Source organism: Triturus cristatus, chromosome 4_1 (genome assembly GCF_964204655.1).
Source record: "Triturus cristatus chromosome 4_1, aTriCri1.1, whole genome shotgun sequence".
In the NCBI taxonomy this organism is placed as follows: Eukaryota; Metazoa; Chordata; class Amphibia; order Caudata; family Salamandridae; genus Triturus; species Triturus cristatus.
In genome coordinates, this window is record NC_140585.1 from 54935044 (window position 1) to 55079222 (window position 144179).

A 144179-nucleotide genomic window follows, 5' to 3' on the forward strand; every position below is an offset into this window, starting at 1 on the left:
CCTCTCCTTACATCGTCTTCCCTCATACCCAGCACATCATCCGCAGCAAGCGGTTCGAATGTGCAGTTAAAATCCCCAGCTAATAAGACGAGGGAGTCTGGACCACAACTCTTGAGTTCCTCGTCGATGCCGGTTGAGGAAAGAGTGGATGAACCACCCCTAGTACCTCTAACATATATATTAAATATTTCGAGCACTCTTCCTCCAGACGGGCCTCTCAAAGATAGTCTCTGGAGGTCCGGTGAGTTGGTGACTATGCATTTGATCGAGTATCGCAGGGAGGTGTTTACCCAAATTAACAAACCTCCAGAGGGACGCCCCTTACCTCCGTGCGGATGAACCGCTGGTACAAAATAGGTGGTATAACCCAACTTATGCCGTGGTTCCAAACACCAAGTTTCCTGGAATAGGCAAATTCCAAAGGATTCGATAAATGTGTTCCAATACGGGATACTTATATTCCGAGCTAGACCGGCTATATTCCAGCTAGCTACCTTCAGAGGCGTACTAGAAACCCTTCCCTGCCCCACTATTGGAGCCCTTTTAGCAGGGGTATTATCAATGGCAATGTCCATTTCGGCAACAGGTGTTGCCGCAGCATGGGACGTTTGAGAGCCTCCAACAGGCACGTCCCTACTAGACTGAGGCAGCACCTGTACGCATCCCCTAGAGGTAAATAAAGAGGGAAGGGTGGTAATGGAAGGGCTCACCTGCTGCTCTCTAGGGGGTGAGCTGTCAGTTTGGGACTCCCCGGAAGCTACAATATACAGCTTTCGTACAGGACAAATTCCCAGTCAACAGCCTTGCCAAGATCGACCCTGCAGCTGGCTCGGGATATTGTTGAATAGACTAAATTTAGAGATACAACCGCGAGTTCTGCCATCCCAACCCTCCCACATATCGATACCGGCTTGCCTTGCAGGGGGAATTTGGGGATTAAAATAACTTAGGTCACAAGTGCCAATTGAACCCCTGCTATCTATTGAGCTATGATTGTTCATAAAACCTCTACATATATAGCTAACGATCCTTGGGTCTTCGAAATTCACTATAATACAATCCCCACTTATAGATTTTTGCCTGGTGCCAATCCATCCGACTCTACGTACGTGGATGATCCGGCCTTCCCAAAACTCAGGCAGAGGTCTGTTCTCTTTGAGCCAAAATAAAGTCTTGTTAAACAATTCAATGTAAGTCTCTCGCTTGCCTGGGCTAAGCACAGGTACCCCAGTCAACACAACTACATAGGGCTGACAATCAGGGGGGAGATTTATATTATATCCCCTCCCACGAATAAGGCCCTCATCTGACTGCAATACGCGAACCTTAGCAGTTTCGGCTGGTTTAAAAGTTGGGATCTCAAGTGCACTATAAGCTGCTTGGGGGATGGCTATTGTTGTAGGATTTTCCTCACTTGTAGAGACCGGGGCGGGGGGGCGTGCCTTCTTTTTTCTTTGATTATTGGTGGTGGCCTTAGGGGTCTTAGGATTCTCTGCAGGTTTAGGAAAAGAGTCAGCAGGGTTACTTAAAGTGCCTACCGCCGACACAGTGGAGTACAAGCTCTGATTAGTCGCTTCCAATGCAACTGTTGGGTTATCAACTATGGTGGCTGAACTGTTCTGGACGGTAGACGTTACCCTGCTAGCTAGTCCACCCCCTAGATCATCAGCCCTCGTTTTTAGCTGCAGTTTTATAAATGATTTTAAAGAGAAGAAATTATCTAGAGTTGTCTGCTCCATTTTGTCTACTCTCTCAGTTAGCCCTCTAATTTTATCTATTACTGGAAGGAGCAGAGATTTCATCAGATTCTCCATTTTTGTAATTAGGTGAGAATCCGTGGAGAGAGTCGCTATACTATCAGCAGTCTGATTATTAGGAACAGAGGTCACAAGCCCCTCAATAGTGCCCTCTTCTTCCTCTTCCTGCACTATGCTAGAGTCGCCCCCTGAGACATTATTAAAATCATCCCTCTTGGTATGCGTTACTAAATATCATTTAGCCCGGAGATGTCATTGGATTAAATTAAAAATGTGTGTTTTACTTTGCTTTTTTAATGTATTTCACGTTTTGTTCTGCAAAGAGTGTATTTTGGTGGAGTAATACTATTTGATGCCTTGGGAAGATGTGTGTTGTAAAAATGTTATAGCTCATTTAATCTTAATTTTTGGCATTGCTGAATTAATGCTGTGTTCTCTGGGTTACCATACCTTCTTTGTCTGGCCAGTGTGTGTGTGTGTGTGTGTGTGTGTGTTTGCTATAGGCCACCATTTGTCTTTGTTCTCCGTGCTGTGTGGCCGGTGACCATTTATTTTAAGCCAGCCAGTGTGCTTTTGCCATAGGCATGCATGTGTTCTTTGTTGTGTACACCATGCCTCCTTGCTTGCAGTAGTTGTTTGATCATGTGGCCGGGGGCCATTTTGTGTAGCAAGCCAGTACTTTGGCCATAGGCCTCAATGTTTCTTTGTTGTGTCCACCAGTCCTCCTCGATTGTAGTTGTTGTTTGACCATGTGGCCTGTAGCTATTTTGTGTAGCCAGCCAGTGTGCTTTTGCCATAGGTCTGCATGTGCTCTCCGCCATGCCTACTTGCCTTTAGCTGTTGTTTAACCATGTGGGCAGTGGCCATTTTGTGTAGTCAACCAATGTGCTTTTGCCATAGGTCTAGATATGTTCTATGTTGTGTCCACCATGCCTCCTTGCTTGTAGTTGTTGTTTGACTATGTGCCTGGAAACCATTTTGTATAGCCAGCCAGTACGCTGTTGGCGTAGGCCTGCATGCGTTCTTTGCTGTCCATGCCTTCTTGCTTGCAATTGTTGTTTGACCATGTGGCCATTTTGTGTGGCTAGACAGTGTTCTTTTGCCATAGGCCAGCATGTGTTATTTGTTGTGTCCATCATGCCTCCTTGCTTCTTGTTGTTAGGTCTGGGCGTAGTTCGCGGAACTCTGGGAAGTTACAAAAAACTCTGCGAACTACGCAAGTGGCGGAGTGCAGTGCGAACTGCAGTTTGTGCTGGTATTCCTTCCGCTCGGGTAGAAATTATACCCGAGCGGCAGCTCACGCTCGCGAACTTACTGTATTATTCATGAAAAGTGTTCGATAAAATGTATTATATGCATTTGTTTCCCCCGTACCTTCTTGCCTCCCAATAGATTTCTCATTGTCCCCCAGTACACCAGCAATTATTTCCTTTTCTTTTTATTTAAAAGTTTTTTTGTTCATGTTTGACATTTACCCTCTGCACCCTGCTTGCCACAGGCGCCTGCCACACATCAGCATTCAGGATAACATTTCTAAGGATTGTCATTAATCATTTTCCCCTGGACACCCTCCCTGCCATAGGTTTACACCAGCATTCATTTTTTAAGGATTATTCAATTTTCCCCTGCACTCCCGTGCCTGTCATAGGTGTCTCCCCTTAGATGCACATAAAGCAAACAGTTACATCTGTATGATGATATCCTTACTGAAATATTATATATGGTGAAAGTGTGGTTTGACTATTGAATGGAAAGGATACACTATTGTTGTTCATTATTTCTGAGTAGATAACTTCACTAAATTATATTGTCTGTACTATGAATCAGATTGCAAAAATGCCAAGTTGCACTAAATGTTTTTCTTGCTTTTAGCCTGATGCATAACAGATAACAGCCACTTTACCTCCAGCACAAATTGACTTGACCGGAACACGTGAGTCATTCTCTCTTCTGCTTGTGCAGCAAAGTGCAAACTGACAGAGCTTGAAGACAGCCCCAAAGAAAGGTGCTGCCTAAAAAGGGTCCCAGGCGGAAGAGAGTTACACTTTGCCTGTGCCACCACTGGCGTGACGACAAACACCTTTTCAGGAAATGTGGTGTGGCACTCCCACATCAATGCCACCACCCCAACCTAAGCCCAAGGCCATGTCTCCCAGCGAGCCAGCCACTGCCATCATGGCGACAAGCAGTGCGTCTGAATTGGATTTGTCTCAGCCGTAAACTAGTACCCAGTCGTTGCAGTAAACTGAGCAAAGTGAACAACAGGAGAGGCAGCCAGCTATACATCTTTCTGAAGTACGAGGAGAACAGGAGGTTGAGCTTGAACCATTGGATTTCTGATCTCCGGCAAAAAAAAAAAGAAAAGGTACTCCATCATCTTCTCCAAATTCCAAGCCCCCCCTCTGATGATCTGGACACGGATTGGACCCTGGCTGAGTCCAAGACCCGCCATGAGTGACAAGGGAAAAAAAAAGTTCCTGAAATGGATGGGGATGAGGAGGAAGAGCCAGTCATAGTCATGGAAGCTGGCTCAGAGGACACCTACATTACCCCTCCAATTCAACCTGCTCCGAGGGATGTGGCAATGGTTCCACCACCACCACCACGGGCAGCTTCCATATTTGTAAGGAGACAGCTGGGACATGCATCCACCACTATCTCAAAGTAATCACTGCAGAGGAGCAATCAACTTTTGTTTAATACATAATCAAATATTGAAAAAGGTTTACAATTTTCAGTTTTGCTTCTTCATTCGTACATCCTTTATTAATTTTAATATTATTTAATTTTGTAAAAACATTTGCAGACTCCCTGAGTAGGCCTCGCAGAGCCCCAGGGGTCCTCGGACCACAGGTTAAAGACCACTGCATCAGAGAACAAATTAGGGAGGGACAATACATATTAAACAGAGTCAAACCGCTATCCACAAAATTAAAGATAGTCGACTAAGTGCATTTAATTAAATGAGGACTTTCCATCACAGACCAGGAACACCTGGATTTTCTTGAAAGACTTGAAACTACCATCCTGCTATTTTAAAACTGCTTAATAACAGAAGAAGCATGAACAATTGGATTGTAATGGAAAGTTTTGAAAGTGGAAGCCGAAACCAATTTGCTGCTCTCACAATGTTCTTTTATTGGAAAGGTTTAGGAAGCCATGGCAGGCCTAGAGGAATGACCTCATGAAACAGGTTCTATTAATTGCAGATTGTTTCATGGACCACGTAACCCATCTGGGGAGTGGCAGAGGATAGAGGACAATGAAGTTTCCTAAAGTAAATAAATAAGTAAATAAGGATTTGAGGATCAAGCACTCGATGTTCCAGTTTCCTTCTCTTTACTGGATGCTTCCCCACAGGTTTCTCATCAATAAAGTGTGGTGTATACAATGGTCGATCTATGTGTGTTCACCATTCTGTAAGACTTACATGGAGTCGCTGGGTATTTAAGATATTTGCCACAATAGTGATAGAGCCACAGTTTGAATGAATTGTAACTTGTCATTGTGATCTGTAACATTTTAGTAACAACACATTATTAGTGAATCCTCATGCCCCTCTTTCTGCAGCTCCTGCGTCTCACAATGATGGCGACAAACAGATAGGATCCCAGGTAGAAGGTGGACAGTTTGACGCCACAGTCAGAAGCAAACAGATGGGATCCCAGGTAGAAGGTGGAAACTACAACTCCACAGTCGGAAGCAAACAGATAGGATCCCAGGTAGAAGGTGGAAACTATGATGCCGCAGTTGGCAGCAAACAGGTAGGATTCCAGGTAGAAGGTGGAAGCAAATACGCCGCAGTTGGCAGCAAGTGTATGGAGACACAATGGTTTTAGATAGGTCTTTATGCAGCCAAAGAAGGCTGCACACTACTTTTACACATAGTCTGATTCAACAGCACAGCCTCGTGGGGTGGCACACTGCTTTTACACAACATTTGATGCAACAGCACAGCCTTGGAGAACGGCACACTGGTTTCACACAACAGCTCATACAAATTACTGGGTGTAGTATGCCACTCAGAGAGGGGTTTCCCTTTTAAGGACGGTGCCCCTTCATGATGAACCATGACACCGCTAGTGTGTGAGGGTAACCATCCTTAAAAGGGAAATCCCCCTCTGAGTGGCATAGTACACCCAGTAATTTGTATAACCTCCTGTTGATTTCGGACCCGTGGCCTTTTTTGTAATATGAATAATTAGTGGGGAATTGGCCCACGCAGGTCCTGAAATCTCCTCTAGCCCCCTTGTGTGATTGCGTGTTTACACAACACCAGACACAATGTTGCAAACTTCCAACCAAGGTCTCTAAGGAAGAATCTCCACTTTCAACAGTTTTACAAATTTGGAGAAACTGTTCTAATAAGGCTCTTTGAAAAACAACAGAAATCCTTGAAGGATAAATTGGTGAAAGAGGTTATCCCAGAAGGACTGAAGCAGGCGAATAAGAGGCCAAGAATCATAGACAACCTCCTGATCCCTAATGCATGAGTAAGAGAAGAAAGCATGGCCGTGGTTCTCATGTGTAATCCCTTAGCAAATTGTAGAATGTTTGAGGTTGGTAAGAAGAATCTATCACAGTTCCCCTCTGATTGAACTGAGGTCAGAACCTCAGAAACCCTCACAATGGCCGACATACTTGGGGCGGTTGGTGTAAGTACATCAGACCGTCCGCCCTACTTATGGTAGGCATTCTGACCTACTTGTTTTTCTTCAGGAACACTATGAAAAGACTGGCAGTCTCAAACAGAAAAAAACTACGAAAAAACGACCCTTCTTCCGAAGGAGAAAGGGCTCTCGGAGAAAACCCATCCGGGATTATTAGATAAAGAAGCGCTGTAAAAGAATATTAAAATAAAAATGTAAGTCAATTTTGTATTTGACAACTGCATATTTAAATCCCTCGTATGGCAGAATACTTTCAAGTACTCAGCATTCTGTAGCATTTTTATGGATTATTAACAAGAGGAGTGCCACGATACACGCATATTTTTCGTTTTCCAAAATAAATCCGGTATTTATTGGGTAAAAACGACTAACTTAAATTCCCAAGACAGGAGTGAAGCCCAGATCTCAGTATTACAGGTAGCACTTCTCTCTTCATTAACACAGATGCAGAGGTGGTACCAACTCAAGCAAAGAACCGCCTCTCACTCTGAGAGAAGGCACACTGGGAAGAATAGTCTCCTCTGATACCACCTGCGACAGACTCCCTTCTGAAAGCAGTCATGCTATCGAGATTAGACACCTCCATTGCCAAATAATCTAGGCTCCTTGCTGACATCACAAATTATCTTTATAGTTTAAGGAAGAAATCACATTTAACAACTCTTTCCATACAACCAGCAGTAAAATACCATGAATGCAAATACATTTTTTTATTACATATCAAAAAACATACATTTGTTAGTAATATGTAAAATCTAGTCATCAGTGTGTACATTTCATAGCATTATGACTGTTCTTGCTGTATAATAAATTAGTTCATGTTAACGTTAAAGTAAATTGAGTTTGATCCTAGTACACACCTCTGTAGTGTGGTTTGTAAAGGCTCTTGGATGTCCATACATAGGTGGTGTTTGGATGTTTGGTTATGTATCATTAATACAGATGTATAAAGTATTGGGTTTCAAATGTATTATGCCACTAATGGCACAAACCACTTGTTCCTAAATATAATTTGTTCAGTTTAGAACTTGTTGCTGTTAACGTGAAAGTAAAGTGAGTTTGACCCTGGAGCAAACCCCTGTAGTGTGTTATGTATAAGGATGGGTGTGATGAAGAGCAGTCTTTTTGCTGTTCCTCACTGGCTGTGTGGTGGTGGTGGTGATGATGGTCGGCAGCAGGAAAAACTTCCCAGACTCAGCACTTTTTCAAAATGACCTCGGTGGAAAGCATTAGTTTTTACTATCTTTGGCTACTGAAGATGTATCCTTTCTTCTGATGTGCATATTATATTGGTGAACTCCTTCAATTAAGCAAGGCTGGGCCATAAGAACACTGTGTATTTGTCAGTTCCAGCAACACAAAAGCACCTTACAGATGATTCAGAATCCTACGATCTATCTTATTTGTGGTCTGAGGACATCCCAATGGCATCACAAAGATTCAATGTTTGCTCATGAGGCAGCACATACTTTTTATGTCCATTCATTCACCGGCAGTTTATAAAACAAGTGTTTCTTTTTACTTGTAAACACAAACCTGAATATCATTTATGTCAAAAATCTGTATCATTTGTGTTTCTTTACTTCTGAATCCAGATGTATTTTCCAGTGCCAAGGTTCAAGAAATGTAAAGCAGGGAGTCGATAGTTCTGGACTCTAAGAGCTGGAATTCTTTACTGCTCAAGATTCAATCTTTACCTAACCATCAAGCTTTCAGAAACCTATTCAGAACTAAACTTTTCAACAGCTCTCTCTCAGATCAATAATTCTGCCATCATGCACTGATTCTGTCCTTTCAGCAGTTAGGAGTTGGTTGGGTGATTCTTTGTAAATAAGAAACGTCTAAAATATATTCATATACAATTAATCTCACCGTGAATCATTTACATAGTCAGTGGTGAGCCAGCAAATTTCCCAAGAGTCCAGCTTGATATTGGACACCGCTGAGGAAGTGCCACTATTGTGGGTGCTTTTACATATGCATGTGATGATCGAAATGAGCATCATTTTTTCCCACGTCAGGGCTTCGGAGGTAAATGTTGTGCACTGCAAGCATTAACTCTCAGAGTTACAGGTCACATTTTCCTACTTTGACTTCTTGTGCCTTTGGACGTTGTTCTCTAGCAGCTGTCATTGAACCAGTTGTTGCACAAAATGGCCAAACACCAAAACCAGCTACAAATATCCTCCAGTCTGTGCTTGTTAAACTTATTTAAGTGTGTTGTTTTTATAGGTGTTATCACTAATCCCTGTAGTTAGCTGAAAATCCTTTCTGCAACTACTTCCAAATCCACTGCAATGGTATGGTTTCGCCCCTGTATGTGTTTGCTGATGTATTTTGAGGTGTGATAACTGACTGAAGTCCTTCACACATTCACTGCAATGGTAAGGTTTATCCACTGTGTGTGTTCGCTGATGTCTTCGCAGGATTGATAATTGACTAAAGCACTTCACACACTCACTGCACTTGAATGGCTTTTCTCCAGTGTGTATTCGCTGATGATTCCTTAATTTTGAAGATTCCTTAAAACTACTTCCACATTCGCTACAATGGAATGGTTTCTCCCCCGTGTGTGATCGCTGATGTATTTTGAGGTGTGATAACTGACGGAAGCTCTTCACACATTCACTGCAATGGTACGGTTTTTCCCCCGTGTGTGTTCGCTGATGTTCTTGTAGGTGTGATAACTGATTGAAGCTCTTCACACATTCACTGCACTGGAATGGTTTTTCCCCTGTGTGTGTTTGCTGATGAATCCTGAGAGTTGAGGAATCACTAAAACTACTTCCACATTCATTGCAATGGTATGGCTTTTCCCCAGTGTGTTTTCGGTGATGAATCCTGAGAGTTGAGGAATGACTAAAAGTACTTCCACATTCATTGCAATGGTATGGCTTTTCCCCAGTGTGTGTTCGCTGATGTCCTTGTAGGTGTGATAACCGACTGAAGCTCTTCACACATTCACTGCAATGGTACGGTTTTTCTCCTGTGTGTGTTTGTTGATGTTTTTGAAGATTTGACAACCGACTGAATTTCTTCACACATTCATTGCAACTGTATTGATTTTCTCCTGTGTGTGTTCGCTGATGTCTTTGAAGATTTGATAACCGACTAAAGCACTTCACACACTCACTGCACTTGAATGGCTTTTCTCCAGTGTGTATTCGCTGATGATTCCTTAATTTTGAAGATTCCTTAAAACTACTTCCACATTCGCTACAATGGAATGGTTTCTCCCCTGTGTGTGATCGCTGATGTAATTTGAGGTGTGATAACTGACTGAAGTCCTTCACACATTCATTGCAATGGTACGGTTTTCCCCCAGTGTGTGTTTGCTGATGTCTTTGGAGTTGTGATAACTGACTAAAGTTCTTCACACATTCATTGCATTTGCACGTTGCTTCTCCTGTGTGTGTTTGTTGATGGCTCTTTAGTAGTGATGACAAACTAAAGCTCTTGCTGCATGTGTTTGATTCTTCTTTCTTGGTTAGTGTCTCTGGGTCGGGTTTAGAATTGTCTTCTTCCCATGACTGTGTTTCCTGAAGAGCTAACATGGTTGATAAAGCACTTGTGTTATTCTCACATTCTCTGTATGTGTGTGGTATATTGGATGCTTGATTTCAGTTTTCACAACGAAATACAAGACTCACCAACGACATATATCATAATTGTGGCAAGTAAAGCTTCTTTGTAGGTGGTTATGTCTTTACATTGTATAATAGTTTTGCATGTTTATGGGTAAAGATTAGTCTTCCTAAAGGTCGATGCAAATTGGGACAGTCTGTTGTAGATCAACGACTCTCTCTTTCCTTTACCCTTCAGTTGTCTGGCTCCCCTCCATTGTGCTTTTCTCTTGCTGCTATGGTTTAGCCAGAAATAGTTTACAATATAACTAGCGCACTAAATGGTGGTCTGCCATCATTACAGGAAACAGAGCAATGCTGTATCCACCTCACACCGATCCAATGATCAAAGCTTTGAGACTTGTTTATACAGGCAGTAGTTAGTTATTGTTGTTGTGTTATATTTCTAGAGGTCATTTCTTCGTCTTGTGGTGTGGAGGTGCACAGCTCAGGTTCTTACATCCACTGAATTGCTCTTGACTGCTTCTTCCAGGATCTATCAGTTTATGTTCAGGTTCCTCAGTCTCTGACTCTGCAGCTCTTTACCTGAATATTGGAGCTCATTTTTTCTGACGGCTTTTTGGAGATTTACACGATTATTGTCATTATTCATAATCATTTGTGCATTCAAGGCTGGTTTCCTGTTGGATGTAAAGAGATTTATCACTAAATGGAAATGTAAGAGAATGTAAATACACAATATTTAAATATTTGTAAAAGACATCTCTTCTTTACCATTTTTTAAAGTAATCAAGAGACATTTCACCATACACAGATATTTAACTAAATGTTCTATTGAACATGCCAGATCGTAATTCAGAAAAGGAAGTGATACACCAGTGTTTACAGAGTAACTTAGTAAAGAAAGGGCACTCACGGAGCACCCATTCGCTAGAGGTATAGCTTTAGGAAGACGCACATGGTCAAGATTTCATTTAAACAAGAAGACATTGTGGAAAAAGAGATGAATCAGGATATGCTGCCGTCACTTCAGTTTTACGAAGTGTATAATAACGGTAACTCTTCAGGAAGTATATGACAAAGGAAACTCTTCAAGATGTAATAAAGGTAACACTTCAGGAAGTATATAACAAATGCAGCTCCATTCACACTGTTCTTGACAATACTTTCCTGTTCACACAGGATCAGCTGAAGTTCCAACTCCTGTCTTTACTTTTCTGTTTGTTAAGTTATCGTTGCACTTACCTGGGGTTCGTCCAATCATTTGTGGGAAGATTGCAGCATTTATAATAGAGATTCAATCACTGCCAGTGATATACCTTCGATGTCCCTGCTGCCAAGAAGTGTGTGCTTTTTGTCTTTTTCTACCTCACCATGGTATCTGACTTAATGTCTTACGTTTGCTTTAACTCATCTCAGAAGCGGTCAGACGGGCGCGCGCTGCTCCCGGAAGACATACAACTATTTTGTCATCACTGAATATTTAGTCAAGGCTCCCAACATGTGACTCCAACCAGCTGCTGGATGTCAATTGAGCCCATAGAGGAGACTCCAACCGGCTGGTGGAGATCCTCTGAGCAACAGTGCCATTGCAGTTAGGAAGAACTCTCCTGATTGCGGCACTACTACTGAACTTGAACATTAGTGAAGTTTAACCTTGGAATTGATTCACGCCTCCAAATTCCTGATCTCATTCATTGAAGAGTCTGCTTTGTGGCTGTCCACTCCTCCGTTCACAGTCAGGAGGAAGACGTGCTCTGATGCATACCAGTGCGCGCTGCTTCCAGGGTCGAAACGTCGACATCTAACATATGTCCACACAGTTCTCTTGATCATGATTTGATTCATCAATGGGTCTCGCATTCCATGTGTAAAATCATATAGGACAATACTTGAAAGATTTTTTTTTCTTCTTTTTTTCATGTCACCAATGTATTTGTCATGTATATAGTGTACTGTTCATTTCACTATATGTCACTCTCTCACGACAGTCACTCATTGTCTTCCTGCAATTTAATTTGTATTTGTGACAGCCAGCGGTATTCAATACCCTTTACAATATATGATTAAATCTATTTCTCGTGTTGGTGTGTTCGTTTCTTTGTATGTGCTATAGATACTCTTTGGTTCGTTAAAGTAAATATATTACTCTAAGCAATTGTATAAACCCGATAGAACTATTTGTTCTATTTAATTCCGTTTGCTGCGAGCATGATACTCTGTGGGTGGTTGGGGCGTTGGCAGAGTGGGACAAGATGTGCGTTGCTTGAGGTTGAGTGCAGCATTTAAACCTTTGGCCATTTCTTAAATTCAGCTTTACCTTATTCCGTGTTCATCACTTTCCATACTCCTGTCACGTGGGTGCTAGAGTCATTGTCGACCTCTTTTAGTTAGCATGAGCCCGGTAGCCATGATGCTGCTTTTGCGCACAACACTACATGCCTTTATTTTTACGAAACTCTGTTTATGCCTTTCACATGAGAACTCTCTGCTGTGCTTGTTCTCTGTCTGTTCCTGGAGTTTAGTCTGAACATTGTGAGCAAGGCCGATAAACACAGACTCTTGTTATTCTGTTCTGGCCAGGCCCTAGCATCTTAGACAAAACATACCAAGGCATCTGTTCTTGCTGGAAGCTTGTACTTTGATATTATGGGGATACACGTTTGGGTGACACACACTTGGAGAGGGCCCTTTCCAGGGAGAAGAGCAACATGTACCTGTGATGTAGAAATGCGATCTATGGCATGAGGTATGGGGTCTGCTGACAAAGCCCAGAGATCTTCTATTATATAATAATACTTCTGCTTACAAAGGGGAGGGTGGTTAGGCCTTATAGTCCTTTATCCACAGTCTTTATAACATAACATCTCCCCTTATGATACATTGCCTTGCTGCAATGCTAACTGTATTGATATTATACATGTTGCTGCTGGTTGTGGCACGTATACTGCATTTTTGAGCACGTTAGTCTGATCTTATTGTGGACAAGTACGAGAATGTGAGAGAAAAGGTGTGTCTTATTACCGTGATTCCTGAGAGATACAGGAGTGTTGTGTTCTTGGTTTTCTTATCATTGGTTCCTCCGTTTGTGAGTAGGAGAGCAAGTGAGACACTATAGATAGTCAGTCCTGGGCTCGTGGGCACTAAGGTGGTAGGAAGGCTTAGCCCCTATACACCGAGGTCCCATAATCCTGCGCATGGTTCTGTGTATGTGCAGAAACCTTGCAACACTCCCTTATGTCTGTGTGCTCACTCAGCAAGGTTCACTGACAACTAAAGCAGGGGAGTGACTAGATGCACAGAGCAGACATCGGCCATGGTTGACAGTACAAGGATCACAAGCATCAACAAAGAAGCTTGCCCGGGACATACAAATGGAGGAAGTGCACAGGTAGCTCCTTATGAGGTACAAATAGAGGAGGTGAACACGTAGCACACATTCCTTTTTGTGTCTGTTTCAGGCCTTCACTGGGCTGGGTATTGGTGTACACCGTCTCTTATTTCCGCAGCTGATAAGGGCACTTAGTGCATGGGTGCTACCACTTTGACCCTTTACAAGCGGGGGTGGGCTGAAGAGCCTTAGAAAGCAAAACACCTGGAGGTTGCCTGCCTTGGGGAGAAGATGAGGGTCCAGGTGTCAGAAGATATCACAGAGGCAGAGAAGCAAAATCTTCAGTCTGTTTGCAGAAAAGTAAAGGATTTTGAATATTTCTAAGGTTAGGAGGCATAGAATTACATAGGGTCGGAGCTAGGACATGGAAGGAGTAACCTCCTGTTCTGGCTCTGCTGTGGCGAGGGATGTGGATGCACTGACAGAGAATAGTATTCTGAGGGCATTGAAAATTGCATCTAGGCAGCTAGGCTGGGTGCTCCTTGCTTGCATAGGATTTTGTGAGAGATGCATAGGGCTTTGAACTTTGAGAGCTTTCCAATAGGTAGCCAATGGAGCTTGCTCAAAAGTTGGGAAGCAGAGATGAATTGGCTCAGAATAGATTTCTTTGAGCCCAAATAGAGACCGCAATATTCACTTCACCTGCAGAGCCATCAATTTGGGGAACAAAAGTGACAACAGATCGTGTAGAGGTAGGTTGAATGACACTCTACTGACACAATGCCAAGACCCCTGGAAATCAGAGACAGGATGGTACATATGGATAGAAGGTAAGAAGAAACTCAGTGTAGTCAGGTAGCTGTCAGTGTATTCCTTGTGTTTTAGGGGTAAAGGGACAATGCCCGTCGTGGGGGGGGGGGCAGGGGGACAGTAAAATGCAAGAGTATAACTATAACCTATAATAATGATATCCAGTGGGGCACCTCCACCATGATGAACTAATACTGGTAATGCAGCGCCCATGCCTACAGCCAGCTCGTCCCAGAGTAGAGAGGGGTCTGCTCACTGGTCACCCTCTACACGGCAACATTGGTCATACCCGGAGTAATATTTCTGCACTGCATCACCATCCCATCAGCAAAGGCACCCCGCTTCTACACCAAGTATGCAGAAGATGGTCAGCTGGGTACTTTGGTTTGGACAGATTCAAGATATTTCTGAAGAGGTCTGGCTCTTCACCGATGCGCCAATATGTGTAGGAGGTTCAACCCGCTTCTCCACCGTGCAAACCAAGGCCTACTCTCGGTGGCTGCAGATCACCAGGTGGGAACTGCTGAAAATGATGAACACCACCGAAGATGGCCTCAACAGAAAGAAAAAATGCGCACCATCTTACTCCTGGTGATGCAGCACCGGTATGTGTTGGACTTAATGAACACAATGGAAGGGTGTGTATGCGCCAAGATAGGTACAACCTGCTGTACCTTCATCCCCATACCTATACAAAGGCACACTGTCAACCTACAGCAGGTCATAATTAAAGAAGGTGGTGCCCCAAACATAGATTTGTACACAGGTTTGTTTATGGATCGCAGACTTATGCAAAGCCTTGTTACCAGTGGTTGTAATCTTGCTCTTGCTGTGCTGCAACCTACAACTAATATGTGCCTGTGTGAAGAAGGCTACCCAGAAAACAGTGGGAATACACCTGATTAGGACAGCCAATGCCAGGGGAAACGCTCGTACCACAAGCCAGAAAGAGGAACCGTCCATGCTCAAGACACTCAATTAGATGGGGGAATGTTAGCTTCGGATTAATTTATAGAAAGATCCCGCTCTTAGGAGTCCAGCACACCACAGAACAATTGTTGCCTGCGCTACCTAAATTCACCATAAAACACTTGTTACGGTTTCAGAGTGACACTTTATCCGATCAACGTAACACAGCCCCCTCTGTTCACCCCTAGCACTTCATGTGATGGAGACACCAGGGGCCAGATGTACTACCATGACAATTTGTGACTCGCGAATTGCGCTCGATTGGAAGTTGCAATTTGAGAGTCGGAAAACGCCATGTACAACAGTGTATGAGACACTGTTAGCGATTCCCAATGGGGTCACAAATTTCATGCCTCGTGAATATTCATGAGGCACTCGCAAATTGCAACCCCATTGGGAATGGCTGGCCCTCCCAGGGATGGTGGCCTGCTGGGTTCAGCAGACCTCCATGTCTGGGACTGATTTTAAATAAAGCAGCATTTTTTTTTTTTAAAGCAGTCTGTTTTTGTTTCATTTTTTTAAGGGCAGGTGGTGGTCCCTGGGACCCCTAAAAAATATTTTCCCCTGCATTTGCAACGGGGACCCTTTCCCGTTTGTGAATGGGTTACCACCCTTTTGAAGAGGGTGGTAAATTACAAGTGTTTTGCAACAGCAATTGTGGTCACAAAACATTCTTACATAGGATAGCGAGTCGCTATTTGGAAGGGACCCCCTTGGAACGGCCCTTCCTAATACAGAGTCTCAAATCCTATTTAGCGAGTCGCAAAAAATTGTGACTCGCTACATAGGGTTTGTACATGGCCCTATTGTATTTTGCATGCGCAAACGGGTCGCAAATCCATTTGCGCATGCAAAATAGGGTCGCCCATCTGGCCCGAGATATGGAACAAGTCTCAACACACCAGGAAGATTGCAGCAGTAAATCTCATATGGCCCCAGGATGTAAAACCTAAAGAAACAAGTCAGATGCACACACTCATAAACACAAATAAATGCACAGCAGAGAGCCTGCATTCTGGCTAAGGACGATTCCAGAGCAGCCAGTCAGTTGCACTCATCAAATAAAGCCCAAACAATGCCTAGCAGTAAGCGAGATAATACACACAACACACTCAGCCACCAGGACCACCTCAGAATGTGACTTTCAGTTGGTATTTATGGACCCTTCTATCAGAGGGAATCAAGCATGTAAAGACACAATTTATGACCCACTGTACCAGTATTTCCTGCCCAAAGGGGGACAAGCTTCACTTTATTGCACCGGGCGTACAGAATAAAGCATGCCATGTACCTAATGCAAAGGGAATTTCAGCACGCAGCTGTAGGAGATGTGGCTGATGTTCCTGGCCATTATTGTTTAATTAAAATTAAATTTAAACTGTTCCCGATTGCCAAGCCTCGCTGTTCTCCTTTTTGATAATCAGAACCTGCTTCAACATAGCAATGGTCACAACATTCCACATTATCTGCAGTTACGGAACATCTATATTTCCTTTCTGATGACATGGGTTTACAAGATTTCTTGTTGGGTCCTAGGTCACCACATTCTAAAAGATTCATATACACCACTTACAATGAACTGTGGAAACCGTTGAACGCTTAAGATAAATTGACAGGATTAATTTGGAAAATGCATTGGCTGTTGTGGACAATGCCTTGACAACATGGTCAAATCACATATATTCTTTAATTAATATTGTATCTTATGCATTCTATGTTACACTTAATGACACCTCTCTCTTACAGCATGGACAAAGTCAACTGAGAATGATTATGCCATTGAGTGGAAATAGCAGGTTTTAAAATCAAACCGTGGACCTTAGAAATGTCTAAACACAACAGAATTGTTTTTGCTTTAAAATTTAACACACACACAAAGACTGATGCAAAAAAAGATGGAGGCTAACCATTCTACACAGGCTGGCTTTGTGATACATCTGTGTCAGGTATGGCAGTTTAAGCTATCCCAAGGTATCTGGCAAAGGGTACTTCCACTATGCAAGCAATCGTATAGATAGTGTTAGGTAGGAGTAGAATAATATAATCATATAACCACACAGTAATGTTATAATGGTGATCTTGTTGCACTGATTCCGTTGGTAAAGCAGAACTGTTTGTTAGGGCGACAGAATGTCAGAGTGTAGGGACTGAGTCTCTCTACAACGTCAGTACTTGTCGGCTCAATCCTGGCAGCTCAGAGTGCCTCACTTGAACGCCTAATCTTTCCAGAGTAATAGGTGATTTCAGCAACCTCAAACATGACCCTCTCTCCCCAAGGGCACTGTGGAAACGGATCTTCATCTTGTGTTACTCACTTACTCACTCATGCATGCCCATAGTAAACATAAGAAAGACACAAAGAAAGTTTACAATACATTTATTGAAACTATCATATTCTATTATGAAGCAAATGTGCTGCGATTATTAGGCAGATGCAACTAAAAGTTATTAGAATTACTAACTGATTGTATAGGACAAGCATCCCAACCACGGCAAATTATATGTGTGTCTCGTTCTACCCTTACTATGTGAGCATAGGGATACATTTGCGATCTCTGGGATTGGCCTAAGACCCCATACCTAGTGTAAGTAGTAAGATGGTCGGGATCACAAGTGTAAACTTAGTTTATGCATGGCTGCATGTCGGGCACTGCTGTCATTCCAGAACAGTCCTCTCTGCCGGAATTCTCCTCTCTGCCCCCAAGGGGACGGAACACCATTTATATCATAAACTATTGTGCTGGAGTTGCAGTTGTGCGACCGTGTTATGTCTAAATGTAAGGAGCTGTTGCTGGACGAGCAAAGAAAACAGTACACTATGCTATTATGTATTCCAAGCACCTTGTGTGAAATGTGTAGATGAAATCCCAAGAATAGTCCTTGAATAACAAAAGCGTACAGCGTATTCTCAAAATAATATCACAAACACAAATGTGTTATATGTGGCTATGCAGAGCCTAAAACGCAAAACTAAGGGAGAACCAAAGTGGACTCAAAAGGGAAAGCATTACATCTTTGTCTTTTACACCATTCTTGTAATGTTGGTTACACTGCTTTGTTTGTTTTGCCTGATAATTGCAGCACACTCTTTTTACACAAGAATACGATTGTTTCAATAAATGTTTAAAAAGAAAATTCGTATCTTTCTTGAGTTCACCATGGGCATCCAAAAGTAAACAACCAAAGGGTAGGTCTGTTTCCATGTTTCCCTTGGGGAGTAATAAAGTAGTCATGTTCATGGTTGCTGATACCATCTTGTCCCCTAGTGAGTTTAGGGGGTTCAGATCGGTAAAAATGGTGCCTCACAGGCAAGGGCCCAAAACTTTTTTGGGATAGGCAATATTGATGTCGCATCACTACGTTTTGGGCCCTTGCCTGTCGCGGGTACTTGGGCCTCCCACACAAGTGAGGCACCTTTTTTACCGGGAGACCCGGGGGAACGCGGAGTGGTGGGATATTTGAGTGAGCCCGGTGATGCCACAACTTTCCCACACAAAAATGAGTGAAAATGTGATTTTTTTAGATAAAATTGAGGTTTGCAGGGGATTCTGGGTAAGGAAACATTGGGGGATCCACGCAAGCGATACCTCCCTGGAAGCCCACGGGTGTCTAGTTTTCAGAAATGTATGGGTTTGGTATGTTTCCCTAGATGGCCGCCGAGCACCGGGCCAAAAACCCAGGTGACCCCCCTTGCAAAACCAGGTGGTTTTGAGATAGGCAATTTTGATGTCGCCTCACTACGTTTTGGGCCCTTGCCTGTCGCGGGTACTTGGGCCTCCCACACAAGTGAGGCACCATTTTTACCGGGAGACCCGGGGGAACGCTGGGTGGTGGGAAATTTGAGTGAGCCCGGTGATGCCACAACTTTCCCACACAAAAATGTGTGAAAAATGTGATTTTTCCAGCTATAAATGAGGTTTGCAGGGGATTCTGGGTAGGGAAACGTTGGGGGATCCACGCAAGCCATGCCTCCCTGGAAGCACACGGGTGTCTAGTTTTCAGAAATGTATGGCTTTGCGAGGTTTCCTATGGTGCCCGCAGAGCTAGGGTTAAAAAACTACAGCTAGGCACTTTGCCGAAAATGGGTCATTTTTCACTGCGAAATTGAGTTGCGTTTTGCGCCGTTTCCTGTCGCGGGCACTAGGCCGACCCACACAAGTGAGGTACCGTTTTTCTCGTAAGACTTTGGGGAACGCGGGGTGGGTGGAAATTTGTGGATCCACGCAGATTCCGGAACTTTCCACCACAGAAATGTGGGGAAAATGTGTTTTTTTTGACAATTTTTTAGGTTTGCAAGGCATTCTGGGTAACAGACCCTGGTGGGAGGCAGTCAAGTCACCCCATCCTGGATTCCCCTGGGTGTCTAGTTTTCAAAAATGTATAGGTTTGCTAGGTTGCCCAAGGTGCCCACAGAGCTAGGGTTCAAAAACTGGAGCTTGGCACTTTGCCAAAAAAGGGTCATTTTCCACTGCGATATTGAGGCGTGACCACGTTGCGTTTTGCGCCGTTTCCTGTCGCGGGCACGAGGCCGACCCGCACAAGTGAGGTACCATTTTTCTCGTAAGACTTTGGGGAACGCGGGGTGGATGGAAATTTGTGGCTCTACGCAGAGTACGGAACTTTCCACCACAGATATGTGGAGAAAATATGGGTTTTTTTGACAATTTTTTAGGTTTGCAAGGGATTCTGGGTAACAGACGCTGGTGGGAATCAGTCAAGTCACCCCATCCTAGATTACCCTGGGTGTCTAGTTTTCAAAAATGTATAGGTTTGCTAGGTTTCCCGAGGGGCCCGCAGAGCTAGGGTTCAAAAACTAGAGCTAGGCACTTTGCCAAAAAAGGGTCATTTTTCACTGCGAAATTGAGGTGTGACCACTTTGCGTTTTGCGCCGTTTCCTGCCACGGGCACTAGGCCGACCCCCACAAGTGAGGTACCGTTTTTCTCGTAACACTTTGGGGAACGCGGGGTGGGTGGAAATTTGTGGATCCACACAGATTCCGGAACTTTCCACCACAGAAATGTGGAGAAAATATGTTTTTTTGACAATTTTTTAGGTTTGCAAGGGATTCTGGGTAACAGACCCTGGTGGGAGGCAGTCAAGTCACCCCATCCTGGATTCCCCTGGGAGTCTAGTTTTCAAAAATGTATAGGTTTGCTAGGTTTCCCAAGGTGCCCGCAGAGCTAGGGTTCAAAAACTACAGCTAGACATTTTGCCAAAAAAGGGTCATTTTTCCCTGCGAAATTGAGGTGTGACCATGTTGCGTTTTGCGCCGTTTCCTGTCGTGGGCACTAGGCCGACCCACACAAGTGAGGTACCGTTTTCTCGTAAGACTTTGGGGGACGCGGGGTGGGAGCAAATTTGTGGATCCATGCAGATTCCGGAACTTTCCACCACAGAAATGTGGGGCAAATATGTTTTTTTTGACAATTTTTGAGGTTTGCAAGGAATTCTGGGTAACAGACCCTGGTGGGAGGCAGTCAAGTCACCCCGTCCTGGATTCCCCTGGGTGTCTAGTTTTCAAAAATGTATAGGTTTGCTAGGTTTCCCAAGGTGCCCGCAGAGCTAGGGTTCAAAAACTACAGCTAGACATTTTGCCAGAAAAGGGTCATTTTTCACTGCGAAATTGAGGTGTGACCATGTTGCGTTTTGCGCCGTTTCCTGTCGCGGGCACTAGTCCGACCCACACAAGTGAGGTACCGTTTTTCTCGTAAGACTTTGGGGAACGCGGTGTGGGTGGAAATTTGTGGATCCACGCAGATTCCGGAACTTTCCACCAAAGAAATGTGGGGAAAATGTGGTTTTTTTTGACAATTGTTTAGGTTTGCAAGGGATTCTGGGTAACAGACCCTGGTGGGAGGCAGTCAAGTCACCCCATCCTGGATTCCCCTGGGAGTCTAGTTTTCAAAAATGTATAGGTTTGCTAGGTTTCCCAAGGTGCCCGCAGAGCTAGGGTTCAAAAACTACAGCTAGACATTTTGCCAAAAAAGGGTCATTTTTCACTGCGAAATTGAGGTGTGACCACGTTGCGTTTTGCGCCGTTTCCTGTCGTGGGCACTAGGCCGACCCACACAAGTGAGGTACCGTTTTTCTCGTAAGACTTTGGGGAAAGCGGGGTGGGAGCAAATTTGTGGATCCACGCAGATTCCGGAACTTGCCACCACAGAAATGTGGGGCAAATATGGTTTTTTGGACAATTTTTGAGGTTTGCAAGGAATTCTGGGTAACAGACCCTGGTGGGAGGCAGTCAAGTCACCCCGTCCTAGATTCCCCTGGGTGTCTAGATTTCAAAAATGTATAGGTTTGCTAGGTTTCCCAAGGTGCCCGCAGAGCTAGGGTTCAAAAACTGGAGCTTGGCACTTTGCCAAAAAAGGGTCATTTTTCACTGCGAAATTGAGGTGTGACCACGTTGCGTTTTGCGCCGTTTCCTGTCGCGGGCACTAGGCAGACCCGCACAAGTGAGGTACCATTTTTCTCGTAAGACTTTGGGGAACGCGGGGTGGATGGAAATTTGTGGCTCCACGCAGAGTACGGAACTTTCCACCACAGATATGTGGAGAAAATATGTTTTTTTTGACAATTTTTTAGGTTTGCAAGGGATTCTGGGTAACAGACGCTGGTGGGAATCAGTCAAGTCACCCCATCCTGGATTACGCTGGGTGTCTAGTTTTCAAAAATGTATAGGTTTGCTAGGTTTCCCGAGGGGCCTGCAGAGCTAGGGTTCAAAAACTAGAGCTAGGCACTTTGCCAAAAAAGGGTCATTTTTCTCCAATGCGAAATTGAGGTGTGACCACGTTGCGTTTTGCGCCGTTTCCACCACGGGCACTAGGCCGACCCCCACAAGTGAGGTACAGTTTTTCTCGTAAGACTTTGGGGATTGCGGGGTGGGTGGAAATTTGTGGATCCACACAGATTCCGGAACTTTCCACCACAAAAATGTGGAGAAAATATGTTATTTTTGACAATTTGTTAGGTTTGCAAGGGATTCTGGGTAACAGACCCTGGTGGAAGGCAGTCAAGTCACCCCATCCTGGATTCCCCTGGGTGTCTAGTTTTCAAAAATGTATAGGTTTGCTAGGTTTCCCAAGGTGCCCGCAGAGCTAGGGTTCAAAAACTACAGCTAGACATTTTGCCAAAAAAGGGTCATTTTTCACTGCGAAATTGAGGTGTGACCACGTTGCGTTTTGCACCGTTTCCTGTCGTGGGCACTAGGCCGACCCACACAAGTGAGGTACCGTTTTTCTCTTAAGACTTTGGGGAACGCGGGGTGGGTGCAAATTTGTGGATCCACGCAGATTCCGGAACTTTCCACCACAGAAATGTGGGGAAAATATGTTTTTTTTGACAATTTTTGAGGTTTGCAAGGAGTTCTGGGTTACAGACCCTGGTGGGAGGCAGTCAAGTCACCCCATCCTGGATTCCCCTGGGTGTCTAGTTTTAAAAAACTGTATAGGTTTGCTAGGTTTCCCAAGGTGCCCGCAGAGCTAGGGTTCAAAAACTAGAGCTAGGCACTTTGCCAAAAAAGGGTCATTTTTCACTGCGATATTGAGGTGTGACCACGTTGCGTTTTGCGCCGTTTCCTGTCGCGGGCACTAGGCCGACCCGCACAAGTGAGGTACCATTTTTCTCGTAAGACTTTGGGGAACGCGGGGTGGATGGAAATTTGTGGCTCCACACAGAGTCCGGAACTTTCCACCACAGCTATGTGGAGAAAATATGTTTTTTATGACAATTTTTAGGTCTCGCGTGTGGCAGCGCCTGCGCTGCATGCGCTGTCTCAGCGAGACTTAAAGTAATTTATATATTGGCTTCACCTCCGTGTAATTTCTCCTGCCCCTCGTGATTGGTTTAAATTTAGCATTGCTGTTGTTTTCTTGATTTCTGTTGGCTGTTGGCCCTATTGTCACTTCCGTGTAGTCCCGAGGCAGCGGCGCCTAACTACAGTTTTCTTCCGCTTCTGCTCGCACTTAATTGCCTGCAGTGTGCCATCTGGTTGGGGGAGGGGTGCCTACTCTCCCTCGTTCCGGCCGCTTGTCTTTGCAGCCTACTGTTTCTTTGTATCAGAAGATACTTCACTTCCATTCAGCCTGCCTAAGATTCTTACCTCGTGGATGCGCATTTCCTTTCACTTTGTCCTACCTTTTAACTTATATTGGGCAAACTGCAGGTTTGTTCTTTGCTTCCTGCCGCAATTACATATTCACTGCTGAAGCCACACAGGAGGCTGCTCAGAGGATTTACAGTGCAAAACCTCTCGTATTATTCAAAATAGCCAGCTATTTACATTGCAAATGCAAATTTTTATTTCATTTCAAAGTATGCCAGTATTAGCATAAACAAAGAAATTATTTTCACGAAGAAAAGGGTGCAGTACCACAGGCTGTCCCTAGGTGTCCCTGGTCCTGCACCCTTTCCTTCGTGAAAGACATTTCTTTGCGTACTGGTGGCATACTTTGAAATGGAAACCAGCTATTGACATTGCAAATGCTAATTTTTATTTCATTTCAAAGTATGCCAGGATTAGCATAAACAAAGACATTATTTTCACGAAGAAAAGGGTGCCATACCACAGGCTGTCCCTAGGTGTCCCTGGTCCTGCACCCTTTCCTTCGCCAGAGAAATTTCATTGCGTACTGCTGGCATACTTTGAAATGGAAACCAGCTATTGACATTGCAAATGCTAATTTTTATTTCATTTCAAAGTATACCAGTATTAGCATAAACAAAGAAATTATTTTCACGAAGAAAAGGGTGCAGTACCACAGGCTGTCCCTAGGTGTCCCTGGTCCTGCACCCTTTCCTTCGTGAAAGAAATTTCTTTGCGTACTGCTGGCATACTTTGAAATGGAAAACAACTAATTAGCATCTGCAACGCCAATCGCTCACATTTACACAATGCTTCATTTAGGATTCATCTCCACCGAGGGAGCATGTCTTTCTCTCCACTAATTAACCTCTGGAGTTCCATTATTTTACGATTATTTCCCGTTGTCTGCATGTTGGGATCTCTGATCACACAAGCCATCCATCTGCTCCCTATGTTTGCGGTTTCCTTTTCTTCCCTGGATTATCTAAATGTATTTGATCATAACCGCTAATCCTAAAGAAAAAAATAATGATACGCAAAGAAATTCCTTTCACGAAGAAATGGGCGCAGTACCACAGGCTGTTACTAGGTGTCCCTGGTCCTGCACCCTTCCTTCGTGAAAGAAATATCTTTGTGTATTATGCTACTGCTGGCATAATTTGAAACGGAAACAAGCATTTGCAATGCAAAAGGTCTCGCAATTACCCTAGTTTGAGCAATTGGCATTGTAAATCACAATGCCTTTTATTTATGTTTTGGTTTTTGAAACATAAATGAAACACAAAGCCATTTACAATACCAATAGCTTAAACTTGCATAAATGCGAGACCTATTGCATTGCAAATGCTTGTTTAGGTTTGCAAGGGATCCTGGGTAACAGACGCTGGTGGGAATCAGTCAAGTCACCCCATCCTGGATTCCCCTGGGTGTCTAGTTTTCAAAAATGTATAGGTTTGCTAGGTTTCCCGAGGGGCCCGCAGAGCTAGGGTTCAAAAACTAGAGCTAGGCACTTTGCCAAAAAAGGGTCATTTTTCAATACGAAATTGAGGTGTGACCACGTTGCGTTTTGCGCCGTTTCCTGTCACGGGCACTAGGCCGACCCCCACAAGTGAGGTGCCATTTTTTTCGTAAGACTTTGGGGAACGCGGGGTGCGTGGAAATTTGTAGATCCACACAGGTTCCAGAACTTTCCACCACAGAAATGTGGGGAAAATTATTATTTTTTGATAATTTTTTAAGTTTGCAAGGGATTTTGGGTAACAGAACCTGGTGGGAGGCAGTCAAGTCACCCCATCCTGGATTCCCCTGGGTGTCTAGTTTTCAAAAATGTATAGGTTTGCAACATTTCACTAGGTGCCGGCAGAGCTAGTGTTCAAAAACTACAGCTAGACACTTCGCAAAAAAAAGGTACATTTTCATTATGAAAATGTGGTGTGTTCACGTTGGGTTTTGAGCCATTTCCTGTCGTGGGCACTATGCCTACCCACACAAGCGGGGTACCATTTTTATCGGGAGACTTAGGGTAATTCAGATTTGTAAAGGAACTGTTATTACCTATTGACTTTTGATGTGTTTCTGCCTTCCAAATGAAAGATATTGTGTAAAAAAAGAAGTCATTCTAAAAAATGACTGATAATTCTCATGCTAGTATGAGTATTCCCAATTTTGGAAATGTGTAAATATCTACTGTTTCTAAACTCTATATTTTGTTCCCATTTCAGAAATACATAGGTGTCTTTCATACCGATTTTTCCATGTACAAATTTTTACACAATAATTACTATATACCCGGTACATAATAAAAAACCATTGCAAGTTGCTGCTCAGTTTTTGGCTCTGGGTTCGTCGGGTTCTTGGTGAACCTACAAGTCCTATATATCCCCACAACCAGTAATGTCCAGCGGATGTAACGGTATATTGCTTTCAAAGAGCTGTCATAATTAGAAGAAGTTACAGGTGAAAACGTTGACACAAAAGGCTTTTTTTTTCAACTAATTTTCAATTTATCCTATATTTAACTGTTAGTTTCTATAAAGAAACCTTGATGGCTCTACAAAAATGACCCCTTGCTGAATTCAGAATTTTGTCTACTTCTCTAAAATGTATAGCTTTCCAGGATCCATTATTGCTTTTGTACCCATTTCTATCATTAACTGGAAGGAGGCCGAAAGCACAAAAAATAGCAAAAATAGGCTATGTCCCAGAAAAATGCCAAAACTGTTGGGTTTCTGACAAAAGTCTGGTATCCCCTAAAAGCTGGGAAAATGGTGATTTCAACCCCACAAACCCTTTTTTGATAACATTTGCAGGGAAAATCCCAGATGCTTTCATTTGCAGCCCGTTTTTCCAATTTTTCCGAAAAAAAACAAAATGTTGCTGTATTTTGGCTAATTTCTGTGACCCCTCCAGGGGAATCCACAAACCCTGAGTACCTTTAGAATCCCCATGATGTTGGAAGAAAAGGACGCAAATTTGGCGGGGATACCTTATGTGGTCAAAAAGTTACAGGGGCAGCATCGCGCACTACCCCAAATAGCCAAAAAACGGCTTGGCACAGGAGGGGGAAAAGGCCTGGCAGCAAAGGGGTTAACTGTGCTGATAGCAACATCAGGAGTGGGAGCATCATTTCTCCTTTGAGGTCCTGAAGAAAAGCCTTGGGGTAGGGCCTGAAACTAGTCGACCAACCTGGGAAACAGTAGGTAGTCACGCCTCTAGCATTTCCCGCTTGTCCCCAGATTTCTCTAGCTCATTTAGGGGTAGAATTTTGTTTTTGTTTTTGTCACACTATTTTGATATTTTTAACAACGTTCACTTCCAAAACCCACTCCATCTTCATAACAAGACCACATAGGTGTATAGGTGTACAGGGACACCCTTATTTTACTATTAAGTGCTCCCGCATATTTGTAGGTAGCAGCATGCCCCTGTCCATAGAGGGCAGGGATGGACCATGATGACGCATGCCACCGAGGGGAGACCTGGGGAAGGGGTGAGGGTTATTTGAAAGAAAACGTTTTTATTTTCTTTACAGTCCTAGCAAGGAGTGCGCTTTCCTTCTGCAATACAAGGGACTCTCTTTTTGGTTATTTGACAAGCTTCGTGGAGGACGAGTCCCTATCTCTCCTACCTCTTCTCTCCCCCCTTGTGATTTGACATTAACCGATTTATACAGGAGGACAGTTGGAACCTAGGACCATCTAGCTATCTCACTAATGTAAAATTGGTAACACGCAGGAAAATACATTGATTCCTCCATTTGGTTCATTTACACCGTTTGTTGATTGGGAATAAATCCCAGATCCATAGCTCTAAAGTTGGTTCAATTATTGGTGCCACTAAACAGCACATTACACCTATAACTCTTGAAGACTCACATTCAATTCACACTTAAATCACATTTTTAGCTCACAACATATAATTAAACTTTTGGAAATTTTCACATAAGGTTCATTACATTTCTTTTCCTGCCCTTCTTCAAGAACTCTCAGTCCCTCCCCTACAAACGTGTTTCTTTCACATTTTGATCAATATCTATTAACTACTTTACTCCACCCTTCGTGTTTTTGTCTGTGTCACTCTTATTTCTCTATTCTGGCCTCTTCTAGCATTTTCTGCTTGTTCATCTTGTTCTCCCCTTCCTGCTGAAGTGACAAGCAGAGCAGAATGGAATCCTTCACATAGACTCCTATATCATAGTACAATCCTCATCAACACACAGTTGACGAGAGAGCACAGTAACCCTTTGCAGCATTATCATACAAGTAGCCTTGGTTGCTTGGCTCACTCACACATTTGGAGGTTGTGCTGAAGTCTCACTCAAACCTGCCCAATTCTACCAAACTATGGGGAAGAACTTCACACGTGACTTTGCTCAGACGTCTGCAGTGTGCCGAGAAGTACCTGACTATTCTGCACAGAGCAGTCCCTCTTACATCCAGTGATCCTAAAGATTTCTGTACAGAGAGGAAAGGCCAATAAGAGTGACTGACAGTCGCCAACATCTGCTAAGACAGACACCCTTTAAAAAGACACACTGTAGACGTGTCTCATAACACACACACACACACACACACACACAGCCTGCAAAGACAACGCTACCCTGTTCACATGAACACACATAAAACCTGCAGAGATTAATCAAAAACACAGACACATACTGCTTGGAAGGCCTCCTACCTGGCAGACCCAAGGTCAATGCACATACACACAATCCCTGCAGCAGACACACAAAATCTGCAGCAGATAATGCTATAAGCCAACCTATGCCGCTGGAAACTATTGCAGTGACTGAAGTTTTACTTAGACTGAGATAGGAAAACAGGGGCAAAGGGGCACGGGCAGCAGGGAAGCCTTGACAGTAAACTGCCTGGGGGACATGCTTCTGACACAGGGGTACAGGTGGGCAAGTCAACAAACAGCGAGAGCCGAGCAAAGAATGTGCACAGATTTCTCATAGAGCGCTAAGATGTAGTGCAATGTGAACAGATTTTTCACAGTGCAGTAAGATGCAGTGCAGTGGCACAAATTCCTCAGTACAGTAAGATGAATTGTAGTGACACAGATTCCTCATAGTGCAGTAAATGCAGTGTACATAGATCTGTCACAGTGCATTAAGATGCAGTGCAGCGTGCACAGATTCCTCATAGTGCAGTAAGATGTATTGCACAGATTCCTCACAGTGCAGTAAGATGCAGTGCAGCATGCACAGATTTCTTATAGTGCAGTAAAATGCAGTGCAGTGTGCACAGATTTTTCACAGTGCAGTATATGGCAGTACAGTGCATAGATTCCTCATAGTGCAGTAAGGTGCACTGCAGCATGTACAGATTCCTCATAGTGCAGTAAGATGCACTGCAGCATGTACAGATTCCTCACAATATAGTAAGATGAAGTGCAGGGACACAGATTTCTCATAGTGCAGTAAGATGCAGTGCAGTACACTGATTCCTCACAGTGCTGGAAGATGCAGTGCAGTGGTCCAGATTCTTCAGTGCAGTAAGATGCAGTGCAGTGACACAGATTCCTCATAGTGCAGTAAGATGCACTGCTGTGTGGACAGATTCTTCACAGTTCAGTAAAATGCACTGCAGCATGCACAGATTTCTGATAGTGCAGTAAGATGCAAAGCACCGTGCACAGATCTTAATACAAATAATGACCACAAACACCCACAGGGCCAGAAGAAAAGCCTCCGTCCTCTCCCCCTCCTCACCGCCCCTCCCCCCCCCCCCCCCCCCAAACACAGGAGAAGGTGCTGACAATCTCCTACCTGAGCAGAAACCTGTGCAGACATTTCCAGGCTCTCTCCTCCTCCTATGGCTGGGGTGGGGCAGGTGCACATCTGGGGTCTGGGGGGGGCTGTGAGGGTCTGAAGATGAAGATAATTGGACAGAAAGACAGGGCGTCCTTTGCCCTCTGCAGCAGGCTGGACACAGACGAAGAGGCCGGAAGTGATGTCAGCATCTGCTGCTTGTACTGTCTCTGCCATCGCTGACCTGGAACAGGAAACCCTTCTCCCTTTCATACAATGTGCCCAGTGGATTAATCTCAGCAGGCGAGGAGCGCCCTCTGCTGGCCACTAACAGAACCTCCATTTCCAGGCTCCAGGAGAGAATACATTTCACACGAACAAACATTTTGTGGCAGGAAAGACCTATGTTTTTAGATGCCACAGATATGGATGTTTTTAAGACACACACAGTCCTCGTACAGGGTCTCACTCTCGGTTGCTGCTGTAGAAAAGTATTTACAGCTTCAATTCACATGAGCATCTTCAAAACACTGATGCAGAGAACTAAAGAGTATTTACAGGAAGTTGTCAACTGGAAGTGAAACTTTGTTTTTCATTAACTATATGAGAACATGTGTTAGTGGTGCAATTAAACTGGAATGCTTATTTCTTTTTCATTTTATTTTTTAAACACTTCATCGGGTTTTTCAAATGCACAGCAGGGTATACAGCAACGTAAATAGAGAAAAATACCATGAAGTTTTATTCACCAGATCAAATTCAGTTTGGCATAAGGCATGCTTTAATGCGGGAATTAAAAGAAGAGCCTGGAGGATTCATTACGGCAGTGCCAACACGTAAGTGTATTGTTTTGTGTGTGTTTGCTGGCTCTGCCTACAGCCCGTACACACTTTTCATTGATGACTAGACATGTGGCAGACGTTGGGCTCTGCAGGTGACAAGGCCAGGGTTTTTCAGGCCAGCTAAAGTCACTCTTCTTTCATTTCACCGCTGCGCCTCCTTATCTCACTTTCCAGACCTTTGGCAGCAGGAGACAGCTCAGCGCCAGCCTCTGGTGCCCCTCCCCCCATCCTGCAGGCTTGAGCAGAGCCCACTATGACTCTGCTGTGCTTTTCATGCTGTCACCTCAGGTAGGGTTGACCCCTTTCCACAAGATAATTACCGACCAGTTGTTGTTGTCATAGTTTGCCCTAAGTGCCCCTCACGATAATGTTTTTGCACCTCAAACCCTCAGGTGGAACAAACTTGTCATTTCTCATTAGAACTTTTGTGTCACTCGGAGTTAGTTCATCCAGAATCTTAACAAATGGTCTCACAGAAGGACCAACCACGCTCTCCCTACGCTCGCCATGCACGACCATTTGTTCCACACTCTTCAAGACCACGCCCGATCCATGCAGGAACGCCCAAGGCATTAAGCGGGCCAGGTCCTGCCGGTGCTCACTGGCAGTTCTAAAAAGCAGGTACTGAGATGGTTCCCTATCGGGCTCTCCATTTTTGACTTTATCCTCAGGGTGAAAAAAAAAATCTTAACTCTGCAGCAGTGCCACCCTTCACTGCCTTTGATGTAACTTCAAAGAGCCTCATTTTAGTTCTTTCACAGTCTCATTTCAGAATGGAAGTATTTTCAGTACTATATACAACAAAGCCATAGTTGTTACTTAATTATCGTAGGCAAACAACAACCAATGACAAAGCCAATAGTCCTAGTTTGTTGTAGGTGTAATCTTACGTGGTGTATTATATATGTGAATGCAATGACAGAAGCAGCATCATTTTTGTCTGGTGGCCCACTATGCTAAGCATAGGTTTTTAGCTTGTATGTTTTTAAGCCACGCCCTTAATTACATCGACCACACCCCTTTGAGAGACCCCCAGTTTTCATCCCACTTAAGTCCCTGCGAACCCAATTCATCAGCACAGACCCAGCCACGGCTACATTCTTCCACATCGCACAATGAAACCAAAGCCCCTTCCTGATCCCAGGCAGACCCACTGGACACTCCAAAGACATACAAGAAGGCAGCCAGCTTGCGCGTTCTTTCATATTGATATGTGGGCAACGTTGTAACGATACTCCTGAAGTCTGGAAGCCAGTCTAGTTAGCCTAACTGAGCCCTTACCAGTACCACCAGGACTCAAAACTTTCACCAAGGGTTTGTGATCAATGCGTATGCAAAAATGTAAGCCCCATAAATAGGTCCTAAAATGCTCGACAGAGCAGGCAGCTGCTAGAGCCTCGAACTCTATAACTGAATAGTTGCGTTCACATTCCCTCAATGGGCATGAGGGAGAAGCCACAGGTTTTTTTGGGTACCCGTCCGCACCTGGGATAATACTGCCCCCAAACCATGCGCACTGGCATCCACCATTAGAAATCTTTTAAGGTGAGTGTCAAAAGGTGCAAGAATTCCCGTCTCACAAATGTCTCACCTTACACGATCAAAAGCACTTTGCTGAGCATTGCCCTAAACCAATGAACACCCCTTCCGCAATAACATTCTAGATTCTTCAGTCTTTGTTTGCAAAATTAGGAAAATAAATTGTATAGTATTCGTCCAAGCCCATAAATGAACGTAACTGGTCTTTATCATGTCGAATGGGTGCAGACTTAATAGCTTTCAAAAAGTAAATTTTAGGTGGAATGCCCTGCCCCGAAATCGTACGGCCAAGGTTTTAAATTTCCTCCACAAGGAACTTGCAGTTCTCCTTCCTTAGGGTGAGACCACCCTCCCTTAGCCTACCTAACATAGACCTTAAGATGTTGTTGTGTTCCTGAATGGATGCTCCAACAGGAATATTATCTTGGAAAAAGTTTAGGTTTTCCAGATGCCTGAAAACCTCAACCATAATCCTTTGAAGCATAAGACACACAATTGATGGATGGAATGCAGAACAAATCAGAAAATTCACCCCCAGTCAAGAGATCTGGGTTAAATTCATCATTCTTTTGCTCACCGTGCCACCTCAGTTCAGACCTGGCCATATGCAAATCAGTCTTGACCCTGTGCCTCATGGGAACAGTCCAGTCTGAACTGACAAGTCAGGTCCTCCCTGGACTGGAAACAAGCATCCTGGGACCAGTTTTGGGGTTTCACACCCTCATCAGCCAGGCTAACTTCAATCCAGTGACACAGTGAGCCTGGGACCCACTTCTGGGGGCATACCCAGCACACTTAGGGTGAGAAAGCAAAAGACCTAGCAAAACCCCTTGAGCTAGGGTTAAAAACAGCAAGGAGAAAAAGAGGTATGACAGGAACCATTAGATCAAGTCGCCCTCAACTTAGATTGACATGTTTCAGCCTATGACCTTGAAAGTGTCTTGGCTTTTTTCAGGATCGTGAGTGAGCTACACTATAATAGTGAAAAGAAATTGTAATTGTGAGTGTTTCCGGTAAACTGTATTTGATACTAGACCAGTGATCCAGGAGTAGCAAGATGATGGATTCACTGGTGGTACCTGTAGGGGAACAAAAAACAACATACTGAGCAATGTATGAGTAAGTATACAACTCATAGTGAGCCAGCCACTATGAGTTGTATACTTACTCATACATTGCCCGGGATGTTCTCCTTGCTGTTTTTAACCCTAGTATAAGGCAGCCAGAATAAAAGTATGTGGTAAATCTCGTAGCCAGCTTTAATTCACCCACATTAGCACTGTACCACTCACAACACTCTGCCAGCTCACATCGGGTCTTAATGAGAACCCCTCTGAAAACAAAACATCCCTGAGCTCTTCCCTTGCAGCGAGTGGGTTGTAGCCCGCACCACGATTAGGCTTCATGGTGCAAGGAGGATTCCCTATGATAAAGTGTGCCACCTCTGGTGTGGAGGGAATCTGTTCTTTAAAGGGACGCATTCTACTTAGCCAGCCTCTCTTACCTTTTTCGTTCAATAACAATATGCAGGTCAAACTGATATCCCGATCCCAAAATTGTTTGCCCATCTTCAGCCACGTAAGCTTTTCCCACAACCTGTTGTGATTTGAACTCAATGGGAGACAGAAAATATCTCAACACTTCTATCTGTTCTCCCTGTAACCTCTAGGATTAATATCTTTGGGCAGAAGAGTAACATAAGGCCTCTCCTTTCTCCACATCTTTTTAGGTATGATCGTGTATAAAGAGCTGGAGTCGATCCATCAGTTCCACCCCTCTGTCCAGAATCAGGAATGATGCCTTTGCAGGGGCGGCTTCTCCACTAGGGTGGTGGAGGGTCGCCCCACTGATTTCTCGCAGTGCAAGAAAGCAAAAACATAAAATGATAATAACTTTTGGTTATTACCATTTTATGTTTCTTTCCATACTGCAGGTGGGCTGATGGGCAGAGCTGCCCCGGCAAGGCAGGAGTGGTTTGCCCACTCCTGAGTATGCATGACTGGTTTGGTCGGCCCTCTCGGTCCGCCCGAACCAGTCATGTGTACTCTGGGTTGCAGCCTACAAGGAGAATATGCAATCCCCTACAGCCCCTGGCTGGGCGGTGTCCCGGCCAATCACAATGCTCCACTGGAGCGTTATGATTGGCTTAGGAGAGGGGAGGGAGGCTGCCTGCTTCCTGTTCTGGCCAGAGACAGGAAACCAGGAGCAGGCCGAGCAGTGAAGACACAAGACCCGGGCCAGCAGAAAGATAGTTTACTTTTAATTTTTTATTATTTAACCCCCCTAACAACATGATCCCCCTTCCCTTGTGACCCCTCGCACGTCCCCCCCAGACCGTGCGACCCCGCGCCTGGCCCCCTCACCCATGAGCCATGCCGGCTGCGACTGTGCCTTAGGTTGAATCCTTCTGACATATTCTCCCAAGCCAGGGAGAACCATCAACACACAATCCTCATTCTCGTCTTCACAACTGAAGTCATCGGTAACTGCAGCACGGGATTTGGCAGACTCTTTACAAACCCGGGCATATTGACCTCTATGGCCACATCGTCTGCACTCCTCGTTTGAAGCGAAACACCACTTTGAGTCACTGGTATGATACGCACTGCCGCACCTGGAGCAACCCTTCGCTTTTGCCCCTCTCTGTGCTTGATAATTGTATTTGCTTGGTCTTTCCAACTGCAGCAACTTCTCCTTCTACAGCATCTTTCCTACTCATCTCTTTTTTGCTGCCCACAGATGCTCTTGTGCTTTTTTACTCTGCCACTGGACAATAAGTTGGTCCCTGATCGTCAGTCATTTGGCCAAAATTACATTTTATAGAAAGTTCACGGAAGTCTGATACACAGTCATCCAGCGATTTGCCTGGTTTTTGAGGGCTGCTATAAAACTCGTAACATTACATTACAATATTTTCCTCCTTGGAAAACCTTTTTTCCAGACGTAGTTTTGCCTCCTTAAACACATCCTCGACGGGCTGAATGTCACTACCCAGCATCTCAGGTAAATATTTAAAAATATGATGGGCCTCCTTGCTAATGGTGTCTAATAACAACGCTTATTCCATTCAGGAGTGAATTCCAGCCCACCCAGTGCAATAATGTAATTATCAAACAGGTCTGTCCACTCCTCCCCTTGAATGGAAGGTTGACCCTGTTGTGCCAGAGGTGGGGGTGGAATCACAATTGAGGAATGCGCCATAATTAAATGCTAGGGGAGCTCTGGAAGGGTTAATGTCTTGCTGGGTCTTGCTTGCCGAGGTACTTTCTTCTACTGAAAACCACCCAGTCTACTCAGACAGAGGATACAGTCTTTCCTCTAATGTGTCACGTGAGCCATGACTCTCCGTCTTCAGAAACGCCCCAGCCACAGAGCAGACCCGAAGAATCGTCCTCCACAGTGTACACTGACCCAAAACGGTAGGGGACTGGCTCCAACAGGCGCGTCGTGTAGAGGGCGGGCAGTCTTCACCAACACAAGACCAGTTGTGTAGTGTGTGTGCCCAGCCAGGCAGCTTAGCAGAGGCCTTGTGAGGCAACGATACTCAGCAGCTACAGCGGGCAGACACCGCAGGCGAGACAGTCTGATGCGCCCATTACTCACAGCGATCCCCGGTCACACTTCGGCCCCCACACACACATCTTGACAGACACAGTCTTCACACATTATAAGGCCAGCAGTGTAGAGCGCCCGACATGGCAGTTCAGCAGAGGCCTCGGTGCGTGAGGCAATGTTACACTGCAGATACAGCGGGCAGACACAGCATGCGAAAAGGAAAGGTGCCCATTGCTCACTTCGGCCACCTGACATGAATCTTGACTGGAAGCACTGACTTGAAACTCCTTTTCCAGTGCTACCCATGCCTCAAAATTCCTTTAGATGCGACACACACCCAGCGGCTGCTGCGGGCCCCAGCACCGACTCCACTCACACCACAGTCTGGTGTCATTCACAACATGTGACTGGCGATTGTTGCCAAAATGTTGAAGTGACTGCACCACACTAGTTGTAAAGGTAGAACACCTTTAGTAACAGACACCAATAATGTAGGGTGATTTCCCCCTCCCCAGCCACAGAACAACTTATTCGGGTAGAACCCCGCACAGACAACATTCCGACATGACATTGCATCATGACATTATCAAGACCATGAACCCCGAGTACCACACAATGTATGTGGCACAGCCTGATAGTGGGCCTATCATGAGTGTCCAAACAGTACAGTGTGGAAAACTAGAATTCCAAATAAAAGCTGCACCTTTCACCATGAGACCAGCTGCCTCAGGCTACAATGTAAAATAAAGTTGTGCCTGTCACAAGTTTGAAGTCATGTCTCAGCACTATGCAAGCATTTCACATAGGTGTAGCTGTCAACGTCTATGCTGTTATGCAATATCACAGGTAACAATAAATAAGCATATTTCCTGTTAGCTTCTTTACGATAGCTCTCTGCACTATAAACAGACACCTGCATCTTGAGGGTGCTGTGCGGATCAGGCAAGCCTCTGCTCCCAGAGTGTTATGTTCTGTATTGTATATGTTCACCCTGGTTCTGTGATGCTGTTTCCCCGCAACATGGATGATTCCACTTCCTGAATCTGGTGTGTGTGGATGCTGAGAATCTCTGAAGCAGACAGTTGCCAGAGATCAGGGAGGTGCCAGGGGTCATTGTAACCTGCTGAATAACGCTCTAATTAATGTTATCCTCTGAGTCCTGTCTTACAAAACTGGCAACGAGGATGGGATTCTATTGAAGAGGACACAGTGCAGAGGAAGAAGATACGTATTGTGACAATGTTTTTACTTGAAAGCTCCATCTCGATGTTATGGGGTTTTCAGTCTAAAAGGGAGAACAACACAGGGTACACAACCCTTTAACGCACACCTCAGGTTAAACAACAGCACAGGGTACCTGACCCCTCAACGCACACCTCAGGTTAAACAACAGCACAGGGTGCCTGATCCCTCAACGCACACCTCAGGTTAAACAACAACACAAAGTCAGAACCTATAAATAAATATGTCCAGAATAAGCAATCATGTACATAGGTGAAATCACAGCCAAGCCAACACATGCAGACTATCACCATGACGAGAATGTTTTCAAATATAAGTAGGAATAGATCAAGAATGGAAAAAACAAGCAAGCAGCAAAACTAGCACACCACATGCTTAAATGCACGTTTAAAATTTGTAGAAAAGGTTAAATATTGCACTGTTCACCATCAAATTATTGCTATGCACAAATGCAGAAAGAAATAATTTGTGCAAATAACAAGGCATGCTAAGAAGATTGGTGAGAAATGATAAGACATGCTAAGAAAATTGGAGAGAAATGATAAGGCATGCTAAGAAGATTGGTGAGAAATGACACTGGTACACACACCTAGTACCCAAGTATCCACCTGCTGGGAAGGAGAAGGTTATCAAACTACATAATAAGTGCACAATCCTGGAGTACAAATGAAAATTTTCCAAAATCTCACAATGGAGCTGGGATTCTTGCTGTCCAGTGCACCGCACATTTTTGCGTTTTAAAATCAGCTGTGTCGGAACACCAAGATAAAAATAATAAATTGAGTGCAAAGAAAAAATAAATAAATGGCACTTCTTGGACATGACAGCATAAATCCTCCCAATCCGGCAAAATGGCCCCGAAACGTCGCTCTATGTTGTTTTCTAGAGGAGATGGCAGTAGTATTAATTAAACCGACAGCCCAATTGTGACGTCAACCTCAGTGTGCAGGCATCACACACTTGTCAGCAATTCAATACAGAGGTGTACACGTTTGAAATTCACCAGGGAACACGTAGCAGCATCATAGCAGCATCGCACCAACAATGCTCAGGAACGTTCCAGCTCCTATGCAGCCTCAAGACTCCAGGTAAGCAGCTCAAACCAGAGTACAATCCAGTGAGTGAAGAATTCAAATGTAAATGTAGAGTGAAGTTCCCAGCCCTCAAGGCCTTTTCAATGTGCTTACAAAGCCAATGGAGAGCTGCAGGAAGCTTGTGGTCTGTTCTCCCTAAACATTTGACATAATTCCTGGATCCCCTTCACTTTTGAAGTACTCACAGCAAGGAACCGTTGGCTCACTCCGCATCAGTACAGCCAGAAAACGTTTAAGTTGGTTCCAAAGTCACGTTACCTCTGCAGTGCTTGTACAAATGCCCTGTGCTGAGGCCATCTGATGGAAACTGACACTGGTGGGGCTCCCAAACACATTTTCTCTCAGCAGGCTTAAAATAGGTTCTCTTAAAAGTACTCCTAATGTCTCTCCTCACCTGTTGCAGCAAACATGACTCCTCTTAAGTATCAGAAGCGACGTTTTTCTCACAGGAGGTCCTTTTCCGCTTATCACCATTGATACAATCGAAAGGAAGTCCAAATTTAGCCATGAAGTAGGTTATACGTAGATGGTTTATTAGGCTTAGTTGCAGGATAATCAAGATGGTAAGTGTTAGAACTGGGGGTCTCAAGCTGGCAATGGTATACACCTTTGACCACATAGGGAGCCTTGCTTCTAAGTCAGGGAAAGGGGATTACACTACTGGATAACCCCTGCTCACCCCCTTGGTAGCTTGGCACGAGCAGACAGGCTTATCTCAGAGGCAGTGTGTTAAGCGTTTGTGAAACATACAGTAATACAGTGAAAACACTACAGACGGACACTACACAGGTTTTATAAAATAAGTATTCTTTATATAGACTTATCACAGGCCATAAACGACAAAAATCCACAATACTGTAATCAATAAGAATTCTTCAAGATGGCCGAAATGGTTCTAAAATAGATTATTCACTTAAAAATAGTCTTTAGCAACAGATAACTCCAACAGAAGTTATCACGACTTCAAGGTCAAAGAAATCCCAAAGTACGGCGCCGACGGCGAAATGCGTGGCGTCGGACCCGGAGTCAAAACAGACCCAAAAAGAACAGTACCTTGGAAAAGTGGAAACAAAGACAGCTCACGGCATCAGGGAGAAGCGGCGTCGTTGGCGCGTTGTGGCGTGGGTTCCTTACTTTGGGGAGATGATGCGTTGGGACCTGGATGCTTGCGCAGGCAGGGGAGGCGTCGGTTCCTGACCGGAGAGGAGGTGACATCACGATGGTGCCGAAATCACGGTTCCGTACAATTTCAAGCTGTCGATGGATTCTTGAGCACCCACATCGACGATTGGCTCCGCGATGATGTCGTCTTCGGAGTCGATGAGGCACAGCAGCATGCGTCGGGCCGGCGTCGCAAGTTGGAGAAGCGCTCACGGCTATGGCAGACTTACGATGTCGTTCCCTGGCGTCGAGGTGGCACGGCGGCCGGCGTCGGGTCCACGTTGCAAGTCGGAGCAGCGCTCGCGACTTCGGTGCAGATTCTGGCGTCGCTCGCCGGCGTCGGTATTGCAGAGTCCTTCTGTAGCACTAGAACAGCAAGTTCCAGATGCAGGCAAAAAGAAGGGGGTGAAGTCTGGTATCCCTGAGACTTCGGTCAGGAGGCAAGCTCAAATCAAGCCCTTGGAGTAATATTCTGCAAGATGATGAAAGTTCTTTAAAAGTTCCTTCTCCTTTTCTTGGCAATGAAGAGACCACTGGAGGCCAATCCAGCAAACAGCATACTGGCAGAGGGGCAGTCCAAACTCCTGCAGCTTCCTTGGTTCTTCTCCTTGGCAAAAGGTTTGTCTTGTTCCCAGAAGTGATCTAAAGTCTTGGGGTCTGGGTCCCCATATGGAAGAGGTGTGGTGCTGCGGCCAGGGTGACTGACATCGAACGCTGGGGTTCACTGTTTAATCCCTGGCACCGGTGGCAGATCAGACCAGCACCATGTGACTCTGGGCAATAGCTCGCTTAATCTTACCGACGGCCCAGCGCCGGGATGCCTCCGGGTAGCTGAGCGCTTTAAAAATACTGGATTTAATTATTTATATTTATATTTATACTCAAATTCTCTTTGTTCTCTGAAGGCAGAGAGGCCTCTGCCTAGTCCAAACCACTTCTGGTCAGTCCTGGAGCACTTTGTTGACAAGACACCTTCTTTCCTTTCACAGTGTAGGCCAGGGACATCAGACTCACCACAGGAGGTGGAGCCAGCATTGTGGAGGGAAGGCACAGCCCTATTCAGGTCCCAGGTGTAACTCCTCAGGTGTAACTCCTCCCACCCATCTAGATGCAGATCTCTCTATTCATCACTGTGCTGACTCACCCTATCTCCTGGAATCCCCCATATCATGTCACTCAAACTCCAGCAGAGGTGTATTTTATCATTCTGAGTTCAGGCATACTAAACTCGAATGTCTACCTACTTCCCTGAGTCAGTTAGGATTATAAGATGTAATAATCAAACTGCCCATTCTGGACTATGGGGAACAGATAGCATTGCAATAGTGAAAACGAAAATGGCTGTAATTCACTATTAGGACATGCCACACACACCAGGGCATGTCCTACCTTCTACTTACAATGCACCCTGCCCTTGGGCCTACCTTAGGGATGTCTGACATGAAGAAAGGGAAGATTTAGGGACTGGCAAGTGTATGCACTTGCCAAATCGACATGGCAGTCATAGACTGTACACAGGCTCTGTAATGGCAGGCCTGAGACACACTTTACAAGTTGCTTCTGTGGTTGGCACAACCAGTGCTGCAAGCCCACCAGCAGCATTTGATTTACAAGCCCTGGGTACACACGGTGCACTGTTCTTGGGTCTGACAAGAAAATTAAATAACCCAATCATGGAGTTACTAATTAGTACAACAATTTAACATAGGGAGCACCGAATAGCAGTGGCACAGTGCCCAAAGCATCTAACCAGCAAAAACATATCAAAAACAGAGGAGGCAATCAGTAAAAAATGAAAGGGAGGCTCATGCCAATGGTACCAGGTCTAACAAGTGTCCTCTCCAGCTGAAATATAGGGAGAACTACCCTTCCCCTTGGGAGTTCTCTTCACTAAGGCAGAACAATCTGGACAGACCATCAGCATTGGTGTGTTCTGTACCAGGACGGTGTTCCACCGTAAAGTCCATCCCCTGTAGGGAAATGGACCACCTCAACAACTTTGGGTTCTCACCCCTCATCTGCATCAACCATCTGAGGGGCCTGTGGTCGGTCTGAACCCGGAAGTGAGTCCCTAACAGGTATGGTCTCAGCTTCTTCAGTGTCCAGACCACTGCAAATGCCTTACGCTCAATTGCACTCCACCTCTGTTCCCGTGGAAGTGACCTCCTACTGATGAAGGCTACAGGTTGGTCTAGGCCCTCCTCATTAATCTGTGATAGAACAGCCCCCACACCTTGCTCTGAAGCATCCGTTTGAACAATGAATTCCTTTGAGAAATTGGGCACCTGAAGCACAGGTGCTGTGCACATGGCAGTCTTCAGGGCATCAAAAGCCTTCTGACAGGTGTTAGTCCAGTTCACTTTCTTAGGCTGCTTCCTGGAAGTCAGCTCAGTCAAGGGTGCAACAATGTTGCCATACCCCTTGACAAACCTCCTGTAGTACCCTGTGATTCCTAAAAAGGCTCTCACCTGCGTCTGAGTCTTAGGGGGTTCGCATGCCAGGATTGCATCAATCTTGGGTTGCAGGGGCGCCACCTTGCCGCTCCCTACCTGGTGTCCCAAGTACACCACGGAACCCTGCCCGATCTGGCACTTACTCGCCTTGATCATGAGGCCTGCCTTTCGCAGTGCCATCAACAATTTCCAGAGGTGGCGCAGATGTTCTTCCCAACTGGCGCTGAACACTGCAATGTCATCCAGGTAGGCGGCACTGAAATCCTCCAGCCCAGCCAACACCTGGTTGACCAACCTTTGAAAGGTGGCAGGGGCATTCTTCATCCCAAAGGGCATAACCCGGAATTGGTAGTGCTCATCTGGTGTGGAAAATACTGACCTCGCTTTGGCCCCATCAGTCAAGGCGATCTGCCAGTACCCAGACGTCAAATCAAACATGCTGAGGTACTGTGCAGCCCCCAACCGATCAATGAGCTCATCAGCTCTGGGGATGGGGTGCGCGTCAGTAATGGTGACTGAATTGAGTCCTCGGTAGACCCGGAGTTCGGGTGTGGCACCAGGCGCTGCAGCCTTTGGGACCAAAGCCACTGGGCTGACCCAAGGACTGCTGGAGGACTCAATCACCCCTAATGCAAACATCTTGGAGACCTCCTCCTTGATGTAAGCTCTGACTTTGTCAGTCACTCTGTAAGCCTTGTACTTCACAGGATGACTGTCCCCAGTGTCCACGTCATAGACACACCACTCAGTGACACCAAGAATCAAGGAAAACAAATCAGAGAATTGTCCCAACAGTTGGCGACAATCTTGCTGCTGATCAAGGGTCAGTGTGGCAGAGAGGCTGACACCATCCACTGACCCATCTTGCTTTGTTCCAGACAAGAGGTCAGGAAGAGGCTCGGTCTCCTCCTCCATTCCATCATCTGTCACCAGGAGCATGCCCACTTCGGACCTTTCTAAGTGGGGCTTCAGGCGGTTAACATGCAGGACCCGCAAAGGGTTCCTTGGAGACCGCAAGTTCACCAAATAGGTGACATAACTCTTGCGTTCCACCACCTCAAATGATCCGGTCCACCTGTCCTGGAGCGCACAAGGCTCTACAGGGGCCATGACCCAAACTTCCTGTCCAGACTGAAGCTCAATCAGAGTGGCATTCTGATCGTACCACCGCTTCATGTCCTCCTGACTGGCTTCCAGATTCACCTGAGCGAGTTGTCTGAATCGCCGAGTCTGGTTCCTGAAGGCCAGCATGTAACTGTATACATACTGGGGAGGTTTCCTGGGAGATTGCTCCCAGCCTTCCTTTACCAGGCTCAAAGGTCCTCTTACCGAGTGTCCATACAACAGTTCAAAGGGGCTGAACCCTAGAGACTTTGTGGCACCTCACGGTAAGCAAAAAGAAGGCATGGCAAGAGGACGTCCCACTTATGCCTTAAAGGTCCCTCAAGACCCCTAATCATGCCCTTAAGGGTCCGGCTGAATCTCTCAACCAGCCCATTACCTTGTGGGTGGTAAGGAGTGGTGAACTTGTATGTAACACGACACTCCTTCCACAGGGACTTCATATAATAAGATATGAAGTTGGTATCACGGTCTGACACCACCTCTCTGGGGAACCCCACACAGGAGAAAATCCCCATCAGTGCACGTCCCACCACGGGGGCCGTCCCTGTCCTGAGCGAGATGGCTTCCGGGTAGCGGGTAGCATGGTCCACCAAGACCAGGATAAACCTGTTGCCCGTGGCTGTCTTGGGGTCCAGTGGCCCCACAATGTCAATGCCCACCCGTTCAAAGGGGGTATTGACTACAAGGAAAGGTTGGAGAGGAGATTTGTGCTTCCTTCCACTTTTCCCACTTGGCTGGCAAGTTTGACAAGTCCTACAATGAGTATCTGAACTCTTCCGCATCTGGGGCCAATAAAAGTGGGTGACAAGCCTTTCAAAGGTCTTGTCCTGCCCTAGATGTCCAGCTAAAGGTACATCATGAGCCAATCCCAGTAGAAAAGCTCTAAAGCGCAGAGGTATCACCAGCACATGGGCTGACCCAGGCTCAGCAACCTTAAGCTCACTATACAGGAGGTTGTTCTCCCAGTAGATCCAATGTGATCCAGACTGATCACCTGCTGCCTGGATTGTGGCCTGTTGCCGCAAACCCTCAAGAGAAGGGCACTTCCTATGCTCTGCACAAAAGTCCTCCCTGGAGGGTCCTCCCTCTTGCTGCCAATGGGTCAGCTCAGGTAGGTCCCCCAGTTCAGCAATTTGCTCCCCTGTAGGTTCCAGGGCATCCCCCTCAAGGTCTGCCATCTCCTGGACCATGGGAACAATGGGGGCTGGTTTCCCGTGCCTCTACTTCTTCTCTGTAAGGCAGGCTCCTGGGCCATACTTTCATGCTCCAGGATCTCTTGAACACCCTTACTGGCTGCCATAGACCGAGTGGTCACACACACCCACTCAGACACACCCAACATCTCCAAATGAGCCTTCTTCTCCACTTTATCCCAAGGGGAGCTTTCCAAATCATTGCCCAACAGACAATCCACAGGCATGGCTGGCCTCACAGCTACCTGAAGAGTACCAGAGATCCCACCCCACTCAAAGATAACCTGAGCCACCTTGCAGTGGCTCACTGTGTTGTCAGCAGCAACAACTGGGTAAAAGGCATTGGGGACAACCTGCTCTTGAGACACCAGGTGACACTTGACATCTGTCACACTGGCTCCTGTGTCTCTAAGAGCCTCCACTCTATGGCCATTGATGGTCACCCACTGCCTGCATTTCTTAGTGTTATCAGGCAGCTGAGTCTTGGGGACCATCTCAAAGTCTCCTAATGAGACAAGGGACATTTCTGCGGGACCGCACCCACCTTGGGCACCCATCTCCTCCCCACCCAGGGCTACACTGTCCATCTGATGGGGTAGTGCACGGGGTGGCACATGCTGACCCTTATGGGGACACTGGGGATCATTCCAACGGTGTCCCACCTGCTTACACTGGAAGCAGGTAGCTGGCCCACTGTGAACAGGTTTACCTGTCGGGGGCTCTGACTTTTTCTCAGGGGGAGGCTGGGAACCCTTACCTTGGTTCCCTTGGGAATTACTTTGGGGCTCTTTCTGGAACTCCCCCATGTTTACCCTTGTCCCCCCCACTCTTCTGCTGGGGACCCTGCCCACCTTTGGCAGAGTCTCCCACATGACCCTTGTGGACCCTGGTACTGACCCAGAGGTCCGCCTCCTCAGCAAGCTTCCTAGGGTTAGTCAACTTGCTGTCAATAAGGTGCTGGCGTAGCTCTGGAAAACAATTAGCAGACAAGTGCTCCGTTGCAATCAAATCATAGAGCGCTTCAAAAGTATCCACTTTGCTACCCTTCAACCAACCATCCATAGCTCTGCAAACGAAAGATACATATTCTACCCAAGTGGTTCCCTCCAGCTTCTTACAATTTCTGAACCTCTGTCTATAGAGTTCTGGAGTCAAACCATACCTTGTCATCAGGGCTTCATTCATGTGGGCATAAGACATCCTATTCTCACTGGGTAGGTCTAGCAAAATATACCTCCCCTCACTCACAAAGCAGCCCCACAACCCCGCTCCCCAAACCTTCGCAGGGACCCAGTGGGCCAACATTGCTATCTCATAGGTTGCAAACCACTGCCCAATATCTTCATGCTTATGGAAATCTTTGATGACATCCTTGGGGATATACACCCTGCCTTCTGAAAGCACAGATGGTGCGCTGCCACCAGAGGGATTGATCTATAAGCCCTTTGCCTTGATCTCTAACTCCCTCAACATCCTCTCATGTTCCATTCTCATTTTCTCTCTCTCCAAGGACAATCTGTTATTCTCTAATTCCCTCTGACCCTTCATTTTAAGCTTAGCCATCTCCAACTTGTTTGCCCTATTTCTCTCCCTGTCTTCCAATTCTCTGGGGACAGGTCTTTGGAAGAGGTACTACTGCCAGGTTGGGACAGTACCCCTCACCTGGTAGGAAACACTTGCCCATCTGCATCCCCAGCTGGCTCCACCACCAACTCAGGGGCATTTCTTGCTTCTACCCAGGCCCTCAGCGCCTTTTGGTAGTCATCCTTTTTGGAAATGCCTTGGGTAGCAACTTTCAATTTCTTGCAGAGATGCTTGAGCTGTTTTAAAGTGTAGGTTTCCAACCTCTCTTCCTCAAAATCTAGATACATAGATGCAACAGATGCTGGTCTACTCATTGCAGTAAGAATTGGCAGTTCTCAGGAAAAATAGTCCAAGGGAAACAAAATCTACCAAAAAAAAGTATATGGTCGCATTTGGTCTGCACTCACTAGTAGTGTACACCAATTAATGTATATGAGTCACAAATGCAGGTCCAAATCCTCATCGCTGACCAACAATGTTAGAACTGGGGGTCTCTAGTTGGCCATGGTATACACCTTTGACCAAATAGGGACCCCTGCTTCTAAGTCAGGGAAAGGGGATTACACTACTGGATAACCCCAGCTCACCCCCTTGGTAGCTTGGCACACGCAAACAGGCTTATCTCAGAGGCAGTGTGTTAAGCATTTGTGAATACATACAGTAATACAGTGGAAAGACTACAGATGAACACTACACAGGTTTTATAAAAATAAGTATTCTTTATATAGACTTATCACAAGACCATAAACGACAAAAATCCACAATACTGTAATCAATAAGAATTCTTCAAGATGGTAGAAATGGTTCAAAAATTGGTTATTCACTTAAAAATTGTCTTTAGCAACAGATAACCCCAACGGGAGTTATCACGACGTCAAGGTCAAAGAAATCCCGAAGTACGCACCAACCGCGAGGTGCACGGCGTCGGGCCCAGAGTCAAAACAGACTCACAAAGAACAGTACCTTGGAAAAGTGGAAACAAAGACAGCTCACAGCGTCGGGGAGATGCAGCGTAGTTTGCGCATTGCGGCATCGGTTCCTTGCTTCGGGGGAGATGATGCGTCGGGACCTGGATGCTTGCACAGGCAGGGGAGGCGTCGGTTCCTGACCGGAGAGGAGGTGACATCACAATGGCGCAAAAACCATGGTTTTGTATGATGTCACGCTGTCGATGGATTCTTCACCACCCACGTCGACGATCGGCTCCGCGATGATGTCGGCTTCGGAGTCGATGCGGCACAGCAGCAGACGTCGGGCCGGCGTCGCGAGATGGAGCAGCGCTGATGGCTATGGCAGGCTTACGATGTCGTTCGCTGGCGTCGATGTGGCATGGCGACCGGCGTCGGGTCCACGTTGCAAGTCGGAGCAGCGCTCACGACTTTGTTGCAGATTCCGGCATCGCTCGCCAGCGTCGGTATTGCAGAGTCCTTCTGTAGCACTAGAAGAGCAAGTTCCAGATGCAGGCAAACAGAAGGGGGTGAAGTCTGGTATCTGTAGGAGAGTAGGGTCTGCTTCACATGGGTACCTCCACTTTTTGCTGATGTTTCACTGTTTTTTTACCTTAGTCTGGCTGTGGGCTTGCTAATCAGGACCACAGCCTAGCTGCTTCCTCTCTAAATTGGTTTGCATGTACATTAGGTACATATCTAATTGGATTCTGGAGTGCCTTATAAGCCCCTAGTATATGGTATATTATGTACCTAGGGCATAGGTACCTCAGAGGCCTACCAGGGGCTGCAGCATGTATTATGCTACCCCTGGGAAGCACTCCAAAATGGCACGCAGGTCTGGGTAAGGGTGTGCTTGCACCCCTTACTGTGGTATAGGCCAGCTATATCACTACCCTATACAGACACATATAAACCTATAAGCCACTCCTATGGCAGGCCTTGACAATCCTGAAGGCAGAGTGTTTGGTTTTATGCAAGAGGGTGTCCAAGCATGAGCTGAGGCCCTCTGCAGCTTTCGGAAATACTTCCTTATGGCTGTGCTGTGATACAGCCATACCATATACTCTTAAGTGTATTATAACCTCGCGGTAAATGCTAACTTTGGAATGGTTGCATCAAAACATGTCGTGTTTGGCGTCAAACGCTTTGGAATACTACCCCCCACCAATTCTGGTGGTGGGGGTAGCATTCCACCCTTCTAGAGGGAGAGACATGTTCACACTGGCTAAACCCGGTAGGACTTTCCTGAGCCCTGGCATCACAAAATGGATGCCTCTGCCACAGACACGTGTCTGGCCTCCTGATGCTGACCGAAACTCCGGCAGGGGAGGCCTGGACAATAGGTTTCCTGCTGAGGGGAGGTGTGACCACCTTCCCAGACAGGCTGATGTGTACTGGGGCTGGGCGGGAGCACTCTCTGGTGCTTTGAAGTCCTGCACTGGGGGCACGTTTGCTGTCCCTGTGCATAGCCCAGTTCAAACCGGTTGCAGGGGCTACCTGCCCCTGCTCTGGCGCGAAACTGGACAAAGGAAATGGGTGTAACCACCCCTCTTTCCAAGCCCACCCATAGGTGGGGCCTTAGAGTTAGTCCATTCCCTAAACTTGCTATAAGTATTGGAATCCAGTCCCTACGACTTTAGATGACCCTGGACGAAACTCTCCAACATATATCCTGGACCTTCGACGTTCTATCCTGACTAGAAGACTGAAGAAATCTCCCTTGGGGTCAAGGAGTGACTCCCCTGCTTGGCAGGCACCAAAGAAGCAACTGACCGGTCTGCATCGCTGAAGCTCCCGCCGGACGCAGAAGTCTTTGCATCACCAGAGGTGGATTTCCAGACTTCCCCCAGGATACCCTGAGTCCACAGCAAAGCTGAGGCCCGTGGCTATCATGGGTGACGTGGAACCGTGACCCCTGGACACCGTGAACTTTTGCAGCAACACTATCTTCCTGGTCCTCCTCGAAGTTGTGCTTTGGGCTCCGAGTAGCCCCAGCCCTGAGCACCTCCTGCACCGAAGATTGTTGGCCTCCACTCCACGAGTGACCCGTGGGCCAGCTTCAAGTGCGACTGCTCGAGGCTCCTTCGCGATCACTAGCCCGTTGGCTAGCAGGTTCCCACAAAGGCAACTCCTTTTCTGCTTGAGCTTTCCTGGTTGCTCCAGACGTGCCCTGACTTACCCTCGCTGGGTGAGTCCCTCAGACCTTGCTGGTCTGCACCACACTCCTTTCTCTGAATTCCAGTGACTTGCCGTTGCCATGGTTTGTTGGGCCCATTCTGGTCGCCGATACCGCAGCACTCGACAGACTTCGTGGGACAGCTTGAATCTTACCGACGGCCCAGCGCCGGGATGCCTCCGGGTAGCTGAGCGCTTTAAAAATACTGGATTTAATTATTTATATTTATATTTATACTCAAATTCTCTTTGTTCTCTGAAGGCAGAGAGGCCTCTGCCTAGTCCAAACCACTTCTGGTCAGTCCTGGAGCACTTTGTTGACAAGACACCTTCTTTCCTTTCACAGTGTAGGCCAGGGACATCAGACTCACCACAGGAGGTGGAGCCAGCATTGTGGAGGGAAGGCACAGCCCTATTCAGGTCCCAGGTGTAACTCCTCAGGTGTAACTCCTCCCACCCATCTAGATGCAGATCTCTCTATTCATCACTGTGCTGACTCACCCTATCTCCTGGAATCCCCCATATCATGTCACTCAAACTCCAGCAGAGGTGTATTTTATCATTCTGAGTTCAGGCATACTAAACTCGAATGTCTACCTAGTTCCCTGAGTCAGTTAGGATTATAAGATGTAATAATCAAACTGCCCATTCTGGACTATGGGGAACAGATAGCATTGCAATAGTGAAAACGAAAATGGCTGTAATTCACTATTAGGACATGCCACACACACCAGGGCATGTCCTACCTTCTACTTACAATGCACCCTGCCCTTGGGCCTACCTTAGGGATGTCTGACATGAAGAAAGGGAAGATTTAGGGACTGGCAAGTATATGCACTTGCCAAATCGACATGGCAGTCATAGACTGTACACAGGCTCTGTAATGGCAGGCCTGAGACACACTTTACAAGTTGCTTCTGTGGTTGGCACAACCAGTGCTGCAAGCCCACCAGCAGCATTTGATTTACAAGCCCTGGGTACACGCGGTGCACTGTTCTTGGGTCTGACAAGAAAATTAAATAACCCAATCATGGAGTTACTAATTAGTACAACAATTTAACATAGGGAGCACCGAATAGCAGTGGCACAGTGCCCAAAGCATCTAACCAGCAAAAACATATCAAAAACAGAGGAGGCAATCAGTAAAAAATGGAAGGGAGGCTCATGCCAATGGTACCAGGTCTAACAAGTGTCCTCTCCAGCTGAAATATAGGGAGAACTACCCTTCCCCTTGGGAGTTCTCTTCACTAAGGCAGAACAATCTGGACAGACCATCAGCATTGGTGTGTTCTGTACCAGGACGGTGTTCCACCGTAAAGTCCATCCCCTGTAGGGAAATGGACCACCTCAACAACTTTGGGTTCTCACCCCTCATCTGCATCAACCATCTGAGGGGCCTGTGGTCGGTCTGAACCCGGAAGTGAGTCCCTAACAGGTATGGTCTCAGCTTCTTCAGTGTCCAGACCACTGCAAATGCCTTACGCTCAATTGCACTCCACCTTTGTTCCCGTGGAAGTGACCTCCTACTGATGAAGGCTACAGGTTGGTCTAGGCCCTCCTCATTAATCTGTGATAGAACAGCCCCCACACCTTGCTCTGAAGCATCCGTTTGAACAATGAATTCCTTTGAGAAATTGGGCACCTGAAGCACAGGTGCTGTGCACATGGCAGTCTTCAGGGCATCAAAAGCCTTCTGACAGGTGTTAGTCCAGTTCACTTTCTTAGGCTGCTTCCTGGAAGTCAGCTCAGTCAAGGGTGCAACAATGTTGCCATACCCCTTGACAAACCTCCTGTAGTACCCTGTGATTCCTAAAAAGGCTCTCACCTGCGTCTGAGTCTTAGGGGGTTCGCATGCCAGGATTGCATCAATCTTGGGTTGCAGGGGCGCCACCTTGCCGCTCCCTACCTGGTGTCCCAAGTACACCACGGAACCCTGCCCGATCTGGCACTTACTCGCCTTGATCATGAGGCCTGCCTTTCGCAGTGCCATCAACAATTTCCAGAGGTGGCGCAGATGTTCTTCCCAACTGGCGCTGAACACTGCAATGTCATCCAGGTAGGCGGCACTGAAATCCTCCAGCCCAGCCAACACCTGGTTGACCAACCTTTGAAAGGTGGCAGGGGCATTCTTCATCCCAAAGGGCATAACCCGGAATTGGTAGTGCTCATCTGGTGTGGAAAATACTGACCTCGCTTTGGCCCCATCAGTCAAGGCGATCTGCCAGTACCCAGACGTCAAATCAAACATGCTGAGGTACTGTGCAGCCCCCAACCGATCAATGAGCTCATCAGCTCTGGGGATGGGGTGCGCGTCAGTAATGGTGACTGAATTGAGTCCTCGGTAGACCCGGAGTTCGGGTGTGGCACCAGGCGCTGCAGCCTTTGGGACCAAAGCCACTGGGCTGACCCAAGGACTGCTGGAGGACTCAATCACCCCTAATGCAAACATCTTGGAGACCTCCTCCTTGATGTAAGCTCTGACTTTGTCAGTCACTCTGTAAGCCTTGTACTTCACAGGATGACTGTCCCCAGTGTCCACGTCATAGACACACCACTCAGTGACACCAAGAATCAAGGAAAACAAATCAGAGAATTGTCCCAACAGTTGGCGACAATCTTGCTGCTGATCAAGGGTCAGTGTGGCAGAGAGGCTGACACCATCCACTGACCCATCTTGCTTTGTTCCAGACAAGAGGTCAGGAAGAGGCTCGGTCTCCTCCTCCATTCCATCATCTGTCACCAGGAGCATGCCCACTTCGGACCTTTCTAAGTGGGGCTTCAGGCGGTTAACATGCAGGACCCGCAAAGGGTTCCTTGGAGACCGCAAGTTCACCAAATAGGTGACATAACTCTTGCGTTCCACCACCTCAAATGATCCGGTCCACCTGTCCTGGAGCGCACAAGGCTCTACAGGGGCCATGACCCAAACTTCCTGTCCAGACTGAAGCTCAATCAGAGTGGCATTCTGATCGTACCACCGCTTCATGTCCTCCTGACTGGCTTCCAGATTCACCTGAGCGAGTTGTCTGAATCGCCGAGTCTGGTTCCTGAAGGCCAGCATGTAACTGTATACATACTGGGGAGGTTTCCTGGGAGATTGCTCCCAGCCTTCCTTTACCAGGCTCAAAGGTCCTCTTACCGAGTGTCCATACAACAGTTCAAAGGGGCTGAACCCTAGAGACTTTGTGGCACCTCACGGTAAGCAAAAAGAAGGCATGGCAAGAGGACGTCCCACTTATGCCTTAAAGGTCCCTCAAGACCCCTAATCATGCCCTTAAGGGTCCGGCTGAATCTCTCAACCAGCCCATTACCTTGTGGGTGGTAAGGAGTGGTGAACTTGTATGTAACACGACACTCCTTCCACAGGGACTTCATATAATAAGATATGAAGTTGGTATCACGGTCTGACACCACCTCTCTGGGGAACCCCACACAGGAGAAAATCCCCATCAGTGCACGTCCCACCACGGGGGCCGTCCCTGTCCTGAGCGAGATGGCTTCCGGGTAGCGGGTAGCATGGTCCACCAAGACCAGGATAAACCTGTTTCCCGTGGCTGTCTTGGGGTCCAGTGGCCCCACAATGTCAATGCCCACCCGTTCAAAGGGGGTATTGACTACAAGGAAAGGTTGGAGAGGAGATTTGTGCTTCCTTCCACTTTTCCCACTTGCCTGGCAAGTTTGACAAGTCCTACAATGAGTATCTGAACTCTTCCGCATCTGGGGCCAATAAAAGTGGGTGACAAGCCTTTCAAAGGTCTTGTCCTGCCCTAGATGTCCAGCTAAAGGTACATCATGAGCCAATCCCAGTAGAAAAGCTCTAAAGCGCAGAGGTATCACCAGCACATGGGCTGACCCAGGCTCAGCAACCTTAAGCTCACTATACAGGAGGTTGTTCTCCCAGTAGATCCAATGTGATCCAGACTGATCACCTGCTGCCTGGATTGTGGCCTGTTGCCGCAAACCCTCAAGAGAAGGGCACTTCCTATGCTCTGCACAAAAGTCCTCCCTGGAGGGTCCTCCCTCTTGCTGCCAATGGGTCAGCTCAGGTAGGTCCCCCAGTTCAGCAATTTGCTCCCCTGTAGGTTCCAGGGCATCCCCCTCAAGGTCTGATATCTCCTGGACCATGGGAACAATGGGGGCTGGTTTCCCGTGCCTCTACTTCTTCTCTGTAAGGCAGGCTCCTGGGCCATACTTTCATGCTCCAGGATCTCTTGAACACCCTTACTGGCTGCCATAGACCGAGTGGTCACACACACCCACTCAGACACACCCAACATCTCCAAATGAGCCTTCTTCTCCACTTTATCCCAAGGGGAGCTTTCCAAATCATTGCCCAACAGACAATCCACAGGCATGGCTGGCCTCACAGCTACCTGAAGAGTACCAGAGATCCCACCCCACTCAAAGATAACCTGAGCCACCTTGCAGTGGCTCACTGTGTTGTCAGCAGCAACAACTGGGTAAAAGGCATTGGGGACAACCTGCTCTTGAGACACCAGGTGACACTTGACATCTGTCACACTGGCTCCTGTGTCTCTAAGAGCCTCCACTCTATGGCCATTGATGGTCACCCACTGCCTGCATTTCTTAGTGTTATCAGGCAGCTGAGTCTTGGGGACCATCTCAAAGTCTCCTAATGAGACAAGGGACATTTCTGCGGGACCGCACCCACCTTGGGCACCCATCTCCTCCCCACCCAGGGCTACACTGTCCATCTGATGGGGTAGTGCACGGGGTGGCACATGCTGACCCTTATGGGGACACTGGGGATCATTCCAACGGTGTCCCACCTGCTTACACTGGAAGCAGGTAGCTGGCCCACTGTGAACAGGTTTACCTGTCGGGGGCTCTGACTTTTTCTCAGGGGGAGGCTGGGAACCCTTACCTTGGTTCCCTTGGGAATTACTTTGGGGCTCTTTCTGGAACTCCCCCATGTTTACCCTTGTCCCCCCCACTCTTCTGCTGGGGACCCTGCCCACCTTTGGCAGAGTCTCCCACATGACCCTTGTGGACCCTGGTACTGACCCAGAGGTCCGCCTCCTCAGCAAGCTTCCTAGGGTTAGTCAACTTGCTGTCAATAAGGTGCTGGCGTAGCTCTGGAAAACAATTAGCAGACAAGTGCTCCGTTGCAATCAAATCATAGAGCGCTTCAAAAGTATCCACTTTGCTACCCTTCAACCAACCATCCATAGCTCTGCAAACGAAAGATACATATTCTACCCAAGTGGTTCCCTCCAGCTTCTTACAATTTCTGAACCTCTGTCTATAGAGTTCTGGAGTCAAACCATACCTTGTCATCAGGGCTTCATTCATGTGGGCATAAGACATCCTATTCTCACTGGGTAGGTCTAGTAAAATATACCTCCCCTCACTCACAAAGCAGCCCCACAACCCCGCTCCCCAAACCTTCTCAGGGACCCGGTGGGCCAACATTGCTATCTCATAGGCTGCAAACCACTGCCCAATATCTTCATGCTTATGGAAATCTTTGATGACATCCTTGGAGATATACACCCTGCCTTCTGAAAGCACAGATGGTGCGCTGCCACCAGAGGGATTGATCTATAAGCCCTTTGCCTTGATCTCTAACTCCCTCAACATCCTCTCATGTTCCATTCTCATTTTCTCTCTCTCCAAGGACAATCTGTTATTCTCTAATTCCCTCTGACCCTTCATTTTAAGCTTAGCCATCTCCAACTTGTTTGCCCTATTTCTCTCCCTGTCTTCCAATTCTCTGGGGACAGGTCTTTGGAAGAGGTACTACTGCCAGGTTGGGACAGTACCCCTCACCTGGTAGGAAACACTTGCCCATCTGCATCCCCAGCTGGCTCCACCACCAACTCAGGGGCATTTCTTGCTTCTACCCAGGCCCTCAGCGCCTTTTGGTAGTCATCCTTTTTGGAAATGCCTTGGGTAGCAACTTTCAATTTCTTGCAGAGATGCTTGAGCTGTTTTAAAGTGTAGGTTTCCAACCTCTCTTCCTCAAAATCTAGATACATAGATGCAACAGATGCTGGTCTACTCATTGCAGTAAGAATTGGCAGTTCTCAGGAAAAATAGTCCAAGGGAAACAAAATCTACCAAAAAAAAGTATATGGTCGCATTTGGTCTGCACTCACTAGTAGTGTACACCAATTAATGTATATGAGTCACAAATGCAGGTCCAAATCCTCATCGCTGACCAACAATGTTAGAACTGGGGGTCTCTAGTTGGCCATGGTATACACCTTTGACCAAATAGGGACCCCTGCTTCTAAGTCAGGGAAAGGGGATTACACTACTGGATAACCCCAGCTCACCCCCTTGGTAGCTTGGCACACGCAAACAGGCTTATCTCAGAGGCAGTGTGTTAAGCATTTGTGAATACATACAGTAATACAGTGGAAAGACTACAGATGAACACTACACAGGTTTTATAAAAATAAGTATTCTTTATATAGACTTATCACAAGACCATAAACGACAAAAATCCACAATACTGTAATCAATAAGAATTCTTCAAGATGGTAGAAATGGTTCAAAAATTGGTTATTCACTTAAAAATTGTCTTTAGCAACAGATAACCCCAACGGGAGTTATCACGACGTCAAGGTCAAAGAAATCCCGAAGTACGCACCAACCGCGAGGTGCACGGCGTCGGGCCCAGAGTCAAAACAGACTCACAAAGAACAGTACCTTGGAAAAGTGGAAACAAAGACAGCTCACAGCGTCGGGGAGATGCAGCGTAGTTTGCGCATTGCGGCATCGGTTCCTTGCTTCGGGGGAGATGATGCGTCGGGACCTGGATGCTTGCACAGGCAGGGGAGGCGTCGGTTCCTGACCGGAGAGGAGGTGACATCACAATGGCGCCAAAACCATGGTTTTGTATGATGTCACGCTGTCGATGGATTCTTCACCACCCACGTCGACGATCGGCTCCGCGATGATGTCGGCTTCGGAGTCGATGCGGCACAGCAGCAGACGTCGGGCCGGCGTCGCGAGATGGAGCAGCGCTGATGGCTATGGCAGGCTTACGATGTCGTTCGCTGGCGTCGATGTGGCATGGCGACCGGCGTCGGGTCCACGTTGCAAGTCGGAGCAGCGCTCACGACTTCGTTGCAGATTCCGGCATCGCTCGCCAGCGTCGGTATTGCAGAGTCCTTCTGTAGCACTAGAAGAGCAAGTTCCAGATGCAGGCAAACAGAAGGGGGTGAAGTCTGGTATCTGTAGGAGAGTAGGGTCTGCTTCACATGGGTACCTCCACTTTTTGCTGATGTTTCACTGTTTTTTTACCTTAGTCTGGCTGTGGCCTTGCTAATCAGGACCACAGCCTAGCTGCTTCCTCTCTAAATTGGTTTGCATGTACATTAGGTACATATCTAATTGGATTCTGGAGTGCCTTATAAGCCCCTAGTATATGGTATATTATGTACCTAGGGCATAGGTACCTCAGAGGCCTACCAGGGGCTGCAGCATGTATTATGCTACCCCTGGGAAGCACTCCAAAATGGCACGCAGGTCTGGGTAAGGGTGTGCTTGCACCCCTTACTGTGGTATAGGCCAGCTATATCACTACCCTATACAGACACATATAAACCTATAAGCCACTCCTATGGCAGGCCTTGACAATCCTGAAGGCAGAGTGTTTGGTTTTATGCAAGAGGGTGTCCAAGCATGAGCTGAGGCCCTCTGCAGCTTTCGGAAATACTTCCTTATGGCTGTGCTGTGATACTGCCATACCATATACTCTTAAGTGTATTATAACCTCGCGGTAAATGCTAACTTTGGAATGGTTGCATCAAAACATGTCGTGTTTGGCGTCAAACGCTTTGGAATACTACCCCCCACCAATTCTGGTGGTGGGGGTAGCATTCCACCCTTCTAGAGGGAGAGACATGTTCACACTGGCTAAACCCGGTAGGACTTTCCTGAGCCCTGGCATCACAAAATGGATGCCTCTGCCACAGACACGTGTCTGGCCTCCTGCTGCTGACCGAAACTCCGGCAGGGGAGGCCTGGACAATAGGTTTCCTGCTGAGGGGAGGTGTGACCACCTTCCCAGACAGGCTGATGTGTACTGGGGCTGGGCGGGAGCACTCTCTGGTGCTTTGAAGTCCTGCACTGGGGGCACGTTTGCTGTCCCTGTGCATAGCCCAGTTCAAACCGGTTGCAGGGGCTACCTGCCCCTGCTCTGGCGCGAAACTGGACAAAGGAAATGGGTGTAACCACCCCTCTTTCCAAGCCCACCCATAGGTGGGGCCTTAGAGTTAGTCCATTCCCTAAACTTGCTATAAGTATTGGAATCCAGTCCCTAGGACTTTAGATGACCCTGGACGAAACTCTCCAACATATATCCTGGACCTTCGACGTTCTATCCTGACTAGAAGACTGAAGAAATCTCCCTTGGGGTCAAGGAGTGACTCCCCTGCTTGGCAGGCACCAAAGAAGCAACTGACCGGTCTGCATCGCTGAAGCTCCCGCCGGACGCAGAAGTCTTTGCATCACCAGAGGTGGATTTCCAGACTTCCCCCAGGATACCCTGAGTCCACAGCAAAGCTGAGGCCCGTGGCTATCATGGGTGACGTGGAACCGTGACCCCTGGACACCGTGAACTTTTGCAGCAACACTATCTTCCTGGTCCTCCTCGAAGTTGTGCTTTGGGCTCCGAGTAGCCCCAGCCCTGAGCACCTCCTGCACCGAAGATTGTTGGCCTCCACTCCACGAGTGACCCGTGGGCCAGCTTCAAGTGCGACCGCTCGAGGCTCCTTCGCGATCACTAGCCCGTTGGCTAGCAGGTTCCCACAAAGGCAACTCCTTTTCTGCTTGAGCTTTCCTGGTTGCTCCAGACGTGCCCTGACTTACCCTCGCTGGGTGAGTCCCTCAGACCTTGCTGGTCTGCACCACACTCCTTTCTCTGAATTCCAGTGACTTGCCGTTGCCATGGTTTGTTGGGCCCATTCTGGTCGCCGATACCGCAGCACTCGACAGACTTCGTGGGACAGCTTGAATCTTACCGACGGCCCAGCGCCGGGATGCCTCCGGGTAGCTGAGCGCTTTAAAAATACTGGATTTAATTATTTATATTTATATTTATACTCAAATTCTCTTTGTTCTCTGAAGGCAGAGAGGCCTCTGCCTAGTCCAAACCACTTCTGGTCAGTCCTGGAGCACTTTGTTGACAAGACACCTTCTTTCCTTTCACAGTGTAGGCCAGGGACATCAGACTCACCACAGGAGGTGGAGCCAGCATTGTGGAGGGAAGGCACAGCCCTATTCAGGTCCCAGGTGTAACTCCTCAGGTGTAACTCCTCCCACCCATCTAGATGCAGATCTCTCTATTCATCACTGTGCTGACTCACCCTATCTCCTGGAATCCCCCATATCATGTCACTCAAACTCCAGCAGAGGTGTATTTTATCATTCTGAGTTCAGGCATACTAAACTCGAATGTCTACCTAGTTCCCTGAGTCAGTTAGGATTATAAGATGTAATAATCAAACTGCCCATTCTGGACTATGGGGAACAGATAGCATTGCAATAGTGAAAACGAAAATGGCTGTAATTCACTATTAGGACATGCCACACACACCAGGGCATGTCCTACCTTCTACTTACAATGCACCCTGCCCTTGGGCCTACCTTAGGGATGTCTGACATGAAGAAAGGGAAGATTTAGGGACTGGCAAGTATATGCACTTGCCAAATCGACATGGCAGTCATAGACTGTACACAGGCTCTGTAATGGCAGGCCTGAGACACACTTTACAAGTTGCTTCTGTGGTTGGCACAACCAGTGCTGCAAGCCCACCAGCAGCATTTGATTTACAAGCCCTGGGTACACGCGGTGCACTGTTCTTGGGTCTGACAAGAAAATTAAATAACCCAATCATGGAGTTACTAATTAGTACAACAATTTAACATAGGGAGCACCGAATAGCAGTGGCACAGTGCCCAAAGCATCTAACCAGCAAAAACATATCAAAAACAGAGGAGGCAATCAGTAAAAAATGGAAGGGAGGTTCATGCCAATGGTACCAGGTCTAACAAGTGTCCTCTCCAGCTGAAATATAGGGAGAACTACCCTTCCCCTTGGGAGTTCTCTTCACTAAGGCAGAACAATCTGGACAGACCATCAGCATTGGTGTGTTCTGTACCAGGACGGTGTTCCACCGTAAAGTCCATCCCCTGTAGGGAAATGGACCACCTCAACAACTTTGGGTTCTCACCCCTCATCTGCATCAACCATCTGAGGGGCCTGTGGTCGGTCTGAACCCGGAAGTGAGTCCCTAACAGGTATGGACTCAGCTTCTTCAGTGTCCAGACCACTGCAAATGCCTTACGCTCAATTGCACTCCACCTCTGTTCCCGTGGAAGTGACCTCCTACTGATGAAGGCTACAGGTTGGTCTAGGCCCTCCTCATTAATCTGTGATAGAACAGCCCCCACACCTTGCTCTGAAGCATCCGTTTGAACAATGAATTCCTTTGAGAAATTGGGCACCTGAAGCACAGGTGCTGTGCACATGGCAGTCTTCAGGGCATCAAAAGCCTTCTGACAGGTGTTAGTCCAGTTCACTTTCTTAGGCTGCTTCCTGGAAGTCAGCTCAGTCAAGGGTGCAACAATGTTGCCATACCCCTTGACAAACCTCCTGTAGTACCCTGTGATTCCTAAAAAGGCTCTCACCTGCGTCTGAGTCTTAGGGGGTTCGCATGCCAGGATTGCATCAATCTTGGGTTGCAGGGGCGCCACCTTGCCGCTCCCTACCTGGTGTCCCAAGTACACCACGGAACCCTGCCCGATCTGGCACTTACTCGCCTTGATCATGAGGCCTGCCTTTCGCAGTGCCATCAACAATTTCCAGAGGTGGCGCAGATGTTCTTCCCAACTGGCGCTGAACACTGCAATGTCATCCAGGTAGGCGGCACTGAAATCCTCCAGCCCAGCCAACACCTGGTTGACCAACCTTTGAAAGGTGGCAGGGGCATTCTTCATCCCAAAGGGCATAACCCGGAATTGGTAGTGCTCATCTGGTGTGGAAAATACTGACCTCGCTTTGGCCCCATCAGTCAAGGCGATCTGCCAGTACCCAGACGTCAAATCAAACATGCTGAGGTACTGTGCAGCCCCCAACCGATCAATGAGCTCATCAGCTCTGGGGATGGGGTGCGCGTCAGTAATGGTGACTGAATTGAGTCCTCGGTAGACCCGGAGTTCGGGTGTGGCACCAGGCGCTGCAGCCTTTGGGACCAAAGCCACTGGGCTGACCCAAGGACTGCTGGAGGACTCAATCACCCCTAATGCAAACATCTTGGAGACCTCCTCCTTGATGTAAGCTCTGACTTTGTCAGTCACTCTGTAAGCCTTGTACTTCACAGGATGACTGTCCCCAGTGTCCACGTCATAGACATACCACTCAGTGACACCAAGAATCAAGGAAAACAAATCAGAGAATTGTCCCAACAGTTGGCGACAATCTTGCTGCTGATCAAGGGTCAGTGTGGCAGAGAGGCTGACACCATCCACTGACCCATCTTGCTTTGTTCCAGACAAGAGGTCAGGAAGAGGCTCGGTCTCCTCCTCCATTCCATCATCTGTCACCAGGAGCATGCCCACTTCGGACCTTTCTAAGTGGGGCTTCAGGCGGTTAACATGCAGGACCCGCAAAGGGTTCCTTGGAGACCGCAAGTTCACCAAATAGGTGACATAACTCTTGCGTTCCACCACCTCAAATGATCCGGTCCACCTGTCCTGGAGCGCACAAGGCTCTACAGGGGCCATGACCCAAACTTCCTGTCCAGACTGAAGCTCAATCAGAGTGGCATTCTGATCGTACCACCGCTTCATGTCCTCCTGACTGGCTTCCAGATTCACCTGAGCGAGTTGTCTGAATCGCCGAGTCTGGTTCCTGAAGGCCAGCATGTAACTGTATACATACTGGGGAGGTTTCCTGGGAGATTGCTCCCAGCCTTCCTTTACCAGGCTCAAAGGTCCTCTTACCGAGTGTCCATACAACAGTTCAAAGGGGCTGAACCCTAGAGACTTTGTGGCACCTCACGGTAAGCAAAAAGAAGGCATGGCAAGAGGACGTCCCACTTATGCCTTAAAGGTCCCTCAAGACCCCTAATCATGCCCTTAAGGGTCCGGCTGAATCTCTCAACCAGCCCATTACCTTGTGGGTGGTAAGGAGTGGTGAACTTGTATGTAACACGACACTCCTTCCACAGGGACTTCATATAATAAGATATGAAGTTGGTATCACGGTCTGACACCACCTCTCTGGGGAACCCCACACAGGAGAAAATCCCCATCAGTGCACGTCCCACCACGGGGGCCGTCCCTGTCCTGAGCGAGATGGCTTCCGGGTAGCGGGTAGCATGGTCCACCAAGACCAGGATAAACCTGTTGCCCGTGGCTGTCTTGGGGTCCAGTGGCCCCACAATGTCAATGCCCACCCGTTCAAAGGGGGTATTGACTACAAGGAAAGGTTGGAGAGGAGATTTGTGCTTCCTTCCACTTTTCCCACTTGCCTGGCAAGTTTGACAAGTCCTACAATGAGTATCTGAACTCTTCCGCATCTGGGGCCAATAAAAGTGGGTGACAAGCCTTTCAAAGGTCTTGTCCTGCCCTAGATGTCCAGCTAAAGGTACATCATGAGCCAATCCCAGTAGAAAAGCTCTAAAGCGCAGGGGTATCACCAGCACATGGGCTGACCCAGGCTCAGCAACCTTAAGCTCACTATACAGGAGGTTGTTCTCCCAGTAGATCCAATGTGATCCAGACTGATCACCTGCTGCCTGGATTGTGGCCTGTTGCCGCAAACCCTCAAGAGAAGGGCACTTCCTATGCTCTGCACAAAAGTCCTCCCTGGAGGGTCCTCCCTCTTGCTGCCAATGGGTCAGCTCAGGTAGGTCCCCCAGTTCAGCAATTTGCTCCCCTGTAGGTTCCAGGGCATCCCCCTCAAGGTCTGCCATCTCCTGGACCATGGGAACAATGGGGGCTGGTTTCCCGTGCCTCTACTTCTTCTCTGTAAGGCAGGCTCCTGGGCCATACTTTCATGCTCCAGGATCTCTTGAACACCCTTACTGGCTGCCATAGACCGAGTGGTCACACACACCCACTCAGACACACCCAACATCTCCAAATGAGCCTTCTTCTCCACTTTATCCCAAGGGGAGCTTTCCAAATCATTGCCCAACAGACAATCCACAGGCATGGCTGGCCTCACAGCTACCTGAAGAGTACCAGAGATCCCACCCCACTCAAAGATAACCTGAGCCACCTTGCAGTGGCTCACTGTGTTGTCAGCAGCAACAACTGGGTAAAAGGCATTGGGGACAACCTGCTCTTGAGACACCAGGTGACACTTGACATCTGTCACACTGGCTCCTGTGTCTCTAAGAGCCTCCACTCTATGGCCATTGATGGTCACCCACTGCCTGCATTTCTTAGTGTTATCAGGCAGCTGAGTCTTGGGGACCATCTCAAAGTCTCCTAATGAGACAAGGGACATTTCTGCGGGACCGCACCCACCTTGGGCACCCATCTCCTCCCCACCCAGGGCTACACTGTCCATCTGATGGGGTAGTGCACGGGGTGGCACATGCTGACCCTTATGGGGACACTGGGGATCATTCCAACGGTGTCCCACCTGCTTACACTGGAAGCAGGTAGCTGGCCCCCTGTGAACAGGTTTACCTGTCGGGGGCTCTGACTTTTTCTCAGGGGGAGGCTGGGAACCCTTACCTTGGTTCCCTTGGGAATTACGTTGGGGCTCTTTCTGGAACTCCCCCATGTTTACCCTTGTCCCCCCCACTCTTCTGCTGGGGACCCTGCCCACCTTTGGCAGAGTCTCCCACATGACCCTTGTGGACCCTGGTACTGACCCAGAGGTCCGCCTCCTCAGCAAGCTTCCTAGGGTTAGTCAACTTGCTGTCAATAAGGTGCTGGCGTAGCTCTGGAAAACAATTAGCAGACAAGTGCTCCGTTGCAATCAAATCATAGAGCGCTTCAAAAGTATCCACTTTGCTACCCTTCAACCAACCATCCATAGCTCTGCAAACGAAAGATACATATTCTACCCAAGTGGTTCCCTCCAGCTTCTTACAATTTCTGAACCTCTGTCTATAGAGTTCTGGAGTCAAACCATACCTTGTCATCAGGGCTTCATTCATGTGGGCATAAGACATCCTATTCTCACTGGGTAGGTCTAGCAAAATATACCTCCCCTCACTCACAAAGCAGCCCCACAACCCCGCTCCCCAAACCTTCTCAGGGACCCGGTGGGCCAACATTGCTATCTCATAGGTTGCAAACCACTGCCCAATATCTTCATGCTTATGGAAATCTTTGATGACATCCTTGGAGATATACACCCTGTCTTCTGAAAGCACAGATGGTGCGCTGCCACCAGAGGGATTGATCTATAAGCCCTTTGCCTTGATCTCTAACTCCCTCAACATCCTCTCATGTTCCATTCTCATTTTCTCTCTCTCCAAGGACAATCTGTTATTCTCTAATTCCCTCTGACCCTTCATTTTAAGCTTAGCCATCTCCAGCTTGTTTGCCCTATTTCTCTCCCTGTCTTCCAATTCTCTGGGGACAGGTCTTTGGAAGAGGTACTACTGCCAGGTTGGGACAGTACCCCTCACCTGGTAGGAAACACTTGCCCATCTGCATCCCCAGCTGGCTCCACCACCAACTCAGGGGCATTTCTTGCTTCTACCCAGGCCCTCAGCGCCTTTTGGTAGTCATCCTTTTTGGAAATGCCTTGGGTAGCAACTTTCAATTTCTTGCAGAGATGCTTGAGCTGTTTTAAAGTGTAGGTTTCCAACCTCTCTTCCTCAAAATCTAGATACATAGATGCAACAGATGCTGGTCTACTCATTGCAGTAAGAATTGGCAGTTCTCAGGAAAAATAGTCCAAGGGAAACAAAATCTACCAAAAAAAAGTATATGGTCGCATTTGGTCTGCACTCACTAGTAGTGTACACCAATTAATGTATATGAGTCACAAATGCAGGTCCAAATCCTCATCGCTGACCAACAATGTTAGAACTGGGGGTCTCTAGTTGGCCATGGTATACACCTTTGACCAAATAGGGACCCCTGCTTCTAAGTCAGGGAAAGGGGATTACACTACTGGATAACCCCAGCTCACCCCCTTGGTAGCTTGGCACACGCAAACAGGCTTATCTCAGAGGCAGTGTGTTAAGCATTTGTGAATACATACAGTAATACAGTGGAAAGACTACAGATGAACACTACACAGGTTTTATAAAAATAAGTATTCTTTATATAGACTTATCACAAGACCATAAACGACAAAAATCCACAATACTGTAATCAATAAGAATTCTTCAAGATGGTAGAAATGGTTCAAAAATTGGTTATTCACTTAAAAATTGTCTTTAGCAACAGATAACCCCAACGGGAGTTATCACGACGTCAAGGTCAAAGAAATCCCGAAGTACGCACCAACCGCGAGGTGCACGGCGTCGGGCCCAGAGTCAAAACAGACTCACAAAGAACAGTACCTTGGAAAAGTGGAAACAAAGACAGCTCACAGCGTCGGGAAGATGCAGCGTAGTTTGTGCATTGCGGCATCGGTTCCTTGCTTCGGGGGAGATGATGCGTCGGGACCTGGATGCTTGCACAGGCAGGGGAGGCGTCGGTTCCTGACCGGAGAGGAGGTGACATCACAATGGCGCCAAAACCATGGTTTTGTATGATGTCACGCTGTCGATGGATTCTTCACCACCCACGTCGACGATCGGCTCCGCGATGATGTCGGCTTCGGAGTCGATGCGGCACAGCAGCAGACGTCGGGCCGGCGTCGCGAGATGGAGCAGCGCTGATGGCTATGGCAGGCTTACGATGTCGTTCGCTGGCGTCGATGTGGCATGGCGACCGGCGTCGGGTCCACGTTGCAAGTCGGAGCAGCGCTCACGACTTCGTTGCAGATTCCGGCATCGCTCGCCAGCGTCGGTATTGCAGAGTCCTTCTGTAGCACTAGAAGAGCAAGTTCCAGATGCAGGCAAACAGAAGGGGGTGAAGTCTGGTATCTGTAGGAGAGTAGGGTCTGCTTCACATGGGTACCTCCACTTTTTGCTGATGTTTCACTGTTTTTTTACCTTAGTCTGGCTGTGGCCTTGCTAATCAGGACCACAGCCTAGCTGCTTCCTCTCTAAATTGGTTTGCATGTACATTAGGTACATATCTAATTGGATTCTGGAGTGCCTTATAAGCCCCTAGTATATGGTATATTATGTACCTAGGGCATAGGTACCTCAGAGGCCTACCAGGGGCTGCAGCATGTATTATGCTACCCCTGGGAAGCACTCCAAAATGGCACGCAGGTCTGGGTAAGGGTGTGCTTGCACCCCTTACTGTGGTATAGGCCAGCTATATCACTACCCTATACAGACACATATAAACCTATAAGCCACTCCTATGGCAGGCCTTGACAATCCTGAAGGCAGAGTGTTTGGTTTTATGCAAGAGGGTGTCCAAGCATGAGCTGAGGCCCTCTGCAGCTTTCGGAAATACTTCCTTATGGCTGTGCTGTGATACAGCCATACCATATACTCTTAAGTGTATTATAACCTCGCGGTAAATGCTAACTTTGGAATGGTTGCATCAAAACATGTCGTGTTTGGCGTCAAACGCTTTGGAATACTACCCCCCACCAATTCTGGTGGTGGGGGTAGCATTCCACCCTTCTAGAGGGAGAGACATGTTCACACTGGCTAAACCCGGTAGGACTTTCCTGAGCCCTGGCATCACAAAATGGATGCCTCTGCCACAGACACGTGTCTGGCCTCCTGCTGCTGACCGAAACTCCGGCAGGGGAGGCCTGGACAATAGGTTTCCTGCTGAGGGGAGGTGTGACCACCTTCCCAGACAGGCTGATGTGTACTGGGGCTGGGCGGGAGCACTCTCTGGTGCTTTGAAGTCCTGCACTGGGGGCACGTTTGCTGTCCCTGTGCATAGCCCAGTTCAAACCGGTTGCAGGGGCTACCTGCCCCTGCTCTGGCGCGAAACTGGACAAAGGAAATGGGTGTAACCACCCCTCTTTCCAAGCCCACCCATAGGTGGGGCCTTAGAGTTAGTCCATTCCCTAAACTTACTATAAGTATTGGAATCCAGTCCCTAGGACTTTAGATGACCCTGGACGAAACTCTCCAACATATATCCTGGACCTTCGACGTTCTATCCTGACTAGAAGACTGAAGAAATCTCCCTTGGGGTCAAGGAGTGACTCCCCTGCTTGGCAGGCACCAAAGAAGCAACTGACCGGTCTGCATCGCTGAAGCTCCCGCCGGACGCAGAAGTCTTTGCATCACCAGAGGTGGATTTCCAGACTTCCCCCAGGATACCCTGAGTCCACAGCAAAGCTGAGGCCCGTGGCTATCATGGGTGACGTGGAACCGTGACCCCTGGACACCGTGAACTTTTGCAGCAACACTATCTTCCTGGTCCTCCTCGAAGTTGTGCTTTGGGCTCCGAGTAGCCCCAGCCCTGAGCACCTCCTGCACCGAAGATTGTTGGCCTCCACTCCACGAGTGACCCGTGGGCCAGCTTCAAGTGCGACCGCTCGAGGCTCCTTCGCGATCACTAGCCCGTTGGCTAGCAGGTTCCCACAAAGGCAACTCCTTTTCTGCTTGAGCTTTCCTGGTTGCTCCAGACGTGCCCTGACTTACCCTCGCTGGGTGAGTCCCTCAGACCTTGCTGGTCTGCACCACACTCCTTTCTCTGAATTCCAGTGACTTGCCGTTGCCATGGTTTGTTGGGCCCATTCTGGTCGCCGATACCGCAGCACTCGACAGACTTCGTGGGACAGCTTGAATCCGGCTTGTGAACTTTGTCGACGCCTCCTGGACCTCGTGGCTGAAGAGTCAAGACACCCATCAACTCACCTGAAGCACCCGGCATATGTGGGCATTGTTCCATCCTGCCCTCGGTCACTGGCAAGTGACCCAGACTCTGTCCCCTCTGCTTTCAGCTTCCTTACATCCTAGATCCAGGCTTGGATCTCTCCAGACACTTCTCCTCTTCATGGCAGCAGCAGTTCTTTACAGGCTCGCATTGCAATCGATGACGCGACCCGACACCAAAAGACACCTATGCACTCAGCTTTCCTGGGTGAGGTAACTCGAGTACTCCGATGCTCACGTGGGTGCTAGCCCTAGAACTACCCAAGTCCCAAAGGGTTTGGTCCTGACTCGATTAGAAGTGTCCCTAATCTTCAAATTTCCAACCGCGACATTGCCCATTGTGTTTACACACGGCATACAGTCCCCGTGTGTCCCCTGTGTCACTACCTTGGGTGGTTCCTTGGGGTCCCAGCGATTCTAGAGGCTATAGGTCTTGTGTCTATTGCAGTCGTGGTTCTTATACCACTTTTTTGGTATATGGTTTGGTACGCCCCTAGGGCCCAAACGTGTATTTGTGCTATTACTGATGATTGCTATCTTGTAACTTAAGTACTTCGAACTCCACTCTCATAAAGGGACTAGAGGGGTGTGTGTTGACATAAAAACATATATTTTAAATATATACCTGGTGTGGTTGTCGTTTCATTTGATCATTCAAGAGATTATAGACTGGTAAAACAAGCTGCTTTACATTCCTTCAAGACTTAGCCTGAAGACTGCTCTCCATAGCTACCACTAGGATAGCTTTCAATAAAGGTTCTCTTTAACCTATCACCATAAGGGGTGGTTTGGACTGATACAAGGTGCCCACTAGAACTAGTGGACAGAATATATCAGGCCACCTTCTCACATTGGTGTGCAGCGTGTGGGATTCCAGCTTGCTATTGTTTTACCAGATAATCTCAATTGAATTGATCAACTGAAAACCACTAAAGGTACCTGAGGTACTTATAATATCAAGTTTAGCTACAGTAAGTTCTAGAGTTGTGTGTTAAGGGATAGCACACCCTTTCTACAACTCAAGAGAGTTTAGTCGGCCACTCTAGTGTAGGTAGTGCAATACACCACACCACATTAGTAATGTCTAACCAGCCAGGAACCAGTGAGCTCCTTCCCTATAAATATGAGGATCTTACCTTTGCTCAGCTTAGGGCCTTATGTTCCATTAGGAAGCTGAAGACAGGCAAAAGTCCATCCACCCAGCATCTCATGAAGATACTGAAACTGGATGATATCACAGTGCCTAGTGGGCCTGATGATTTAGACAGTGTGGGTGGCGCAGCACCCGAGGGTGGGTCCAGGGGTGGAAACTCCCCTGACCCTAACTCTAATGCTGACCAGACTGGTGACAATGACCAGACTCTGGTGAACACAGACCACCAGGATGAGGATGAGGAGGATGACAATAATGCCACTTCCTTTATTCCTCCTGGTAGGCCTGACAACAGGGCTAGAATAGATAGATCTCTGTCAAGGGGATCTATCCAGTCTAACTCTCTATAGGAACCTCTGTTTCTTCACACAGAGGGAGGGAAATCTCCCAGGAGAGGAGAGAGAGACTGCTGAAGTATGAGCAAGACAAGTACAACCTCAGAAAGCAGTAGATGGCCTTAGATAGGGAAGTCCTGGAGCTCTACAGAGCTAGTAAAAAGAAGGGACTAGAGTACCTTGGTGGCAGCAATTTCCCTAGAGATAGGGAGAGGTCTTATGACCATAGAAACCTAGTAAGATTGTCCCTCCCTACCAGAGTGGGGATGACATCCACAAATGGATAACTGCCTTGGAGAGTGCCTGTAAAGTACAGAAGGTCCCTCAAGGTCAGTGGGCAGCAATCTTATGGCTCTCCTTTGCAGACAAAGGTAAAGACAAGCTCCTCACTGTAAGAGAAGAGGATGCTGATGACTACAAAGTCTTGAAAAGTGCTCTAATAGATGGGTTTGGCCTAACCACTGAACAATACAGGTTGAAGTTCAGAGACACCCAAAAAGCACAAAATTAGGACTGGGTTGACTTTGTTGACTGTGCTGCTAAGGCTCTAGAAGGTTGGTTATTGGGCAGTAAAGTGTGTGACTTCATAGGACTGTACAATCTGATAATGAGGGAGCAGATTCTTAATAACTGTCAAAATCAGCTGTTGCACCAGTACCTGGTAGACTCTGATCTGACCTCTCCCCAAGAATTGGGAAAGAAGGCAGACAAATGGGTCAGAACCAGGGTGAGGCAGAAGGTACAGAACCAAGGTGGTGACCTAAAGAAGCGAGATTCCAAAAACTCTGACAAGGGTGGGGACAAGGGTAAAGACCAGAAGTCTTCTCAAGGGCCCCAAAAATCTTTTTCAGGTGGGGATTCACAGTCAGGAAAGGGTAAAGGCCAAAAGACACCTTGGTGCAAAATCTATAAACAGAAAACTCACTGGACTAGTGACTGAACCAAGGCCAAAGAAAATACTCCAGCCCCCACCAATACCTCTAAGGCACCTGCTCCCCCTAGTGCAGTTACAATTGGTGGTGGGAATATACAGAATAAGGGTGTAGTAGGGTTGACCTTGTGTCCTGAGATGGACTCTGGCCTAGTCAGAGTACCAACTCAGGCTGTGCTTATCATTGGTGGAGGCATGGATATGTCCTCCTTTGTGAGTCCCAGTAACTTGGGCAAACACAGACAGCAGCCTTTAATTAATGGAGTAGAAGCTTGGGCATTCAGGGACACAGGAGCAAGTGTCACAATGGTGACAAAAGATCTTGTGGATCCTGGGCAGATTATACTTGGTAAAATGTACCAAGTGACCAATGCTAGCAATGTCAGAACAGACCATTCTCTGGCAGTTGTTAACTTCTCCTGGGGAGGGGTAACTGGCCTTAAGAAGGTTGTGGTAAGTGCGGACCTACCAGTACAGTGCTTGCTTGGCAATGATCTAGAGACTTCAGCTCGGGCTGAAGTGGAGCTCAGGACACATGCAGAAATTTTAGGGTTCCCTGCAAATGTCTTTGCTGTGACTAGGTCACAGGCAAAAATGTCAAAAGCTGGACAGGCCCTGGATTCTGGAATAATGGACCAGGTGCCTCACAAGAGGAGGAGCAGTAGGGTCAAGGCAGAGCCTTCCCATCTGTCTCAGGATACTGATCAGTCTCCTCAGGGAGATGATCTACAGACCCCCAGGACCCCGCACACAATTCAGCGAAGACATCGCAGACTTCATCAGCCCACACACCCTCCCCTCCGCTGACTACATCCTCCTAGGGGACCTCAACTTCCACCTGGAGAACAACCACCCACTACGCCGGACACACACTTGACCCACTCTTCTCCTCCAGCAAGCACATCTCCTTCAGCCACTCCACCGGACTCCACTGGACAGACCACAGCTGCGTCCACTTCAGCTTCAGAAAGACCACGACTCGCTACCTCCCGCAACAGGTTCCCCGCAGGAACTGGAACAAGATCACCACCGACCAACTCACCACATCACTGAACCAGAACCCTCCCGCCAGATCAACGGACCCCAACCAAGCAGCCCACAACTTCGCACAGTGGATCACCAACTGCGCCGACGACCTCGCACCCTTGAAAACCCAGCCCAGCAGGCCCAGAAGCAAGAAAGCCCCATGGTTCAACGACGACCTCTGTCGTACTTTAATATTCGGGACCGCGTAGGGGACAGGGCCCTACCCCTGTCTATCTTGGTATTAGCGAACCGCAAATGGTAAATGCGGCATGTACGAGTGCTTTATATACCGTTCTAGCTATGAATGCACTGTGTACACGTTATTCTGCTCCACTACGCGGGTTCCATTTTGGAAGCAGTGGCCATCTTGTCATTGCCCTCACATAGGCTATAATGGAGTAAATACGGGCCTTACAGTACATGGGCTTTCCCTCTGACTTCTCTGTGACCTGGGCAGCTGGCTCTGCTGCCCTGGGTCAAACCGGTCTCACGAGCTCCCCTTCCTCCGTTCACCTGTGATTAGCATCAGGGCTTGACCCGTCATAAAACCCTTTCATTCTATACAATCCTCCGGCTAATCTCTTCCACACCTGCTTGTTCCTGCTTTATGACTTGTTTCCCAAAACAGGAGATGCTCATGTTTATTGGGGGGTCTGTTTACATCAAACGTGGGATCTGAACCTTACTGTATAAATCATTGTGGGCTGGCCGAACTGGAATGTGGGATGGTCATCATGACTCTGCCTTTTCTTTGTAATGTACACTTGTATATTGCCGTATCATAAAACCTAGGAATGTATGCTTGAGGCAAGGAAAAGCGTATTTAAGATGAAGTCCGTTCCTATGATTTTCAGCAGTCTCCTGAGAACATACACGCTGTTGTACTTCTAGGATACCTGTCATTGGTCTGCAGCCAATAAACGATTCTTTGACTTCACCCAGAAGACTCTGTGTTTCTGTTGGTCCGGAACAGGGTGAAACCCAGAAGTCATAGGGTGTGTGCCCCTGCACCGCTGGGTCTAAAATACCCAGTACTTCAGTTTGGCGCCCAACTCGGGACGATTTCAGCGGTACCAGTCCAAGCCAGAGGTTCGGGAGGAGCTTCGTGTGGAAGTCCGGAGGAAGGCCGCCACTTCATCGACCCCTGCATGTCGACGTGGTCCGAAAGTCTTTTCTGCGAGGTTCTCCGCGTCCCGACGGCTACGAAGGACTGCTGCCCTGATTAATCGACCTGTTTTGGACCCTTGACGAATTTGAGAGAGCGAAACAATCGAGAGAGTCTTCTGGTGACGCCATCGATCAGCAATATTCAGTTAAGTATAAGTGGAGCGTCTCCCATTTGTTTTGGTATCCTTCGGGATCATTTGAATTGGTACTTTGGAGTTTGCAAACGCCAAAACCAGAGGACTCGTGTATTCACGAGAATATCGTAATCGATAATCCTTTGACGTTTGGATCTAGACTCGTGAGCGAAGATGCCTGGTTCTGGACTATTTGGTAGATTATTCTGTTTGGGTTGTGGAAAGGATTTCCAGCTAGAGGAATCATGTCCGGTTCCTCCGGTTGGAACTCCAACTTATGAGCTCTATGTGAAACATGGCGTAGGCCCCATTGCATATAACGAAGTGTGGATCCACTACACCAGGAAAGATGGTGTTTTAAAACGGCCCCAAAATGGTAGTTTTGATACCGATATTTTAGATAATCTGGAAATTAAATTGTTTAAGAAGAAAGCCCGGCCGGCGATGTTTGACTCTTTCCGCTTATGGTGAAAGGAAGCCAAACAGAAGGAAATTAAGTTAGCGAAAAAGAATAAGAGAGAGAGAGGTATGTCAGTAATGCAAGCAGCTGTACAATTTAAAGACAATGAAGAGGAGCAAATGACTGAGCAATTGCACAGGCAGCGTAAGTTAGGGATTGACAAATGTTACCCAGCTTTGCCACATTCTAAGCAGGATGAGTCAGAAGAAAACGAGAAAGATCCCTTGATGTCACATTTGTTGAGTTCGCCACCCCCGTATGCTCAAACTGCCACGGCGCCTCCCCAGCTTGTAAATATGCCGCCTCCAGTGCATATACTGCAAGCCTTGCCGCAACCGCCAGTTGCTTTGCAGCCAGTTCCTATTCCTGTAGCGCAGCCCTCTCAAGGGCCGCCAGTTGTGCTTCCAACTGCCCCCGCACTTCCTGCGACTTTGCCTAATCCAGTAACTGCCTCCCCTAACACTCTTCCTTCCATCACTCCAGTACCTGTCTCTACATCCTCTTTTCTTCCCTCTGTTTTTCCCCCCGTTCTCGCCTCAGCTTCTCCTTCAGCGCGACAGCGTTTAGCTAATGTGGTTACTACATTAATGTCTCCTCTCTTTGGGTCATCTGGTGCAACTCCTGGTGTACAGCGTAAGCAGTTGCGCAGCCAATTGCCTAACCCCGATGAGAAAAAGGTAATAGATCACATGGCGCGTAGATGGATCGTTTTTCCTTCACTTTATGATGTGGAGTCAGTTGTCAACACTTTCCATCAATGGGATGCCCCTAAACAGAGATATGTGTTCGAGAAAATGTGCGAAATTCTCTGTGAAGAATTGGAGGATAGTGGTAAAAATCCGAACCCGCAGGAGTTGTGTAGAGTGAGGTTCGATTTTGGAACTGGTATAATTGTGGACCGCGAAGTAGATAAAGCAGTTGCGGTTGTATTGTCACTTAGGAATGACGATTGCCAACAATCATTGTTTGAACAAGATGTCCTTGTGGGGAAAAAGGCAAAAGCGCGACAATACCCCATGAGAGAAGTTCCCCCGGTATGGAAGGAAGCGGTTGCAGCTGTCGGTGGTAATCCCGCTGTGGCAGCGCATTTCCAGCGTGTTTGGGTGCATGTTCCATGGAAGCGCTCTGAGGTGTTAGCGCTTAAGCAGTCCTTGCCTGATCCCCGTAAGAACCCAGCAGGTTATTATAAAGAGTTGTCACAGACGGCAGGGTCATGTATTATGAATCTGGCCGATATAGACATGTTGTTTGGCAATGTTGTTCCACAGCCTCTATGGGGATCAATTCGTAATGTAGATCACAATGCAGAACTAGGGGATACATGGGCCAACATTGTTGCTGCTGATGCTAGACAGACTGGTGGTGCGAAACCAGAACCTTTAGTAGCTGAACTGCCTGGTAGAATCATCACGTATATGAAGACAATAATGCCTGCGATGCGCGTAAATTGGGACAAGTTATCTGCATGCAAGCAGAAGAAAGATGAGACAGTGTCAGACTTCTTTACTAGGTTTGAAGAAACGTTTATTGACCACAGTGGGCAGGATATGAGTACTGAGGGTGGCCAACGGTTATTTGTGGATAAGTTTGTGCAGAATCTACTTCCTGACCTGTGTAAAAAGTTAAAAGATTCAGAGAGTTCCTGGGCTGTTTCTTCTTCAGCGCAAATACTGGCTACTGCACAGTATTATGAAAATAGAGATAAGGACGAGAAAGATAGAACAGAAAAGAAAACGAAGGAATTAAAGACAAAGGTCCTTCTACAGCAGGCCTATCCGCCACGTGGAGGTCAGAATAATTATAGACAACCACAAGGTGTCTATCACCAACCCCAACAGTTTCAGAACAACCAGCAAATGAATGGGTATTATCAACCACGTGTCCCTGTAGGTCCCAACCAATGTTCATACTGCAAAGAGGAAGGTCATTTTAAATATAGTTGCCCTAAATTAATGCAGCGGAACGGTAATATGTATGGCGCAAGAGGTAGGGGTGGTCAGCAAGCTCCTAGAGGCAGAGGGCGTGGAAATGCTCCCCAGAACGCGCGTCCTCTGCCGCCTCAAAGTGCCATCAATAGCTTTGATCAGCAAGTTAACGCGATTAGTAATACGGCCCAGTATTATAATAATGATTATTATGCAGAGGACGGTGATGCAGAAAGTAATGGTTACTAGGACAGCCGTAGGCAGAGAGAGGGAGTTGTTTCAGTGCCAGTGGATCAGAGTGGACCGTATGTTGAGGTGACGACAGCAAATGTAACGGAGCCTTTTCTGCTAGACACTGGTGCTGCAAAGAGTTCAATCATGCATTCAAAACTCCCTGGCGCACCTTTGTCTGGCGATATAAATGTTTCAGTAGGTTTTTCTGGCGCCCCAGTTAGGAACCCGATTTCTAGTCCCATGTCACGTTCTGTTGGACCTTGCGAGCTGAAAGCACCCCTGATCCTGACAACAGGTTGTGGTGAGAATTTGCTGGGATTAGATTTGTTGAAAAGATTACACGCTACACTGTATTGTTCTCCTTCAGGAGTACAACTTACATTAGGCAAGAAAGTGATTTCCCCAATGTACTTGTCTAAAAACATAATGCCGCCTGAATTGTCATCCCTTCCGGATGCCCTTTGGGCTACTGGTCCCAATGATGTGGGCCTTTACCCTAAACCTAGGGTTTGCTACACTAGGATCCTTTTGGAGATACCGCCATACGTGGTGACTTTAAAGGCTAATGTCAGACTGCCACGTATTCCCCAGTACAAGATCTCTAATGAAGGGCAGAAAGCATTGTTAGACATTGTCAGCGACTTGATTCATAAGGGTGTGATTGAAGAGACAAGAGGCAACGTTTGCAATAGTCCGATTTTACCTGTCTTAAAACGAACGGATCCTTCACAGCCACCTGTTTACAGGTTTGTGATTGATCTTAGAGAGGTTAATAAGATTGTTGTACCACAGTTTCCAGTTGTCCCCGATATAACTGCCTTGTTAACGATGATTCCAGCCTCTGCTGCATGGTTTTCGGTGATCGATTTAAAGAATGCTTTCTTTAGTATCCCAATTGCAGAAGAGAGTAGAGATATTTTTGGGTTTAGTCTGGGAGGCCGAAGCTTCCGCTTCAAACGCGCTCCCCAGGGCTACTGTGAGAGTCCATCCATATACAGTCAGGCTTTGAAGGCGCAGCTTGATGCACTTGTTTTACCTAGTGGCGCTATCCTGATTCAGTACGTGGACGATTTACTGATCGCCGCGGATACTGAGGAGATCTGTAAAGAAGCCACATTGTCACTGTTGCGCCATTTATACGCTTTCCATCACAAAGTGTCTCTCTCTAAGCTGCAATATTGTCGACAAGAAGTGACCTACTTAGGTCATCTCTTATCGAAGGAGGGAAGGAAACTGACCCCAGAAAGAATTCAAGCCATTGCACAGTTGAGTGTGCCAAAAACACAGAGAGAAGTACGTGCTTTCTTGGGCATCACTTCATACTGTAGGCATTGGATCCCTAGTTTTTCTTTATTGGCAAAACCTTTGTTAGCCTTAACATGCAAAGACACACCGAATCCTATCCCATGGTCTGAAGAGTGCCAGAAAAGTTTTGTGGAATTGCGTAATGCATTATGTTCAGCACCTGTGTTGGGTACCCCCGACTACAGTAAGCCTTTTACATTGTATGTTCACGAGAAAGATGGATGTGCGTTGTCAGTGTTAACACAGCCTTTTGGTGACAGACCGCGCCCATGCGCATATTTTTCATCTACCTTGGACCCTGTAGCGAGGGCATTGCCAAGCTGTCTGAGAGCGACAGCTGCTGCAGCGATGTCTATCCGACAATCTGCTGGTTTGGTAATGGACAACACATTGATTGTCATGGTTCCACACGCTGTAGACACATTATTAAATAGGACCAAGACACAACATTTGACTAGTGCGCGGCTATCAGGTTATGAACTTACACTGTTAGCTAATCACATACACATAAAGAGATGTAATACGCTGAATCCAGCCACATTGTTGCCAATTCCAGCAGACTCAGATGAGATTGAGCAACATGACTGTCTGTTCAGAACAGAAGAAGAGACGAAAGGGAGAGTGGATCTAAAAGATACTCCCCTGACTGAGTGTGATGGCACTTTATGGGTAGATGGGTCCTGTTTCAAGCTCCCTAATGGTGACACGACTGCTGCCTATGCTATCACGACTTTGCACACGGTCGTGGAAACTGCACGAGTGCCACATAATTCGGCCCAAGCAGCAGAATTAATCGCCCTCACGAGAGCATGTGTGTTGTCTGAAGGAATGAGAGTGAACATATACACAGATAGCCAGTACGCCTTTGGCGTGGCTCATAATTTTGGGCGTTTGTGGAAAGAGCGTGGGTTCCTGACGTCACATGGAGCTAAAATTCAGAATGGCAAGTTGGTAAATGATCTCCTTGAGTCACTGACCCTACCGTTGCAAGTTGCGATCATGAAATGCAGTGCGCACAGGAAAGTCACAGATGATGTTGGACGTGGGAATGCGTTTGCTGATGAGACCGCGAGAGAAACAGCACAGAATGTGAAGACTAGAATGTATGTTGCAGGTCCTGCAAGATGGGTTAATGATGTGGGAATGTGTGAGAATACAATAGAGAGTGTGAAGTCGCTTCAAGCTGAAGCCACAGAGGAAGAGTTAAGCAAGTGGAGAGAAAGTATGGGTAAGTTGGATGAGGATGGTTGTTGGATTGATCTGACAGAACATAGGCGATGGTTGTTGCCTGATGCATATGTGCTTCCAGTGGTTACTATGGCACATGGAATGGCACATATCAGTACGAAAGGTATATGCAAGTTGTTGGCTCCAGTATGGCAGAATGCTGGGATTCCCAAGTGTGCAGAGAACGTGGTCAAGAATTGCATAGTATGCTTGAAGTACAACCCTGGTAGGGGAACCCCAACTCCAGCTGGTCACTTTGCACCCCCATCATGTCCATTCGAAGTTTTGCAGCTGGACTTTATTCACATGGAAAGATGCAACAACCTGAAATATGTACTGGTGGTTGTTTGTGCTTTCTCAAAATGGATTGAGGCTTATCTTCTGAAAGATAACACTGCCCTATCCACAGCCAAAGCCCTTGTGAAAGAGTTTTTCCCCAGGTTTGGGATGCCAAGAATGGTGTGGTGTGATAATGGAAGTGAGTTTGTGGGTAAGGTGATGAAGAATGTATGTGAAGGGCTAGGGATAAAGCAGAAGTTCCACGCCGCAAATCACCCCCAATCAGCTGGATTAGTAGAACGCTACAATGGAGCCTTAAAGCTCAAGCTGGCCAAAATCCAGGCGAGCACCGGTCTTAAATGGCCTGACGCTCTGCCCTTAGCACTCCTGTCCACTAGAATGACCATACACTCACGAGTGGGACTTAGTCCTTACGAGGTCGTTTTTGGCCGTCCCGCCAACGTATGGGGTGTACCGAGACCTACGAAGTTCAGTGAGATTGAGCATCCAGTACTGCTCGATTACCTGTATGATTTGACGGTTAAACTGCGTGTTTTGCACCAACAGGTACATGATACTCTTCCCCAAGCCTCTGAACCTCCTGGACACCCTATCAACCCTGGCTCGTGGGTCCTGGTCCGGAATTTCCAGCGCAAGAGCAACGACGAGCCTCGCTGGATCGGCCCTCATCTTGTTCTTCTTTCGACAAGATCAGCAGTGCGAGTGAAAGGGAAAAAGCACTGGATTCATGGTACCCACTGCAAAATAGTCCCCTTGCCTCTGCCATATGACCAGTGGGTCAAGGAGGGTATCGCCGACTCAGAGACAGACATTGTACCTCGCTTTGTACCATTCAGTGACGCATGCTTAAGAGGCACAGTTTCAGACCAAGAGAGTGACAATATTCTGCAGGAAGCTGTGCCACCATCAAATCGATTGGACACCACTGAGCCTGAACTTTTGTTTCAAGACCAAACAGCACCTAGCCGTCTCCGCTATAATTTGAGACCTAGGCCCATGGACAAATAAAGATTTCCTCACTATTTCCTTTTTAACATTTTTTGCTCTCCCATCTGAAGGACTTTCTTGATTTTTGTTTTTCGAACCACCATCCGGGTTCTGCCGCAGGGTCGCGGTGCCAAGACTTTGGGGTACAGGCCGAAGACGCTAGGTCGACGGTTCTGGTTGGTCTAGGGCGTTTCCCTGGACTGACAGGCGTACTCTTTAGCAGAAGAAACTCATCCACCGCGAGCGGCCCGAGTAGAGGATGGAGTTTTTTAAGATGGAGAGACCGATTGAGGAAATGAACTCTAACGCAAGGATGTGTAGAATTGTGAAAAGTAAATGTTTTGTCTTTTTGTGCCTTTTTACATTGTGTAGTATCATAATGTTTATTGTAGGATTTGTGTTTTTCTCCGCTCAAAAGCCCATTGCACCCACTCAACAGCCTATATCTCTTTCTACTGCCTCCTCTCACTCTTTTCACCCTTTGCCTGAGCACGAACAGACCAGACGATCAGAGTTTGTAAATAACTCGTTTATCCAACTCTTGCACCAGCACCAACTAGTAATGAATACGACCAATTGCTGGGTGTGTGGGTTAATGCCACATACCATTAACAAAGGTATTCCCTACCTGGTGCTACCGTACAGTTACAATGGATCGTCATGGGCATTCCAAACCATGTTTCTCTATGCCCTAGATACATACTCCCCTCGCCAACCGCGTTCCATCAGACCCATCACCAATAATAAGGCTTTGATGAAAGGAGTTGCCGATATGAGTAGAGATATTGATGCATACTCATCCATTCCCAAAGAAGAGCTGAGACCTTATGTAGGATGGAACGCGACGGGGTATAGTATTAGTCTGGGTGAAAGACAGCGAAAAATCTCATCTCCAATCTGGGTCGTACCCCACATGGGTCGGTTCTGCTTACAGGGTAATGGTCAGAATCCTAGAGCTCAACTGGGAAGAAGTGACTGTACTGAAACGTACACCTTCCCGTCACACTTTTCCCCTGCGTTTCTAGCTGCCAAGGGCACATATTTCATCTGTCATGACCGAGCATATACATGGCTGCCCCCTGATTTCTCGGGCACATGTTATATTGCGAACTTGCTACCGCCGACATTTACTGCTGCCTCTGACTATCACAAGACCAGAGTTGTGAGAGGTGTGATTAGTAAGGAAGATACTGCCGGTCAGGAAGCAGGAGACTTCTTCTTGGGTTTCCTGCCGTTTTGGGGACCTATGGTCAATAGTAGGAACCTGAGACAGCTGACACGTGTGGTTGAATCCACTGTCAATGTAACGGCTGGTGCCCTTAGTAATCTGACAGCTGAGCTCCAAGCGGATCGCCTTATGACTCTACAGAACCGCATGGTTCTAGACGTTATTCTTGCAGACCGCGGTGGGGTATGCAAGGTCATCCAATCCAGTTGCTGCATTTTCATACCAGATAATGCTCCAACAGTGTATCAAGCCATCTCCAAATTCCATAAAATATCTGAAGCCATACACGTGGATAAGGGAGATTGGTCACTGGTGGGGTGGTTCTGGGAATTGATATCTGCCTGGGGTTGGAAAGTTCTGATGGTCATTGGAATGATCTTAGCCATTCTTTTCCTGTTCTGTCTGTGCATACAGTGTGCTCCTGCGATATGTGGCCTCTGTGCTACCTTATGTGTAAGGAAACCTGTATCGAGAGACGAGCTAAGTAATAGGATGATGCTACAGCAACATCTCCATGACTTCGTGGACATTGACCTAGACTCGGATTAAGATGAGTATAGTAATTGCCTATGTAAGGGCAAAAGGAGGGTCTGTCGTACTTTAATATTCGGGACCGCGTAGGGGACAGGGCCCTACCCCTGTCTATCTTGGTATTAGCGAACCGCAAATGGTAAATGCGGCATGTACGAGTGCTTTATATACCGTTCTAGCTATGAATGCACTGTGTACACGTTATTCTGCTCCACTACGCGGGTTCCATTTTGGAAGCAGTGGCCATCTTGTCATTGCCCTCACATAGGCTATAATGGAGTAAATACGGGCCTTACAGTACATGGGCTTTCCCTCTGACTTCTCTGTGACCTGGGCAGCTGGCTCTGCTGCCCTGGGTCAAACCGGTCTCACGAGCTCCCCTTCCTCCGTTCACCTGTGATTAGCATCAGGGCTTGACCCGTCATAAAACCCTTTCATTCTATACAATCCTCCGGCTAATCTCTTCCACACCTGCTTGTTCCTGCTTTATGACTTGTTTCCCAAAACAGGAGATGCTCATGTTTATTGGGGGGTCTGTTTACATCAAACGTGGGATCTGAACCTTACTGTATAAATCATTGTGGGCTGGCCGAACTGGAATGTGGGATGGTCATCATGACTCTGCCTTTTCTTTGTAATGTACACTTGTATATTGCCGTATCATAAAACCTAGGAATGTATGCTTGAGGCAAGGAAAAGCGTATTTAAGATGAAGTCCGTTCCTATGATTTTCAGCAGTCTCCTGAGAACATACACGCTGTTGTACTTCTAGGATACCTGTCATTGGTCTGCAGCCAATAAACGATTCTTTGACTTCACCCAGAAGACTCTGTGTTTCTGTTGGTCCGGAACAGGGTGAAACCCAGAAGTCATAGGGTGTGTGCCCCTGCACCGCTGGGTCTAAAATACCCAGTACTTCACCTCAAGAACTCCAAGAAGAACTGCCGCACCCTCGAGAAAGCCTGGCGAAAGAACCCGACCACAGACAACTTGACCGCCCTCAAGCACGCCACCCAAAAACACCACCAGCTGATCCACACCACCAAGAAGTCAGCATTCAAGGAGCGACTAGACAACAACGCACACAACAGCAAGGAGCTCTTTAGCATCGTCAAAGAGCTCTCCAACCCAAGCGCCGGAAACAACGACATCACTCCCTCACAAGACCTCTGCGACTCACTCGCCGCGTTCTTCCACAACAAGATCGCAGACATACACAACAGCTTCGGCGAACAGTCCACGCACCCAACCACAGAACCAACACCCACCACCACCACCCTCCGCGCTTGGACCGCAGTCAACACCGAAGACACCACCCACACGATGAACACCATCCACTCCGGATCGCCAACCGACCCATGCCCCCATCACGTCTTCAACAAGGCCGACTCCGTCATCGCACCCCAACTCCGGGACATCATCAACTGCTCCTTCAACACAGCCACCTTCCCGGAGAGCTGGAAGCATGCCGAACTCAGTGCCCTCCTGAAGAAACCATCAGCAGACCCCACCGACCTCAAGAACTACCGCCCCATCTCGCTCCTCCCGTTTCCTGCCAAAGTCATCGAGAAGACCGTCAACAGACAGCTTGCCGCCTTCCTCGAGACGAACGGATCCCTCGACCACTCACAGTCCGGCTTCCGAGCCAACCACAGCACCGAGACCGCCCTCATCGCAGCCACTGACGACATCCGAACCCTGCTCGACAACGGGGAAACAGCGGCCCTCATCCTCCTGGACCTCTCCGCAGCGTTCGATACTGTCTGCCACCGCACCCTAGTACAACGCCTCAGCAACGTCGGAATCCAAGAGAAGGCACTGGAGAGGATCATCTCGTTCCTCGCCGGAAGAACCCAGAGAGTCCGCCTCCCCCCGTTCAGATCCAAGGCCACCAAAGTCATCTGCGGCGTACCACAAGGATCATCACTCAGCCCCACCCTCTTCAACGTATACATGAGCCCCCTTGCAGTCATCGCACGCCAACACAGCCTCAACATCATCTCCTATGCCGACGACGAAGTAGATGAAAAGAAAGAAAGAAGTAGCCGAGTGGATGAAGAACAGCCGCTTGAAACTGAACTCTGACAAGACGGAAGTCCTCATCCTTGGATCATCACCATCTGCCTGGGACGACTCCTGGTGGCCCCCGGCCCTAGGCAGCGCACCCAAACCAACGGACCACACACGCAACCTGGGTTTCGTCCTGGACTCCTCCCTATCGATGACCAGACAAGTCAACGCCGTCTCGTCATCGTGTTTCAACATCCTACGCATGCTCCGAAAGATCTTCCCATGGATCCCCACCAAAACCAGGAAGACGGTCACCCAGGCACTTGTCACCAGCCGACTGGATTACGGAAACACCCTCTACACCGGAACCACAGCCAAACTGCAGAAAAGACTCCAATGCATCCAGAACGCCTCCGCACGACTCATCCTGGACATCCCCCGTCACAGCCACATCTCTGGACACCTGAAAGACCTGCACTGGCTCCCCGTCAGCAAAAGAATCACGTTCCGCCTCCTCACCCACGCACACAAAGCCCTCCACGACCTAGGCCCCAGATACCTCAACAACCGTCTGACCTTCTACACACCCACCCGCCAACTACGATCGACCAGCCGCGCCCTCGCCGACGTTCCGCGCATTCGAAGAGCCACCATGGGAGGAAGATCCTTCTCCTACCTGGCAGCCAAGACCTGGAATTCCCTCCCCATCCACCTCCGTCTTACCCAAGACCACCTCTCCTTCAGGAAGCAACTCAAGACCTGGCTGTTCGAGCAGTAGCGGACCCCCCTCCCCTAGCGCCTTGAGACCCTCCGGGTGAGTAGCACGCTATACAAATTTCTTGATTGATTGATTGATTGATCTTGAGCCTGCAAAAGGAACTGTCCCAGAGGAGCTTGAACCTGACCAGGTTGAGTTCTTGGGGACAGGGGGCCCTTCCAGGTCTGATCTGAGCCAGGAGCAGAAAACCTGCCCCTCTCTTGAACCCCTCAGAAAGCAAGCTGCTGATGAAGCTGCTGGGAATGCTAGTGGCACCCATAAAGTTTATTGGGATGATGGACTCCTATACTCAGAGAGTAGAGACCCCAAGCCTGGTGCATCCAGGAGGTTGGTTATACCTCTGAAGTTTAGGGGTTTCCTATTGACACTAGCCCATGATATTCCCCTAGCAGGACAGTAGGCCAGAGCAAGAGTTGGGACAGAATTGTTCCTCACTTTCACTAGCCACACATGTCTGAAGACACAAAGGAGTTTTGTCGCTCCTGTGTAACCTGCCAAGCCAGTGACAAAGCAGGTGGCACTACAAAGGCGCCCCTGATACCACTACCTGTGGTGGGGTGCCCTTTGAAAGGGTAGGGATTGACATTGTTGGTCCCATGGATCCCCAAACAGCATCTGGGCACAGATTTATACTGGTGGTAGTGGATCATGCCACCAGGTATCCAGAAGCAATTCCCCTAAGGACCACTACAGCACCTGTAGTGGCAAGAGTCCTCTTGAGTGTGTTCTCAAGGGTAGGTTTTACAAATGAGGTAGTATCTGACAGGGGTGCAAACTTCATGTCTAGTTACTTGACGGCTATCTGGAAGGAGTGTGGAGTGAACTACAAGTTCACCACACCCTATCACCCACAATGCAATGGTTTATTTGAGAGATTCAACAAAACCTTAAAGGGCATGATCAAAGGACTCCCAGAAAAGCTTAGGCAAAAATGGGACCTGCTCTTGCCCTGCCTTTTATATGCATATAGGGAGGTGCCTCAGAAGGGGGTTGGCTACAGCCCATTTGAACTTTTGTTTGGTCACCCTGTCAGGGGTCCATTGTGTTTGGTGAAGGAAGGATGGGAGTTACCTCTCAAGCCCCCAAAGCAAGATATAGTGGACTATGTACTTGGTCTCCACTCCAGGATGGCCGAGTACATGAAAAAGGCTAACAAACACCTTGAGGCTAGCCAGGAACTGCAAAAAGCCTGGCATGACCAAAAGGCTGTACTGACATTACCAGACAGGACAGAAAGGGTGGGTGTTGGAGCTTGTGGCCCCAGCAGCTCTCCAGGACAAGTGGAGTGGACTCCACACTATTGTTGAACAGAAGGGAGAGGTTACTTATTTAGTAGACCTAGGAACTCCCAGGAGTCCCCATAGGCTGTTCCATGTCAACAGGCTAAAGCCATATGTGGACAGGGCTGACATGGGCTTGCTCATGGCAACTGATGAGGGACAGGAGGAACAGAGTGACCCACTCCCTGACCTCCTCTCACAGAACCCTGATGATGGGTCAGTTGATGGTATAGCCTTGGCAGGCAGCCTCACTGCCCAGCAACAAGCTGATTGCAGACAGGTGCTCAATCAGTTCAGACACATGTTCTCACTGACTCCAAGTCAGACTACCTGGTGCACTCATGAAGTGGACACTGGGGACAGTCTGCCTATTAAAAATAAGATTTATAGGCAACCTGACCATGTCAGGGACTGTATCAGGACGGAAGTCAAGACAATGTTGGATTTATGTATTATTGAACCCTCAGATAGCCCTTGGGCTAGCCCAGTGGTCCTTGTGCCAAAACCTCACACCAGTGGTGGAAAAAGAGAGATGAGGTTTTGTGTGGACGACAGGGGTCTCAATGCAGTCACCAGGACTGATGTCCATCCAATACCAAGGGCAGATGAGCTTATAGATACTTTGGCCTCAGCCAAGTACATTAGCACATTTGACTTGACAGCTGGCTACCGGCAGATCAGGCTAGCTGATGATGCCATGCCAAAGACAGCATTTTCAACCCCTAGTGGGCACTATCAATTTGTGGTAATGCCCTTTGGTCTGAAAAATGCGCCTGCCACTTTCCAAATGTTGGTGAATACAGTTCTCACAGGACTGGAAGCCTTCAGTGCAGCATAGCTAATGATATTGCTGTCTTTAGCTCCACCTGGGAGGATCACCTGGTCCACCTAAGGAAGCCCTGCAAAAAGCAGGCCTAACTATCAAGGCTACTAAGTGCCAGATAGGGCAGAATCAGGTTGTGTACCTGGGCCACCTTGTAGGTGGAGGCCAGGTTCAACCATTGCAGAGCAAAATCCAGACCATAATGGACTGGGTTGCTCCCACTACCCAGACTCAGGTGAGAGCCTTCTTAGGCTGACTGGGTACTACAGGAGATTTGTCAAAGGGTATGGATCAATAGTGACACCCTTGAATGACTCAACTTCTAAGAAAATGCCCAAAAAGTTTCAGTGGACAGCTAGCTGTCAAAAGGCATTTGATGACCTGAAGCAGGCTATGTGTACTGCTCCCATTCTGCAGACTCCGGACTACTCCAAAAAGTTCATTGTTCAAAATGATGCATCTGAATTGGGGGTTGGTGCTATACTGTCACAATTGAATGAAGAAGGTCAGGATCAGCCAGTAGCTTTCATAAGCAGAAGGCTGACCCCTAGAGAGAAACGTTGGTCAGCCATCGAGAGGGAGGCCTTTGCTGTGGTTTGGGCTCTGAAGAAGTTGAGGCCATACTTGTTTGGTACTCACTTCCTTGTTCAGACAGACCATAAGCTCCTCTTATGGCTCAAACAAATGATGGGTGAAAACCCCAAACTGCTTGGGTGGTCCATTTCCCTACAGGGGATGGACTTTACAGTGGAACATTGACCTGGGAGTAACCATGTCAATGCAGATGGACTCTCTAGGTATTTCCACTTAGAACATGAAGACTCAACTGGTCAAGGTTAGTTTAATGTCCCTGGGTTTGAAGGGGGGGGGGGTTGTGTAGGAGAGTAGGATCTGCTTCACATGGGTACCCCCACTTTTTGCTGGTGTTTCACTGTTTTTCGACCTTAGTCTGGCTGTGGCCCTGCCAATCAGGACCCCAGCCTAGCTGCTTCCTCTCTAAAATGGTTTGTGTTAGAAATGGGGGTCTCTAGTTGGCAATGGCTGGCCACTGTCCAAGTAGGGACCCTTCTATCTAAGTCAGAGTAAGCGGACTACACCCTTTGATAACCCCTGCTCAACCCTGTGGTAACGTAGCACGAGCAGCTAGGCTTATCTCAGAGGCAGTGTGTGAAGCATTTATGACCATACACAGTAACACAGTGAAGAACACTACAAAGGGACACCACACAAGTAGTTATAAAAAATAAGTATCTTTATATATGGACTTAACACAAGACCAGTAACAGTAAAAAGCCACAATACTAGAAAAATAGGGTTACTCTTGAAATACCGCAAAAATAGTTCAAAGTGTACAAAGAGGAGTTCAGTTCAAAACAGTGGTCTCTGCGATACTTTTACTTACAAAGCACCTGGATTATGTAGCAAAACAACCAAACTGTCGCAAAGGAGCTGTAGCGATGATTTTCCTCACACGAGGCCAGCGATATGTTGAATCCTTGCCGCAAGGGAGGATGATGCGCTGATCTGCAGAAGCGTGTTGGACAAAGCGACAAACTTCTCCACTCTAAGCCGGCGATGCGTTGAAATCCTTGCCGCGAGGGAGGATGATGCGCCGGGCCTGTTGCATGTGCGATCCTGTTGCGATGAAAAGAAATGGCGGTTCGCGAGGGAGCGACAATCCCGGTGCGATGCGTTGAAAATGGCAGATGCCCGGCGTCTGCGCTGCGATGTAGTGAAGCGATTAACTTGATGCGATGATCTTTAGTTAGCGAGCACTTGGAGGCCCGCAAACATGCGATGCGATAATCTTTGTGTTAGCGAGCAGTTGGCAGCCCGCAAACGTGCGATGCGATAATCCTCGGGTTAGCGAGTCTTTGGCAGCCCACAAACGTGCGATGCGATGATTTCCAGTAGCGAGCCCTCAGCGGCAGCAGCACGATGATTTTTCGTACGTGCTTCAGCTGCAGCGGCTCGCAAACGGGCGTTAGCGACGATTTTCAGCACTCTTTTCTCTGTAGTAGAAGTAGAGGCCCTGGAACTCACAGGAGCCTCCCCTGCAGATAGAAATCCTCGATGGGAGGAAAGAGGAGGCTGGTGGTGGAGTCTGATGTGCCTGTGACTCCAGCAGGAGGCTAGCTCTCTTCTAGCCCTTGGGTGATTGCTTTAGCAAGTTGAAATAAAAGTTCTCTTCAAAGTCCTTTTCTTCTTCTTCCAAGTCCAGTAGTAACCACTGCAGGCCAATCCAAGAAACAGCACATAAGCACAAGGACAGTCACATCCTGCAGATTCCTTCAGTTACACGGGCAGAGGATCTTCTTGTTGTCCAGGAGCAATACAAATTGTAGGGGTTTCAGCACAGATATTTATACCCCAAAAGTGTTTGTTCTCAGAAGCTACAAGTCACTGAACCCAGCCAAAACCAGTTCTGCCCAGTCATGGAGCACTTTGTTTACCAGGCTGCATCCTTCCTTTCAGAAAGAGGGGGTCTGCCATCAGACGCACAGTGGGAGGTGGAGCCAGCATTGTGGAGGGAAGGCACAGCCCTATTCAGGTCCCAGGTGCAACTCCTCCCATCCATCTAGATGCAGATCTCTCTATTCACTACTGGGACACCTCACCCTGTCTCCTGGAATTCCCCAGCCCTGTCACTCCAAAACCAGACAGCCAATACACATAACAGCAGAGCACACTGGAAGACTTAGGCAAGAAAATACCTACTTTCTAAAAGTGGTATTTTCAAACACAGAATATAAAAATAAACTTCACTAAAAGGTGTATTTTAATATTCTGAGCTCAGGCATACTAAATTCGTTTTCTACCATGTTCTTTGGGTCAGTTAGGACTATAGAATGTAATAGCTAAACTGCCCATTCTGGCCTATGGAGAACAGGTAGCCTTACAGTAGTGAAAAACGAAATTGGGTGTAATTCGCTACCAGGACATGCTACACACAGCAGGGCATTTCCTACCTTAAACATACAATGCATCCTACCATAGGGGTGACTCACATGATGCCAAGGGAAGGTTCAGGGGCTGGGAAGTGGGTGCACTTCACAACCAAGATGGCAGTTCTGGACTGCACAGACACTGCAGTGGCAGGTCTGAGACACACTTTACAAGCTGCTTCTGTGGGTGATGCAAACCAGCGCTGCAGGCCCACCAGCAGCATTTGGGTTACCAGTCCTGGGCACACACAGGCCACGTTACTAGGGACTAACAGGTAAAGCAAATAAGCCAATCAGGGATATACCAATTCCCTGTCATATTAACCAAGGGAGAGCAAATGCACTTTAGCACTGATCAGCAGTGGTAAAGTGCCCATAGTCATAAAGCCAACAAAAACAGGTTAGGAAAAATCAAGGAGGAAGGCAAAAAGCTTAGGGATGACCCTGCAAAAAGGGCCATTTCCACCAGTTTGCATGTACATTAGGTACATATCTAATTGGATTCTGGAGTGCCTTATAAGCCCCTAGTATATGGTATACTATGTACCTAGGGCATAGGTACCTCAGAGGCCTACCAGGGGCTGCAGCATGTATTATGCCACCCCTGGGAAGCACTCCAATATGGCACCGCAGGTCTGCTACTGCAGCCTGGCTAAGGGTGTGCTTGCACCCCTTACTGTGGTATAGGCTACCTATATCACTACCCTATACAGACACATATAAACCAATAAGCCACTCCTATGGCAGGCCTTGACAATCCTGAAGGCAGAGTGCTTGGTTTTATGCGAGAGGGTGCCCAAGCATGAGCTGAGCCCCTCTGCAGCTTTCAGAAATACTTCCTTATGGCTGTTCTGTGATACAGCCATACCATATACTCTTGAGTGCATTATAACCTCGCGGTAAATGCTAACTTTGGAATGGCTGCATCAAAACATGTTGTGTTTGGTGTCAAACGCTTTGGAATACTACCCACCCCACGCCAATTCTGGCGGCAGGGTTAGCATTCCACCCTTCTAGAGGGAGAGACATGTTCACACTGGCTAAACCCGGTAGGACTTTCCTGAGCCCTGCCATCACAAAATGGAAGCCTCTGCCACAGACACGGGTCTGGCCTCCTGCTGCTGACCGAAACTCCGGCAGGGGAGGCCTGGACAATAGGTTTCCTGCCGAAGGGAGGTGTAACCACCTCCCCAGACAGGCTGATGTTTATTGGGGCTGGGCTGGAGCACTCTCTGGTGCTTTGAAGTCCTGCACTGGGGGCACGTTTGCTGTCCCTGTGCATAGCCCAGTTCAAACCGGTTGCAGGGGCTATCTGCCCCTGACCTGGCACGAAACTGGACAAAGGAAATGGGTGTAACCACCCCTCTTTCCAAGCCCACCCATAGGTGGGGCCTTAGAGTTAGTCCATCCCCTAAACTTACTATAAGTATAGGAATCCAGTCCCTAGGACTTTAGATTACCCTGGACGAAACTCTCCAACATATATCCTGGACCTTCGACGTTCTATCCTGACTAGAAGACTGAAGAAATCTCCCTTGGGGTCAAGGAGTGACTCCCCTGCTTGGCAGGCACCAAAGAAGCAACTGACCGGTCTGCATCGCTGAAGCTCCCGCCGGACGCAGAAGTCTCTGCATCACCAGAGGTGGATTTTCAGACTTCCCCAAGGCTACCCTGAGTCCACAGCAAAGCTGAGGCCCGTGGCTATCATGGGTGACGTGGAACCCTGACCCCTGGACACCGTGAACTTTTGCAGCAACACTATCTTCCTGGTCCTCCTTGAAGTTGTGCTTTGGGCTCCGAGTAGCCCCAGCCTTGAGCACCTCCTGCACCGAAGATTGGTGGCCTCCACTCCATGAGTGACCTGTGGGCCAGCTTCAAGTGCGACCGCTCGAGGCTCCTTCGCGATCAATAGCCCATTGGCTAGCAGGTCCCCATGAAGGAGACTCCTTTTCTGATTGGGCTTACCTGGTTGCTACAGACGTGCCCCAACTTACCCTCGCTGGGTGAGTCCCTCAGACCTTGCTGGTCTGCACCGCAGTCCTTTCTCTGAATTCCAGTGACTTGCCGTTGCCAAGGCTTGTTGGGTCCATTCTAGTCACCGACACCGTAGCACTCGACAGACTTCGTTGGACAGCTCGAATCCGGCTCGTGAACTTCGTCGACACCTCCTGGACCTCGTGGCTGAATAGTCAAGACACCCATCAACTCACCTGAAGCACCCGACATCTGTGGGTATTGGTCCATCCTGCCCTCGGTCACTGGCAAGTGACCCAGACTCTGTCCCCTCTGCTTTCAGGTTCCTTACATCCTAGATCCAGGTTTGGATCTCTCCGGACACTTCTCTTCATGGCAGCAGCAGTTCTTTGCAGGCTCCTATTGAAATCGACGACGCGACCCGACACCAAAAGACACCTATGCACCCGGCTTCCCCGGGTGAGGTAACTCGAGTACTCCGGTGCTCACGTCGGTGCTAGCCCTAGAACGACCTAAGTCGCAAAGGGTTTGGTCGTGACTCGATTAGAAGTGTTCCTAATCTTTCAATTTCCAACCGCGACATTGCCCATAGAAGATAACGGGAACCCGCGGTTGTGTTTACACACTGCATACAGTCCCTGTGGGTCCCCTGTGTCACTACCTTGGGTGGTTCCTTGGGGTCCCAGCGATTCTAGAGGCAATAGACCTAGTGTCTATTCCAGTCGTGGTTCTTATACCACTTTTTTGGTATATGGTTTGGTACGCCCCTAGGGCCCAAACGTATATTTGTGCTATTACTGATGATTGCTATCTTGTAACTTAAGTACTTCGAACTCCAGTCTCATAAAGAGACTAGAGGGGTGTGCGTTAACCTAAATACATATATTTTAAATATATACCTGGTGTGCTTGTCCTTTCATTTGATCATTCAAGAGATTATAGACTGGCAAAACAAGCTGCTTTACATTCCTTCAAGACTTAGCCTGAAGGCTACTCTCCATAGCTACCACTAGGATAGCTTTCAATAAAGGTTGTCTTTAACCTATCACCATAAGGGGTTGTTTGGACTGATACAAGGTGCCCACTAGAAGTAGTGGACAGCATATATCAGGCCACCTTCTCACAGTATCCCTGAGACTACGGTCAGGAGGCATGCTCACAACAAGCCCTTGGAGTAGTATTCTGCAAGATGATGAAAGTTCTTTAAAAGTTCCTTCTCCTTTCCTTGGGAATGAAATGCAGGCCAACCCAGCAAACAGCACACTGGCAGAGGGGCAGTCCAAACTCCTGCAGCTTCCTTGGTTCTTCTCCTTGGCAAAAGGTTTGTCTTGTTCCCAGAAGTGATCTAAAGTCTTGAGGTCAATCAATCAATCACAGACATTTATAGAGCGCACTACTCACCCGTAGGGTCTCAAGGCGCTGGGGGGAGGGGGGTGCCGCTACTGCTCGAACAGCCAGGTCTTCAGCTTCTTCCTGAAGGAGAGGTGGTCTTGGGTCAGGCGTAGGTCGGTCGGGAGGGAGTTCCAGGTCTTGGCGGCCAGGTAGGAGAAGGACCTTCCTCCTGTAGTCGCTCTTCGGATGCGGGGGACGGCGGCGAGGGCGTGGTTGGCTGATCGGAGGTGGCGTTTGGGAGCGTAGAAGTTGATTCGGTTGTTGAGGTAGCTCGGGCCTTGGTCGTGTAGGGCTTTGTGTGCGTGGGTGAGGAGGCGGAAGGTGATTCTTTTGTTGACGGGGAGCCAGTGTAGGTCTCTCAGATGTCTGGAGATGTGGCTGGTTCGTGGGATGTCGAGGGTGAGTCTGGCTGAGGCGTTCTGGATCCGCTGGAGTCTCTTCTGGAGCTTGGCGGTGGTACCGGCGTAGAGGGCGTTGCCGTAGTCCAGTCGGCTAGTGACGAGGGCCTGGGTGACGGTCTTCCTGGTCTCGGTGGGGATCCACCAGAAGATCTTCCGTAGCATGCGTAGGATGTTGAAGCACGCCGAGGAGACGTTGTTGACTTGCCTGGTCATGGAGAGGGAGGAGTCCAGGATGAAGCCCAGGTTGCGTGCGTGGTCTGTCGGTTTGGGTGCGGTGCCCAGGGCGGGAGGCCACCAGGAGTCGTCCCAGGCGGAGGGTGAAGAGCCCAGGATGAGGACCTCCGTCTTGTCTGAGTTCAGTTTCAGGCGGCTGGTCGTCATCCATTCGGCTACCTCTTTCATCCCTTCGTGCAGGTTGGCTCTGGCGGCGGCGGGGTCGTCGGTCAGGGAGAGGATCAGCTGGGTGTCGTCGGCGTAGGAGATTATGCTGAGGTTGTGTTGGCGTGCGATGGCCGCGAGGGGGCTCATGTAGACGTTGAAGAGGGTGGGGCTCAGCGAGGATCCTTGAGGGACGCCGCAGATGACTTCGGTGGCCTCTGACTTGTACGGTGGTAGGCGGACTCTCTGTGTTCTTCTGTCGAGGAAGGAGATGATCCATTCCAGAGCCTTCTCCTGGATTCCGACGTTGCTGAGGCGCTGTACTAGGGTGCGGTGGCAGACAGTGTCGAATGCCGCGGAGAGGTCTAGGAGGATGAGGGCCGCTGTTTCTCCATTGTCCATCAGGGCTCGGATGTCATCGGTGGCGGCGATGAGGGCGGTCTCGGTGCTGTGGTTGGCTCGGAAGCCAGACTGTGAGGGGTCGAGGGATCCATTCGTCTCAAGGAAGGCAGCCAGCTGCTTGTTGACGGTCTGGGTCCCCATATTTATACTCACATTCTCTTTGTTCTCTGAAGGCAGAGAGACCTCTGCCTAGTCCAAACTAGTTCAGACGCACAGTGGGAGGTGGAGCCAGCATTGTGGAGGGAAGGCAGAGCCCTATTCAGGTCCCAGATGCAACTCCTTCCACCCATCTAGATGCAGATCTCTCTATTCAGCACTGTGCTTTTACCATAGGCCTACATGCATTCTTTGTTGTCCATGCCTCCTTGCTTGTAGTTGTTGTTTGACCATGTGACCGGTTGCCATTTTGTGTATGTTGTATACACAAGCGCGGCCTTCCTATGTCATGCTCATGCTCATCGGTGCCCCGCTTGTAATGGTTTAAGGTTGACACGGGTGTGAAACTACTGTTCGCGCTCGTGTCCACCTTTTACATAATGCGGTGGGAGGTTGGCATTGTGGGAGGGCACGTGGGTGCATCTTTACTATGGAAGAGAGGGGAGATATAAGTGGGTGTGAACGACGGTTGTCATTTCTCCAACTGGACTTACCTCTGTTAACTTGCTGAATAAAGATTTCCACCAACAATTCCTGAGCCATCTTTCATTTGAAGCTAATGAGCCTTTGCTACAGGGTAGCCAGCCAGTGTACCTTTGCCATAGGCCTGCAAGTGTTCTTTGTTGTGTCCACATGCTTGTAGTAGTTTTTCGACCATGTGGCCGGCAGTCATTTTGTGTAGCCAGCTAGTGTGTGTTTTATCCAGTTTTCAAAGCCCTTTTCTATGGTGATTGATAGAAGAGGGCTATGCCATTCTTTTTTTAAAACTTTTTTTTCCATGAAATCACTTAGTTTAACATGCTTGTGGAGCACTAAAGTATATGTATTATTCATGAAAAGTGTTTGATAAAATGTATTATATGCATTTGTTTCCCCATACCTTCTTGCCTCCCAATAGATTTCGCATTGTCCCCTAGTACACCAGCAATTATTTCCTTTTCTTTTTAGTTAAAAGATTTTTTTCTTCATGTTTGACATTTTCCCTCTACACCCTGCTTGCCATAGGCGCCTGCCACATATCAGCATTCAGAATAACATTTTTAAGGATTGTCATTAATCATTTTCCCCTGGACACCCTCCCTGCCATAGGCTTACACCAGCATTCATTTTTTAAGGATTATTCAATTTTCCCCTGCACTCCCCTGCCTGTCATAGGTGTCTCCCCTTAGATGCACATAAAGCAAACAATTACATCTGTATGTTGATATCCTTACTGAAATATTATATATGGTGATAGTGTGGTTTGACTTTTGAATGGAAAGGATACACTATTGTTGTTCATTATTTCTGAGAACATAACTTCACTAAATTATTTTGTCTGTACTATGAATAATCAGATTGCAAAAATGCCAAGTTGCACGAAATGTTTTTCTTGCTTTTAGCCTGATGCATAACAGATAACAGCCACTTTACCGCCAGCACAAATTGACTTGACCGCAACACGTGAGACATTCTCTCTTCTGCTTGTGCAGCAAAGTGCAAACTGACAGAGCTTGAAGACAGCCCCAAAGAAAGGTGCTGCCTAAAAAGGGGCCCAGGCAGAAGAGAAAAACACTTTGCCTGTGCCACCACTGGCGTGACGACAAACGCCTTTTCAGGAAATGTGGTGTGGCATTCCCACATCAATGCCACCACCCCAACCTAAGCCCAAGGCCATGTCTCCCAGCGAGGCAGCCACTGCCATCATGGCGACAAGCCCTGCGTCTGAATTGGATTTGTCTCAGCCGTAAACTAGTACCCAGTCGTTGCAGGAAACTGAGCAAAGTGAACAACAGGATAGGCAGCCAGCTATACATCTTTCTGAAGTACGAGGAGAACGGGAGGTTGAGCTTCCTGCTGAGCATGATGTACCTCTTCTTGAACCATTGGATTTCTGATCTCCGGCAAAAAAAAAAAAGAAAAGGTACTCCATCATCTTCTCCAAATTCCAAGCCCCCCCTCTGATGATCTGGACATGGATTGGACCCTGGCTGTCAGGCCGGCAGTAGCCGTATACTCTAGGCTCCTACTAACCTGCGGATCGATCGGCAGGAACGATGGCGTGTAGAATATTTCTCCCTTCCCACTGGTGCAACCCCACGCTGGCGAACCCAAACAACCAATACGTGGTAGAGGCACTTAGGGGGAAAGAGAGAGAGGAACGAATGAAGGGAAGGATGGGGTCCGCTTGTCTCTTCTGTCAGGGAGCCGGAGGGTCTGACGGGTAGTTCTCTAGTAGGCTGCAGTAGTAAGGAGGAGACAGACAAGTCAGAGCATTAGGGAAGGAAGTACCTCTTTCCTCCTACCTCCCTGTTCCCCGCTCCAGGGCCCCCACTCACCTACTGTGGGCGCTAACTTCGATTCCCCAGTCAGAGAGACCGTTGGCTTCACGGTCTTGGAAATGGTAGATAGGGTATGGCCTGCGCAGAACCAGTTCGTTCTGTCGTTGCGCACGCGGTAGTTATTCCCACTACCGTGGCAGCAATGCCTATCTAAACAATAAGGTGTTCTCTCTTTGTAAGCAAATGTTGAAGCAAGCGGCAGGGCTTCCACGCCTCCTCGCGCTGCTCGCGTAGGACGCTGTCGAAGGGAACGGAATCGGGAATTCCTCGGGAAAGACTCTAGGCTACGGCAGTTACGTCACTGCCTAGCAGAATAGGTTGCAAACGGGTGCTCCTGCTCCTCCCAACGTAGTGTCCTACCTGATACCGGCTCAAGGTACCTCAGGCAGGAACGGGAACCAGGGAGACCTCAGGAGCGGCGTGACAACGGGTACAGGACATGGGAGTCACTATGCTGAAAAGTAAGCGAGCGCTCGTCCTCCAGCGGGGAATACCATCCGCTAAGCGCTGACTTCAGGGAACCTCCTCGGATTGTCAAGCGCCGTTTCTCCAGAGGGGGATGGTCTTATAGCGGCAGTCATGTGACCGACCCCTCTTCCGGTGCTCCGCCGTTGGATGTCCCGAGGTCTTCTGGGACTTGTAGTCGGTCTTAGGAGTGCGCTCCTTTGCCGCGCTGTTAGATACCCCCGGGTGGCGCCGATCTTCTGTCTGGAAGCCAAATGGCTCGCGAGGATCATGACACTGGCTGAGTCCAAGACCCGCCATGAGTGACAAGGGAAAAATAAAGTTCCTGAAAGCCTTAGAATAATGGAGGGGGATGAGGAGGAAGAGCCGGTCATAGTCATGGAAGCTGGCTCAGAGGACACCTACATTACCCCTCCAATTCAACCTGCTCCGAGGGATGTGGCAATGGTTCCACCACAACGGCCAGCTTCCATATTTGTAAGGAGACCGCTGAGACCTGCATCCACCACTACCTTAAAGTAATCACTGCAGAGGAGCAATCAACTTTTGTTTAATACATAATCAAATATTGAAAAAGGTTTACAATTTTCAGTTCTGCTTCTTCATTCGTACATCCTTTATTAATTTTAATATTATTAAATTTTGTAAAAACATTTGCAGACTCCTTGAGTAGGCCTCGCAGAGCCCCAGGGGTCCTCGGACCACAGGTTAAAGACCACTGCATCAGAGAACAAATTAGGGAGGGACAATACATATTAAACAGAGTCAAACCGCTATCCACAAAATTAAAGATAGTCGACTAAGTGCATTTAATTAAATTAGGACTTTCCATCATAGACACTGGGAACACCTGGGTTTTCTTGTAAGACTGGAGACTACCATCATGCTATTTTAAAACTGCTTAATAACAGAAGAAGCATGAACAATTGGTTTGTAATGGAAAGTTTTGAAAGTGGAAGCCGGAACCAATTTGCTGCTCTCACAATGTTCTTTTATTGGAAAGGTTTAGGAAGCCATGGCAGGCCTAGAGGAATGACCTCATGAAACAGGTTCTATTAATTGCAGATTGTTTCATGGACCACGTAACCCATCTGGGGTGTGGCAAAGGATAGAGGAAAATGAAGTATCCTAAAGTAAATAAATAAGTAAATAAGGATTTGAGGATCAAGCACTTGATGTTCCAGTTTCCTTCTCTTTACTGGATGCTTCCCCACAGGTTTCTCATCAATAAAGTGTGGTGTATACAATGGTCGATCTATGTGTTTTCACCATTCTGTAAGACTTACATGGAGTCGCTGGGTATTTAAGATATTTGCCACAATAGTGCGAGAGCCACAGTTTGAATGAATTGTAACTTGCCATAGTGATCTGTAACATTTTAGTAACATCACATTATTAGTGAATCCTCATGCCCTTCTTTCTGCAGCTCCTGCGTCTCATAATGATGGCGACAAACAGATAGGATCCCGAGTGGAAGGGGACACTACAACGCCACAGTTGTAAGCAAACAGATAGGATCCCAGGTAGAAGGTGGAAACTATGATGCCGCAGTTGGCAGCAAACAGGTAGGATCCCAGGTAGAAGGTGGACACTTTGACCCCACAGTCAGAAGCAAACAGATGGGATCCCAGGTAGAAGGTGGACACTACGACCCCACAGTTGGAAGCAAACAGATGGGATCCCAGGTAGAAGGTGGAAACTACAACCCCACAGTCGGAAGCAAACAGATAGGATCCCAGGTAGAAGGTGGAAACTAGGACGCCGCAGTCGGCAGCAAACAGGTAGGATCCCAGGTAGAAGGTGGACACTTTGACGCCACAGTCGGCAGCGAACAGATAGGATCCCAGGTAGGAGGTGGACACTACGACCCCACAGTCAGAAGCAAACAGATGGGATCCCAGGTAGAAGGTGGAAACTACAACCCCACAGTCGGAAGCAAACAGATAGGATCCCAGGTAGAAGGTGGAAACTATGATGCCGCAGTTGGCAGCAAACAGGTAGGATCCCAGGTAGAAGGTGGACACTACGACCCCACAGTCAGAAGCAAACAGATGGGATCCCAGGTAGAAGGTGGAAACTACAACCCCAGAGTCGGAAGCAAACAGATAGGATCCCAGGTAAAAGGTGGAAACTATGATGCCGCAGTCGGCAGCTAACAGGTAGGATCCCAGTTAGAAGGTGGAAACAAATATGCCGCAGTTGGCAGCAAGTGTATGGAGACACAATGGTTTTAGATAGGTCTTTATGCAGCCAAAGAAGGCTGCACACTACTTTTACACATAGTCTGATTCAACAGCACAGCCTCGTGGGGTGGCACACTGCTTTTACACAACATTTGATGCAACAGCACAGCCTTGGAGAACGGCACACTGGTTTTACACAACAGCTCATACAAATTACTGGGTGTAGTATGCCACTCAGAGAGGGGTTTCCCTTTTAAGGACGGTGCCCCTTCATGATGAACCATGACTCCGCTAGTGTGTGAGGGTAACCATCCTTAAAAGGGAAATCCCCCTCTGAGTGGCATAGTACACCCAGTAATTTGTATAACCTCCTGTTGATTTCGGACCCGTGGCCTTTTTTGCAATATGAATAATTAGTGGGGAGTTGGCCCACGCAGGTCCTGAAATCTCCTCTAGCCCCCTTGTGTGATTGCGTGTTTACACAACACCAGACACAATGTTGCAAACTTCCAACCAAGGTCTCTAAGGAAGAATCTCCACTTTCAACAGTTTTAAAAATTTGGAGAAACTGTTCTAATAAGGCTCTTTGAAAAGCAACAGAAATCCTTGAAGGATAAATTGGTGAAAGAGGTTATCCCAGAAGGACTGAAGCAGGCGAATAAGAGGCCAAGAATCATAGACAACCTCCTGATCCCTAATTCATGAGTAAGAGAAGAAAGCATGGCCGTGGTTCTCATGTGTAATCCCTTAGCAAATTGTATTAAACGGATTACAAAAATAAATTGGAGAATGTTTGAGGTTGGTAAGAAGAATCTACCACAGTTCCCCTCATTCAAATGAGGTCAGAACCTCAGAAACCCTCACAACAATGACCGACATACCTGGGGCGGTTAGTGTAAGTACATCAGACCGTACGCCCTACTTATGGTAGGCATTCTGACCTACTTATTTTTCTTCAGGAACACTATGAAAAGATTGGCAGTCTCAAACGGAAAAATACTAGGAAAAAATGACCCTTCTTCCGAAGGAGAAAGGGCTCTCGGAGAAAACCCATCCGGGATTATTAAATAAAGAAGCGCTGTATAAGAAGCTTAAAATAAAAATTTAAGTCAATTTTGTATTTGACAAATGCATATTTAAATCCCTCGTATGACAGAATGCTTTCAAGTACTCAGCATTCTGTAGCATTTTTATGGATTATTAACAAGAGGAGTGCCACGATACACGCATATTTTTCGTTTTCCAAAATAAATCCGGTATTTATTGGGTAAAAACGACTAACTTAAATTCCCAACACAGGAGTGAAGCCCAGATCTCAGTATTACAGGTAGCACTTCTCTCTTCATTAACACAGATGCAGAGGTGGTACCAACTCAAGCAAAGAACCGCCTCTCACTCTGAGAGAAGGCACACTGGGAAGAATAGTCTCCTCTGATACCACCTGCGACAGACTCCCTTCTGAAAGCAGTCATGCTATCGAGATTAGACACCTCCATTGCCAAATAATCTAGGCTCCTTGCTGACATCACAAATTATCTTTATAGTATAGGGAAGAAATCACATTTAACATCTCTTTCCATACAACCAGCAGTCAAATACCATGAATGCAAATACATTTTTTTATTACATATCAAAAAACATACATTTGTTGGTAATATGTAAAATCTAGTCATCATTGTGTACATTTCATAGCATTATGACTGTTCTTGCTGTATGATAAATTAGTTCATGTTAACGTTAAAGTAAATTGAGTTTGATCCTGGTACACACCTCTGTAGTGTGGTTTGTAAAGGCTCTTGGATGTCCATACATAGGTGGTGTTTGGAGGTTTGGTTATGTATCATTAATACAGATTTATAAAGTATTGGGTTTCAAATGTATTATGCCACTAATGGCCGTACAAACCACTTGTTCCTAAATATAATTTGTTCAGTTTAGAACTTGTTGCTGTTAACGTGAAAGTAAAGGGAGTTTGACCCTGGAGCAAACCCCTGTAGTATGTTATGTATAAGGATGGGTGTGCTGAAGAGCAGTCTTGTTGCTGTTCCTCACTGGCTGTGTGGTGGTGGTGGTGATGATGGTCGGCAGCAGGAAAAACTTCCCAGACTCAGCACTTTGTTAAAATGACCTCGGTGGAAAGCATTAGTTTTACTATCTTTGGCTACTGAAGATGTATCCTTTCTTCTGATGTGCATATTATATTGGTGAACTCCTCCAATTAAGCAAGGCTGGGCCATAAGAACACTGTGTATTTGGCAGTTCCAGCAACACAAAAGCACCTTACAGATGATTCAGAATCCTACGATCTATCTTATTTGTGGTCTGAGGACATCCCAACGGCATCACAAAGATTCAATGTTTGCTCATGAGGCAGCACATACTTTTAATGTCCATTCATTCACCGGCAGTTTATAAAACAATTGTTTCTTTTTACTTGTAAACACAAACCTGAATATCATTTATGTCAAAAATTTGTATCATTTGTGTTCCTTTACTTCTGAATCCAGATGTATTTTCCAGTGCCAAGGTTCAAGAAATGTAAAGCAGGGAGTCGATAGTTGTGGACTCTAAGAGCTGGAATTCTTTACTGCTCAAGATTCAATCTTTACCTAACCATCAAGCTTTCAGAAACCTATTCAGAACTAAACTTTTCAACAGCTCTCTCTCCGATCAATAATTCTGCCATCATGCACTGATTCTGTCCTTTCAGCAGTTAGGAGTTGGTTGGGTGATTCTTTGTAAATAAGAAACGTCTAAAATATATTCATATACAATTAATCTCACCGTGAATCATTTACATAGTCAGTGGTGAGCCAGCAATTTCCCAAGAGTCCAGCTTGATATTGGACACCGCTGAGGAAGTGCCACTATGGTGGGTGCTTTTACATATGCATGTGATGATCGAAATGAGCATCATTTTTTCCCACGTCAGGGCTTCGGAGGTAAATGTTGTGCACTGCAAGCATTAACTCTCAGAGTTACAGGTCACATTTTCCTACTTTGACTTCTTGTGCCTTTGGACGTTGTTCTCTAGCAGTTGTCATTGAACCAGTTGTTGCACAAAATGGCCAAACACCAAAACCAGCTACAAATATTCTCCAGTCTGTGCTTGTTAAACTTATTTAAGTGTGTTGTTTTTATAGGTGTTATCACTAATCCCTGTAGTTAGCTGAAAATCCTTTCTGCAACTACTTCCAAATCCACTGCAATGGTATGGTTTCTCCCCTGTATGTGTTTGCTGATGTCTTCGTAGAATTGATAATTGACTGAAGCTCTTCACACATTCACTGCACTGGAATGGCTTTTCTCCTGTGTGTGTTCGGTGATGAATCCTGAGAGCTGAGGAATGACTAAAAGTACTTCCACATTCATTGCAATGGTATGGCTTTTCCCCAGTGTGTGTTCGCTGATGATTCCTTAATTTTGAAGATTCCTTAAAACTACTTCCACATTCGCTACAATGGAATGGTTTCTCCCCTGTGTGTGATCGCTGATGTATTTTGAGTTGTGATAACTGACTGAAGTTCTTCACACATTCACTGCAATGGTAAGGTTTATCCATTGTGTGTGTTCGCTGATGTCTTCGCAGGCTTGATAATTGACTGAAGCTCTTCAAACATTCACTGCACTGGAATGGCTTTTCTCCTGTGTGTGTTCGGTGATGAATCTTGAGAGCTGAGGAATGACTAAAAGTACTTCCACATTCACTGCACTGGAATGGCTTTTCTCCTGTGTGTGTTCGGTGATGATTCCTGAGAGCTGAGAAATGACTAAAAGTACTTCCACATTCGCTACAATGGAATGGTTTCTCCCCCGTGTGTGATCGCTGATGTATTTTGAGGTGTGATAACTGACTGAAGCTCTTCACACATTCACTGCAATGGTACGGTTTTTCCCCGGTGTGTGTTCGCTGATGTCCTTGTAGGCGTGATAACTGACTGAAGCTCTTCACACATTCACTGCAATGGAATGGTTTTTCCCCTGTGTGTGTTTGCTGATGAATCCTGAGAGTTGAGGAATCACTAAAACTACTTCCACATTCATTGCAATGGTATGGCTTCTCCCCAGTGTGTGTTCGGTGATGAATCCTGAGAGTTGAGGAATGACTAAAAGCACTTCCACATTCATTGCAATGGTATGGCTTTTCCCCAGTGTGTGTTCGCTGATGTCTTTGTAGGTGTGATAACCGACTGAAGCTCTTCACACATTCACTGCAATGGTACGGTTTTTCTCCTGTGTGTGTTTGTTGATGTTTTTGAAGATATGACAACCGACTGAATTTCTTCACACATTCATTGCATTTGTATGGTTTTTCTCCTGTGTGTGTTTGCTGATGTCTTTGAAGATTTGATAACCGACTAAATCTCTTGGCACATTCATTGCAATGGTACGGTTTTTCTCCTGTGTGTGTTTGTTGATGTTTTTGAAGATATAACAACCGACTGAATTTCTTCACACATTCATTGCATTTGTATGGTTTTTCTCCTGTGTGTGTTTGCTGATGTCTTTGAAGATTTGATAACCGACTAAATCTCTTGGCACATTCATTGCAATGGTACGGTTTTCCCCCAGTGTGTGTTCGCCGATGATCTTTTAGGAGTGCTAACTGACTAAAGTTCTTCACACATTCATTGCATTTGCACGTTGCTTCTCCTGTGTGTGTTTGTTGATTGCTCTTTAGTAGTGATGACAAACTAAAGCTCTTGCTGCATGTGTTTGATTCTTCTTTCTTGGTTAGTGTCTCTGGGTCTGGTTTAGAATTGTCTGCTTCCCATGACTGTGTTTCCTGAAGAGCTAACATGGTTGATAAAGCACTTGTGTTATTCTCACATTCTCTGTATGTGTGTGGTATGTTGGATGCTTGATTTCAGATTTCACAACGAAATACAAGACTCACCAACGACATATATTATAATTATGGCAAGTAAAGCTTCTTTGTAGGTGGTTATGTCTTTAGATTGTATAATGGTTTTGCATGTTTATGGGTAAAGATTAGTCTTCCTTCAGGTCGATGCAAATTGGGACAGTCTGTTGTAGATCAAAGACTCTCTCTTTCCTTTATCCTTCAGTCGTCTGGCTCCACTCCATTGTGCTTTTCTCTTGCTCCTGTGGTTTAGCCAGAAATAGTTTACAATATAACTAGCGCACTGAATGGTGGTCTGCCATCATTACAGGAAACAGAGCAATGCTGTATCCACCTCACACCGATCCAATGATCAAAGCTTTGAGACTTGTTTATACAGGCAGTAGTTAGTTATTGTTGTTGTGTTATATTTCTAGAGGTCATTTCTTCGTCTTGTGGTGTGGAGGTGCACAGCTCAGGTTCTTACATCCACTGAATTGCTCTTGACTGCTTCTTCCAGGATCTATCAGTTTATGTTCAGGTTCCTCAGTCTCTGACTGTGCAGCTCTTTACCTGAATATTGGAGCTCATTTTTTCTGACGGCTTTTTGGAGATTTACACGATTATTGTCATTATTCATAATCATTTGTGCATTCAAGGCTTGTTTCCTGTTGGATGTAAAGAGATTTATCACTAAATGGAAATGTAAGAGAATGTAAATACACAATATTTAAATATTTGTAAAAGACATCTCTTCTTTACCATTTTTTAAAGTAACCAAGAGACATTTCACCATACACAGATATTTAACTAAATGTTCTATTGAACATGCCACATCGTAATTCAGAAAAGGAGGTGATTTACCAGTGTTTACAGAGTAACTTAGTAAAGAAAGGGCACTCACGGAGCACCCATTCGCTAGAGGTATAGCTTTAGGAAGACGCACATGGTCAAGATTTCATTTAAAGAAGAAGACATTGTGGAAAAAGAGATGAACCAGGATATGCTGCTTCAGTTTTACGAAGTGTATAATAACGGTAACTCTTCAGGAAGTATATGACAAAGGAAACTCTTCAAGATGTAATAAAGGTAACACTTCAGGAAGTATATAACAAATGCAGCTCCATTCACACTGTTCTTGACAATACTTTCCTGTTCACACAGGATCAGCTGAAGTTCCAACTCCTGTCTTTACTTTTCTGTTTGTTAAGTTATCGTTGCACTTACCTGGGGTTGGTCCAATCATTTGTGGGAAGATTGCAGCATTTATAATAGAGATTCAATCACTGCCAGTGATATACCTTCGATATCCCTGCTGCCAAGAAGTGTGTGCTTTTTGTCTTTTTCTACCTTACCATGGTACCTGACTTAATGTCTTACGTTTGCTTTAACTCATCTCAGAAGCGGTCAGACGGACGCGCGCTGCTCCCGGAAGACATACAACTATTTTGTCATCACTGAATATTTAGTCAAGGCTCCCAACATGTGACTCCAACCAGCTGCTGGATGTCAATTGAGCCCATAGAGGAGACTCCAACCAGCTGGTGGAGATCCTCTGAGCAACAGTGCCATTGCAGTTAGGAAGAACTCTCCTGATTGCGGCACTACTACTGAACTTGAACATTAGTGAAGTTTAACCTTGGAATTGATTCACGCCTCCAAATTCCTGATCTCATTCATTGAAGAGTCTGCTTTGTGGCTGTCCACTCCTCCGTTCACAGTCCTGAGGAAGACCTGCTCTGATGCATTCCAGTGTGCGCTGCTTCCAGGGTCGAAACGTCGACATCTAACATATGTCCACACAGTTCTCTTGATCATGATTTGATTCATCAATGGGTCTCGCATTCCATGTGTAAAATCATATAGGACAATACTTGAAAGATTTTTTTTTCTTATTTTTTTCATGTCACCAATGTATTTGTCATGTATATAGTGTACTGTTCATTTCACTATATGTCACTCTCTCACGACAGTCACTCATTGTCTTCCTGCAATTTAATTTGTATTTGTGACAGCCAGCGGTATTCAATACCCTTTACAATATATGATTAAATCTATTTCTCGTGTTGGTGTGTTCGTTTCTTTGTATGTGCTATAGATACTCTTTGGTTCGTTAAAGTAAATATATTACTCTAAGCAATTGTATAAACCCGATAGAACTATTTGTTCTATTTAATTCCGTTTGCTGCGAGCATGATACTCTGTGGGTGGTTGGGGCGTTGGCAGAGTGGGACAAGATGTGCGTTGCTTGAGGTTGAGTGCAGCATTTAAACCTTTGGCCATTTCTTAAATTCAGCTTTACCTTATTTCGTGTTCATCACTTTCCATACTCCTGTCACGTGGGTGCTAGAGTCATTGTCGACCTCTTTTAGTTAGCATGAGCCCGGTAGCCATGATGCTGCTTTTGCGCACAACACTACATGCCTTTATTTTTACGAAACTCTGTTTATGCCTTTCACATGAGAACTCTCTGCTGTGCTTGTTCTCTGTCTGTTCCTGGAGTTTAGTCTGAACATTGTGAGCAAGGCCGATAAACACAGACTCTTGTTATTCTGTTCTGGCCAGGCCCGAGCATCTTAGACAAAACATACCAAGGCATCTGTTCTTGCTGGAAGCTTGTACTTTGATATTATGGGGATACACGTTTGGGTGACACACACTTGGAGAGGGCCCTTTCCAGGGAGAAGAGCAACATGTACCTGTGATGTAGAAATGTGATCTATGGCATGAGGTATGGGGTCTGCTGACAAAGCCCAGAGATCTTCTATTATATAATAATACTTCTGCTTACAAAGGGGAGGGTGGTTAGGCCTTATAGTCCTTTATCCACAGTCTTTATAACATAACATCTCCCCTTATGATACATTGCCTTGCTGCAATGCTAACTGTATTGATATTATACATGTTGCTGCTGGTTGTGGCACGTATACTGCATTTTTGAGCACGTTAGTCTGATCTTATTGTGGACAAGTACGAGAATGTGAGAGAAAAGGTGTGTCTTATTACCGTGATTCCTGAGAGATACAGGAGTGTTGTGTTCTTGGTTTTCTTATCATTGGTTCCTCCGTTTGTGAGTAGGAGAGCAAGTGAGACACTATAGATAGTCAGTCCTGGGCTCGTGGGCACTAAGGTGGTAGGAAGGCTTAGCCCCTATACACCGAGGTCCCATAATCCTGCGCATGGTTCTGTGTATGTGCAGAAACCTTGCAACACTCCCTTATGTCTGTGTGCTCACTCAGCAAGGTTCACTGACAACTAAAGCAGGGGAGTGACTAGATGCACAGAGCAGACATCGGCCATGGTTGACAGTACAAGGATCACAAGCATCAACAAAGAAGCTTGCCCGGGACATACAAATGGAGGAAGTGCACAGGTAGCTCCTTATGAGGTACAAATAGAGGAGGTGAACACGTAGCACACATTCCTTTTTGTGTCTGTTTCAGGCCTTCACTGGGCTGGGTATTGGTGTACACCGTCTCTTATTTCCGCAGCTGATAAGGGCACTTAGTGCATGGGTGCTACCACTTTGACCCTTTACAAGCGGGGGTGGGCTGAAGAGCCTTAGAAAGCAAAACACCTGGAGGTTGCCTGCCTTGGGGAGAAGATGAGGGTCCAGGTGTCAGAAGATATCACAGAGGCAGAGAAGCAAAATCTTCAGTCTGTTTGCAGAAAGTAAAGGATTTTGAATCTTTCTAAGGTTAGGAGGCATAGAATTACATAGGGTCGGAGCTAGGACATGGAAGGAGTAACCTCCTGTTCTGGCTCTGCTGTGGCGAGGGATGTGGATGCACTGACAGAGAATAGTATTCTGAGGGCATTGAAAATTGCATCTAGGCAGCTAGGCTGGGTGCTCCTTGCTTGCATAGGATTTTGTGAGAGATGCATAGGGCTTTGAACTTTGAGAGCTTTCCAATAGGTAGCCAATGGAGCTTGCTCAAAAGTTGGGAAGCAGAGATGAATTGGCTCAGAATAGATTTCTTTGAGCCCAAATAGAGACCGCAATATTCACTTCACCTGCAGAGCCATCAATTTGGGGAACAAAAGTGACAACAGATCGTGTAGAGGTAGGTTGAATGACACTCTACTGACACAATGCCAAGACCCCTGGAAATCAGAGACAGGATGGTACATATGGATAGAAGGTAAGAAGAAACTCAGTGTAGTCAGGTAGCTGTCAGTGTATTCCTTGTGTTTTAGGGGTAAAGGGACAATGCCCGTCGTGGGGGGGGGGGGGGCAGGGGGACAGTAAAATGCAAGAGTATAACTATAACCTATAATAATGATATCCAGTGGGGCACCTCCACCATGATGAACTAATACTGGTAATGCAGCGCCCATGCCTACAGCCAGCTCGTCCCAGAGTAGAGAGGGGTCTGCTCACTGGTCACCCTCTACACGGCAACATTGGACATACCCGGAGTAATATTTCTGCACTGCATCACCATCCCATCAGCAAAGGCACCCCGCTTCTACACCAAGTATGCAGAAGATGGTCAGCTGGGTACTTTGGTTTGGACAGATTCAAGATATTTCTGAAGAGGTCTGGCTCTTCACCGATGCGCCAATATGTGTAGGAGGTTCAACCCGCTTCTCCACCGTGCAAACCAAGGCCTACTCTCGGTGGCTGCAGATCACCAGGTGGGAACTGCTGAAAATGATGAACACCACCGAAGATGGCCTCAACAGAAAGAAAAGATGCGCACCATCTTACTCCTGGTGATGCAGCACCGGTATGTGTTGGACTTAATGAACACAATGGAAGGGTGTGTATGCGCCAAGATAGGTACAACCTGCTGTACCTTCATCCCCATACCTATACAAAGGCACACTGTCAACCTACAGCAGGTCATGATTAAAGAAGGTGGTGCCCCAAACATAGATTTGTACACAGGTTTGTTTATGGATCGCAGACTTATGCAAAGCCTTGTTACCAGTGGTTGTAATCTTGCTCTTGCTGTGCTGCAACCTACAACTAATATGTGCCTGTGTGAAGAAGGCTACCCAGAAAACAGTGGGAATACACCTGATTAGGACAGCCAATGCCAGGGGAAACGCTCGTACCACAAGCCAGAAAGAGGAACCGTCCATGCTCAAGACACTCAATTAGATGGGGGAATGTTAGCTTCGGATTAATTTATAGAAAGATCCCGCTCTTAGGAGTCCAGCACACCACAGAACAATTGTTGCCTGCGCTACCTAAATTCACCATAAAACACTTGTTACGGTTTCAGAGTGACACTTTATCCGATCAACGTAACACAGCCCCCTCTGTTCACCCCTAGCACTTCATGTGATGGAGACACCAGGGGCCAGATGTACTACCATGACAATTTGTGACTCGCGAATTGCGCTCGATTGGAAGTTGCAATTTGAGAGTCGGAAAACGCCATGTACAACAGTGTATGAGACACTGTTAGCGATTCCCAATGGGGTCACAAATTTCATGCCTCGTGAATATTCATGAGGCACTCGCAAATTGCAACCCCATTGGGAATGGCTGGCCCTCCCAGGGATGGTGGCCTGCTGGGTTCAGCAGACCTCCATGTCTGGGACTGATTTTAAATAAAGCAGCATTTTTTTTTTTTAAAGCAGTCTGTTTTTGTTTCATTTTTTTAAGGGCAGGTGGTGGTCCCTGGGACCCCTAAAAAATATTTTCCCCTGCATTTGCAACGGGGACCCTTTCCCGTTTGTGAATGGGTTACCACCCTTTTGAAGAGGGTGGTAAATTACAAGTGTTTTGCAACAGCAATTGTGGTCACAAAACATTCTTACATAGGATAGCGAGTCGCTATTTGGAAGGGACCCCCTTGGAACGGCCCTTCCTAATACAGAGTCTCAAATCCTATTTAGCGAGTCGCAAAAAATTGTGACTCGCTACATAGGGTTTGTACATGGCCCTATTGTATTTTGCATGCGCAAACGGGTCGCAAATCCATTTGCGCATGCAAAATAGGGTCGCCCATCTGGCCCGAGATATGGAACAAGTCTCAACACACCTGGAAGATTGCAGCAGTAAATCTCATATGGCCCCAGGATGTAAAACCTAAAGAAACAAGTCAGATGCACACACTCATAAACACAAATAAATGCACAGCAGAGAGCCTGCATTCTGGCTAAGGACGATTCCAGAGCAGCCAGTCAGTTGCACTCATCAAATAAAGCCCAAACAATGCCTAGCAGTAAGCGAGATAATACACACAACACACTCAGCCACCAGGACTACCTCAGAATGTGACTTTCAGTTGGTATTTATGGACCCTTCTATCAGAGGGAATCAAGCATGTAAAGACACAATTTATGACCCACTGTACCAGTATTTCCTGCCCAAAGGGGGACAAGCTTCACTTTATTGCACCGGGCGTACAGAATAAAGCATGCCATGTACCTAATGCAAAGGGAATTTCAGCACGCAGCTGTAGGAGATGTGGCTGATGTTCCTGGCCATTATTGTTTAATTAAAATTAAATTTAAACTGTTCCCGATTGCCAAGCCTCGCTGTTCTCCTTTTTGATAATCAGAACCTGCTTCAACATAGCAATGGTCACAACATTCCACATTATCTGCAGTTACGGAACATCTATATTTCCTTTCTGATGACATGGGTTTACAAGATTTCTTGTTGGGTCCTAGGTCACCACATTCTAAAAGATTCATATACACCACTTACAATGAACTGTGGAAACCGTTGAATGCTTAAGATAAATTGACAGGATTAATTTGGAAAATGCATTGGCTGTTGTGGACAATGCCTTGACAACATGGTCAAATCACATATATTCTTTAAATAATATTGTATCTTATGCATTCTATGTTACACTTAATGACACGTCTCTCTTACAGCATGGACAAAGTCAACTGAGAACAATTATGCCATTGATTGGAAATAGCAGGTTTTAAAATCAAACCGTGGACCTTAGAAATGTCTAAACACAACAGAATTGTTTTTGCTTTAAAATTTAACACACACACAAAGACTGATGCAAAAAAAGATGGAGGCTAACCATTCTACACAGGCTGGCTTTGTGATACATCTGTGTCAGGTATGGCAGTTTAAGCTATCCCAAGGTATCTGGCAAAGGGTACTTCCACTATGCAAGCAATCGTATAGATAGTGTTAGGTAGGAGTAGAATAATATAATCATATAACCACACAGTAATGTTATAATGGTGATCTTGTTGCACTGATTCCGTTGGTAAAGCAGAACTGTTTGTTAGGGCGACAGAATGTCAGAGTGTAGGGACTGAGTCTCTCTACAACGTCAGTACTTGTCGGCTCAATCCTGGTAGCTCAGAGTGCCTCACTTGAACGCCTAATCTTTCCAGAGTAATAGGTGATTTCAGCAACCTCAAACATGACCCTCTCTCCCCAAGGGCACTGTGGAAACGGATCTTCATCTTGTGTTACTCACTTACTCACTCATGCATGCCCATAGTAAACATAAGAAAGACACAAAGAAAGTTTACAATACATTTATTGAAACTATCATATTCTATTATGAAGCAAATGTGCTGCGATTATTAGGCAGATGCAACTAAAAGTTATTAGAATTACTAACTGATTGTATAGGACAAGCATCCCAACCACGGCAAATTATATGTGTGTCTCGTTCTACCCTTACTATGTGAGCATAGGGATACATTTGCGATCTCTGGGATTGGCCTAAGACCCCATACCTAGTGTAAGTAGTAAGATGGTCGGGATCACAAGTGTAAACTTAGTTTATGCATGGCTGCATGTCGGGCACTGCTGTCATTCCAGAACAGTCCTCTCTGCCGGAATTCTCCTCTCTGCCCCCAAGGGGACGGAACACCATTTATATCATAAACTATTGTGCTGGAGTTGCAGTTGTGCGACCGTGTTATGTCTAAATGTAAGGAGCTGTTGCTGGACGAGCAAAGAAAACAGTACACTATGCTATTATGTATTCCAAGCACCTTGTGTGAAATGTGTAGATGAAATCCCAAGAATAGTCCTTGAATAACAAAAGCGTACAGCGTATTCTCAAAATAATATCACAAACACAAATGTGTTATATGTGGCTATGCAGAGCCTAAAACGCAAAACTAAGGGAGAACCAAAGTGGACTCAAAAGGGAAAGCATTACATCTTTGTCTTTTACACCATTCTTGTAATGTTGGTTACACTGCTTTGTTTGTTTTGCCTGATAATTGCAGCACACTCTTTTTACACAAGAATACGATTGTTTCAATAAATGTTTAAAAAGAAAATTCGTATCTTTCTTGAGTTCACCATGGGCATCCAAAAGTAAACAACCAAAGGGTAGGTCTGTTTCCATGTTTCCCTTGGGGAGTAATAAAGTAGTCATGTTCATGGTTGCTGATACCATCTGGTCCCCTAGTGAGTTTAGGGGGTTCAGATCGGTAAAAATGGTGCCTCACAGGCAAGGGCCCAAAACTTTTTTGGGATAGGCAATATTGATGTCGCATCACTACGTTTTGGGCCCTTGCCTGTCGCGGGTACTTGGGCCTCCCACACAAGTGAGGCACCATTTTTACCGGGAGACCCGGGGGAACGCGGAGTGGTGGGATATTTGAGTGAGCCCGGTGATGCCACAACTTTCCCACACAAAAATGAGTGAAAATGTGATTTTTTTAGATAAAATTGAGGTTTGCAGGGGATTCTGGGTAAGGAAACATTGGGGGATCCACGCAAGCGATACCTCCCTGGAAGCCCACGGGTGTCTAGTTTTCAGAAATGTATGGGTTTGGTATGTTTCCCTAGATGGCCGCCGAGCACCGGGCCAAAAACCCAGGTGACCCCCCTTGCAAAACCAGGTGGTTTTGAGATAGGCAATTTTGATGTCGCCTCACTACGTTTTGGGCCCTTGCCTGTCGCGGGTACTTGGGCCTCCCACACAAGTGAGGCACCATTTTTACCGGGAGACCCGGGGGAACGCTGGGTGGTGGGAAATTTGAGTGAGCCCGGTGATGCCACAACTTTCCCACACAAAAATGTGTGAAAAATGTGATTTTTCCAGCTATAAATGAGGTTTGCAGGGGATTCTGGGTAGGGAAACGTTGGGGGATCCACGCAAGCCATGCCTCCCTGGAAGCACACGGGTGTCTAGTTTTCAGAAATGTATGGCTTTGCGAGGTTTCCTATGGTGCCCGCAGAGCTAGGGTTAAAAAACTACAGCTAGGCACTTTGCCGAAAATGGGTCATTTTTCACTGCGAAATTGAGTTGCGTTTTGCGCCGTTTCCTGTCGCGGGCACTAGGCCGACCCACACAAGTGAGGTACCGTTTTTCTCGTAAGACTTTGGGGAACGCGGGGTGGGTGGAAATTTGTGGATCCACGCAGATTCCGGAACTTTCCACCACAGAAATGTGGGGAAAATGTGTTTTTTTTGACAATTTTTTAGGTTTGCAAGGCATTCTGGGTAACAGACCCTGGTGGGAGGCAGTCAAGTCACCCCATCCTGGATTCCCCTGGGTGTCTAGTTTTCAAAAATGTATAGGTTTGCTAGGTTGCCCAAGGTGCCCACAGAGCTAGGGTTCAAAAACTGGAGCTTGGCACTTTGCCAAAAAAGGGTCATTTTCCACTGCGATATTGAGGCGTGACCACGTTGCGTTTTGCGCCGTTTCCTGTCGCGGGCACGAGGCCGACCCGCACAAGTGAGGTACCATTTTTCTCGTAAGATTTTGGGGAACGCGGGGTGGATGGAAATTTGTGGCTCCACGCAGAGTACGGAACTTTCCACCACAGATATGTGGAGAAAATATGGGTTTTTTTGACAATTTTTTAGGTTTGCAAGGGATTCTGGGTAACAGACGCTGGTGGGAATCAGTCAAGTCACCCCATCCTAGATTACCCTGGGTGTCTAGTTTTCAAAAATGTATAGGTTTGCTAGGTTTCCCGAGGGGCCCGCAGAGCTAGGGTTCAAAAACTAGAGCTAGGCACTTTGCCAAAAAAGGGTCATTTTTCACTGCGAAATTGAGGTGTGACCACTTTGCGTTTTGCGCCGTTTCCTGCCACGGGCACTAGGCCGACCCCCACAAGTGAGGTACCGTTTTTCTCGTAACACTTTGGGGAACGCGGGGTGGGTGGAAATTTGTGGATCCACACAGATTCCGGAACTTTCCACCACAGAAATGTGGAGAAAATATGTTTTTTTGACAATTTTTTAGGTTTGCAAGGGATTCTGGGTAACAGACCCTGGTGGGAGGCAGTCAAGTCACCCCATCCTGGATTCCCCTGGGAGTCTAGTTTTCAAAAATGTATAGGTTTGCCAAGGTGCCCGCAGAGCTAGGGTTCAAAAACTACAGCTAGACATTTTGCCAAAAAAGGGTCATTTTTCCCTGCGAAATTGAGGTGTGACCATGTTGCGTTTTGCGCCGTTTCCTGTCGTGGGCACTAGGCCGACCCACACAAGTGAGGTACCGTTTTCTCGTAAGACTTTGGGGGACGCGGGGTGGGAGCAAATTTGTGGATCCATGCAGATTCCGGAACTTTCCACCACAGAAATGTGGGGCAAATATGTTTTTTTTGACAATTTTTGAGGTTTGCAAGGAATTCTGGGTAACAGACCCTGGTGGGAGGCAGTCAAGTCACCCCGTCCTGGATTCCCCTGGGTGTCTAGTTTTCAAAAATGTATAGGTTTGCTAGGTTTCCCAAGGTGCCCGCAGAGCTAGGGTTCAAAAACTACAGCTAGACATTTTGCCAGAAAAGGGTCATTTTTCACTGCGAAATTGAGGTGTGACCATGTTGCGTTTTGCGCCGTTTCCTGTCGCGGGCACTAGTCCGACCCACACAAGTGAGGTACCGTTTTTCTCGTAAGACTTTGGGGAACGCGGTGTGGGTGGAAATTTGTGGATCCACGCAGATTCCGGAACTTTCCACCAAAGAAATGTGGGGAAAATGTGGGTTTTTTTGACAATTGTTTAGGTTTGCAAGGGATTCTGGGTAACAGACCCTGGTGGGAGGCAGTCAAGTCACCCCATCCTGGATTCCCCTGGGAGTCTAGTTTTCAAAAATGTATAGGTTTGCTAGGTTTCCCAAGGTGCCCGCAGAGCTAGGGTTCAAAAACTACAGCTAGACATTTTGCCAAAAAAGGGTCATTTTTCACTGCGAAATTGAGGTGTGACCACGTTGCGTTTTGCGCCGTTTCCTGTCGTGGGCACTAGGCCGACCCACACAAGTGAGGTACCGTTTTTCTCGTAAGACTTTGGGGAAAGCGGGGTGGGAGCAAATTTGTGGATCCACGCAGATTCCGGAACTTGCCACCACAGAAATGTGGGGCAAATATGGTTTTTTGGACAATTTTTGAGGTTTGCAAGGAATTCTGGGTAACAGACCCTGGTGGGAGGCAGTCAAGTCACCCCGTCCTAGATTCCCCTGGGTGTCTAGATTTCAAAAATGTATAGGTTTGCTAGGTTTCCCAAGGTGCCCGCAGAGCTAGGGTTCAAAAACTGGAGCTTGGCACTTTGCCAAAAAAGGGTCATTTTTCATTGCGATATTGAGGTGTGACCACGTTGCGTTTTGCGCCGTTTCCTGTCGCGGGCACTAGGCAGACCCGCACAAGTGAGGTACCATTTTTCTCGTAAGACTTTGGGGAACGCGGGGTGGATGGAAATTTGTGGCTCCACGCAGAGTACGGAACTTTCCACCACAGATATGTGGAGAAAATATGTTTTTTTTGACAATTTTTTAGGTTTGCAAGGGATTCTGGGTAACAGACGCTGGTGGGAATCAGTCAAGTCACCCCATCCTGGATTACGCTGGGTGTCTAGTTTTCAAAAATGTATAGGTTTGCTAGGTTTCCCGAGGGGCCTGCAGAGCTAGGGTTCAAAAACTAGAGCTAGGCACTTTGCCAAAAAAGGGTCATTTTTCTCCAATGCGAAATTGAGGTGTGACCACGTTGTGTTTTGCGCCGTTTCCACCACGGGCACTAGGCCGACCCCCACAAGTGAGGTACAGTTTTTCTCGTAAGACTTTGGGGATTGCGGGGTGGGTGGAAATTTGTGGATCCACACAGATTCCGGAACTTTCCACCACAAAAATGTGGAGAAAATATGTTATTTTTGACAATTTGTTAGGTTTGCAAGGGATTCTGGGTAACAGACCCTGGTGGAAGGCAGTCAAGTCACCCCATCCTGGATTCCCCTGGGTGTCTAGTTTTCAAAAATGTATAGGTTTGCTAGGTTTCCCAAGGTGCCCGCAGAGATAGGGTTCAAAAACTACAGCTAGACATTTTGCCAAAAAAGGGTCATTTTTCACTGCGATATTGAGGTGTGACCACGTTGCGTTTTGCGCCGTTTCCTGTCGCGGGCACTAGGCCGACCCGCACAAGTGAGGTACCATTTTTCTCGTAAGACTTTGGGGAACGCGGGGTGGATGGAAATTTGTGGCTCCACACAGAGTCCGGAACTTTCCACCACAGCTATGTGGAGAAAATATGTTTTTTATGACAATTTTTTAGGTTTGCAAGGGATTCTGGGTAACAGACGCTGGTGGGAATCAGTCAAGTCACCCCATCCTGGATTCCCCTGGGTGTCTAGTTTTCAAAAATGTATAGGTTTGCTAGGTTTCCCGAGGGGCCCGCAGAGCTAGGGTTCAAAAACTAGAGCTAGGCACTTTGCCAAAAAAGGGTCATTTTTCAATACGAAATTGAGGTGTGACCACGTTGCGTTTTGCGCCGTTTCCTGTCACGGGCACTAGGCCGACCCCCACAAGTGAGGTGCCATTTTTTTCGTAAGACTTTGGGGAACGCGGGGTGCGTGGAAATTTGTAGATCCACACAGGTTCCAGAACTTTCCACCACAGAAATGTGGGGAAAATTATTATTTTTTGATAATTTTTTAAGTTTGCAAGGGATTTTGGGTAACAGAACCTGGTGGGAGGCAGTCAAGTCACCCCATCCTGGATTCCCCTGGGTGTCTAGTTTTCAAAAATGTATAGGTTTGCAACATTTCACTAGGTGCCGGCAGAGCTAGTGTTCAAAAACTACAGCTAGACACTTCGCAAAAAAAAGGTACATTTTCATTATGAAAATGTGGTGTGTTCACGTTGGGTTTTGAGCCATTTCCTGTCGTGGGCACTATGCCTACCCACACAAGCGGGGTACCATTTTTATCGGGAGACTTAGGGTAATTCAGATTTGTAAAGGAACTGTTATTACCTATTGACTTTTGATGTGTTTCTGCCTTCCAAATGAAAGATATTGTGTAAAAAAAGAAGTCATTCTAAAAAATGACTGATAATTCTCATGCTAGTATGAGTATTCCCAATTTTGGAAATGTGTAAATATCTACTGTTTCTAAACTCTATATTTTGTTCCCATTTCAGAAATACATAGGTGTCTTTCATACCGATTTTTCCATGTACAAATTTTTACACAATAGTTACTATATACCCGGTACATAATAAAAAACCATTGCAAGTTGCTGCTCAGTTTTTGGCTCTGGGTTCGTCGGGTTCTTGGTGAACCTACAAGTCCTATATATCCCCACAACCAGTAATGTCCAGCGGATGTAACGGTATATTGCTTTCAAAGAGCTGTCATAATTAGAAGAAGTTACAGGTGAAAACGTTGACACAAAAGGCTTTTTTTTTCAACTAATTTTCAATTTATCCTATATTTAACTGTTAGTTTCTATAAAGAAACCTTGATGGCTCTACAAAAATGACCCCTTGCTGAATTCAGAATTTTGTCTACTTCTCTAAAATGTATAGCTTTCCAGGATCCATTATTGCTTTTGTACCCATTTCTACCATTAACTGGAAGGAGGCCGAAAGCACAAAAAAATAGCAAAAATAGGCTATGTCCCAGAAAAATGCCAAAACTGTGTTAAAAAAGTTGGGTTTCTGACAAAAGTCTGGTATCCCCTAAAAGCTGGGAAAATGGTGATTTCAACCCCACAAACCCTTTTTTGATAACATTTGCAGGGAAAATCCCAGATGCTTTCATTTGCAGCCCGTTTTTCCAATTTTTCCGAAAAAAACCAAAATGTTGCTGTATTTTGGCTAATTTCTGTGACCCCTCCAGGGGAATCCACAAACCCTGAGTACCTTTAGAATCCCCATGATGTTGGAAGAAAAGGACGCAAATTTGGCGGGGATACCTTATGTGGTCAAAAAGTTACAGGGGCAGCATCGCGCACTACCCCAAATAGCCAAAAAACGGCTTGGCACAGGAGGGGGAAAAGGCCTGGCAGCAAAGGGGTTAACTGTGCTGATAGCAACATCAGGAGTGGGAGCATCATTTCTCCTTTGAGGTCCTGAAGAAAAGCCTTGGGGTAGGGCCTGAAACTAGTCGACCAACCAGGGAAACAGTAGGTAGTCACGCGTCTAGCATTTCCCGCTTGTCCCCAGATTTCTCTAGCTCATTTAGGGGTAGAATTTTTTTTTTGTTTTTGTCACACTATTTTGATATTTTTAACAACGTTCACTTCCAAAACCCACTCCATCTTCATAACAATACCACATAGGTGTATAGGTGTACAGGGACACCCTTATTTTACTATTAAGTGCTCCCGCATATTTGTAGGTAGCAGCATGCCCCTGTCCATAGAGGGCAGGGATGGACCATGATGACGCATGCCACCGAGGGGAGACCTGGGGAAGGGGTGAGGGTTATTTGAAAGAAAACGTTTTTATTTTCTTTACAGTCCTAGCAAGGAGTGCGCTTTCCTTCTGCAATACAAGGGACTCTCTTTTTGGTTATTTGACAAGCTTCGTGGAAGACGAGTCCCTATCTCTCCTACCTCTTCTCTCCCCCCTTGTGATTTGACATTAACCTATTTATACAGGAGGACAGTTGGAACCTAGGACCATCTAGCTATCTCACTAATGTAAAATTGGTAACACGCAGGAAAATACATTGATTCCTCCATTTGGTTCATTTACACCGTTTGTTGATTGGGAATAAATCCCAGATCCATAGCTCTAAAGTTGGTTCAATTATTGGTGCCACTAAACAGCACATTACACCTATAACTCTTGAAGACTCACATTCAATTCACACTTAAATCACATTTTTAGCTCACAACATATAATTAAACTTTTGGAAATTTTCACATAAGGTTCATTACATTTCTTTTCCTGCCCTTCTTCAAGAACTCTCAGTCCCTCCCCTACAAACGTGTTTCTTTCACATTTTGATCAATATCTATTAACTACTTTACTCCACCCTTCGTGTTTTTGTCTGTGTCACTCTTATTTCTCTATTCTGGCCTCTTCTAGCATTTTCTGCTTGTTCATCTTGTTCTCCCCTTACTGCTGAAGTGACAAGCAGAGCAGAATGGAATCCTTCATATAGACTCCTATATCATAGTACAATCCTCATCAACACACAGCTGACGAGAGAGTACAGTAACCCTTTGCAGCATTATCATACAAGTAGCCTTGGTTGCTTGGCTCACTCACACATTTGGAGGTTGTGCTGAAGTCTCACTCAAACCTGCCCAATTCTACCAAACTATGGGGAAGAACTTCACACGTGACTTTGCTCAGACGTCTGCAGTGTGCCGAGAAGTACCTGACTATTCTGCACAGAGCAGTCCCTCTTACATCCAGTGATCCTAAAGATTTCTGTACAGAGAGGAAAGGCCAATAAGAGTGACTGACAGTCGCCAACATCTGCTAAGACAGACATCCTTTAAAAAGACACACTGTAGACGTGTCTCATAACAACACACACACAAACACACACAGCCTGCAAAGACAACGCTACCCTGTTCACATGAACACACATAAAACCTGCAGAGATTAATCAAAAACACAGACACATACTGCTTGGAAGGCCTCCTACCTGGCAGACCCAAGGTCAATGCACATACACACAATCCCTGCAGCAGACACACAAAATCTGCAGCAGATAATGCTATAAGCCAACCTATGCCGCTGGAAACTATTGCAGTGACTGAAGTTTTACTTAGACTGAGATAGGAAAACAGGGGCAAAGGGGCACGGGCAGCAGGGAAGCCTTGACAGTAAACTGCCTGGGGGACATGCTTCTGACACAGGGGTACAGGTGGGCAAGTCAACAAACAGCGAGAGCCGAGCAAAGAATGTGCACAGATTTCTCATAGAGCGCTAAGATGTAGTGCAATGTGAACAGATTTTTCACAGTGCAGTAAGATGCAGTGCAGTGGCACAAATTCCTCAGTACAGTAAGATGAATTGTAGTGACACAGATTCCTCATAGTGCAGTAAATGCAGTGTACATAGATCTGTCACAGTGCATTAAGATGCAGTGCAGCGTGCACAGATTCCTCATAGTGCAGTAAGATGTATTGCACAGATTCCTCACAGTGCAGTAAGATGCAGTGCAGCATGCACAGATTTCTTATAGTGCAGTAAAATGCAGTGCAGTGTGCACAGATTTTTCACAGTGCAGTATATGGCAGTACAGTGCATAGATTCCTCATAGTGCAGTAAGGTGCACTGCAGCATGTACAGATTCCTCATAGTGCAGTAAGATGCACTGCAGCATGTACAGATTCCTCACAATATAGTAAGATGAAGTGCAGGGACACAGATTTCTCATAGTGCAGTAAGATGCAGTGCAGTACACTGATTCCTCACAGTGCTGGAAGATGCAGTGCAGTGGTCCAGATTCTTCAGTGCAGTAAGATGCAGTGCAGTGACACAGATTCCTCATAGTGCAGTAAGATGCACTGCTGTGTGGACAGATTCTTCACAGTTCAGTAAAATGCACTGCAGCATGCACAGATTTCTGATAGTGCAGTAAGATGCAAAGCACCGTGCACAGATCTTAATACAAATAATGACCACAAACACCCACAGGGCCAGAAGAAAAGCCTCCGTCCTCTCCCCCTCCTCACCGCCCCTCCCCCCCCCCCCCCCAAACACAGGAGAAGGTGCTGACAATCTCCTACCTGAGCAGAAACCTGTGCAGACATTTCCAGGCTCTCTCCTCCTCCTATGGCTGGGGTGGGGCAGGTGCACATCTGGGGTCTGGGGGGGGCTGTGAGGGTCTGAAGATGAAGATAATTGGACAGAAAGACAGGGCGTCCTTTGCCCTCTGCAGCAGGCTGGACACAGACGAAGAGGCCGGAAGTGATGTCAGCATCTGCTGCTTGTACTGTCTCTGCCATCGCTGACCTGGAACAGGAAACCCTTCTCCCTTTCATACAATGTGCCCAGTGGATTAATCTCAGCATGCGAGGAGCGCCCTCTGCTGGCCACTAACAGAACCTCCATTTCCAGGCTCTAGGAGAGAATACATTTCACACGAACAAACATTTTGTGGCAGGAAAGACCTATGTTTTTAGATGCCACAGATATGGATGTTTTTAAGACACACACAGTCCTCGTACAGGGTCTCACTCTCGGTTGCTGCTGTAGTAGTATTTACAGCTTCAATTCACATGAGCATCTTCAAAACACTGATGCAGAGAACTAAAGAGTATTTACAGGAAGTTGTCAACTGGAAGTGAAACTTTGTTTTTCATTAACTATATGAGAACATGTGTTAGAGGTGCAATTAAACTGGACAGCTTATTTCTTTTTCATTTTATTTTTTATCGGGTTTTTCAAATGCACAGCAGGGTATACAGCAACGTAAATAGAGAAAAATACCATGAAGTTTTATTCACCAGATCAAATTCAGTTTGGCATAAGGCATGCTTTAATGCGGGAATTAAAAGAAGAGCCTGGAGGATTCATTACGGCAGTGCCAACACGTAAGTGTATTGTTTTGTGTGTGTTTGCTGGCTCTGCCTACAGCCCGTACACACTTTTCATTGATGACTAGACATGTGGCAGACGTTGGGCTCTGCAGGTGACAAGGCCAGGGTTTTTCAGGCCAGCTCAAGTCACTCTTCTTTCATTTCACCGCTGCGCCTCCTTATCTCACTTTCCAGACCTATGGCAGCAGGAGACAGCTCAGCGCCAGCCTCTGGTGCCCCTCCCCCCCATCCTGCAGGCTTGAGCAGAGCCCACTGTGACTCTGCTGTGCTTTTCATGCTGTCACCTCAGGTAGGGTTGACCCCTTTCCACAAGATAATTACCGACCAGTTGTTGTTGTCATAGTTTGCCCTAAGTGCCCCTCACGATAATGTTTTTGCACCTCAAACCCTCAGGTGGAACAAACTTGTCATTTCTCATTAGAACTTTTGTGTCACTCGGAGTTAGTTCATCCAGAATCTTAACAAATGGTCTCACAGAAGGACCAACCACGCTCTCCCTACGCTCGCCATGCACGACCATTTGTTCCACACTCTTCAAGACCACGCCCGATCCATGCAGGAACGCCCAAGGCATTAAGCGGGCCAGGTCCTGCCGGTGCTCACTGGCAGTTCTAAAAAGCAGGTACTGAGATGGTTCCCTATCGGGCTCTCCATTTTTGACTTTATCCTCAGGGTGAAAAAAAAAATCTTAACTCTGCAGCAGTGCCACCCTTCACTGCCTTTGATGTAACTTCAAAGAGCCTCATTTTAGTTCTTTCACAGTCTCATTTCAGAATGGAAGTATTTTCAGTACTATATACAACAAAGCCATAGTTGTTACTTAATTATCGTAGGCAAACAACAACCAATGACAAAGCCAATAGTCCTAGTTTGTTGTAGGTGTAATCTTACGTGGTGTATTATATATGTGAATGCAATGACAGAAGCAGCATCATTTTTGTATGGTGGCCCACTATGCTAAGCATAGGTTTTTAGCTTGTATGTTTTTAAGCCACGCCCTTAATTACATCGACCACACCCCTTTGAGAGACCCCCAGTTTTCATCCCACTTAAGTCCCTGCGAACCCAATTCATCAGCACAGACCCAGCCACGGCTACATTCTTCCACATCGCACAATGAAACCAAAGCCCCTTCCTGATCCCAGGCAGACCCACTGGACACTCCAAAGACATACAAGAAGGCAGCCAGCTTGCGCGTTCTTTCATATTGATATGTGGGCAACGTTGTAACGATACTCCTGAAGTCTGGAAGCCAGTCTAGTTAGCCTAACTGAGCCCTTACCAGTACCACCAGGACTCAAAACTTTCACCAAGGGTTTGTGATCAATGCGTATGCAAAAATGTAAGCCCCATAAATAGGTCCTAAAATGCTCGACAGAGCAGGCAGCTGCTAGAGCCTCGAACTCTATAACTGAATAGTTGCGTTCACATTCCCTCAATGGGCATGAGGGAGAAGCCACAGGTTTTTTTGGGTACCCGTCCGCACCTGGGATAATACTGCCCCCAAACCATGCGCACTGGCATCCACCATTAGAAATCTTTTAAGGTGAGTGTCAAAAGGTGCAAGAATTCCCGCCTCACAAATGTCTCACCTTACACGATCAAAAGCACTTTGCTGAGCATTGCCCTAAACCAATGAACACCCCTTCCGCAATAACATTCTAGATTCTTCAGTCTTTGTTTGCAAAATTAGGAAAATAAATTGTATAGTATTCGGCCAAGCCCATAAATGAACGTAACTGGTCTTTATCATGTCGAATGGGTGCAGACTTAATAGCTTTCAAAAAGTAAATTTTAGGTGGAATGCCCTGCCCCGAAATCGTACGGCCAAGGTTTTAAATTTCCTCCACAAGGAACTTGCAGTTCTCCTTCCTTAGGGTGAGACCACCCTCCCTTAGCCTACCTAACATAGACCTTAAGATGTTGTTGTGTTCCTGAATGGATGCTCCAACAGGAATATTATCTTGGAAAAAGTTTAGGTTTTCCAGATGCCTGAAAACCTCAACCATAATCCTTTGAAGCATAAGACACACAATTGATGGATGGAATGCAGAACAAATCAGAAAATTCACCCCCAGTCAAGAGATCTGGGTTAAATTCATCATTCTTTTGCTCACCGTGCCACCTCAGTTCAGACCTGGCCATATGCAAATCAGTCTTGACCCTGTGCCTCATGGGAACAGTCCAGTCTGAACTGACAAGTCAGGTCCTCCCTGGACTGGAAACAAGCATCCTGGGACCAGTTTTGGGGTTTCACACCCTCATCAGCCAGGCTAGCTTCAATCCAGTGACACAGTGAGCCTGGGACCCACTTCTGGGGGCATACCCAGCACACTTAGGGTGAGAAAGCAAAAGACCTAGCAAAACCCCTTGAGCTAGGGTTAAAAACAGCAAGGAGAAAAAGAGGTATGACAGGAACCATTAGATCAAGTCGCCCTCAACTTAGATTGACATGTTTCAGCCTATGACCTTGAAAGTGTCTTGGCTTTTTTCAGGATCGTGAGTGAGCTACACTATAATAGTGAAAAGAAATTGTAATTGTGAGTGTTTCCGGTAAACTGTATTTGATACTAGACCAGTGATCCAGGAGTAGCAAGATGATGGATTCACTGGTGGTACCTGTAGGGGAACAAAAAACAACATACTGAGCAATGTATGAGTAAGTATACAACTCATAGTGAGCCAGCCACTATGAGTTGTATACTTACTCATACATTGCCCGGGATGTTCTCCTTGCTGTTTTTAACCCTAGTATATGGCAGCCAGAATAAAAGTATGTGGTAAATCTCGTAGCCAGCTTTAATTCACCCACATTAGCACTGTACCACTCACAACACTCTGCCAGCTCACATCGGGTCTTAATGAGAACCCCTCTGAAAACAAAACATCCCTGAGCTCTTCCCTTGCAGCGAGTGGGTTGTAGCCCGCACCACGATTAGGCTTCATGGTGCAAGGAGGATTCCCTATGATAAAGTGTGCCACCTCTGGTGTGGAGGGAATCTGTTCTTTAAAGGGACGCATTCTACTTAGCCAGCCTCTCTTACCTTTTTCGTTCAATAACAATATGCAGGTCAAACTGATATCCCGATCCCAAAATTGTTTGCCCATCATCAGCCACGTAAGCTTTTCCCACAACCTGTTGTGATTTGAACTCAATGGGAGACAGAAAATATCTCAACACTTCTATCTGTTCTCCCTGTAACCTCTAGGATTAATATCTTTGGGCAGAAGAGTAACATAAGGCCTCTCCTTTCTCCACATCTTTTTAGGTATGATCGTGTATAAAGAGCTGGAGTCGATCCATCAGTTCCACCCCTCTGTCCAGAATCAGGAATGATGCCTTTGCAGGGGCGGCTTCTCCACTAGGGTGGTGGAGGGTCGCCCCACTGATTTCTCGCAGTGCAAGAAAGCAAAAACATAAAATGATAATAACTTTTGGTTATTACCATTTTATGTTTCTTTCCATACTGCAGGTGGGCTGATGGGCAGAGCTGCCCCGGCAAGGCAGGAGTGGTTTGCCCACTCCTGAGTATGCATGACTGGTTTGGTCGGCCCTCTCGGTCCGCCCGAACCAGTCATGTGTACTCTGGGTTGCAGCCTACAAGGAGAATATGCAATCCCCTACAGCCCCTGGCTGGGCGGTGTCCCGGCCAATCACAATGCTCCACTGGAGCGTTATGATTGGCTTAGGAGAGGGGAGGGAGGCTGCCTGCTTCCTGTTCTGGCCAGAGACAGGAAACCAGGAGCAGGCCGAGCAGTGAAGACACAAGACCCGGGCCAGCAGAAAGATAGTTTACTTTTAATTTTTTATTATTTAACCCCCCTAACAACATGATCCCCCCTTCCCTTGTGACCCCTCGCACGTCCCCCCCAGACCGTGCGACCCCACGCCTGGCCCCCTCACCCATGAGCCATGCCGGCTGCGACTGTGCCTTAGGTTGAATCCTTCTGACATATTCTCCCAAGCCAGGGAGAACCATCAACACACAATCCTCATTCTCGTCTTCACAACTGAAGTCATCGGTAACTGCAGCACGGGATTTGGCAGACTCTTTACAAACCCGGGCATATTGACCTCTATGGCCACATCGTCTGCACTCCTCGTTTGAAGCGAAACACCACTTTGAGTCACTGGTATGATACGCACTGCCGCACCTGGAGCAACCCTTCGCTTTTGCCCCTCTCTGTGCTTGATAATTGTATTTGCTTGGTCTTTCCAACTGCAGCAACTTCTCCTTCTACAGCATCTTTCCTACTCATCTCTTTTTTGCTGCCCACAGATGCTCTTGTGCTTTTTTACTCTGCCACTGGACAATAAGTTGGTCCCTGATCGTCAGTCATTTGGCCAAAATTACATTTTATAGAAAGTTCACGGAAGTCTGATACACAGTCATCCAGCGATTTGCCTGGTTTTTGAGGGCTGCTATAAAACTCGTAACATTACATTACAATATTTTCCTCCTTGGAAAACCTTTTTTCCAGACGTAGTTTTGCCTCCTTAAACACATCCTCGACGGGCTGAATGTCACTACCCAGCATCTCAGGTAAATATTTAAAAATATGATGGGCCTCCTTGCTAATGGTGTCTAATAACAACGCTTATTCCATTCAGGAGTGAATTCCAGCCCACCCAGTGCAATAATGTAATTATCAAACAGGTCTGTCCACTCCTCCCCTTGAATGGAAGGTTGACCCTGTTGTGCCAGAGGTGGGGGTGGAATCACAATTGAGGAATGCGCCATAATTAAATGCTAGGGGAGCTCTGGAAGGGTTAATGTCTTGCTGGGTCTTGCTTGCCGAGGTACTTTCTTCTACTGAAAACCACCCAGTCTACTCAGACAGAGGATACAGCCTTTCCTCTAATGTGTCACGTGAGCCATGACTCTCCGTCTTCAGAAACGCCCCAGCCACAGAGCAGACCCGAAGAATCGTCCTCCACAGTGTACACTGACCCAAAACGGTAGGGGACTGGCTCCAACAGGCGCGTCGTGTAGAGGGCGGGCAGTCTTCACCAACACAAGACCAGTTGTGTAGTGTGTGTGCCCAGCCAGGCAGCTTAGCAGAGGCCTTGTGAGGCAACGATACTCAGCAGCTACAGCGGGCAGACACCGCAGGCGAGACAGTCTGATGCGCCCATTGCTCACAGCGATCCCCGGTCACACTTCGGCCCCCACACACACATCTTGACAGACACAGTCTTCACACATTATAAGGCCAGCAGTGTAGAGCGCCCGACATGGCAGTTCAGCAGAGGCCTCGGTGCATGAGGCAATGTTACACTGCAGATACAGCGGGCAGACACAGCATGCGAAAAGGAAAGGTGCCCATTGCTCACTTCGGCCACCTGACATGAATCTTGACTGGAAGCACTGACTTGAAACTCCTTTTCCAGTGCTACCCATGCCTCAAAATTCCTTTAGATGCGACACACACCCAGCGGCTGCTGCGGGCCCCAGCACCGACTCCACTCACACCACAGTCTGGTGTCATTCACAACATGTGACTGGCGATTGCTGCCAAAATGTTGAAGTGACTGCACCACACTAGTTGTAAAGGTAGAACACCTTTAGTAACAGACACCAATAATGTAGGGTGATTTCCCCTCCCCAGCCACAGAGCAACTTATTCGGGTAGAATCCCGCACCGACAACATTCCGACATGACATTGCATCATGACATTATCAAGACCATGAACCCCGAGTACCACACAATGTATGTGGCACAGCCTGATAGTGGGCCTATCATGAGTGTCCAAACAGTACAGTGTGGAAAACTAGAATTCCAAATAAAAGCTGCACCTTTCACCATGAGACCAGCTGCCTCAGGCTACAATGTAAAATAAAGTTGTGCCTGTCACAAGTTTGAAGTCATGTCTCAGCACTATGCAAGCATTTCACATAGGTGTAGCTGTCAACGTCTATGCTGTTATGCAATATCACAGGTAACAATAAATAAGCATATTTCCTGTTAGCTTCTTTACGATAGCTCTCTGCACTATAAACAGACACCTGCATCTTGAGGGTGCTGTGCGGATCAGGCAAGCCTCTGCTCCCAGAGTGTTATGTTCTGTATTGTATATGTTCACCCTGGTTCTGTGATGCTGTTTCCCCGCAACATGGATGATTCCACTTCCTGAATCTGGTGTGTGTGGATGCTGAGAATCTCTGAAGCAGACAGTTGCCAGAGATCAGGGAGGTGCCAGGGGTCATTGTAACCTGCTGAATAACGCTCTAATTAATGTTATCCTCTGAGTCCTGTCTTACAAAACTGGCAACGAGGATGGGATTCTATTGAAGAGGACACAGTGCAGAGGAAGAAGATACGTATTGTGACAATGTTTTTACTTGAAAGCTCCATCTCGATGTTATGGGGTTTTCAGTCTAAAAGGGAGAACAACACAGGGTACACAACCCTTTAACGCACACCTCAGGTTAAACAACAGCACAGGGTACCTGACCCCTCAACGCACACCTCAGGTTAAACAACAGCACAGGGTGCCTGATCCCTCAACGCACACCTCAGGTTAAACAACAACACAAAGTCAGAACCTATAAATAAATATGTCCAGAATAAGCAATCATGTACATAGGTGAAATCACAGCCAAGCCAACACATGCAGACTATCACCATGACGAGAATGTTTTCAAATATAAGTAGGAATAGATCAAGAATGGAAAAAACAAGCAAGCAGCAAAACTAGCACACCACATGCTTAAATGCACGTTTAAAATTTGTAGAAAAGGTTAAATATTGCACTGTTCACCATCAAATTATTGCTATGCACAAATGCAGAAAGAAATACTTTGTGCAAATAACAAGGCATGCTAAGAAGATTGGTGAGAAATGATAAGACATGCTAAGAAAATTGGAGAGAAATGATAAGGCATGCTAAGAAGATTGGTGAGAAATGACACTGGTACACACACCTAGTACCCAAGTATCCACCTGCTGGGAAGGAGAAGGTTATCAAACTACATAATAAGTGCACAATCCTGGAGTACAAATGAAAATTTTCCAAAATCTCACAATGGAGCTGGGATTCTTGCTGTCCAGTGCACCGCACATTTTTGCGTTTTAAAATCAGCTGTGTCGGAACACCAAGATAAAAATAATAAATTGAGTGCAAAGAAAAAATAAATAAATGGCACTTCTTGGACATGACAGCATAAATCCTCCCAATCCGGCAAAATGGCCCCGAAACGTCGCTCTATGTTGTTTTCTAGAGGAGATGGCAGTAGTATTAATTAAACCGACAGCCCAATTGTGACGTCAACCTCAGTGTGCAGGCATCACACACTTGTCAGCAATTCAATACAGAGGTGTACACGTTTGAAATTCACCAGGGAACACGTAGCAGCATCATAGCAGCATCGCACCAACAATGCTCAGGAACGTTCCAGCTCCTATGCAGCCTCAAGACTCCAGGTAAGCAGCTCAAACCAGAGTACAATCCAGTGAGTGAAGAATTCAAATGTAAATGTAGAGTGAAGTTCCCAGCCCTCAAGGCCTTTTCAATGTGCTTACAAAGCCAATGGAGAGCTGCAGGAAGCTTGTGGTCTGTTCTCCCTAAACATTTGACATAATTCCTGGATCCCCTTCACTTTTGAAGTACTCACAGCAAGGAACCGTTGGCTCACTCCGCATCAGTACAGCCAGAAAACGTTTAAGTTGGTTCCAAAGTCACGTTACCTCTGCAGTGCTTGTACAAATGCCCTGTGCTGAGGCCATCTGATGGAAACTGACACTGGTGGGGCTCCCAAACACATTTTCTCTCAGCAGGCTTAAAATAGGTTCTCTTAAAAGTACTCCTAATGTCTCTCCTCACCTGTTGCAGCAAACATGACTCCTCTTAAGTATCAGAAGCGACGTTTTTCTCACAGGAGGTCCTTTTCCGCTTATCACCATTGATACAATCGAAAGGAAGTCCAAATTTAGCCATGAAGTAGGTTATACGTAGATGGTTTATTAGGCTTAGTTGCAGGATAATCAAGATGGTAAGTGTTAGAACTGGGGGTCTCAAGCTGGCAATGGTATACACCTTTGACCACATAGGGAGCCTTGCTTCTAAGTCAGGGAAAGGGGATTACACTACTGGATAACCCCTGCTCACCCCCTTGGTAGCTTGGCACGAGCAGACAGGCTTATCTCAGAGGCAGTGTGTTAAGCGTTTGTGAAACATACAGTAATACAGTGAAAACACTACAGACGGACACTACACAGGTTTTATAAAATAAGTATTCTTTATATAGACTTATCACAGGCCATAAACGACAAAAATCCACAATACTGTAATCAATAAGAATTCTTCAAGATGGCCGAAATGGTTCTAAAATAGATTATTCACTTAAAAATAGTCTTTAGCAACAGATAACTCCAACAGAAGTTATCACGACTTCAAGGTCAAAGAAATCCCAAAGTACGGCGCCGACGGCGAAATGCGTGGCGTCGGACCCGGAGTCAAAACAGACCCAAAAAAAACAGTACCTTGGAAAAGTGGAAACAAAGACAGCTCACGGCATCAGGGAGAAGCGGCGTCGTTGGCGCGTTGTGGCGTGGGTTCCTTACTTTGGGGAGATGATGCGTTGGGACCTGGATGCTTGCGCAGGCAGGGGAGGCGTCGGTTCCTGACCGGAGAGGAGGTGACATCACGATGGTGCCGAAATCACGGTTCCGTACAATTTCAAGCTGTCGATGGATTCTTGAGCACCCACATCGACGATCGGCTCCGCGATGATGTCGTCTTCGGAGTCGATGAGGCACAGCAGCATGCGTCGGGCCGGCGTCGCAAGTTGGAGAAGCGCTCACGGCTATGGCAGACTTACGATGTCGTTCCCTGGCGTCGAGGTGGCACGGCGGCCGGCGTCGGGTCCACGTTGCAAGTCGGAGCAGCGCTCGCGACTTCGGTGCAGATTCTGGCGTCGCTCGCCGGCGTCGGTATTGCAGAGTCCTTCTGTAGCACTAGAACAGCAAGTTCCAGATGCAGGCAAAAAGAAGGGGGTGAAGTCTGGTATCCAAGAGACTTCGGTCAGGAGGCAAGCTCAAATCCAGCCCTTGGAGTAATATTCTGCAAGATGATGAAAGTTCTTTAAAAGTTCCTTCTCCTTTTCTTGGCAATGAAGAGACCACTGGAGGCCAATCCAGCAAACAGCATACTGGCAGAGGGGCAGTCCAAACTCCTGCAGCTTCCTTGGTTCTTCTCCTTGGCAAAAGGTTTGTCTTGTTCCCAGAAGTGATCTAAAGTCTTGGGGTCTGGGTCCCCATATGGAAGAGGTGTGGTGCTGCGGCCAGGGTGACTGACATCGAACGCTGGGGTTCACTGTTTAATCCCTGGCACCGGTGGCAGATCAGACCAGCACCATGTGACTCTGGGCAATAGCTCGCTTAATCTTACCGACGGCCCAGCGCCGGGATGCCTCCGGGTAGCTGAGCGCTTTAAAAATACTGGATTTAATTATTTATATTTATATTTATACTCAAATTCTCTTTGTTCTCTGAAGGCAGAGAGGCCTCTGCCTAGTCCAAACCACTTCTGGTCAGTCCTGGAGCACTTTGTTGACAAGACACCTTCTTTCCTTTCACAGTGTAGGCCAGGGACATCAGACTCACCACAGGAGGTGGAGCCAGCATTGTGGAGGGAAGGCACAGCCCTATTCAGGTCCCAGGTGTAACTCCTCAGGTGTAACTCCTCCCACCCATCTAGATGCAGATATCTCTATTCATCACTGTGCTGACTCACCCTATCTCCTGGAATCCCCCATATCATGTCACTCAAACTCCAGCAGAGGTGTATTTTATCATTCTGAGTTCAGGCATACTAAACTCGAATGTCTACCTAGTTCCCTGAGTCAGTTAGGATTATAAGATGTAATAATCAAACTGCCCATTCTGGACTATGGGGAACAGATAGCATTGCAATAGTGAAAACGAAAATGGCTGTAATTCACTATTAGGACATGCCACACACACCAGGGCATGTCCTACCTTCTACTTACAATGCACCCTGCCCTTGGGCCTACCTTAGGGATGTCTGACATGAAGAAAGGGAAGATTTAGGGACTGGCAAGTGTATGCACTTGCCAAATCGACATGGCAGTCATAGACTGTACACAGGCTCTGTAATGGCAGGCCTGAGACACACTTTACAAGTTGCTTCTGTGGTTGGCACAACCAGTGCTGCAAGCCCACCAGCAGCATTTGATTTACAAGCCCTGGGTACACACGGTGCACTGTTCTTGGGTCTGACAAGAAAATTAAATAACCCAATCATGGAGTTACTAATTAGTACAACAATTTAACATAGGGAGCACCGAATAGCAGTGGCACAGTGCCCAAAGCATCTAACCAGCAAAAACATATCAAAAACAGAGGAGGCAATCAGTAAAAAATGGAAGGGAGGCTCATGCCAATGGTACCAGGTCTAACAAGTGTCCTCTCCAGCTGAAATATAGGGAGAACTACCCTTCCCCTTGGGAGTTCTCTTCACTAAGGCAGAACAATCTGGACAGACCATCAGCATTGGTGTGTTCTGTACCAGGACGGTGTTCCACCGTAAAGTCCATCCCCTGTAGGGAAATGGACCACCTCAACAACTTTGGGTTCTCACCCCTCATCTGCATCAACCATCTGAGGGGCCTGTGGTCGGTCTGAACCCGGAAGTGAGTCCCTAACAGGTATGGTCTCAGCTTCTTCAGTGTCCAGACCACTGCAAATGCCTTACGCTCAATTGCACTCCACCTCTGTTCCCGTGGAAGTGACCTCCTACTGATGAAGGCTACAGGTTGGTCTAGGCCCTCCTCATTAATCTGTGATAGAACAGCCCCCACACCTTGCTCTGAAGCATCCGTTTGAACAATGAATTCCTTTGAGAAATTGGGCACCTGAAGCACAGGTGCTGTGCACATGGCAGTCTTCAGGGCATCAAAAGCCTTCTGACAGGTGTTAGTCCAGTTCACTTTCTTAGGCTGCTTCCTGGAAGTCAGCTCAGTCAAGGGTGCAACAATGTTGCCATACCCCTTGACAAACCTCCTGTAGTACCCTGTGATTCCTAAAAAGGCTCTCACCTGCGTCTGAGTCTTAGGGGGTTCGCATGCCAGGATTGCATCAATCTTGGGTTGCAGGGGCGCCACCTTGCCGCTCCCTACCTGGTGTCCCAAGTACACCACGGAACCCTGCCCGATCTGGCACTTACTCGCCTTGATCATGAGGCCTGCCTTTCGCAGTGCCATCAACAATTTCCAGAGGTGGCGCAGATGTTCTTCCCAACTGGCGCTGAACACTGCAATGTCATCCAGGTAGGCGGCACTGAAATCCTCCAGCCCAGCCAACACCTGGTTGACCAACCTTTGAAAGGTGGCAGGAGCATTCTTCATCCCAAAGGGCATAACCCGGAATTGGTAGTGCTCATCTGGTGTGGAAAATACTGACCTCGCTTTGGCCCCATCAGTCAAGGCGATCTGCCAGTACCCAGACGTCAAATCAAACATGCTGAGGTACTGTGCAGCCCCCAACCGATCAATGAGCTCATCAGCTCTGGGGATGGGGTGCGCGTCAGTAATGGTGACTGAATTGAGTCCTCGGTAGACCCGGAGTTCGGGTGTGGCACCAGGCGCTGCAGCCTTTGGGACCAAAGCCACTGGGCTGACCCAAGGACTGCTGGAGGACTCAATCACCCCTAATGCAAACATCTTGGAGACCTCCTCCTTGATGTAAGCTCTGACTTTGTCAGTCACTCTGTAAGCCTTGTACTTCACAGGATGACTGTCCCCAGTGTCCACGTCATAGACACACCACTCAGTGACACCAAGAATCAAGGAAAACAAATCAGAGAATTGTCCCAACAGTTGGCGACAATCTTGCTGCTGATCAAGGGTCAGTGTGGCAGAGAGGCTGACACCATCCACTGACCCATCTTGCTTTGTTCCAGACAAGAGGTCAGGAAGAGGCTCGGTCTCCTCCTCCATTCCATCATCTGTCACCAGGAGCATGCCCACTTCGGACCTTTCTAAGTGGGGCTTCAGGCGGTTAACATGCAGGACCCGCAAAGGGTTCCTTGGAGACCGCAAGTTCACCAAATAGGTGACATAACTCTTGCGTTCCACCACCTCAAATGATCCGGTCCACCTGTCCTGGAGCGCACAAGGCTCTACAGGGGCCATGACCCAAACTTCCTGTCCAGACTGAAGCTCAATCAGAGTGGCATTCTGATCGTACCACCGCTTCATGTCCTCCTGACTGGCTTCCAGATTCACCTGAGCGAGTTGTCTGAATCGCCGAGTCTGGTTCCTGAAGGCCAGCATGTAACTGTATACATACTGGGGAGGTTTCCTGGGAGATTGCTCCCAGCCTTCCTTTACCAGGCTCAAAGGTCCTCTTACCGAGTGTCCATACAACAGTTCAAAGGGGCTGAACCCTAGAGACTTTGTGGCACCTCACGGTAAGCAAAAAGAAGGCATGGCAAGAGGACGTCCCACTTATGCCTTAAAGGTCCCTCAAGACCCCTAATCATGCCCTTAAGGGTCCGGCTGAATCTCTCAACCAGCCCATTACCTTGTGGGTGGTAAGGAGTGGTGAACTTGTATGTAACACGACACTCCTTCCACAGGGACTTCATATAATAAGATATGAAGTTGGTATCACGGTCTGACACCACCTCTCTGGGGAACCCCACACAGGAGAAAATCCCCATCAGTGCACGTCCCACCACGGGGGCTGTCCCTGTCCTGAGCGAGATGGCTTCCGGGTAGCGGGTAGCATGGTCCACCAAGACCAGGATAAACCTGTTGCCCGTGGCTGTCTTGGGGTCCAGTGGCCCCACAATGTCAATGCCCAGCCGTTCAAAGGGGGTATTGACTACAAGGAAAGGTTGGAGAGGAGATTTGTGCTTCCTTCCACTTTTCCCACTTGCCTGGCAAGTTTGACAAGTCCTACAATGAGTATCTGAACTCTTCCGCATCTGGGGCCAATAAAAGTGGGTGACAAGCCTTTCAAAGGTCTTGTCCTGCCCTAGATGTCCAGCTAAAGGTACATCATGAGCCAATCCCAGTAGAAAAGCTCTAAAGCGCAGAGGTATCACCAGCACATGGGCTGACCCAGGCTCAGCAACCTTAAGCTCACTATACAGGAGGTTGTTCTCCCAGTAGATCCAATGTGATCCAGACTGATCACCTGCTGCCTGGATTGTGGCCTGTTGCCGCAAACCCTCAAGAGAAGGGCACTTCCTATGCTCTGCACAAAAGTCCTCCCTGGAGGGTCCTCCCTCTTGCTGCCAATGGGTCAGCTCAGGTAGGTCCCCCAGTTCAGCAATTTGCTCCCCTGTAGGTTCCAGGGCATCCCCCTCAAGGTCTGCCATCTCCTGGACCATGGGAACAATGGGGGCTGGTTTCCCGTGCCTCTACTTCTTCTCTGTAAGGCAGGCTCCTGGGCCATACTTTCATGCTCCAGGATCTCTTGAACACCCTTACTGGCTGCCATAGACCGAGTGGTCACACACACCCACTCAGACACACCCAACATCTCCAAATGAGCCTTCTTCTCCACTTTATCCCAAGGGGAGCTTTCCAAATCATTGCCCAACAGACAATCCACAGGCATGGCTGGCCTCACAGCTACCTGAAGAGTACCAGAGATCCCACCCCACTCAAAGATAACCTGAGCCACCTTGCAGTGGCTCACTGTGTTGTCAGCAGCAACAACTGGGTAAAAGGCATTGGGGACAACCTGCTCTTGAGACACCAGGTGACACTTGACATCTGTCACACTGGCTCCTGTGTCTCTAAGAGCCTCCACTCTATGGCCATTGATGGTCACCCACTGCCTGCATTTCTTAGTGTTATCAGGCAGCTGAGTCTTGGGGACCATCTCAAAGTCTCCTAATGAGACAAGGGACATTTCTGCGGGACCGCACCCACCTTGGGCACCCATCTCCTCCCCACCCAGGGCTACACTGTCCATCTGATGGGGTAGTGCACGGGGTGGCACATGCTGACCCTTATGGGGACACTGGGGATCATTCCAACGGTGTCCCACCTGCTTACACTGGAAGCAGGTAGCTGGCCCCCTGTGAACAGGTTTACCTGTCGGGGGCTCTGACTTTTTTTCAGGGGGAGGCTGGGAACCCTTACCTTGGTTCCCTTGGGAATTACGTTGGGGCTCTTTCTGGAACTCCCCCATGTTTACCCTTGTCCCCCCCACTCTTCTGCTGGGGACCCTGCCCACCTTTGGCAGAGTCTCCCACATGACCCTTGTGGACCCTGGTACTGACCCAGAGGTCCGCCTCCTCAGCAAGCTTCCTAGGGTTAGTCAACTTGCTGTCAATAAGGTGCTGGCGTAGCTCTGGAAAACAATTAGCAGACAAGTGCTCCGTTGCAATCAAATCATAGAGCGCTTCAAAAGTATCCACTTTGCTACCCTTCAACCAACCATCCATAGCTCTGCAAACGAAAGATACATATTCTACCCAAGTGGTTCCCTCCAGCTTCTTACAATTTCTGAACCTCTGTCTATAGAGTTCTGGAGTCAAACCATACCTTGTCATCAGGGCTTCATTCATGTGGGCATAAGACATCCTATTCTCACTGGGTAGGTCTAGCAAAATATACCTCCCCTCACTCACAAAGCAGCCCCACAACCCCGCTCCCCAATCCTACTCAGGGACCTGGTGAGCCAACATTGCTATCTCATAGGTTGCAAACCACTGCCCAATATCTTCATGCTTATGGAAATCTTTGATGACATCCTTGGAGATATACACCCTGTCTTCTGAAAGCACAGATGGTGCGCTGCCACCAGAGGGATTGATCTATAAGCCCTTTGCCTTGATCTCTAACTCCCTCAACATCCTCTCATGTTCCATTCTCATTTTCTCTCTCTCCAAGGACAATCTGTTATTCTCTAATTCCCTCTGACCCTTCATTTTAAGCTTAGCCATCTCCAGCTTGTTTGCCCTATTTCTCTCCCTGTCTTCCAATTCTCTGGGGACAGGTCTTTGGAAGAGGTACTACTGCCAGGTTGGGACAGTACCCCTCACCTGGTAGGAAACACTTGCCCATCTGCATCCCCAGCTGGCTCCACCACCAACTCAGGGGCATTTCTTGCTTCTACCCAGGCCCTCAGCGCCTTTTGGTAGTCATCCTTTTTGGAAATGCCTTGGGTAGCAACTTTCAATTTCTTGCAGAGATGCTTGAGCTGTTTTAAAGTGTAGGTTTCCAACCTCTCTTCCTCAAAATCTAGATACATAGATGCAACAGATGCTGGTCTACTCATTGCAGTAAGAATTGGCAGTTCTCAGGAAAAATAGTCCAAGGGAAACAAAATCTACCAAAAAAAAGTATATGGTCGCATTTGGTCTGCACTCACTAGTAGTGTACACCAATTAATGTATATGAGTCACAAATGCAGGTCCAAATCCTCATCGCTGACCAACAATGTTAGAACTGGGGGTCTCTAGTTGGCCATGGTATACACCTTTGACCAAATAGGGACCCCTGCTTCTAAGTCAGGGAAAGGGGATTACACTACTGGATAACCCCAGCTCACCCCCTTGGTAGCTTGGCACACGCAAACAGGCTTATCTCAGAGGCAGTGTGTTAAGCATTTGTGAATACATACAGTAATACAGTGGAAAGACTACAGATGAACACTACACAGGTTTTATAAAAATAAGTATTCTTTATATAGACTTATCACAAGACCATAAACGACAAAAATCCACAATACTGTAATCAATAAGAATTCTTCAAGATGGTAGAAATGGTTCAAAAATTGGTTATTCACTTAAAAATTGTCTTTAGCAACAGATAACCCCAACGGGAGTTATCACGACGTCAAGGTCAAAGAAATCCCGAAGTACGCACCAACCGCGAGGTGCACGGCGTCGGGCCCAGAGTCAAAACAGACTCACAAAGAACAGTACCTTGGAAAAGTGGAAACAAAGACAGCTCACAGCGTCGGGAAGATGCAGCGTAGTTTGTGCATTGCGGCATCGGTTCCTTGCTTCGGGGGAGATGATGCGTCGGGACCTGGATGCTTGCACAGGCAGGGGAGGCGTCGGTTCCTGACCGGAGAGGAGGTGACATCACAATGGCGCCAAAACCATGGTTTTGTATGATGTCACGCTGTCGATGGATTCTTCACCACCCACGTCGACGATCGGCTCCGCGATGATGTCGGCTTCGGAGTCGATGCGGCACAGCAGCAGACGTCGGGCCGGCGTCGCGAGATGGAGCAGCGCTGATGGCTATGGCAGGCTTACGATGTCGTTCGCTGGCGTCGATGTGGCATGGCGACCGGCGTCGGGTCCACGTTGCAAGTCGGAGCAGCGCTCACGACTTCGTTGCAGATTCCGGCATCGCTCGCCAGCGTCGGTATTGCAGAGTCCTTCTGTAGCACTAGAAGAGCAAGTTCCAGATGCAGGCAAACAGAAGGGGGTGAAGTCTGGTATCTGTAGGAGAGTAGGGTCTGCTTCACATGGGTACCTCCACTTTTTGCTGATGTTTCACTGTTTTTTTACCTTAGTCTGGCTGTGGCCTTGCTAATCAGGACCACAGCCTAGCTGCTTCCTCTCTAAATTGGTTTGCATGTACATTAGGTACATATCTAATTGGATTCTGGAGTGCCTTATAAGCCCCTAGTATATGGTATATTATGTACCTAGGGCATAGGTACCTCAGAGGCCTACCAGGGGCTGCAGCATGTATTATGCTACCCCTGGGAAGCACTCCAAAATGGCACGCAGGTCTGGGTAAGGGTGTGCTTGCACCCCTTACTGTGGTATAGGCCAGCTATATCACTACCCTATACAGACACATATAAACCTATAAGCCACTCCTATGGCAGGCCTTGACAATCCTGAAGGCAGAGTGTTTGGTTTTATGCAAGAGGGTGTCCAAGCATGAGCTGAGGCCCTCTGCAGCTTTCGGAAATACTTCCTTATGGCTGTGCTGTGATACAGCCATACCATATACTCTTAAGTGTATTATAACCTCGCGGTAAATGCTAACTTTGGAATGGTTGCATCAAAACATGTCGTGTTTGGCGTCAAACGCTTTGGAATACTACCCCCCACCAATTCTGGTGGTGGGGGTAGCATTCCACCCTTCTAGAGGGAGAGACATGTTCACACTGGCTAAACCCGGTAGGACTTTCCTGAGCCCTGGCATCACAAAATGGATGCCTCTGCCACAGACACGTGTCTGGCCTCCTGCTGCTGACCGAAACTCCGGCAGGGGAGGCCTGGACAATAGGTTTCCTGCTGAGGGGAGGTGTGACCACCTTCCCAGACAGGCTGATGTGTACTGGGGCTGGGCGGGAGCACTCTCTGGTGCTTTGAAGTCCTGCACTGGGGGCACGTTTGCTGTCCCTGTGCATAGCCCAGTTCAAACCGGTTGCAGGGGCTACCTGCCCCTGCTCTGGCGCGAAACTGGACAAAGGAAATGGGTGTAACCACCCCTCTTTCCAAGCCCACCCATAGGTGGGGCCTTAGAGTTAGTCCATTCCCTAAACTTACTATAAGTATTGGAATCCAGTCCCTAGGACTTTAGATGACCCTGGACGAAACTCTCCAACATATATCCTGGACCTTCGACGTTCTATCCTGACTAGAAGACTGAAGAAATCTCCCTTGGGGTCAAGGAGTGACTCCCCTGCTTGGCAGGCACCAAAGAAGCAACTGACCGGTCTGCATCGCTGAAGCTCCCGCCGGACGCAGAAGTCTTTGCATCACCAGAGGTGGATTTCCAGACTTCCCCCAGGATACCCTGAGTCCACAGCAAAGCTGAGGCCCGTGGCTATCATGGGTGACGTGGAACCGTGACCCCTGGACACCGTGAACTTTTGCAGCAACACTATCTTCCTGGTCCTCCTCGAAGTTGTGCTTTGGGCTCCGAGTAGCCCCAGCCCTGAGCACCTCCTGCACCGAAGATTGTTGGCCTCCACTCCACGAGTGACCCGTGGGCCAGCTTCAAGTGCGACCGCTCGAGGCTCCTTCGCGATCACTAGCCCGTTGGCTAGCAGGTTCCCACAAAGGCAACTCCTTTTCTGCTTGAGCTTTCCTGGTTGCTCCAGACGTGCCCTGACTTACCCTCGCTGGGTGAGTCCCTCAGACCTTGCTGGTCTGCACCACACTCCTTTCTCTGAATTCCAGTGACTTGCCGTTGCCATGGTTTGTTGGGCCCATTCTGGTCGCCGATACCGCAGCACTCGACAGACTTCGTGGGACAGCTTGAATCCGGCTTGTGAACTTTGTCGACGCCTCCTGGACCTCGTGGCTGAAGAGTCAAGACACCCATCAACTCACCTGAAGCACCCGGCATATGTGGGCATTGTTCCATCCTGCCCTCGGTCACTGGCAAGTGACCCAGACTCTGTCCCCTCTGCTTTCAGCTTCCTTACATCCTAGATCCAGGCTTGGATCTCTCCAGACACTTCTCCTCTTCATGGCAGCAGCAGTTCTTTACAGGCTCGCATTGCAATCGATGACGCGACCCGACACCAAAAGACACCTATGCACTCAGCTTTCCTGGGTGAGGTAACTCGAGTACTCCGATGCTCACGTGGGTGCTAGCCCTAGAACTACCCAAGTCCCAAAGGGTTTGGTCCTGACTCGATTAGAAGTGTCCCTAATCTTCAAATTTCCAACCGCGACATTGCCCATTGTGTTTACACACGGCATACAGTCCCCGTGTGTCCCCTGTGTCACTACCTTGGGTGGTTCCTTGGGGTCCCAGCGATTCTAGAGGCTATAGGTCTTGTGTCTATTGCAGTCGTGGTTCTTATACCACTTTTTTGGTATATGGTTTGGTACGCCCCTAGGGCCCAAACGTGTATTTGTGCTATTACTGATGATTGCTATCTTGTAACTTAAGTACTTCGAACTCCACTCTCATAAAGGGACTAGAGGGGTGTGTGTTGACATAAAAACATATATTTTAAATATATACCTGGTGTGGTTGTCGTTTCATTTGATCATTCAAGAGATTATAGACTGGTAAAACAAGCTGCTTTACATTCCTTCAAGACTTAGCCTGAAGACTGCTCTCCATAGCTACCACTAGGATAGCTTTCAATAAAGGTTCTCTTTAACCTATCACCATAAGGGGTGGTTTGGACTGATACAAGGTGCCCACTAGAACTAGTGGACAGAATATATCAGGCCACCTTCTCACATTGGTGTGCAGCGTGTGGGATTCCAGCTTGCTATTGTTTTACCAGATAATCTCAATTGAATTGATCAACTGAAAACCACTAAAGGTACCTGAGGTACTTATAATATCAAGTTTAGCTACAGTAAGTTCTAGAGTTGTGTGTTAAGGGATAGCACACCCTTTCTACAACTCAAGAGAGTTTAGTCGGCCACTCTAGTGTAGGTAGTGCAATACACCACACCACATTAGTAATGTCTAACCAGCCAGGAACCAGTGAGCTCCTTCCCTATAAATATGAGGATCTTACCTTTGCTCAGCTTAGGGCCTTATGTTCCATTAGGAAGCTGAAGACAGGCAAAAGTCCATCCACCCAGCATCTCATGAAGATACTGAAACTGGATGATATCACAGTGCCTAGTGGGCCTGATGATTTAGACAGTGTGGGTGGCGCAGCACCCGAGGGTGGGTCCAGGGGTGGAAACTCCCCTGACCCTAACTCTAATGCTGACCAGACTGGTGACAATGACCAGACTCTGGTGAACACAGACCACCAGGATGAGGATGAGGAGGATGACAATAATGCCACTTCCTTTATTCCTCCTGGTAGGCCTGACAACAGGGCTAGAATAGATAGATCTCTGTCAAGGGGATCTATCCAGTCTAACTCTCTATAGGAACCTCTGTTTCTTCACACAGAGGGAGGGAAATCTCCCAGGAGAGGAGAGAGAGACTGCTGAAGTATGAGCAAGACAAGTACAACCTCAGAAAGCAGTAGATGGCCTTAGATAGGGAAGTCCTGGAGCTCTACAGAGCTAGTAAAAAGAAGGGACTAGAGTACCTTGGTGGCAGCAATTTCCCTAGAGATAGGGAGAGGTCTTATGACCATAGAAACCTAGTAAGATTGTCCCTCCCTACCAGAGTGGGGATGACATCCACAAATGGATAACTGCCTTGGAGAGTGCCTGTAAAGTACAGAAGGTCCCTCAAGGTCAGTGGGCAGCAATCTTATGGCTCTCCTTTGCAGACAAAGGTAAAGACAAGCTCCTCACTGTAAGAGAAGAGGATGCTGATGACTACAAAGTCTTGAAAAGTGCTCTAATAGATGGGTTTGGCCTAACCACTGAACAATACAGGTTGAAGTTCAGAGACACCCAAAAAGCACAAAATTAGGACTGGGTTGACTTTGTTGACTGTGCTGCTAAGGCTCTAGAAGGTTGGTTATTGGGCAGTAAAGTGTGTGACTTCATAGGACTGTACAATCTGATAATGAGGGAGCAGATTCTTAATAACTGTCAAAATCAGCTGTTGCACCAGTACCTGGTAGACTCTGATCTGACCTCTCCCCAAGAATTGGGAAAGAAGGCAGACAAATGGGTCAGAACCAGGGTGAGGCAGAAGGTACAGAACCAAGGTGGTGACCTAAAGAAGCGAGATTCCAAAAACTCTGACAAGGGTGGGGACAAGGGTAAAGACCAGAAGTCTTCTCAAGGGCCCCAAAAATCTTTTTCAGGTGGGGATTCACAGTCAGGAAAGGGTAAAGGCCAAAAGACACCTTGGTGCAAAATCTATAAACAGAAAACTCACTGGACTAGTGACTGAACCAAGGCCAAAGAAAATACTCCAGCCCCCACCAATACCTCTAAGGCACCTGCTCCCCCTAGTGCAGTTACAATTGGTGGTGGGAATATACAGAATAAGGGTGTAGTAGGGTTGACCTTGTGTCCTGAGATGGACTCTGGCCTAGTCAGAGTACCAACTCAGGCTGTGCTTATCATTGGTGGAGGCATGGATATGTCCTCCTTTGTGAGTCCCAGTAACTTGGGCAAACACAGACAGCAGCCTTTAATTAATGGAGTAGAAGCTTGGGCATTCAGGGACACAGGAGCAAGTGTCACAATGGTGACAAAAGATCTTGTGGATCCTGGGCAGATTATACTTGGTAAAATGTACCAAGTGACCAATGCTAGCAATGTCAGAACAGACCATTCTCTGGCAGTTGTTAACTTCTCCTGGGGAGGGGTAACTGGCCTTAAGAAGGTTGTGGTAAGTGCGGACCTACCAGTACAGTGCTTGCTTGGCAATGATCTAGAGACTTCAGCTCGGGCTGAAGTGGAGCTCAGGACACATGCAGAAATTTTAGGGTTCCCTGCAAATGTCTTTGCTGTGACTAGGTCACAGGCAAAAATGTCAAAAGCTGGACAGGCCCTGGATTCTGGAATAATGGACCAGGTGCCTCACAAGAGGAGGAGCAGTAGGGTCAAGGCAGAGCCTTCCCACCTGTCTCAGGATACTGATCAGTCTCCTCAGGGAGATGATCTACAGACCCCCAGGACCCCGCACACAATTCAGCGAAGACATCGCAGACTTCATCAGCCCACACACCCTCCCCTCCGCTGACTACATCCTCCTAGGGGACCTCAACTTCCACCTGGAGAACAACCACCCACTACGCCGGACACACACTTGACCCACTCTTCTCCTCCAGCAAGCACATCTCCTTCAGCCACTCCACCGGACTCCACTGGACAGACCACAGCTGCGTCCACTTCAGCTTCAGAAAGACCACGACTCGCTACCTCCCGCAACAGGTTCCCCGCAGGAACTGGAACAAGATCACCACCGACCAACTCACCACATCACTGAACCAGAACCCTCCCGCCAGATCAACGGACCCCAACCAAGCAGCCCACAACTTCGCACAGTGGATCACCAACTGCGCCGACGACCTCGCACCCTTGAAAACCCAGCCCAGCAGGCCCAGAAGCAAGAAAGCCCCATGGTTCAACGACGACCTCAAGAACTCCAAGAAGAACTGCCGCACCCTCGAGAAAGCCTGGCGAAAGAACCCGACCACAGACAACTTGACCGCCCTCAAGCACGCCACCCACAAACACCACCAGCTGATCCACACCACCAAGAAGTCAGCATTCAAGGAGCGACTAGACAACAACGCACACAACAGCAAGGAGCTCTTTAGCATCGTCAAAGAGCTCTCCAACCCAAGCGCCGGAAACAACGACATCACTCCCTCACAAGACCTCTGCGACTCACTCGCCGCGTTCTTCCACAACAAGATCGCAGACATACACAACAGCTTCGGCGAACAGTCCACGCACCCAACCACAGAACCAACACCCACCACCACCACCCTCCGCGCTTGGACCGCAGTCAACACCGAAGACACCACCCACACGATGAACACCATCCACTCCGGATCGCCAACCGACCCATGCCCCCATCACGTCTTCAACAAGGCCGACTCCGTCATCGCACCCCAACTCCGGGACATCATCAACTGCTCCTTCAACACAGCCACCTTCCCGGAGAGCTGGAAGCATGCCGAACTCAGTGCCCTCCTGAAGAAACCATCAGCAGACCCCACCGACCTCAAGAACTACCGCCCCATCTCGCTCCTCCCGTTTCCTGCCAAAGTCATCGAGAAGACCGTCAACAGACAGCTTGCCGCCTTCCTCGAGACGAACGGATCCCTCGACCACTCACAGTCCGGCTTCCGAGCCAACCACAGCACCGAGACCGCCCTCATCGCAGCCACTGACGACATCCGAACCCTGCTCGACAACGGGGAAACAGCGGCCCTCATCCTCCTGGACCTCTCCGCAGCGTTCGATACTGTCTGCCACCGCACCCTAGTACAACGCCTCAGCAACGTCGGAATCCAAGAGAAGGCACTGGAGAGGATCATCTCGTTCCTCGCCGGAAGAACCCAGAGAGTCCGCCTCCCCCCGTTCAGATCCAAGGCCACCAAAGTCATCTGCGGCGTACCACAAGGATCATCACTCAGCCCCACCCTCTTCAACGTATACATGAGCCCCCTTGCAGTCATCGCACGCCAACACAGCCTCAACATCATCTCCTATGCCGACGACGAAGTAGATGAAAAGAAAGAAAGAAGTAGCCGAGTGGATGAAGAACAGCCGCTTGAAACTGAACTCTGACAAGACGGAAGTCCTCATCCTTGGATCATCACCATCTGCCTGGGACGACTCCTGGTGGCCCCCGGCCCTAGGCAGCGCACCCAAACCAACGGACCACACACGCAACCTGGGTTTCGTCCTGGACTCCTCCCTATCGATGACCAGACAAGTCAACGCCGTCTCGTCATCGTGTTTCAACATCCTACGCATGCTCCGAAAGATCTTCCCATGGATCCCCACCAAAACCAGGAAGACGGTCACCCAGGCACTTGTCACCAGCCGACTGGATTACGGAAACACCCTCTACACCGGAACCACAGCCAAACTGCAGAAACGACTCCAACGCATCCAGAACGCCTCCGCACGACTCATCCTGGACATCCCCCGTCACAGCCACATCTCTGGACACCTGAAAGACCTGCACTGGCTCCCCGTCAGCAAAAGAATCACGTTCCGCCTCCTCACCCACGCACACAAAGCCCTCCACGACCTAGGCCCCAGATACCTCAACAACCGTCTGACCTTCTACACACCCACCCGCCAACTACGATCGACCAGCCGCGCCCTCGCCGACGTTCCGCGCATTCGAAGAGCCACCATGGGAGGAAGATCCTTCTCCTACCTGGCAGCCAAGACCTGGAATTCCCTCCCCATCCACCTCCGTCTTACCCAAGACCACCTCTCCTTCAGGAAGCAACTCAAGACCTGGCTGTTCGAGCAGTAGCGGACCCCCCTCCCCTAGCGCCTTGAGACCCTCCGGGTGAGTAGCACGCTATACAAATTTCTTGATTGATTGATTGATTGATCTTGAGCCTGCAAAAGGAACTGTCCCAGAGGAGCTTGAACCTGACCAGGTTGAGTTCTTGGGGACAGGGGGCCCTTCCAGGTCTGATCTGAGCCAGGAGCAGAAAACCTGCCCCTCTCTTGAACCCCTCAGAAAGCAAGCTGCTGATGAAGCTGCTGGGAATGCTAGTGGCACCCATAAAGTTTATTGGGATGATGGACTCCTATACTCAGAGAGTAGAGACCCCAAGCCTGGTGCATCCAGGAGGTTGGTTATACCTCTGAAGTTTAGGGGTTTCCTATTGACACTAGCCCATGATATTCCCCTAGCAGGACAGTAGGCCAGAGCAAGAGTTGGGACAGAATTGTTCCTCACTTTCACTAGCCACACATGTCTGAAGACACAAAGGAGTTTTGTCGCTCCTGTGTAACCTGCCAAGCCAGTGACAAAGCAGGTGGCACTACAAAGGCGCCCCTGATACCACTACCTGTGGTGGGGTGCCCTTTGAAAGGGTAGGGATTGACATTGTTGGTCCCATGGATCCCCAAACAGCATCTGGGCACAGATTTATACTGGTGGTAGTGGATCATGCCACCAGGTATCCAGAAGCAATTCCCCTAAGGACCACTACAGCACCTGTAGTGGCAAGAGTCCTCTTGAGTGTGTTCTCAAGGGTAGGTTTTACAAATGAGGTAGTATCTGACAGGGGTGCAAACTTCATGTCTAGTTACTTGACGGCTATCTGGAAGGAGTGTGGAGTGAACTACAAGTTCACCACACCCTATCACCCACAATGCAATGGTTTATTTGAGAGATTCAACAAAACCTTAAAGGGCATGATCAAAGGACTCCCAGAAAAGCTTAGGCAAAAATGGGACCTGCTCTTGCCATGCCTTTTATATGCATATAGGGAGGTGCCTCAGAAGGGGGTTTGCTACAGCCCATTTGAACTTTTGTTTGGTCACCCTGTCAGGGGTCCATTGTGTTTGGTGAAGGAAGGATGGGAGTTACCTCTCAAGCCCCCAAAGCAAGATATAGTGGACTATGTACTTGGTCTCCACTCCAGGATGGCCGAGTACATGAAAAAGGCTAACAAACACCTTGAGGCTAGCCAGGAACTGCAAAAAGCCTGGCATGACCAAAAGGCTGTACTGACTGTTTACCAGACAGGACAGAAAGTGTGGGTGTTGGAGCTTGTGGCCCCAGCAACTCTCCAGGACAAGTGGAGTGGACTCCACACTATTGTTGAACAGAAGGGAGAGGTTACTTATTTAGTAGACCTAGGAACTCCCAGGAGTCCCCATAGGCTGTTCCATGTCAACAGGCTAAAGCCATATGTGGACAGGGCTGACATGGGCTTGCTCATGGCAACTGATGAGGGACAGGAGGAACAGAGTGACCCACTCCCTGACCTCCTCTCACAGAACCCTGATGATGGGTCAGTTGATGGTATAGCCTTGGCAGGCAGCCTCACTGCCCAGCAACAAGCTGATTGCAGACAGGTGCTCAATCAGTTCAGACACATGTTCTCACTGACTCCAAGTCAGACTACCTGGTGCACTCATGAAGTGGA

At 47.4% G+C, this 144179-nt stretch overlaps 1 protein-coding gene across 1 annotated transcript; it reads right to left on the bottom strand.

The window, feature by feature from the left end:
- Positions 1–8256: 8256 nt before the first annotated feature.
- LOC146839468 (uncharacterized) lies at positions 8257–118139 on the bottom strand. Its single transcript, XM_085651532.1, has 3 exons — positions 117936–118139; positions 99438–101744; positions 8257–9827 (listed from the first exon to the last, which is right to left on the bottom strand). Exons 2-3 carry the CDS (start codon positions 101032–101034, stop codon positions 8635–8637), a joined length of 2790 nt encoding a protein of 929 aa, XP_085507658.1. The 5' UTR covers positions 101035–101744; positions 117936–118139; the 3' UTR covers positions 8257–8634.
- Between the last annotated feature and the right edge of the window lie 26040 nt (positions 118140–144179).

Coding starts and splice junctions, on each gene's coding strand:
- LOC146839468 (XM_085651532.1), bottom strand. CDS start 101,034: ATGTTAGCTCTTCAGGAAACACAGTCATGGGAAGCAGACAATTCTAAA. Junction 9,828..99,437: donor GGAGAAACCATACCATTGCA/GTGGATTTGGAA, acceptor ACACAGGAGAAG/CAACGTGCAAATGCAATGAA.